Source organism: Mauremys mutica, chromosome 5 (genome assembly GCF_020497125.1).
Source record: "Mauremys mutica isolate MM-2020 ecotype Southern chromosome 5, ASM2049712v1, whole genome shotgun sequence".
Taxonomy (NCBI): domain Eukaryota; kingdom Metazoa; phylum Chordata; order Testudines; family Geoemydidae; genus Mauremys; species Mauremys mutica.
The window spans coordinates 39,195,639-39,339,817 of NC_059076.1; the positions used below are offsets into that span (position 1 = coordinate 39,195,639).

The window sequence follows — 144,179 nt, forward strand, 5'->3', positions numbered from 1 at the left end:
GCAGCTGGCCTGTCACACCCTCTTGTTAGAGAATGTGAAAACAACTTGGGATTGCCAGTTATTTTGCTGTCCTAGAACTATTTTTTTATGTTAGATGAAAAATTTTGCATAGGTGACAGATTAGAATAGAGGGTAATTCTAGCTGCATTCCAACATAAAAGCTTAAACAATTCATTCTATTTGTTCTTTATCCTTTTTGTTCCTGAATTGATTGGTATCTCCCCTCCACCATCACCCATGGGCCAGGCACCTCTAAATATGTATATTTGGCAGAACTTTCTTCCCTCATTAGAATTTATTATGAAAAGAGATTGTCAAGGTTTATCCCTAGTTAAACTGAATAGTTGTTGATACAATCCTTTCCTAATGGTTAAGACCATTCTTTGCACTATAGTATGTGAGCACATGATTTACATTAGTGTAACACCTTTCACCCAGAAGGTCCTAAAGTATTTACAAAATACGTTAAACATTGTGCAAATGAGATCACTTTGTCAATCTGTAACATGATACTAATTCTAACATCAAATTTTGGAACTGTTCAACAGTGTAAAGCAACATTATATCATAATTTAGGACATGAAGTGAAGATGTCACATGAAACCACTAGTGAAATTATAGCTGGGATTTACATAACATGAATTGGGCCAGGAATTTGGCTTAATCTTAAGAAACATACATGACCTTAACTAAGTAGCAGGACTTCAGTTTTGCATTTCTTGCAAAAGACAAGATCTTCAGCAGCACATTGCCATCTTGCTGGGAAGAGTGACCTACCACATTACCACACCATTTTGTGCAGCATCCCTTTCCTTAGAGGCCATTCGTACTCAGTGCAACTATTTAGGTTTACCAGAGCTGATCAGCTCAGCAGGATGTGCTTTTTTTCTTCTTAAGTTGTTCTAACATGTGTGGTGTAAATATACATAATTTATCCTGTATGACAATTATGCATAATATCATTTACATCTTTTTCTAAAGAGGATGGCTGTAAGTGATGAATAAATATTAAAATTTGGAGTTGAACAGGACTGCACCTCTAACTCAGCCAGATTTTCAGTGTGAGCCCCTTCCATTTTCATTGGCTAGTGTCTCAATCGTAAACCAGTTACCTAACTCCCAAAATCAGAAACCTTGGAAGAGCTGGACTGCCCTTAGGAGAATGAAAGCAAACCACCTGCTAAAGAGGGGATTATTTATATTTTTAAGATGGTGTATCATCATTTTACTCCACAGCTGAAAGGAACTTCAGAGGAAATGCAAATAATCTCTAAACTACCTTTGTCCCTGAAATATCAGATTATCTGAGATTCCACATTGCAAGCTATCAGCTGTTGTATCTTCCTATTATGACGTTGTTTGCAGCGGTGTTGTAGCTCTGCTAGCCCCACGATATCAGGGGTGAAAGAAGTTTGTCTTTTCTACCATCGTGGCCCAACACAGGCCGGTGTCACTGTGAGAAGGGCTGTCCGTAAATGGCATCGTGCATTAGGGTCTTTAATTCTGTGTGTGTTTCAGGGTTACTAAGTGTTCCAAAGGGTGGTAGGCTGCGCACTGCGAACAACGGGTTAGGGCAGGCAATTCACCGACAGCCCCCAGGGCCCTTTGCAGGATCCCTGCCAAGCCAGGGCCAGCAGCACCTGCTTCCAGATCCCGCTGCCCAGCGCCCCACCTGTGCCCTTGGGCAGGCGCCCCTACAGCACGAGCACTACAACAGGGCGGGCGGCTCCCGAGGCGGGCCCAGGGCGCGACCGCGAGCCCCTCCTGCCTTCTCTGCAGCATTTCCTTCGCCCTTTGCTTGTCCCCTCCCGCTCCCACTAGCGCAGCCCTTTCGCTGCACTCACTGAGCAGGCGCAAACGTGTGAGCATGCTCATTAGGTACAAGGGAGACAGATCTGACGCTACACCGGAAGTGAGGACGGCGCGGGGGGGGGACAGAAGCGATCGTTTCTTGGGTGGGGAATCATGTGATCGAGGGTTAAAGGGAAGCGGCTGCTGTCATCTGTGGTATTTTTGTGAGGAATTCCGGAAGAAGCGGGCGGCCTGTTGGACGCTGGGGTAAGGGGGGGAGTTCGGCTTTCGGGGCAGGGTGGATGGGTGGACTCCCCCGCAGCAGAGGTAATGTGTTGTGGTAATTGTTATTATAGGGCCTACTATATTGACACCCACCCACCCGTGTTGCGGGGAGTCGAGCGGGAGGGGTCCTGCGACCGTCCTCCGGCTCCACCCCACCCCTAAACCCTCTGTTCAGGGGCTGGGGGACTCGGAGCTCCGCAAACCCCAGCCCCTTGGCAGGGCCGATGGGACAGTTTGTAGGGAGCGGGGGGTGCTAAGCGCCACAGAAGCAAACGGTGACCCCTGGATATGATGGGAACCGCTTCAAGTCGGGGGGGCGGCTGCACCCCTAGTTCCAGCCCCTGTGCTCCTTGGGCCAGGAAGCAGCCCAGCCTGTCCTTGGCCACCCCCTGCACAGCTGTGGGCGCCCTGTGGCCTGTCAGGTGCCAGGGCACAACCCAAGGAGGCGCCGGGGTTCTCGGGTAGCCAGCCCCGCTCCTTGACCTGCCTTAGGAGCAGGTGCAATCTGCTCCCCTGCCGGCTGGCTTCCCTCGTGGAATCAGAGAAAGGCAGTGACCCTACCCCACTCCACCCCTGCAGGAGCCAGCAAACCTAGACTAGCCCTGACAGGTGTTTGTCCAACCTGCTCTAAAAACCTGCAGTGGGGGGGATTCCACAGCCTCCTTTGGAAAGTTGGTCCAGTTCTCAGCTATCCTTACAGCTAGGAAGTTTTTCCTCCTACTTAACCTAAATCTCGCTTGCTGCAGATTAGGCCCATTACTTCTTATCCTGCTCTTAAATAGACACAGAGGACAATTGATCCCTCTCCTTCTAACAACCTTTTACATATTTGATGACTGTTAGTTCCCACCTCAGTCTTTTCTTCAGACTAAACACCTTTGTTTTTTTAACCTTTCCTCATATGTCAGGTTTTTTAACCCTTCTGTCATTTTTGTTGCTCTTCTTTGGACTCTCTCCATTTTGTTCACATATTTCCTAAAACGCGGTACCCAAAACTGGACCCAGTACTCCAGCAGAGGCCTCACCAGTGCAGAGTAGACTGGGACAGTTACCACCACTGTCTTGCGTATGATGCTGACAGCAGTCTACGTTAGTTGAAACTGCCTTTGGAAATAGTCCATGCGGAGGGTGTTTCCAGTGGGAAGGTGACAAAAACAGAGATGACTGACTGTCTTCATGACCAAAGGAACAGTGTACATAGGCAGCTGAAGAGTCAGTGGTCAGGGTTTGCAACACTGACACTCCTGCTGTCTGGACATCCAGAAACAAACATGGTTTCCAGATGGCAAGCTCTGGTAACAAACCATTGGGAGAACTCCATGCAAGGCACAGACAGTGCTTTCAGTTACTTCCCCTGTTGTGCTAGTATTACATCTCTCTTATCTGAATCGAGTTAAAGCTGACTGACTCATCCATATACCCCAGTCTGTCTGATGTGATTCAGTGCTTATAGCAGAGGCAGGAAAGAGAGAGCTCTCAGAAAATATCTAGAGTAACAGCTGCCTAGTGTTGTCCCATTGAAACATACAAACTTGCTGGCAGAGTTTATCATGGAGAGTATCCAGGAATAACACGTGTACCTACCTTCACCGTACAGTCATTCCTCTCTTTAGCGCCCCATCACTGAGGCCAGGTCTACACTACAAACTTACATCGGTATAACTACATTGCTCAAGGGTGTGAAAAATCCACATCCCTGAGCGATGCAGTTACATCAGCCTAACCCCCGGTGTAAATATTATTGTGTCAAGAGCATCTCCTGTCGGCATAGCTACCACTTCTCATGGAGGTGGATGAACTATGCGGACAGGAGAAGCACTACACCAGCGCAGCTGAGCTGCTGCAGCTTTTTAAGTGTAGATCTGCCCTGAGATGTCCTTTACCTAGTTGATGCAGCTTTTGACCCATGTTTCCTACTGAGATGGGTGAGACAGTTGCAACAGGGCTGCTTGTGGGGGAAGGCCCTCTGGGGAACAGCTTGTGTGTAGCTTGTGGCAAGTCAGCTTCTTTGAAGAGCAGTTTAATGCCAATAATTCATTCTGTTGAGCAGGGTAGTGTGAGCGTTATCCTCTTCACATTGGCACCAGAAGGAGAGCCACAGGATGCTGCAAATTCATAGGGACACTTCTCCCTTCTTAATTTTGTGTGAGAGTACGCAAAAAAGAGAGCGAGAGAGAGAGGGAGGTCATAAAAGCTTATGTGCTTGACTAATGTTGACTCTTATCTTTCAGGAACTTTGACAGTACATCTGTTTACTTTTTTCCCAAAAGTTTCTAACCATGGCTGACGTAAGTATTTTGAAAATACACATTTCTATTTGAAAATATTTTGTCTTTGTAATTATATGGTTTTGTTTGTTTTGTTTGGGGGGGCGTTGTTTCACTATTTGTGAAAGCTACCAAACAGGAAGAAACTATAGACCTGTCCAAAAAAGCTTACTTTACGGCCCCATGTGGACACACCCTTATGAAACCTCATTCAGTTCAGTGGGAATGCTGATGTCAGTAAAGTTATGCATGAGCTAAAGTATTTGCAGGACTAAGGCCTTAGAAGACTTTGAAAGGGGAACAGGTCTTGATTGATTGAGAATGACATGATTATGCAAAAGGAGAGAGAATCTGGTCTTTGTTCAGTAACTAGTAAAGTGATTATATTTGGAAGACACTAAAACGAAGTTCACATGTGTCTGGGATATGCATTTGTAGCTGCGACTATATTAAAATGTTCAAGCGCTATGTATTTAGTGTGTTAACATGAAACATTATATTTAAAACACTTTGGGAGGACAGAGAAATGCAACAATATGCTTGCTGCCACTTCACTAAATGTATTGGATGCATTTTAGGTAGTTAACAAATATCAGTATGTACATTTTCAGAGCCACTGAAATGATTAACAGAATTAAAGGAATAAGTAATATAAGTACTATACATATGTAAATTCTGGAACTCAGACTATTTTTATATAAAAGCACCAAAGAGGGGGGTGCGGGGGCTGATCAGTTATAATTCAAAATACTTCACACAATGCAATTTAATATAAGTGTTTTGTGGTAGAACGGAAGAGGAAGTTTTTAAAAAATGACGCAAATGGTTTCTACTGTGATAAAATTGTGGAAGTTTCATACATATGATTATTTTGAAAAATAAAGCATATTTCATACTCTTATTTTTCTTTGTAGGACCTGAAAAGGTTTCTGTACAAAAAATTACCAAGGTAACATAGCTATCATGTATAGTGTTCACTTTACACTCTGTGCTGCTTCGCAATTAATGTATGTTAATATTTACCTGGATTTTAGTGGGCTTTAGTGAAAGTAATCCAACAGACTGTCCATACTGTCTGAACACTTTTTTAAAAGAATCTATTACATTTTACATTGCAGGTTCCTATACGCTGAATAATATTTACTTGGCTGCAAAAACTTTAACTTTTGCTAACCTAGCTTAATATTAAAGAGACACTTATCTTGAAACTTAGTACACTGTTGTTTTTGAATGAGTTAAAAGTCAGTTCAGGTGGAAATAACTCAAACCTTTCCATCTGTCCACTCCAAAAGAAGTACAGTACTCTACTCTTCATTTCATTTTAAGTGTTAAATAATAGGGTTAAAAAAAGCTCCTGTTACTGGAATAATTTTTCTCGAATTCAAGCAACACTTTGTACTGGCTTTGTGAAACCTGTACTAAGGACTACCTCCAATAGCAGTCCCCTTACTGAAGCTGAAGGACCTCCACAATTTCTAGTAGAAGTCTGCCTGTTGTCCCTTGGGTATCACATAATGAAAGCTAGTTTAATGGTGGGCACTCCTTGCACTATCACGTCTCTCATTGCTACCTCTTCTGTTTTCACTTTGGTACGTGTTTGCTGAATAAAATGAATCTCACTGCCAACATTTAAACTGGGTAAAAACAACAGTTTTATTTTGTTTCCTCTAGTGTTGAAGGTCTTCATGCTATTTTAGTGTCAGACAGAGATGGTGTGCCTGTTATCAAAGGTAAATCATAACATCTGATCCCTAATGGACATCTTTAATTGAAAGACAAAAAACTGGCTTCCTAATGGAGAGAGGACTCTTCCTCCTATCTGGCTTTTACTTTACTGTAAATATTGGAGGTTGATCTAAGCATTAAGTCAGACATGCTCAAATTTGGGACATTTTAACAAGGATTTATTGAACACTAAATTATCTCTTAAAGGGAGCCCTCTATCTAGGTACATGCAGCGTGTTTAAAACCATAGTCTGTAGGCACCTTACCATGTCATCAGTGAAGAGAGTTGGAATCATGTAATGAGTTTATACCTTAAAGCTGCTTTAAGATTGGTAGACAACACCAGGATTGGCTTAGCAGAAGTCTTACCCTAAGTCTGATATGACCAAGTGCTACCCACAGATAGATGTACCAACTGCTGTTGACTTAATTCTGAATTTGTTTGCATCGGGTTTGTGCTATCCTTACCTTACTTTCCGGTAGTAGTGTGAGACATCTAGTGCTACAGGCACAGTGGCGTAAGTTAAGCATCTAAAGATGGTTTTTATGTCCCATCTCATTTAATGATGCTCAGTAGGAGTTGCATGTATGTGTGAATCTGAAGTTGCATGATATGGGTGAAATGGGATGGGCCTTGCATACTATTGCTGTTTTGTTTTATTGTGTCACTTGCATCAGCACAGATCATGGTGCAACAAACAAGCATATAGAAAATAAACCATCCTCAGAATGTTAGGAAAGCTTGCTGTTGATGTGGTGATAAAGATATACAGAGTAAAACATTTACATGCATCTTCCAAAGCACATCAATAGGCATTCATTATTGAGGGAAGGTGGGAAGCAGGTAGGGGCAGTTTGACGTGTATGAGATCTAATCTAGTTTACTGTTGCCTCAGATGCAGGATGCCTGACCCATATGTACAAAGATCATGTAGGAATGTAAAATATGTTTTGTTCCAGTTGCCAATGATAATGCTCCAGAGCATGCACTTAGACCTGGTTTCTTGTCCACCTTTGCACTTGCAACAGACCAGGGCAGCAAACTAGGGCTTTCAAAAAACAAGAGTATCATCTGTTACTACAACACATACCAGGTAAGAGTCTATTGGCCGGAGCTAGTCCTACATGACTTTTTTTTTTTAATTTAAACTCTGTGCTGGCTTTCCACTGAGGTTCGACTATATTTAAACGTGTGTTTTATTTCCTAAAATATTTAAGAGCTGGTTATGCTGAATTTTTGCGATATTCATTGGAATTAGCTTTTGTTTCTCAGGATCAATAATGAGTTACTGGTTCAGGACAGTACTTGAAGGTCACTGTGTTCTCCAGCAGATGGTGCCTGTTGCAAATCTCTAATATCTACCATTCTAAATTTGTGCTTATTGCTCACCATTTAAAAATATTTATCTTGGGAAAACAAAATGTTCATATTTATATACATGTGATCAGTGATACTGCTGAACAAGCTGGGGTTTCTGTCCACTTTAAACTGTGTACCCATTAAATCCTGCTTCAGGAAGTGTCTGGGCAAGGACATTTACATAAAACAGTTCACCGTTTATAAACTTGATTTTTTTTTCATGTGTCTGCTGACATCCATCATCCTTCAACAGATTCACACTCCTGCTCAGTTCACAATGGATTGATGAGCAGAATTTTACAGAAGGGCGTTGATACAAACAAATGAAAAAAGCATAACTGTTTAGACTTGCTATATTCAGCTTTGTTTGATGGAAAATAAATGCAAAAAAGTAGCTGTTAGACCCTGACTGCATTGGTCTGACATTCTTTTGACAGTACTAGCATATGTTCAGCATTTCTGAATTATTCTTCGTTGCTCCTTCCCTGAATAGTATTTATTTATTTAATCATGTAACAAGAGGGAGGAAATAACATACACACTATGCTGCAGCTTTTAAATTTGGTTAGATTTCACAATGGGTACACAATACTGTACATATCTGTGAGCCACAAAATGGGATTGCTGTCTATCTCTGCTAGCACCTTTAAACTCTGAATGTTTAAAACATATACATAAAACCCAGTCCTTTTTCCTATTTATAATTTAGTTTGATGGGACCAGTTGCATGAGTAAGGACTGCAGGATTAGGGAATGAGTAGCAAATTTTACACTGTGTTTTTTGACAAGCAGTATATTGATTTTTGAGGAACTTCTGTTTTTATGTTTTTAAGGTGGTCCAGTTCAATCGGTTACCTTTGGTAGTAAGTTTCATTGCTAGCAGCAATGCCAATACCGGTACGTTTTCATTATCAGTAATTTCCTAAACAGTTATGATTAGAGTGATATATTTTCAATAAAAGCCTTAAAATAATTCATTTGAAAAATGAGTTACATAAACTTAGGTTCGTATTCATTACACAACTGCATATTAACTTGTTACCAGCATGGAATCTGATAAAAAGGGTCATGGTTGATTGGAAAAATATTTTCAGTAAAATTTTCAAAACTGTGTTAAGTCCCAATGGGTCTGATATTTGAAACTTTTGAAAATAGGAGTTTGGCAAAATTTTCAAAAATACCTATCTTTCTTAGAAGCAATTCATTTTCCCACATGTTCTAATAATGCATTACCTTAAACAGGATGTGACCCTCGCTTATTTGGAAAATGCACTGGTAATGACCCCACAATACAAACGGTTGACAATCTTTCTTCTCCCTCAATGCCCACAAACATGAAAACAAAAACGAACAAAAGCCTCTACATTATTATTATTATTTATTTATTAACAGGCTTCACAGTTTCTAGTCTTCATTTTTGTCTGTTGGATGCTGAGGTCTGCAGGGAAGGAACTGTTTTGTCTGATGTCTTGAACAGCTTAGCACATTAGTGCTTAATACTTTTTGCTAGTGATAAGGATGATGGTACAAAGATTCTGCAGGCCAGATTTTTGCCCTCTGTTGACCTGTGCAACACCTGGTCTCAAAATTATGCCCTTCAGTTATGCAGGACTCTGAGTTGGGCACTCCAATGTGTCCACTTGACTCTCTGCTTGTTCCAGAGGAAATCCTCTTTTGTAGAGTCATTGGTCTCTGACTTTCCAACATACACATCCTCCCACTACTTCCCAGAGCCTGCATGGTGTGGAAGCGATGCTGCAGCTGCAAGACTGCTTGCATTGGCTCTGTTCCTGTTCTGGGGACTTTCCTGCCCTGTTTTGCTCTTATTTGATCCCCCATCTGTGACTCAAAGAGGAAGAGACGAGAGGGCACTTAATTACAGTGGCAATTGCTGGTCACTGCTGTGATTAGCTCTCATATGCTGCTTCCTTGCAGAGTGATAAGCTGAAGTGAAATCAGTTTAGTTTTAATAAACACTTTCATTATTATTGACTGCTTTGGAGAGAGGCTTGATGGATGCTCTGTAGTGTAACTATTTTGTATCTCTTCTCTTATTGTTACAGGATTGATCGTCAGCTTAGAGAAAGAGCTTGCTCCCTTGTTTGAAGAGTTGAGGCAGGTTGTAGAGGTTTCTTAACCTGATGGTGTCATCAAAGTGCGGCATCTCTTCACTACCCAATGGGACATAAAGATTCAATAATTCTCAGCCCACAAAATAACAAATGTATGAGAGGAAATATCACTTCCCCCATTGTACTAAATAAGATTAAATTTGTACATAGTGCTGAATCGGAAATGAGATACTAGTGTGTTGTAGATAGACTCTTTGGCCACATGTCTTGTATTGTGCAGTACTGGAGAGACCAGCAAATGGCTCCAGTGGAGCCCTTACTAAGGATCAGGTTTAAGAGTGGACCGGTATCTGCATACTGTTGGTCCAGATAAGTGACCCACAGCTCCCTTGCTGTACAGGAAATGAAGTATTGAATAGGGTTTACCCTCTCACTAGCCACCACTACACAGTGGGGAAGTAGAATTAATTTTCATTGTCTTCATTGCTTCTTTACATGTGCTAGGAAGAAGAGAAAATATGCTGGCAGTCCTAGCAGTACAATCAATAACTATCCCATATTTTTTTATTTTTGTGACGCTTCGGTAAAGGAATACTACTAATCTGAATGTGAGCTTCCTTGGGATAGGAGAAGGATGCTGCTATTTCTATATAAGTTATGGCTTCAAGCGTTTTCCTTATTACTGGGTACAAGTGCCCAATCAGTGTTGCACTTTCTTGTATTTCTTTTGTACAGTGTAGGTGTGATACCCATGTTTGTCTTTTGTTCTGGTATTTGTGGCTGTGTTAGTGGTAACACTTGATCTCATTTATTTTTAGGTTTTCCTAAGTAAATGTCTAAATAAAACAATATTTTTAAAAACGTTGTAACCTGATCCATTTTTATAACTGTCCTAAAATATTGCTGGTAAACCTGCTTTTCCATGCAGATAACGGTCTCCCTTGTTGCTTTATAAATGTACAACTTGGATAATTTATGGGCTGAAAAATAACATGTGTGGATCTCATCTAGATCTCATCATTTTTGAATTTCTACATTTTTATAAAAACTTGCATCATTTGCTGTCCAATGTCAACCTCTGCACGTGTTGGCTTTCTATAAGTAAAAACACTTGGGGCTGTATCATGTCTTTTTTTAAGATACATTTTTCAGATAATCTAGTCCCAAAACATCTGCAAACACTTTAAATTCCATCTAGAAACTAATCAGCCAGTGTAGACCCCTGATCAACCAGTGTAACATCCTGTCTGTGTGAAGCTCCATTTGAAAAGCTGCGAGCTGTATTCTAACTTGGCTTCATTTTGTGATTGTTTGAGAGAGGTAGTGTATACTACATTTTGTTTCCAATATTCTGCAATCTGGCCTGTTCTCATAGGAAGAAGCTCTGATTGTGAGATGATTTGACTTCACACAGGATTTCCCATCCATTAGTAGAGAGGCATGACTACTGTTGGCTTACCAACAGGGTAGCACCGAATATTTCTACTCTAGTGCAGTTATCTTGTAATTTCTTTGGGAGGAAAAAGGAGAGGGAAATCATTATTTTATAAAATTTTGTTGCATATGAACACCATTCTGCTAACTTCCTTGACTGCAGGCATCACAATCTAAGTTTTAATAGAGTACCTTTTTAATAGTATGGTGAAACTGTATTTATTCAGACATTTTAAAATATTTAGTCTATACAAAAAACATCAAATACTGTGAACATCTAAGTTCAAACAAAATACTATTCCTGTAATTACAATTCTGAATTCTTCCTCTATCATAATGGAGTCTCTTGTTTTTCCAGGCTCAGGTGCCTCTCTTCACACAGTAAAGGCAGCTATGGAAAATTAAACCGGTTGGTGTGCAAGCTTTATTTTAAAAATGCCACAGCAGTTTATATGGCGGGAGAACATAAAATGTCCTTGTCTCATGTAAAACATTTTTGAGCAGGTACAATTCAAGCTAATTTGGTATTTAAAAACAACTTCATGATCCCTGCTTGCTTTGTCTGGATAGCTGCCACATGCTTTACAATTCATTTTCAGAATATAACTTGTCTCTTATCCCCTTGCCCCCATCCCCAGAACACACAAACCTAATCAACTACAATGAATAGCTTCTGCTTGTAAACTCTCAATACTAACCAAGGAAAAGATCATTACAAGCAGATGCTGCTAGCAGAAATGTATAAAATGTAACGATCATCTTCATGTGGGTAAGTGAAGGGCACACGACTCTGCTAGAATTCCACTACACACCCAATGGGGACCAAGGACTGTGCTAGCTGTAGAGCATTCTCTCCTCATTCCATGGCCATCTATAGCTACTCCTGCATCAGCATACTGCAAATGGAGAAGCTGGGGTCCAACTGCCCTGTGCCCTTATCACCCCCAATGTATAAGCAAAGATGCTCTCAATATAGTACGTCTAACAGAGAGAGCAGCAATCTACGCACTTGCAGCTACCTCTGCCAAAATGTAGGATCAGACCACACGCTAATAGCTTTCACCAAAACCAAGTATTATTCATCAACCACTTTGACACCGGACTTTAAAAATATTAAGTTTATATTTTCCATGTAACAGGGACTCACGTTAATTACAAAAATATACTCTAGTCAGTTTCACAGTGAAAAAAATCCACTCTGGAGCCATAATTTTCCTCTAGGATTTAAACCCTTAAACCACAAAGCAAAAGCAATATTTAAGGTTTCCAGAATATAGCTGATTTCAAATGAGTGGGCTAACCCCTGCAGTACAGCTGTTGCTAGTAGTTAGTTACGTATTTATTACAGAAGCTCAGTGAAGCTAACAGAGTGCTTTACTACTATACCGAAAGTTTCAAATACTGACCACTTTCGTGATCCATAAGTAAACAGCCTAGGTGGTTGAATTAAATGTGCATTAAGAATATGTGATTGGGTAGGGAACCAGCATTATCAGTTTTCCCTGATAACATTTCACATTCTGAAAGTGTCCATCTAGCATTAATCCTACATATGCAAGTACGTAGCTGTACACTGTAGGTAATGCATGTGTTGAAACTGCCCTCGTGTGAAGTGACAAACTCAGTGTTGAAGGCTGAATCTCGCTGAGGAAATTACTTAGAGGAATAACTACAGAGTAGAGGTAGCCTCACGCTGGTCCTGTTGTTTTCTTATTTGTGACTGAAACAAAAGACAATCCATTACTTGTTCATATATGTGGCTAGTTAAAAAGAAATATCAAAGAAAATAAAAATTGGGCAGCTAGATAAAATACTAGCTGATTTTTGAGCAAGTTAGACTTATAACACATTGCCCTGCCTTCCTGACTCTCACCTGATCACCCAATGTATGCTGTCTGTGTGGTCCTGTATTATCTACAATCTAGGTAAAAAACTCCCATGGTGCACTGGCTATGTCTCTTCCTGTGTTCTGTACAAGATTATGAACACAAAAGGCACTCAAGACAACAGTACGGTAGAATATGCACATTCAAAATGCTTAACCAGTTTTGTGTGTGCATCTCTTAATGCAATGCTTTTAAACTGTAGATCAAGTCTAGTTAGTCTTCTCTGTTGGGGATTTACAGCCATGCAGGGAAATTCCAACAAACAAGATCCTGGGAACAGACCTAACGCCCTTCCCATATGGCAGATGCACTTTTAAAGGAACTATGCTGTATATATGCCTTAATATCTTCTTATTAATCATGTTTATTACAATAGTGCCTAGGGACCAACCAAGAATAGTGAGCCACATTGTACCAGGCACTGCACAAAACATAGTAGACACACCCTGCACTAAAGAATTTACAGTCTAAATAGGCAAGACAAAAAGGATAGTAGTAAGGGGCTGAACGTGTAAGCAGAGAGATCAATGTGGTGGTGACAAATGTCATGTAATGTACTTACCATTATGGAATGTATACAGGGGTGAAAGTAAAATTGAACTCTTACCGGTACAGGGGCTGGCTCTTCTCCCCTGCCCCGGAAGGGGTCAGGTTGGGGATCAGTGTCCCCCAGCCAGCCCATCTGTCCTGTCTGGCCCGCGCTGCTCGGGGCTCCAGCAGCGATTTAAAGGGCCCAGGGCTCCGGCTGCTGATGCATTAGTGGTGGCCAGCGCCCCAGGCCCTTTTAAACTACCGGCCCCAGGGCAGCTGCTCCTTTTGCTGCCTCCCCCCCATTGGCGGCCTGTGGGGGCAAAAGGGGCAAGGACATTAAAGCGCTGCCCTGGCAGCGCTTTAAAGAAGGTCCTTTGCCATGGCAGCACTTTCAAGTCAGCTGTACTGGCGGGCACTTTTTATCGGTACACTATACTACCTTCCTTTCCCCCCTGAATTGGATACCTCCTAAAAAGCAGTCATTCACTTTATAGGCCTCACAGAGTACATAGGTACAGGTTTCATAATGTGTTACACATGTAGTGGAATAGATTCCAAGCATGCAGTTCTCACTGAAGTCAATAGAAGTTACATGCTAATCTTTGAAGGTTCAGACTGACTCACTGAAATTTTAACTTAGTTGGAGCAATACTGTCTCAATTTGTTCACAGCATTGCCAACCCCAGCCAGTCAAAAATGATCATGAGTTGGGTCCCTAAAATCATCAATTAAATATATAAGAATTTGGGTTCTTTTTATGTTCCTTCTAATTTTTCAAGCTTTTCTTTGCTACCATGATGGCTAGAAAGTCACTTTTCCCCCTCATGAAAACAGTTTTTCACATAACATGATGCCAGGTGTTTAAGAAAAACACCAAGAATCATGAGATTAATGATAAAACCATGAGAGTTGACAACACTCTGTTGGAGATTACTGTTTAATGTATTTTATATATGCACGCAGAGCCCTTTTTGGAGCATTTTTACATATAAAAAATTGCTACGTGTACATTTGGATGGTGTACACCCATTAGGAAGGAGAATACCTCATTGTGCAGAGAATCTCAGACCAACTCCACAATGATATTTCTGTAGCACTGGAAATAAATCCATCATTTAAGAATTAAAAAAAAATATCTAGGATGACAACTTGGTCTATGGTAATTCAAAATGGAGAAGACTATATAGTTTCAACAAGGGCATGGCAATGCAATCATACCGTGCATTAATGCATTGTTATGGTAAATACATCTATCTGTTATACATGTACATATAGGAAAGAGCCAACAAATGCTTGTCTGAATTATTTTTTTTTTTGGTATGCTAAATCCTAGGGACTAGCCTTCTGCCCACACTGCCATGTAACACACCATTTCCTTACCAATTTCCATCGCAGTATCTTAATCCACTCATCAGCTTCTATGCCAGTCTTTGCACACAGGTAATATGTCCTTAGTGGGAATACTAAACTGTAAAGACAACATAATCTTAATCCATTTGAATAATCAGTATTTCCTCCCATAGCCTTGCTTCTTCCCACATTGGCACTGACCAATTTTTGTTCAGACTTCAGGTGTTGGAGTGATGCTGCATTCGTGTGGCTAATGTCTCAGGTCCTGCCTACAGTCCAGTTTAAGCTGTTTAGCCAGAACTATTTTTTAATTCAGCTCTTGATAGTGAGAATCTTGTGCCTGGCCAGTATAGACAAATGAATTGTGTTTTGCAGAATTGTGCTGGGGTTGGCTTTAGTGCACACCACAAAAATAACCATGTTTAAATTCACTGGTAGTGGTCTCACCTCACTATGAGTTATACCTACTTACCCTGGGGCTGAATTCAGTTTTCTGAGTGGAAGTGGGAATCAGTAATGAATGAACCCCAGAGCCCAAGCAAGAGTTCTATCTCCAGCATTGACTCTTACAGAGCTATGTGGAACCGATCAAGAGAGCTGGCTGAGATACATGGATAAAATAAAGAGTGGGAGAGACTCTATAATGCTCACCCATTATCATCAGGTGTCTGTCAGGAGTGACTGGCAATAACACAATGTTTCTTGAGTATATTAGGGCTTTCAGAAAAGGTAGGCAAAAGAATTAAGAGTTCATTTGGACTGCAACTTACCAGAAACAGTTGACTCGTTCCTGTGAGTAATCAAATTGCACTGCTGAGCATTCTGTTAAGTCTAATGCCCGGATTGGCTCTGTGGACTTGAAAATAACATATTTTTAAAATGAGAGTGTATGAAACTGGAAGAAAGACAGTAGCTGATCTCACTCCCAAGGCTTCACTTTCTTTCCATGTGCTAACAGTGACAAGGGGCCAGATTCTGCTCTCAGTTATGTTGGAGTAGTAAATGCAGAGTAACTACATTGACACCAGTGGAGTCTATCCAAATTTACAGCGATATATCTGAGAGCAGAATTTTAGCTGAATAAAAAAAGCAGGAAAATATCTTTAAATGTAGAGTTGGGCTGATGACAGCATGGTACTGCTAGCTGGAAGATAACTGATTAAGGGCAGCTTTACAAGGATATGATATAGCTGATGAATGACTCTGCTACCAAAATAGCGAGGCTTTTCATATGGCTTTCCACTAAAGTGGGACTTCTGGTGAAGAGGGGGTGTTGGTGGCTATATATCCCATGATGGCAGGAAAAAGGTTATCCAAGCTGTTACATCTGGGGCAAAGTAATGTAAAACAGAGCAACAGAGAGTAAATGCTTGGGAAGGAATGCCAAAAGGGGGGGAAAGGCATTGTGTAACTCAGAATAATGGGGTGAAACTGAGGAAAGGAAAATAAACCCTGAATATCAGGAAAACTATCCCAATAATAATTCAGTTTGGTTGTGGAACAGCATCCTCCCGGGAAAGTTCCACGGTGGTGTTCAGTGATCACTCAGTGATTAAGGGCTTGTAAAAGATCTGCTTTAGTCTGTGTCTGGTTCCAGCTGGCTGTGCATAAGAACAAGAACTTCACAGCCTGCTGCCCAGCCTCTCTCTCTCTCTCAGAAACTCAGCCCTTGAAGGCACAGTCCCCAATGCCACACATCGCTTCTGTCATTTAAATTAGATTGAAGAAAGCAATTTAAAATATACTGTAAAGAACAGCTTTGTATTGGGTTATGACCAAGCTATTAAATACCTACTAGGTTATAATATTTATAATTATTCTCTAAAGTCAATGACAAAACTACTGTTGACTTCACTGGGAGCAGGATCAACCTGTCATCACCTGGCATGCGATGGCTAAAAATATGCATGAATTCCACAAGTGGAACCGTGGCATCTGGGAAAAACATGAGGTCAGGGGAGCATGGCACTGCAGGGATTTAAATACTGGAACTGATGTCTATTGGACTCAGCCTGAGAAATGCTAGGGCACCTACAGCTCCCACTGAATTCCAAAGGATTTGAAGGCTCTCGGGATCAGGCCCTACCTGAGAACTGATCATTTTAAACCAGGTCAAATTACAATTTGCTACTCACCATCTGGTCTTTGAAATATTTAAGTTCATTCCTATGCAATGTAAACCACCTCATTTTCCAATTCTGAGAAATCAAGAAAGAAAGCAAATGGTTTGAGAATTTTAAAACAAAGTAAAAAAATACAGCAGTCAAAATCAAACAACCTTTTCCTTGAAACCATTTTGTTTCTTATAGATGAGAGGTTCTGTGTATAATCAGAAGAACACTTTCCTTTAACAAGAAGTGTCCTATACTAAACAAGACTGGCATCCAAAAAGATAATATAGAGAATTAGATAAAATAAAATAGGAATTAGATGCATTAAAATGAAGACCTTACCATGAAAGGCCTAAGATTGGTTATAAGATTAATCACTACCATACACTTTCTGCCTAAGGATCACAAAGTTCTTTACAAAGAAGAATAAGTTTTATCACCATTTTACAGATGGGAAAATTGAGGTTCAGAGAGATTAGATGACTTGCCCCTGACCCCTGGCCTGAAAAGGCATAGTACCTGCCTCTCAGATCAAAGTTCCTAGGGAAGCCCAGACCTTGAGACTTCAAGTCACAGGTTGCGTTGTACTGATAGACATTAGGGTCCAGATTGGTATATTAAGGGACCTGCTATTGTGAGGTTCTCTGAACAGCCTCAAGGATGGAAGCTGAGGGCACTCAGCACCTTGCATGAGTAGGACTGAAGTCATGAGATACAGAGGATAAGACTGACAGAGAGCTTTTAAAAAATCAATGAAACAAATGTGTATATATTACAGCATTTAATGTCAAACCAATTAAATGGATCTTTGTGCAACTGACTGACAGAAAGAGATCAAAGACATAAGAACAGCCAAACTGGGTCAGACCATCTAGCTCAGTATCCTGTCTCTGACAATGGCCTGTGCCAGATGCTTCAACAGGAGTGATCAGAACAGGGCAATTTATCAAGTGATCCATTCCTCATCATCCAACCCAAGCTTCTAGCAGTCAGAGGCTTAGGGACACCCAGAGGATGGGGTTGCATCCCTGACCATCTTGGCTAGGGACCTATCCTCTATGAACTTATCTAATTCTTTTTTGAACCCAGTTATATTTTTGGCCTTCACAACATCCCCTGGCAATGAGTTCCAAAGGTTGATGGTTCATCGTGTGAAGAAGTACTTCCTTATGTTTGTTTTAAACCGTGGCCAGGGGCGGCTCTATGTTTTTTGCCTCCCCAAGTACGGCAGTCAGGCACCCTTCGGCGGCGTTTCTGTGGGAGGTCCGCCGGTCACACAGATTCGTCGGCCAGTCCCGCACCTTTGGCGTACCCACTGCCGAATTGCTGCCAAAGCCACGGGACCGGCAGACCTCCTGCAGAAACGCCACCAAAGGCTGCCTGCTGCCTGACTGCCACCCTGACAGCCACCGGCACACCACCCCCTGTGGCTTGCCACCCCAGGCACGCGCTTGCTGCGCTGGTGCCTGGAGCCGCCCCTGACCGTGGCCTATTAATTTCATTGTGTGACCCCTGGTTTCTGTGTTATGTGAAGGTAGATAACACATCCTATTCATTGTCTCCACACAATTCATGATTTTACTGACCAATATCATATTCCCACCCCCCCTCCCCAGTCATCTCTTTTCCAAACTGAACAGTCCCAATCTTTTTAATCTCTCCCCATATGGAAACTTTTCCATATCCTTTATCATTTTTGTTGGCCTTCACTGTACTTTTTCCAGTTCTAACATATCTTTTTTGAGCTGGTATGTCCAGAACTGCATGCAGTGTTCAAGGTCTTGGCTTACCATGGCTTTATATAGTGGCATTATGATATTTTCGGTCTTTTTATCTATTTCTTTCCTAATAGTTCCTAACATTCTATTAGTTTTTTTGACTGCCACTGTACATTGAGCAGATGTTTTCAGAGAACTATCCACAATGAAGCCAACATCTCTATCTTGAGTGATAGCTAATTTAGACTGCATCATTTTGTATGTATAGCAGGGATTATGTTTTCCAATGTGCATTACTTTGCGCTTACCAACACTGAATTTCATCTGCCATTTTCTTGCCCACTCATCCAGTTTTGTGAGATCCCTTTGTAGCTCTTCAGAGTCTGCTTAACTATCCTGAGTAATTTTGTATCATCTGCAAACTTTCCCACCTCACTATTTACCCTCTTTTTCCAGATCATTTATGACTATGTTGAACAGCACTGGTCCCAGTACAGATCCTTGATGGACCCTGCTCTTTACCTCTCTCCACTGTGAAAACCGTTTATTCCTAGCCTTCTTTTAACCTGTTTGTAGAACAGACCGGGCTGAGTGGGGAAACAACCGCAGCTGTGGCCACGCCCCAAACGGACTCAGCTGGCCCTATAAAGGGACTGCTGGGCTGCAGCAGTCTCACTCTCTCTCTGCCTTTAGAGGAAGAAGGGCCTGGCTGTTAGGGAGCGTACCTGGATACCTAAGGTGGAGCAGGGCTGGGGGAGGCAAGAGGAGCTGGGGAGCTCTGGCCTGGAAACCCCCCAGGCTGCAGGCCTAGGGTAAGGCTAACTGGGTACTGGAGTTGCAAAGGGGCAGCCCACGGGTAGGCAGAGGCAGCAGGTCCAAACCCCTTTGCCTGTGATGAGTGGCCGATACACTGCAGTCTGCCCCAGGGAACGAGGGCTAAGTATGACTGGCAGTAGCCAAGACTGAGGTGAGGTGCGGATAGTGGGTTGGGGGTTCCCCGGGGAGGGGAGACCCAGATTGGTGGGGTACTGCCAGGGGGCAGCACCCCAGTTAAAGCAGCACCGGGGTCCAGGGAGGGACACGGGGGCCAGAGGACAGGCAGATTGCTGGCCTGCAGAGGGCGCTCCGGAGCTGGAATGAGCTAATTCCCTGAAGTCACCAGCAGGAGGCGCCGCAGGGGTAAGTCCGTTCCTCTACACTGTTATTGAGCCATGAGAGGACCTTCCCTCTTATGCCATGACTACTTAATTTGCTTAAAAGCCTTTGGTGAGGGACCTTGTCAAAGGTTTTCTGAAAGTCCAAGTACACTATATCCATTGGATCACACTTGTCCACATGTTTGTTGACCCCCCTCAAAGAAATCTAATAGATTGATGAGGCATGATTTCCCTTTACAAAAGCCAGGCTGACTCTTCCCCAACATATCGCATTCATCTATGTGTTGCTAATTCTGTTCTTGTTTCAACCAATTTGCCTGGTACTGAAGTCAGGCTTACTGGCCTGTAACTGCCAAGATGGCTTCTGGAGTCTTTTTTTTTTTTTAAATTATTGTCACATTAGTTATCCGCCAATCATCAGGTACAGAGGCTGAGTTAAGCAATACATACCACTGTTAGTAGTTCTGCAATTTCATATATGAGTTCCTTCAGAACTCTTGGGTGAATACCACCTGGTTCTAGAGACTTATTACTGTTTAATTTTATCAATTTGTTCAAAAAAACTCCTCTGTTTACACTTCTATCTGAGACAGTTCCTCAGATTTGTCTTGTAAAAAAAACTGGCTCAGGTGTAGAAATCTCCCACACATCCTCTTCAGTGAAGACCAATGCAAAGAATTCATTTAGCTTCTCCACAACGGCCTTGTCTTTTTTGAGTGCTCTTTTAGCACCTCAATTGTCCAGTGGCCCCACCAACTGTTTGGCAGGCATCCTGCTCTTGATGTACTTAAAACAAAATTTGCTGTACATTTTTGTGTCATTTGCTAGCTGCTCTTCATATTCTTTTTTGGCTGGCCTAATTATACTTTTACACTTCACTCGTCAGAGTTTGTTTCTATTTTTCTTGGTAATGATTTATTTCTCATTTCACTGGATATAGGATATTAAACAACAGAGATGCTAAGTTAAACCTGGGCTTTTCTCTTCCTCCTCAACTTTCATTTCTTTCTAGAGGCATGGGACGGAAGAGAGGAGTATGAAAGCTCTGAAGTTTTTCTTACCTTTACTATTTTGCCTTGTTTTACCAAGTATCCTTCTTTTGTACCGAGCTGCAAAGAAACAAGGAAAGGGATCAAAATTAAAGGCTCAGCTGTGTTTATATTTTGTTCCTTTTTATTATGAGCAAAACAAAATCAAACTATAGCTCATTCTCCTCCAGATACCTCCCACAACCACTCATTTTATCCTTATCCTCGTGCAGTTTCTGTACTGTCCCGACGGTGTGGACCAAATTCCCCCCAAAGTCATTCCATTGACTTCAAAGGAGTGGTACCCTCTTACACCAGGGTAGGCTAGAATCACAGAGTTCTCCAAGTACGTAATGACCCAAATTCAGTAAAATGTACACAGCAATTAAATCATTTTACTTCATTTACCTAGATGCCACTTGTCATAATACTTAAGTACTGTAATAGATTTTACCAGCCAATGGGGTTATCCATTTAAACTGTTCTGTAAACACTTAAAAAAAAAAAGAAGAAGAACTGGGACATATTTTAATTTGCTTTGCTTAAGTACTCTCTATACATGACAAAAGCCCTTCCAACTAAAGATGAGCAGAGAACAAACAGAACATTATGTAACACAAAAGCACGTGCTAGGGAATTTTTGGTCCAGTTAGGTAAAAACACTTGTTTGACTACAGTCGGAATGTTGGATGCACAGTTTTGGTCTTGATTTTTAAAAATGATTAATGATTTGGGTGCTTAAATTTCTTGGGTGCGCCCCTTTAAACTTCAAGAAAGGCCTGACTTTTCATCATCTTCACCAGACACATCTGGAAATCACTGAATCATAGACGTGCAGAACTGGGAGGGACCTCAATAGGTCATCTACTCCAGTCCCCTGCACTCAAGGCAGGACTAAGTAATAACTAGACCATTCCTGACAGGTATTTGTCTAACCTGTTCTTAAAAATCTCCAATGACAGAGATTCCACAACCTCCCTAGGCAATTTGTTCCATGCTTAATTACCCTGACAGTTAGAAAGTTTTTCCTAATGTCCAACCTAAACCACCCTTGCTGCAATTTAAGCCCATTGCTTCTTGTCCTATCTCAGAGGTTGACAAGAACAATTTTTCATCCTCCTCCTTGTAACAACCTTTTATGTAGTGAAAACTGTTATGTCCCCTCTCAGTCTTCTCTTTTCCAGTCTAAACAAACCCAATTTTTTCAATCTGTCATCACAGATCATGTTTTCTAGTCCTTTAATCATTTTTGTTACTCTCCTCTAGACTTTTTCCAATTTGTCCACATCTTTCCCAAAACGTGGTGCCCAGAAGTGGAAACAATACTCCAGTTGAGGCAGTATCAGCGTGGAGTAGAGTGGAAGAATTATTTTACGTGTCTTGCTTACAACACTTCTGCTGATACATCCCAGAATGATATTTGCTTTTTTTTTTTTTTTTTTTTGCAACAGTGTTACACTGTTGACTCATATTTACCTTGTGATCAACTATGACTGCCAGATCCCTTTCTTCAGTGCTCCTTCCTAGGAGTCATTTCCCATTTTGTATGTGTGCAACTGATTGTTCCTGCCTAAGTGGAGTACTTTGCATTTGTCCTTATTGAATTTCATCCTATTTACTTCAGACCATTTCTCCAGTTTGTCCTGATCATTTTGAATTTTAATCCTATCCTCCAAACCACTTGCAAACCCTCCCAGCTTTGTATTGCCCGCAGACTTTATAAGTATATTCTCTATCTATGCCATTATCTGAATCGTTTATGAAGATACTGAACAGAACTGGACCTAGGACCCATCCCTGCAGGACCCCAACCAATAAGCCTTTCCCGGTTAACTGTGAACCATTGATAACTCCTCTGGCCACGTCTATATTTACAGCACTGTAGCGGCACAGCTATACTGATACAGCTGTGCCACTGCACCACGTCTGGTGAAGACACTCTATGCTGATGGGGGAGAGCTCGCCCGTCAGTATAATAAAACACCTCCATGAGCAGCAGAAGTGATGTCACCGGGAAAAGCTCTCCCACTGACATAGCTCTGTGCTCATGAGCACTTATGTCAGTGTAATTTATGTCACTTGAGATGGGTTTTTTTCACATCACTGAGTGACATAAGTTATGCCAGCATAGGTTGCAATGTAGACATAGCGTCCCTGGGAATGGTTTTCCAACCAGTTATCCACCCACCTTACAGTAGCTCCATCTAGGCTACTTTTTCCAAGTTTGTTTTATAAGAGGGTCATGCGAGACAATGTCAAAAGATTTAGTGAAGTCAAGATATACCACATCTACCACTTCCCCTATCCACAAGGCTTGTTGTTCTGTCAAAGAAAGCTATTAGGTTGGTTTGACATGATTTGTTATTGACAAATCCCTGCTGACTGTTACTTATCACCTTATTATTTTCTAGATGTTTGCAAATTGATTGCCTGATTATTTGCTCCTTTTGTCTTTCTGGATACTGAAGTTAAACTGACTGGTCTGTAATTCCCTGGGTTATCCTTATTCCCCTTTTTATAGATGGGTGCTATATTTGCCCTCTTCCAGTTCTCTGGAATCTCTCCCATTTTCCATGAGTTTTCAAAGGTAATCGCTAATGGCTCAGATATCTCCTCAGTCAGCTCCTTGAGTATTCTAGGATTGTATTTAATCATTAAATTATTCTGGCTGTGATTTTTTTTGTAAAAACTAACTAGTTTCAAAACTTTTTAAAGTTAATATTCTAAAGGGATAGCGGTGGAGGTCTTTGGTTCTTTAATAATAAAAAATAATTTTAGTTCATATGGAAAGATTTGCATATGACAGCTCTCTAGATTTTTCTAATGCTCAGCATTGGTGATCTCCTGAGGAGAATGGTGGAAAGGTTCTTACTCATCACATGACTGTACTGGTAGGATTATTTTCTTGGCTATAACCATTTTAAAAGGGTAGCTCATCAGTGCATGCTCCAGGGCTCACTTGGCTAGCTGTGTTACACCCAGACCCTTAATAATAGAAAAGTAACTTACTGAAGGCGCATTCGGGACAAGATCATTTTCAGTTTTTCCTGTCTGCATTGCAGTGTGAACCCGGACAGACTCATAAATAGAAGGTTCTTCCACTTTCCGGGGATACGGATGTTTCAGTACAATTAGGGTGCCTGAATAAAAGAGAGCACTAGTGAGTAACCTGGCAAAGTGGGTAATACAAAATGATTGTCCCAGCTGTCTGTGTGTGTGATTTTAAGGTCTATTTCCCTTTTAAATCTAAGAATGCACAGGAGTCATGAACAATATCCCATGGAGTTCTGGAGCACTCCTGTGTTCTCAGGTTCCTAGACAAGAGTAGGAGTTTGGCCACACACAGGTCAGAGGACAATCAGATGTTATCATGTCATAAATGACAAATTATTGATGAAATAAGGCAAATCATTTTCAAAGTGCACTGCCTAAATAACTGAACTGTACATCAGGTTTCCCACAGGGGACAAGAATCCTTCCCCACAAACTGCAGAGCGGCTATGGGCAGTGACTAATGGATCTAGGTAGTGGCGGTTCCACCTGACTAGAGTGGACCCTTCACCCTTGACTCTACCCTGCCCTGCTCCCAAGAAGTCTTGGACCTCTGTTCCACTGTGCATGTGGAGTCAGGATCTCCTGTATGGGTTACCCAAATCCTGCCCCTCTGCTGCGTCTGAAAATTTCTGCTCTCCTGTGCATGCCCAACTGCACCTCTTCTCTTCTGTTCCTTCAAGCAAGTGCTACAGTTGTGTCTACACTATACAGCTGATGCCAGCATAGCTATGTTGATACAGCCATACCAACATACCCCCCTAATATAGCTGCAGCGCCAACAGAAGGAGGAGTTTTGCTGGTTTAAAAACACCCCCTCCCCAAATTACATAAGCTAAGATGCCCTTTTTTCTTGGCATAGCTGAGTCTACATAGGGGGTTTGTCAGTACAGCTATTATGGTAGGTGGTGGTGTTTTGTTTTTTTTTTCCCACACCTCTGACTGACATAGCTATATGTTTTAAGTGAAGACCAGGCCTGACTTTCTGAATCTGCCTTCACGTAAACCTCCTCCCTAATGTGACATGAGTGGAAAAGCCAAGAAGGCAGTGCCACAGAACTTTCACACCTGCATGAGGCAAGAGAAATGTTTTCTTTGTTCCCTTGAGAGCTGTAGTTTGAATCTGCTTTTGCTCAGGGAATCATTAGTTATTATTAGGATACTTGGCTTAGACACACAACGTATGGCTTTCGTGATTATCAAGCACCTAATCTGTGTTTCACAATTGGAAGCCATTTCTTACCTCACATAAATCTCTGCCATGGATAAACATCATTCTCATTAGAACTATATATCTATGCCAGTATCCTTGAGTTTTCATAGTTGTGTATATATATACATTGTGGCTTTTTAAGCATCCAAACACAGAGTAGTGGATATAATGACCCAAAGTTTTTAAGTCTAGTGCAAAGATGGAGAGATGTTCACTTCAGTCTTTTATGCACAATGAAGAGAGGGGCCAGAATGGTCCAGTAGATGGGACCCACGATCAGGCACCAAGAGAGTGTAATTATCTGCCTGGCTGTGCCACAGACCAGCTGTGTGACATTGGTCAAATCACTTCATCTCCCTAGGCTTTCATTTTCCCATCTGCAATAATAAAGCTGGGAATAATAAATCTGACCCACCTTTGATAATTAATCTATGGATGAAAAGTGCTTTCTACTGTAAATGCTTCATGTTTGCTATTACAGAAGATTTACAAATTCTATTTTTATAGAACTTCCTCAGTAAATACAATCTTGGCTGTAGAATGCATGAGGTAGTACCTAAAAGGCAGCGTGTTTTTTGGCTTTTTTAAACACGCATTTTCTATTTGTGAAAGAGAAACAAACTACATGTAAATGACCTTTTAAGGCCTTCCCTCCATTTAGCATATGTTAAAATATCTGTTGTTTAATATCCATGATTGAAACTTGACTAGTTATGTCCTCTTGCGCTTGTGATCATCGGTTCTCACAAGCTAAGCAATGTTAAGACTAATAAGGACTTGGATTGGAAATCCACAAGGAAAACCCAGAGTGCTGCAGGAAGCTGATCCAGTGACTGGGATAGGGTACTAAGGGACACTGCTGCTACCTAAGGCCCCAATCCTGCAGACACTTATGCACATGCTTAAGGTCTGGGGGGGGCAGGGGTCACTCACTGTTTAAGATACTTTCAAGAGATCTTTTTATTCTGTGTCCAGTTCCAGCTGGCTGGGCATAACAACAAGAGCTTCACAGCATCCAGACTATCTAGGAAGCTCAGCCCTTAAAGACACAGTCCCTGATGCCACAAGATCCCATCTACACTAGAAAAGATTTAGTGGTATACCTATATAGGCAAAGCCTCCTAACATAGCTGCATCTTATTCTGGCAACAGAGTACTTTACCATAGGTTGTACCAGTTCCCAAGCAAAACAAGCTGTACCAGCAAAAGCCCTTTTTTTGCTAGTATAACTGTGTCTATTTCGGTGGCACAAATATTGTGTACAAAAATTAAACCCTGGCCTAACAATACTAAACTGGCAATCTTTATAAGAACAGACCTGGCCTAATTTGATGCACTGCAGTTGGCCCCATTTAAATCAATAGGTTTACTTGGTATATAAAGTTAACCATATAATTAAATCTTTGCAGGATCAAAGCTTAAGAGAGCCATCCTAAGAGAGGTACAGTAGCAGCCCTGAGCAGTTGTGATCAGCTGATGGGGTCTGTGGTTGTGGGTGTGATGTTAAAGAAGAGGGGTTTTAAGGCTGTTGTTTTTGCAATATTCTGACTCAGCACAGTCTGCCCACTTGCAAAGTGCTAAAGTAAAACAAAAAAACCAGGAAACCAGTGATGAAACAAAAATAAATCCCTTCCAGCTGGTAAGTATTTGGCTCATGTTTAGTTTTTCTTGGCTTTTTCCTTTCCTTTCCAGGCAGAGAAATTCCTTTCTGGGTAATTTTTAAGCCACACTCAAAGCTTCTCACACAGACTCAGTTCACATAATTAATCAAACCCCCTTACCAAGTAGCTGATCTGGTAGTTAATAAGGCTACAGGCATCCCAGATAGAACCTGCCACCTTCCCTCAAATTAATGAAAAGACTAAGATACAGCAGGGTCCATGATTGATGAATCAAACATGCCTCTATTTGTCTGAGCTTACTCCAGTAGGCTATAGGAACCCCTGTATCTAAAGAATTTGCTGAGCTCAGCCAAAGGGACCAGTAACCTTTGGTAATAAGAGAAGGAGCTTCCATTCTCTTCTTACTCTTCAGTAGGTGGCACAACCTCATGCTTCTATGTAAATGTAAGACAATAATAATACATTTAGAATTTGTATCTATCTATATATCTCAAAGCACTTTATAAAGGTGAGTAAGCATTATTATCCCCATTGTACAGATAGGGAAACTGAAGCACCATCACACACTGAATCAATATAAAGTCAGGAAGAGAAACCGGGTTCCTTGACTCCCGGTTTGGTAATCTGGTGAGTCACACTACCTTATTAAAACAAGAGCATATTATTCTGTTGTTGGTCAGTTTGTTCCAGTTAGCTTGGAACATTTTAACTTGGTAAAAATGTCGTAACATTTAACTTTGTTTTTTGGATAGTAGCAACACCTTTTCTGAAACAAGCTATTAATATTCTTGCTCACTATGACACTGCTTGGTAAGAGGATGTTTTATACAAGTGTCATCAAGTATGTTATCCACATGTCATTCAGACTAACCTTCATGGAGCTCTGATTAAACAGCAGAGAGTTTATGTTTGCAGCAAAACACTAGCAAAGGAGATCTCTAAAATTAGATTGGTGCTTCAGATCCAACCTTCCTCACTACCCATATGCATTTTCTAATACTACAAAAGCTCACAAGCCTAGTTGAAAAAGGAGATCAAAGAGACAATATAAAATAAACTTTCAAAATGATTGTTAATAATGTATTAAATTCTGCAGATGAGTTAAATTTTGCAAGAGGGGATGTGGGAAAAAAGAATATTTGAAGTAAATAGCTGACATCTGATCATAGAAACAGGGAAGCATGCAAATGTGATATGCTTAACTTGAACTATGTGGTGTAGGTCAAGGGTCATAGTCAGTTTAATTCTCCCTAGCTCTATGGAAAATTTCTTTTGCATTTAATAAGGATGGAACCAAGAGGCCTCTATTAGCAATTACTCGAAATAAGCCTATAGAACTGAACAGAGAGTGATATCCTGTGTATTAAGTTCCATAGACAATTATATACTTACTGCAGAATTGCATACACTAGTTTAAACATTCTATAAAAATGATATTATTTTCTATTAATTTCTGTAGGATTTTTCCATAAGGAATATTTTATGTAGAGTCATTCACTAAATACATAAGAAATAGAAATGTCCAGTTTAATCCGTAGCAAGACATTTTTGCGGTGTGGTTTTAGTTTTTTGGGGGCAGGAGAGGGTGGTGGGGATTGGTATATATTTCTGCTTTCCAATTAATAGGGATAGTCTGAAAACTAACAGAACAGGACAATATCAGTATGTGACTGTATTCTTGGAAATTTAATCTGATTAAAGCCACAATCTGGTTTTCATGTCTGGTTAATGATTCAAAGCTTACACATAGTTTTAAAAAACATTAGCTGAGAACTCGTTAAAAAACCAAATAGAGAAAAATAACCTTTTGGCTATGTTAGTTTGGCAAGAAGACAGAAATATGACAGTATATTGCTTCTACCCTTGTTACTGAAGTGAGCTTTTATAACAGTCAGTTGTCTATTCAAGAAACTGCCTCACAGCAAATACTAGCCTGAGTCACACTTGTTTGTTTTTAATTTGTTGCATTATCTGAAGTAAGGGAAGAAGTGCGCACATTGGAACGCTGAAGTAAAATCAGCATTAACGTGTATAGCTATTTGCAATGACTAATAAAGCTATAGACCAAAGTAGGGCTAGTTAGAATTCTAATGCTTAGGCCCCAATCCAGCACAAAAGTCCCCCTGAACCCATATGCATCACTTTGCAGGATCTCAGGGTAGGGTTGCCAGGCGTCCATTTCTAGACCCTGGTGGCTCCAGTCAGCACTGCTGACCGAACCGTTGAAAGTCCAGTTGGCAGCGCAGAGGGGGCCTGGGCTAAGGCAGGTTCCCTACCTGCCCTGGCTCTGCATGGCTCCTGGAAGCGGCCACCAGGTCCTTCTGACCCTTAGGTACATGGGTGGCCAAGGAGGCTCCATGCGCTGCCCCCGCCCCAGTGCCAGCTCTGCAGCTCCAATTGGCCGGGAACCATGACCAATGGGAGCTGCAGGGGTGGCGCCTGCAGGTACAAGGGCAGTCCGTGGAGCTTCCCTGGCCATCCATGCGCCATGGGGCTGGTAGGATCTATCAGCTGCTTCCTGGGAGCCATGGTAAGTGCCGCCGGGACTTCAGTTCCCAAACCCCCTCCCACACCCCAGCCCTCTGTCCCATCCCAGAGCCCCCTCCCACACCCAAACTCCCTCACAGACCCCTCAGCCCCAGCTCGGAGCCCCCTCATTCACCTCCTCCCACACTCCAAACCCCTTGGGCCCAGCCCAGAACCCCCTCCTGCACCCCAAACCTCTCATCCCTATCCCCATCCCAGAGCCTGCATCGCCAGCTGCAGTCGTCACCCACCCCCGGTACCCTAACCCCCTGCCCTAGCCAGGAAACCCTCTTCCTCACCCTGAACCCCTCATTTCTGGCCCCACCCAGAGCCTGTACCCCAAACCCTATCTCAGGGCCTTATGCAACTTTTCATCCATAGATCTCCAAGCGCTTTACAAAGCTTGGGTTCATAGTCTCCTCATCTGACAGATGGGTAACTGAGGCCCAGAGCACCTAAATGACTTGGCTAAGGTTTCACAGAGATACAGTGATAGAGTGGGAGGAGAAATAAACTCTCCTGACTCAGTGCGATGCCCTAATCACTTGAACTACACTAAAAAACACTCAGTATTTAAAAGTGAGCACAAAACAATCATTAGTGTTGTAGACAAGTTACCAGAGCTGGTCAAAAATTGAGTATGATAAAATATTTCACGTTTCCATTCTAAATGGGTTGAAATTTTAACCCATTTTTTTATTTAAAAACATATTTTCCACATCTTTTTGCAAAATGTTTGTCTAAAACATCAAAAAAGGTGTTTGTTTTGTTCATTTAGTGATTGATTTTTTTTTAATAAATGAAAACACATTTTCATTGACTGAAAACCTGAGTTTTGGTAAATGGAAATTTTTGAATTAAAAAGACTTCTTAATGAAAATTTCTGATAATGACAATTGATCACAAAAGTTTACATTTTCAGAAGTCATCTATTTTTAAATAAACTTTTTGTTGAAAAAATGTTGACCAGCTCCACTAAGTTGTTATACCCTCCTTTCCCAGTAACATGGAACTTAAGCTTGAGATCCATGAGCTTGTTTGAATTTTTTTCCTGCACCTCTACAACCTTTCAGAACCTCCACTAACTGTACTTTTAAATGTAGCAAAATGAAAATTGGATGGGGGAGCCTTTAGAGATGATTTCTATTTCTCTGTGGGTGATAGCATGTGCTTGTAAAGTCCTTTGTTTATAAACCAGCTAGAGAATAAAATAATTCAGGTTCCTTGTTTATTCCATCATGTGGCTGAGCTGCCAGTTTTACCATATAACATTCCATGCCAGTATTTAAAAAAACAAAAACATTGATTATACAATTACTGTCCACTAGTGCTTGAGACAAACTTCTCATGTTATCTATCACTGAGTGAGAGCATGGACTGGGAGCCAGAACCGGATTCTGTTCCCAGCTCTGCCACTAATATGTTTTCTGACCTTGGGCCAGATATTTTACCTCTTTTGACCTAATGACATTTATCTTCTTATGGATAACAGCTAAGTATTATAATTCTTTTAAAAGGCTGTGCTTGAACAGACAACGTATTGCTCCTGCTCCATTAAATTAGCCGTTACCCCACAGGCAGCTATTATTATTAATCATGTTTATTACGGTAGTGCTCGAGGAGTTTGACAGCAGGATGTGAAATCACCACTGGTGCTCTCTCTTCCTGTATATTGCTGCATATAGGAAAGTAAAGTGGAAAGGGAACAAGCTTGTTGGCGAGATACTTTAATACCCATTTCCAGCCAATAGCTCTGTCTGATCTAGACAGATGAGAGGGGTTTCACAGAGCTAGCAGAATTTCATTAGGGGGCCATAAGCAAACTGCCATGCACATCATTCAGCTGTAGGGATCTAGCTTGCAGAGATCATATAGCACCAAATCCTTACTTACTAATGGATGTCACACATGGAGTGAAGGAAGGAAAAATCATAATTTTCTACATGTCATCTGAAATATTGGAAAGGTTAAACTTGCTGGTATATTTCTGACTTCAGATAAGAATCTTCTCATAGCCCTAAATAGATATTTAGACTGAAATATTTTTATCTTACACTTTAAACCACAACAGTTCTACAAACTAGGACTTCGAAGCATGATTCATAGTATAGTTGCATTTTGAAAATAAACCTTTTTAACCATGTGGTTGGATTAATACTTATGTCCCAAATATACAGAAGTGCTTGAATGCATATTTATTGATATATATGCCATCGCAGTAATTGCACCTGCAGATAGTCATTTAGGCATCTATCTGATCATTTGCATAAACAAATACCACTACTGCACATACAAATTATTTGCACATTTTTTGCACGCACAAATTATTAGCAGTTTTCTGCCTTACAAATGTTCATTAATTCTAGCAATTTCCACTGTGGAGGTAGGTAAGTCTTAACCTTATTTTAGAGATAAGAAAACCACAACAAGAAAGACTGGCCCAAGGCCCCAGAAACAACAGTGCCAAATCTAGGATTAGAACTCAGGAGTGCCTGGCACCTACACCTAACCTATACTTTTAGCACTAGAATATATACCCCTCTTTCTCTCAGAATTAGTGCTAGAAATTTGAACTCAGGGTTTTAAATTTCATTGCTGCAAGTGATCTGCTGGTAGGAAGAGTCTCTCTTTCTCCTTGACCCCATTCAAGCAGCAGCTGTCTGTTGAAATGGTCTGTGCCCCTCTTGTTTTAAATAACACACTGATTAAGCAAATATTTTTTTTTAAAAATCCCAGTTTCAGGGCAGAGCAAGTCAACAAGCAGGCAGCTCTGCCTCAGCAGAGAAAAGGCAAAGGAGATTACTTGTTAATGGTGAAGTATAGGGCATGTAAACTGCAGATGAGGTGAGGAAACCATTGTGGATTGCTGGGATGGAAAGTAGTGGAAATAAACTCTTTCATAGCTCTCTCCTTCCTCTACTCTGAGCCCCCTCCCTCCAGGCCTCCTCTTCTGAGATGTTTAAATGTTATTTTGGGACAGTCATCAAAATTATATTTCTTAACCTAGTAAAATAAAAAACTGGCGGGAGAGGCGTTTAAGGGTCCTACTCTTCTCAGCACAGGCACATTCTGAAATGGTTCTTCTGGGCTAAGATTGTGTTAGCAGCAAAGACGAGGCAGCAACAGAAGCTTCTTATAGTGTGTGTTTGTTTTAACCTATCATCTTGTTAGACAAGTGCATAATGAGCACAGGTATTTCACTGGTAAACATCATGTGACCATTTTCTGTTCTCAGCAGTCAGTTCTGTTCTCTATTGACTACACTGCTGAGAGCAATTTCTATAGTTCTGTGCCACATCAAACTGCTCTAACCTGTTTCAGGCACCAGCTGACTCTAATAGATACAAAGTTCTACCACGTAGCTCCCTAAAACAGCTACGGTTCCCTCCTTTATCCAGGGTGGATCCAAGCAAAGGCCTCTGCCTCAGGGATTGGAGACAAGATCCTGTTACTGGCTCTACCCTGACACCAAAATGGGCTTGTGTCCCAGGCTGGTAAAATCAGAACCTGCTTACTTTGGTTTGTGTTTAGATTAAGCAGAAGGCATCCCTAACCTAAACCTCTGGTACATTTAACATCGGCACACACAAAATAATATCTGAAGAGATATATCTGGGCAGGTTTTGAGTAAAAATGGCTGTCTGGTGTAAATATGAAGTGGGTTCACTAAAACTATCTTCACACGCACACATATGACACACATTGTTTACCTGTCTCGCTTCCAATTAAAGGCTGGTTTGCAAAATGCATGACTAACTCCTTCAAGCTGGGAAATTCATTAAAGCCAAACTTGAATGAAGACCCCATGTGCTCCACATGGAAATGTTTCACAGAATCTCTTGCTCTAAAAGGAAAAAGAAAATTGTCCAAATATGTAAAGTTTGAAAATTAAGAAATGTCACTGGAGGAAAATGTAAACACTTATTGCTTTGTGCTTACACAGCACCAACCACGTTTAGATTTTGGAGCTTTTGGAGTGTTTTTCAAAGATACAGCATGTTCAGCGCTCTCATTCACTCCAGTAGGAGTTGTAGGTGCATGGCACCTCTGAAAGCCAGGCCTATTAATTAAGAGTTGCAACACCACTATGAGGTAGGGTAAGTAATATCAATATTTTACAGATGGGGTAATGAAAGCACAGAAAGCTTAAGTGACTTGTCCAAGGTCCACATTGTGAGTCAATGGCAGAGTCAAGACTAGACCCCAAGAGTCCTTTCTCCTAGCCTCCTGCTGTATCCATCAGGATACCTGTCCAGTTAGCAGCAATATAGACGCTCCCCAACTTATGCAAGCATTCCGTTCCGGAACGCCTTGCGTAACTCGAATTTTGCGTAAGTCAGAAACGTATACCCGACAATTATGTGCAAAAAAACCCCCCAAAAACCTCCTATTTCTAGCTTACGGAACTTTTACCGTAAGTGCGGATTTGCGTAAATTGGGTTTGCGTAACCTGGGGGAGGGGGCGTCTGTACTGCTAATTCTTAAAATATAATCTCTCCGTTCAGTGTACACATTTTATTTATTATTGGATAACATTTTGAAAATTAGGCACGTTTAAAGATGGCCTGATTTTTTTTTTAAGAAGTCTCCCTAATCTCACTGTGAAGTCACTTTATGTTACAGGTGCTCAGTACCTTTTCAAAATCAGGCCTCCTTTAAAAGTGCCTAAAGTGTAAGTGTCTAAATATATATTTAGAGCTTAATTTTAGGCATCCGGGTTTGAAAATTTTTGGCCTACTATTTACTATTACCAACAAAGGCTCCAGTCAAGATAGGGGGTCCCTTGTGGTAGGCACTAAACAAATTCACACAGGAAGAGAGTCTTATCTTTATCAGTACAATGCCATTCAGGAGAACTTGTTAATATACAAAGAGCTATATAAGTCCTGACTTCCTTGCTGGATGTTATTCATCCATAAGGCAGTGAAGCAATTCATATAAGAGGCACTGAGCAGGCATTTCTCTTCTGTTAAAGTGGATCCTGTTAACAATAGCAGTAAGGTAGTCCAGAGAATCTTTAAAAGAAAAGGTTAGGAAAAAACAAGAAACAAATATAGTGGCAAAAGGGAAGAGGTTATGAACTTCCATTATTTTCTCATCATTTAGTAGCAACTATTTTTCATAGTGGATGCTTACAATTCTGATATATTTTAATGGGTTTTATTAATTATATTTAATTATGTTAAAGAGCCATGTTCTAAGCACAGCTGGCCACTCCAGAGTGTGCATTCATAGGCTTTAGAGCAGCACCCTTATGTTGAAAACACTGCCTTCCTTCAGCCTCCCATCACATAATGCAGGCAAGACAGGTGCCAATAGCATACTAGGGTGTATGTTGTCATGGCTTCTTGGTACAGTGAGGTACATCTCTTCATCTAATTTCACAGGAAATAAAGTGTGGCAATGAGATTAGGATCTATTCATTGCTTAGTTCCTCTTCAAAGTTAGTGAATTTAACTACTCACTAGCTTCAAACTGCAAATCTCCATCAAAATATCAAGGGATATCTGAGCATAGTTTCATACTAGGGTGACCAGATGTCCCTATTTTATAGGGACAGTCCCGATATTTGGGGCTTTTTCTTCCATAGGCGCCTATTACCCCCCAGCCCCATCCTGATTTTTCATGCTTGCTGTCTGGTCACCCTATTTCATATTGAAGCAAGCCACTAATGATTGATTGAGAAAGTGTGTGTGTGTGTGTGTGTGTGTGTGCGTGTGTTAGTTAAATAAAGGACAGATAGAAGGTATTCAAGACAGTAGATCAGCTATACCAGGGGTTCTCAAACTTGGGGTTGTGAGGTTATTACCTGGGAGGTCGTGAGCTGTCAGTCTCCACCCCAAACCCCGCTTTGCCTCCAGCATTTATAATAGAGTTAAATATAAAAAAACATGTTTTTAATTTATAAGAGGGGGTCGCACCCAGAGGCTTGCTGTGTGAAAGGGGTCACCACAACAAAAGTTTGAGAACCACTGAGCTATACACTAAGATATAGAGCTAGCCAAAAAATGTTATGTATGTTCCATGAAAAATATCTGAACAAAATTAAAACTTTTCATTTTGTAATGAACATTTTTTATTAGTTTCATCAAAAAATCCAGGGAATAATTTAGAATGAAACAAGCTTGTTTGAAAATATTCATGGGTTCTTTCAATTAACCAAATTTTTGTTTCAAAATGAAAAAAAATCACTTTTCCTCCCTTTTCCCTCCCCCACCCTTTATTTCTATGGGGAAAAGAGGAGAAGGGGGGCAGTATAATGGAATGAAATGAAAAATTTTATTTGACTCAAACTTTTTCAATTCATTTTGCTGAAAAATAATAAATAGTCAAGGGGAATACATTTTTGCTAAAAATTTTCATTTCCTTTGACAAGCCATTTTTTGTATTAAAAAAGTTATGATTAAAACATTTTGACCAGTTCTAGTGAGGTATCTTCTGATCCACAGCATCAAACGATGGAAGCAAGCATTTATACCAGACTGTAAAGCATTCTGAGGACTACATTTAATTACACTCATTGACCCTGAGTTTTGGATACTAATTTTTCACATGAAACCTATTTTCATACATCCGAAGTGTCATCTTTGGATGCTGTATATAAGAATTTTAAAAATGCTGAGTAATTAAGAAAATAGACTCTATGGCCTGGTCTACACTACGCGTTTATACCGAATTTAGCAGCATTAAACCGATTTAACCCTGCACCCGTCCACACAACGAAGCCCTTTATATCGATATAAAGGGCTCTTAATACCGATTTCTGTACTCCTCCTCGACGAGGGGAGTAGCGCTGAAATCGGTATTGCCATGTCGGATTAGGGTTAGTGTGGCTGCAATTCGACGGTATTGGCCTCCAGGCAGTATCCCACAGTGCACCATTGTGACCACTCTGGAAAGCAATCTGAACTCGGATGCACTGGCCAGGTAGACAGGAAAAGCCCCGCGAACTTTTGAATTTCATTTCCTGCTTGCCCACTGTGGAGTGCTGATCAGCACGGGTGGTCATGCAGTCTCAAATCCAAAAAGAGCTCCAGCATGGACCGTACAGGAGATACTGGATCTGATCGCTGTATGGGGAGACAAATCTGTTGTATCAGAGCTCCGTTCCAGAAGACAAAATGCCAAAGCATTTGAAAAAATCTCCAGGCTATGATAGACAGAGGCCACAGCAGGGACTCAACACAGTGCTGCGTGACAAGCATAACAGAAAGCCAAAGAATCAAATGGACGCTCATGGAGGGAAGGAGGGGGGACTGAGGACTCGAGCTATCCCACAGTTCCTGCAGTCTCCGAAAAGCATTTGCATTCTTGGCTGAGCTCCCAATGGCTGAAGGGTCAAAAACATTGTCGCCAGTGGTTCAGGGTGGTTCAATTTACCCCCCTCCCTCAAAGAAAAGGGAAAAAACATCATTTCAATGTCACCATATGTCTACTGGATGCTGCTGGTAGACGGGGTGCTGCAGCGCTAAACAGCAGCATCCTCTCCCCTTCCCTCCCCAATGGCAGACAGTACGGTACAATATGACCGATAGCCATCCTCGTCATCATCCTGTGAGTGATCCTGTCTGGCCTCGGTGAGGTCAGCCAGGGGTGCCTGGGCAAAAATGGGAATGACTCCCGGTCATTCCCTTCTTTTAAGCTTTGTGTCCTGGAGATTCAGTCCTGGCAGATAGTGCAATAGGGCTGGTAACCGTCCTCATCATAGCAGTGGGAGGCTGTGCTCCTCTCCCCGCCCCCCTTTAATGAGTAATGGAAATGTCCTGCCTGGAATATCATAGCAGCTGGAGGCTGCCTCCCCCTCATTTTATCTCACTAAAAAGTCAGTGTTTCTTATTCCTGCATTCTTTATTACTTCATCACACAAATGGGGGGACACTGCCACAGTAGCCCAGGAGGGGTGTGGGAGGAGGGAAGCAACGGGTGGGGTTGTTGCAGGGGCACCCCCTAGAATGGCATGCAGCTCATCATTTCTGCGGGATATCTGGGGCTCTGACCCGGAGCGGCCGTGCTCTCTGGTTCTCTAGTAGACTTGCCCCATATTCTAGGCAGGACTGACTCTATTTTTAGACAAAACATAAAGAAGGGAATGACCTGGGAAGTCATTCCCATTTTTGTCCATGCACCCCCGGCCGACCTCAACGAGGCCAGCCAGGAGCACCCATGACAGCAGCAGACGGTACAATATGATTGGTAACCGTCATCGCCAATTTCCAAAGCAGCAGACGGTGCAATAGGGCTGGTAACTGTCCCTGCTACCTTGCAAAGGCAAATGAATGCTGCTGTGTAGCACTGCAGTACCTTGTCTGTCAGCAGCATCCAGTACACATACGGTGACAGTGAAAAAAGGCTAAACAGGCTCCATGGTTACCATGCTATGGCATCTGCCAGGGCAATCCAGAGAAAAAGGGCGCGAAATGATTGTCTGCCATTGCTTTCACGAAGGATTGAGTGACGACATTTACCCAGAATCACCCGCAACACTGTTTTTGCTCCATCATGCACTGTGATCTCAACCCAGAATTCCAATGTGCGGGGGAGACTGCGGGAACTATGGGATAGCTATGGGATAGCTACCCACAATGCAACGCTCTGGAAATCGACGCTAGCCTCGGTACATGGACGCACACCGCCAAATTAATGTGCTTAGTGTGGACGCGTGCACTCGACTTTTATACAATCTGTTTTTAAAAAACGGTTATTGTAAAATCGGAATAATCCTGTAGTGTAGACATATCCTATCACTCAAAGACTTACTCTGATTTCATCTTCTAAATAACAGGAGATACATTCCCTCAGAGGGAATTTGTAGATGTTTGTTTTATGTATTTCTTCCTCTCCTTCACAATGCAATCAGCTACCTCACAACAGTTGGGTAACTAGGAAAGCATTTACTCTGGCTGATATGCACCATGTCCCTTCATAATAAGTTATTATTACATGCATCTCTGAAGAAACTATCACTGGGCATCTAAAAGATCTGGGCAGTCTGAGCTGTCAGTGAAACTTAATATTCTCTACTCCACTCACCGGTCTTGTGCTGGAGTAACTCCGCTGACTTCAACAGAGATAAACCAGCATAAAAGTGATGTAACAGAGTAAAGAATCAGGGCCAAGGATCCCGACCTGTGATTTTTAATTCAGCTAACAAAGTAACAAACCAGTGACACTGTCTCAATATTCACTACACAATTTTCAAGGATGAACAAAGCCTTCCAGCATGAACCTTAGTCTTGCAGATATTATAAACTGACACTTAAGGAGCAATTCTCTTTTTATCAGTTGTTTACAAATATTTAATTTATTCTTAAATTATTGCAAGAAGCAACTCTTTTAAATACATTTTCTGGTTTACTCTATATAACTTTCAGATTGTCATGCAAAACTGGCTTGGGTTTTGTTTTAGAAATTGCCAGTGGCAGAGGGTTAGTTCAAACAGTGCATAATTTTTCCTGGCAGTGTAAAAATATTCAGGCCACTGAGAAATTATACTCTTTAAAAACTAAGAAATAAATGTTTGTTTCTAAGAATTTTCCTTTTCATGTTTTTTACACTAGGCACCTGTCATCAATACTTATTGTTTGTGTTGCCGTACTTCCTAGAGGCCCCATTGTGCTAGGTGCTCTATTGATGAGGGTTTGTGTATTTGTTTTTAATGCATTCCCTGATCCACAGAGCTCACGGTCTGGGAACATGTCTGTACTGAAGATATTTATGCTGATGTCTATACACTGATGAAAACCACTGGTGTTGATGCTCTGCACCAGTGTGAAACTGGACTTCACAAGTGCAGCTGACATTGGTTTCAAAGTGCAATATATTACAGTGACCCCAGACAATGCATAAATGGCAAGTTATTAATTTAAAGGGCATGTCAAATGTTCTTGTCTGCAAGTTATTCATAGCAATTCATGCAATGTCCTGAAACGTCCCCTTCAAAATCCTGTTGTGCCCTGGTTATTGGGAACTAAAGCTCAGTAAATCAAGACACTGACTCAACAGTCAAGTACGTAAACTTTGAGCATGTATGCACTGTATGGGTTACATCCTCAACTGGTATAAATCATAACTCCAATGATGTCAGTGGAGCTACACTGATTTACCCCAACTGAGGATCTGGCTTTTTGAGCAGTCACACATTGCTGACTAAAGTACTGGCCCAGCATACTGTAAAAACCTGGGATGGGCCCCAGGGGGCACTCTTAGGTTTCCCTAAGCTGTGGTCAGGATGCAATCAGGAGAAGTTATCTCCAGGCTACTAGAGTTAACTGTTGTGTTTAGTACCATAAACTTCTCACCATGGAGTCTTTCTGCTCACTTCAGTCTGCCTCCCTTTATTATTATGGCTGCTAATCTAATTGGTTTTACCATTATAGAGGGTTTTGAGTGACTGTACAATGTTTAATTTTAAAGCAGTTCATGAAACAAAACATCTCTCAGCAAGATGAACTCTTATAGACATCTGAAGTTGGGCACAAATATTAGGTGTTAGGATGTTTGTTTCTTCCTGGTATGACATTCAACAGTATTTCACTCTGTCACAACTTGCTGGTCAAAACCTTTTTTTGATTACCAGATCACAGAAACTATTAATGTGATTTTTATAAATTAAAGCGCATTACTATTGCAAATAAACATGGTAGTAAGTGAAGGATACTTATAATTAGTAGTAACGTAAAGTCATGTAAGTTAATTCAGTTTTCCCCCCATATTGTACCTTACTGAGAGAGAATATAAGTCATTCCTTTCATTACTCTTCCTTAAGAGATAGCTTCCATCACATCCATTGGAAAGAAGAAGAGCCTCTGCTGCATGGCGGGTGAGATTATCGTGGTACCACCTAACGAGACATAAAGGTTAAAGCTTCACTCAATTTTGGTTGACATGTAGTGAGTTGTGAAGCAGTAATAACTCCATAGTTGGGGCTGCAACCAGCTCTCTATTATAATCCTGAATATTCGCACATGCATGCTCTCTCTCGCACACACACAACACACACATGCACACATTTAGCAGGACAACTCCTTTTGGCCTGGAAATTTTGAAGAGGAGACTCTTTTTGGGAAGTTTGAAAGAAACTGGCTCAGTAAAAAAATTAACACAATTCTGACTTGGGGCGGGGGGGAGGAGGGGCATGGAGGCCAGCTATTTTGTTCAGTTATATCTCAAAAACGGGATGGTTTTAAATATCCAAACTTTTCCTTCAGTTAGATCTTCCAAGGAACTAGTTCAGACTTTGAAAAAACTCAAATGTTATGACTATAAAGCCGCTTGTTTCCTTCCATTGAATGATGCAGGGGGTAGCAAATTGTGGCATATTATGGGAAAAAATCCAAGTTCTCTCAACTTAGTCTCCTGATACTACTGCAAATGGGGCCTCCAGACACCATAGTGAACAGGAGCACTGTGGGGGACAGACCCAAAGCAGGGCAGGGTAGGAGCTCGTGAGCACCCTGGTTTCTGCAGCATGCTTCCTTCAAGTCTAGGTCGATTTCTGATTGGAAATTCACCCAGGCGTTACTGCTGTTTTCACCAATAGTTACAATCTCTCCAGGACTGTGAACTTCCACTTTCAGAAAGGGGGATTGTAGTGATGTGTCGCTTTAAGCCACTGTACCGTAACTGAACCATTCCAATGCTTCTTGTGCAACATTGTCCTTAAGCTTAAATACCTCTTCACCTCTCTGATGTGTACCCCTTGATCTATCGATAAAAAGCAATCATATCTCCTCTCAGCCTTCTCTTTGCTAGGCTAACCAAGCCAAGTCTACTCTCATAAAAGCAGTGCTTGTACTCTAAAGGCATCAATAAGCATTCAGAACTGGACAATGAAAACACAGGTGGTGAGACGTGCAGCCTGACTGGATTTATTTACATTAACAAGGGGTTAAGGCTGGATACACAAATGCAATGCAAATAGTATATAAAGTCGCAAGCCAATCTGCCACCTGTTCAGCTCCACTGGTGTTCACAACATTGGGAGCCTGATGTGATGAGCTGTTAGAATTTTAAGCACTATGTCATACAATTCTGCTCAGTATCTTGTTCACTTAAAAAGCTCAGTGGCAGCTGCTCTATGCTGGGACTCCCAATATCACTCTGGTGGGGCTGAACCAGTGGTAGCAACTACATTTTTCACAACATTTCCCTCCAGGGCCATAGAGGAATAAAGGAAGTGTGGAGCCAGACAACATTTAATGCATTTGATTATGTAAATCACTGGTTTATATTAGATACATTATGAAAAACAGCCTTTCAGCATGGATATTAAGGAGGGAAGATCCTCCAGTGGAAAAGCTAATAATAGTATTCTCCTGGAATAACAGTATTGTGTGCCTCTCGCTCTTTTGACTCAGGTAATGCTGAAGATTATTTAAACTGAAAGGGAACCACAAATGACACTCAATTATATTTTTTCAGTTTGTGCACTTTATGCATTTGACAGCACTTTGTGTTTAGAAACTAAGTGAAAAGACCCTTTCAGATATCAATAGGCAAGCAGAAAAACCCAATTAAAAAAATCAGGTAGACTGTTTAAAAGGTGCTCTCTCAGAAAATGAATTTTAATTAAAACAAAAACAACTCAGGTTGACAATGTCCCTCTAAATACTTATTCACAGCTCATTGGTTATTGTAGTTTCTACAAAAATCTGAGTTTAATTTTCTATAATTTTTTTTCCTTTCGTCCTGCAAGAGACATTGATTTAGGTGGAAGAAATTTCTTTACCCTTTTCAGGCTCTGTCTACTATTTTCTAAAGCTGTATTTCCTGAAATGTTTTTTCTCTGGTATACTTCCTCTTTTGGGCAAATGTCTCATGCAGCACATACTATTGTAACCAAAAAGATAATAGTGTTAAGAAAAACCCTGTACATTAACATATCATGTCAGCAACAAAGTTCATCCATATCACTAAACAAACTGCAGACAAATAGATCCGTCTTGATTAGAATCTTCAGTGGAGGAAATATAACTTTTTGCAGCAGAGGGAAAGTGAGTGAAATTATTCTGTCATTTAAAAATGTTAAGTAGTCCCTTATAGCCAGGACTCCGTCCTGCAAAGTTCTGAGCACTATTTGTGGGATGTAGGTTACCTGGCTTAATTTCTAGAGGAAGGTAACATAGAATAGAGTAAACCAGAATAAAAACGGGCATTGAATAAATGGGAAGATCTCACAGAAATTGTCCTGGTACAACTTAAGGGTAGACTGGATACCAGAAAGGGCACAGACCACACTGGCCAGACTACCAAACCCTGTTAAAGGTCCTGTCCCTATATAAAAAGTCTAAAAATGAGTGGGAGAGGAGAGAATACAATATCTGGCAGTCACATGGTCGACTGGGCCCTGTAAGAAGGAACTGGTCCAGACCACCTGTGCCTCATTAACAGCTTCACATGGCATCTGATAGAGGACAGCTGATCTCTATAAACATAGTGAAACAGAGAGAGGAAGCTGTGACAGGGACTCTAGGGTGGCAGTGAGCAGGAGCTTCCTGCAGAAGACTCTTGACCAGTGAGGGGGGGCTGGAAGCACCAAGCAAGACAGAAGCCTGGGATTTGGGAAGAATTTCCAACAGCAGATTCCAGGGGAGAAGAAAAGAACCCCCCAGCTTGGAAGGTCTGGGAGTGGTCTGCTAAAAGCAGGGAATTGCGTTGAACTTTGTAGACTTTGAGTTTTGTTCTGAACTATGATGTTAATAAACCCAGACCCTAAGGAGAGGTGTCGAAGAGAGAGAAGTCTGTTTGTGGAGTTTATTGAGGATCCCTGGTGAGAGGGAATGAAGCAAGGTGCTGCAGAGCCACCCTAGCCACAAGGGGGCCCTCAGGAGGTAGTCAGTCCATATACCCTGGCAAGTGAAACTGTACTCTTGCTAATAAATAAATTACTAGTGCTACTGTGCGTGTCTTAAGAGACAATTGTGATTTAGGGGACATGCTCGGCATGAACTGAGTTAGCATTTTGTTTTGACCTAAGGAAATCTGAGAATAGCAGGGCTCTTGTTTTTATTTTTCCTTTCTTTGGTCTGTATATATATATATATACAGAATTTGTCCTAATAACTTTTCTTATATATATATATATATATATATATATATATATATATATATATATATATATATATATAAGAAAAGTTATTAGGACAAATTCTGCTCTCCACTACACCAACAATGCATATAGTTTGAATTTAGACCAATGTAACTGAAAGCAGAAGTTGGACCACAGCATTTCCTGGCATTCATGATACAGCAGTCACTAAACTGACGCATGGTAACAGTGTGTCCCCTTTTTCTCCTCATTCATCATTGCAATTCAGTATTTAAACGGACACTTCCTATGAAGTTTTAATGATCATTTAAGATTGCTGCTTGAAGCCTATTTAAGAAGCAAAGGCCAGTTAGTCTGTATATCTCCCTATTAAAAAAGACTTCACAATTTTAAGCTCTGTGGAAGACAAGACCCCAATGAAACCTAATGCAGATAGAAACTTAACACTACCAAGATTGTTTGGGTTTAAGATCTGCTCAGAGAACCACCTACACAATATGCAGTAAAACATAATGCACATTTAAAGATCAAAGCATCATCCTTTAAAACACCTGTTAGCCAAAATGGGCTTTGTAACCAAGCCCCAGAATAACTAACAGTCAAAGGCCAGATCGGTGTTGTTCGAATACCATGGTGATGAGCCCAGTATAAACAAGTAGCCAGTTCTAGAGCTGGAAGAAAGGGCAACATGTTTTTTTGTGAAATTTCATATAAAAATGTTTTCTTACTTCATTCTGTGATCAAGAAACAATGGTTTTCCCCCTAAAATTTCCAGAAAATATTTATTTTCACATTGAAGGCATGTTAAACTTGAAGTTGTTCATGTACACTATTGTTCCTTCAAAAGAAATGAGACGTTTCAGAAGGCCTATTTTTAAATCTCAGAAGTATTTTGAATAAAATGCCATTTTCATTTTCAAATACAGTTTCTTTTCAAGTACAAAAATTAAAATAGTTTTGATGAAATGGGACCTTTTTAAAAAATTGAAAATTAAATGGAAAAACTTAACATTCATAAAATGGGATTTCTAGTTTTTGTTCAAAATGTTCTCACACCTTTTGACTGGATGTATTTTGGCTTTTAGGTTGAAGGGTTATTTTGGGAAATGTTTTTATGCCAAGAAAGCCCTCACACAAATAAAAATCCCTGAAATCCTGGTCAGCTCATAAAGTATAAATGGATGTGGCCATATCAATTAGCTGTTGCTACCAAAGCAACTGTGTCAAACTTAGTAGAATTACTTTATTTCTTCTTTTTGCTCTCTGACACAATTAAAGGTCTCAGTAATCTGGACATTTTTATTATTGACTGATCCTTGAGATGGTCACTCAAAATCTGTTTTCTTTGACCTACTGCATATATTTAGGGACAACCTTTTTTATTTTATTTTGGTTAAAGCCTGCAGACAAATCAAATATTTTCATGCAAATATCACCAGGAAAGTCTGTAAATGGCCATTTATGCATATAAATAGATGGTTTGCTCTCAATCATAGTAATGGTTTTCCTCAAGTCAGCCGTGTGGATGTTCAAAAGGTCAGAATTCATCTCAGTACAAATCTGCTATGAAATGTACTTGACAAACAAGTTTTTAATTACACTTGGCAGTGCTGCTAGTGCGGGTCATCTGTTTGCAAAGGGAGTTCATGTGTGACACGAGCCATGGGGCTGTCCCCCTGTAAAAGGGTTACAGATCAGTTTCCGACCTGCACTAGCCTCGGTTTAACAATCCGTAGAAATATTTTAATGTTAAATATATAACTAAGACATATTAAATACATTGGCACTCCACATTTTTATATTGTTCTTATGTTCTTATATTCTTATATTGTTCTACTGCAGTACTGCCTAGGAGCCTCCCTGGTCCCATTGTGCTCGGCACTGTGCAGGCACAGTCAATGATAGCTGTGGATACAGTATTGAAACAAGATCCAGACATCTTTTTACTGTCTCTCACAGTGAACTCCTCTACTTCTGCACAATTTTAACCACACACAAAGCTCATTAAAGCAGCTTAGATTAACCCGAGGAGCCACCCAGAGCCTTATTTATTGACAATACAAATAACTGGCAACTCGATTTGTGCATCTTCAGGAAAACCCCATTTGAAAATAAACTGTTAACCAACCCCCTTAAATTTGACTGAAGAAAAGCAGTATAAAATAGTCATGGTTATGTATAACTGGGTTCAAAAAAGAAGTAGATAAATTCATGGAGGATAGGTCTATCAATGGCTATTAGCCATTAGCTTTCGGTGTCCCTAAACCTCTGACTTCCAGAAGCTGGGACTGGATTTCAGGGGATGGACCACTCTATAATTTCCCTGTTCTGTTTACTCCCTCTGAAGCAGCTTGGACAGGATACTGGGTTAGGTAGATCACTGATGACCCAGTATATCCATTCTTATGTGAATAAACAATCCATTCTAAACATGTCTGCATACTACAGTACACTTGTTATTCACACATTGACGATAAATAACACTTCTGGGTGTGAATAGTACATTCAGCTAGGAGACCTGGATCAAAAGAACTTTACACTGGGTGGTCAACTTTAACTTAATCTCTGTTTTCATTCTATGTGATGCCTGAAGCAGACAGCTGTTTGGATTAGGGAATCCCATCCAGCTCAGTGGCTTCTTAAATACAGAAGGGATTGGGAAACAATGGGCAGGTAGAGATGGCAATTTATAGTCTCCACTGGTAATTTAAAACAAGTATTGCGACTGTTATGAGGAGGAAATTAATATAGCTGCTAGTATCATAGAAAATGAAAGGACTGTTCACTGTTAAAGTATCTGTCTCTTTGAATGCATCACTAAGATCAGCCACGTGTAATTCCAATTCTTTGCTTTCTTTGAATACACTGAAAGCCATCCTATGTAATATTTGTTTGAATTTGCACCGTGGTTTGGATTCTATATACCTCTGAGATTCATCAAAGGGATTTTGGGAAGGTCCCTCCAAAAATAACTCCCCTACTTTACGCAGAATAAATAGTTTGTTTCTATGAGTAATGGTCCAAAAACAGAGCTCTACACACTGCAGCTGTATTGTACTGAAGGTCACCCAGGGACACACAGCCTGCTTTGGGTTCTTGGGAGGGCTTTGTGTGAATGGAGAGATTAAGGCATTCTAGTGCCATAGCTATCTCCACTGCCATTCATTTATGTGGTGCTAATATTTTTACAATGAGTTCCTCTTTGTCTGTGCTAAATCCTACATACAATATGAGGAGAGAAGGAAGGTTGTTTGCAGAGAGGAGGAATGAGGGACCATGCAATCTTATTTATTTGTATCATCATTTCCACAAAAGTCATTTCTTGGAAACATAACCAAAGAGACAGGTGATGCTCTCAGACAAACAAACTTATACTGAGTCCTGGTAATGTTAATACTTTGCTCCAGAAATTTATTTTAGGCTTAATTGGCACATGCACACACAAACACACATGCTCTCATGGGATCGCTGTGTCTGACCAGGGCATGATCCCCAAGGAAACCCAAGTAACAGTCTCATCACCATCCTCTATTTGGGGAAGGCCGCTTTAAATTACAACCTTATCTACACAGGACCCCTCTCCTGTGCTGAACCAGTGCCTCTCCTGGGCATGTTCACCCTGACTCTTTGGCTTTGGAAGTCTTCCAGTAGGTCTAATAGATGTACATTGTTGGATGTTACTGTTTCTCCAAAAGTTCTCATTTCTCCCAGCAAAACCTCAGCTCTTCAGTTAATTTTCAATTTCTTGATTCCTGCTTTATTTTTTAGTCTGGGCTCTCCACTATTTGTCACAGCTTCTGTAATACCAAACTTCATTTTTCACCTCTGCCAGAAGGACATTCTTGTTTTCATCTGTTTATTGCTTCAATTACTTGTTGCCCTGGGTAACTTCATTTCTTTATCCCAGGCTCGTAACCATGGTACAATATGTGAGTGTCTTTTAATGAATTTACTATTGAAGACTCATCCTCTGATAGGGTATTTTCCCTGCTCATTCAGGGAGGGAACAACATTTCTTTTTGATTCTGGTCAAAGATGGGGCTGGTCTGATGCTGGCTTTTTTTTCTTTTTTTAGTATGTACATAGCAATAATGAGCACTGATGTCTCTTGCTTCAGAGGAGAATAACTTTCAGGAATTAAAGTCACCTTCTGCTAGCCTACTGTTTTATTGACAGATTAAATGAGTGATAGGATAAGCTTTACTGGAGCTGCTGTTCACAGAAAAGGTGACAAGAGATAACTCCCCTGAAAGGCAAGAACAGAGCTCAGTCTTGTTCTAAAGCCTTATCTACACTTGGCTTTTAGCCACCAGTGCAAACTCCTGTTGTAGAACAAGGTAAGCTTTGCAACAGCACAAATTGTGTTTATGCTACGAGTTTGCATTGGTGCAACTACAGTGGTGGTTAAAATCCCAGTGTAGACAATGTGTTAGTCGTATAGCCTCTTATTTTACAATATTCAGATGTACTTAGCATGGTGACAGTCACTGTACAGACAAATATGAAAAGAAGTTTTTCTTTCAATTTTTTTTTTTAACTCTCAGGACTGATATTTGTCTTAGCAAGTGTTATCAGAAAATCAGATAACATTTTTTGCAAGAATGGGCTTGTCTGTACCCCTATCACATTTTTGTATCTTGAGCAGAATATCTACCTCAGTGATAAGACTTAATGGAGAGAAACTAGTGGTAAATCAGAACATCCACATAGTTCCACATAATAAGAATTTAGGCAACCTTCAGTGTCTTCTTAGCGAGACCAATCACTATTCACTTGGGTCGCGTCCCCATTTTATATTATGAAGCAGCAAGTGAATGTAATATTGCACCTATAGATGGATCATTAGCAGCAGGGAGTGAACCTGGGACCTCTAGATTTTAATGCATGAGCCTCTTCCCTAAACTAAAAGAGCCTACTTTGTTAGTTGAGGCTTATGAATCTCTATATGTGGCCCAGCCACATGTGAAGGGGAAAGAGCACTGCACTGAGTGGATGTGGGTTACATATGGCTCCCCATCAGGGATCTTTTTTTTCCCCCCTCATCAGGTGAATTTTCACAGCTATACTCTATAAAACAGAATTTGAATTGAAAATGACATTGTGTGGAGGTGTCCTCCTCCTAGCCCCAACCTACACCAAGACTGACCAAAGATTCTCTCCTGTCCCCAAGATATTACCAGCCTGAAGATTCTTTCCATCCCCAGTGTAAAGAGTCTGGCAGCATAGTGTAGTAAAATCTAATTCTCTGGGCAAGTTAGTGAGAGAAAGGTAATGGAGCTGTCATTTGATTTGTAAAGATCTACAGAACCATAATTTCAATGGTGTCACCCTTTGCAATGTGGCGGGGGGACTCACTGTCCCACCCACCCATCCTCTGGCTCCCAGCTCCAGCTCCTCCAGTTGGTGGAAATTTTGATAATACAATGTCATTGGAAATGGGTCCAGTTGGGTATCATTCGAAAGCCCTTTCTCCCACAAACACAATGGTACCAAATATGACAAACCTAGAACAATTATGTAGATGTATATTTGAGAAAATGATTTTAAAATCAACATTTTTAAATTGTACTTTAACATAGAGATGCGCCCTTACACAAAAAAGACATTGACCTTTGGTAATCCTAGGGAAGCTAGCCTTGACATGTAGGACTGAAAACATTTATTCATCAAAGCCATCATCTGTGTCATTTCCATCTAGGGCACCACTGCTAGACACATTATCACATAGAATCATAGAATATCAGGGTTGGAAGGGACCTCAGGAGGTCATCTAGTCCAACCCCCTGCTCAAAGCAGGACCAATCCCCAACTAAATCATCCCAGCCAGGGCTTTAAAACCTCTAAGGAAGGAGATTCCACCACCTCCATAGGTAACCCATTCCAGTGCTTCACCACCCTCCTAGTGAAAAAGTTTTTCCTAATATCCAACTAAACCTCCCCCACTGCAACTTGAGACCATTACTCCTTGTTCTGTCATCTGCTACCACTGAGAACAGTCTAGATCCATCCTCTTTGGAACCTCCTTTCAGGTAGTTGAAAGCAGCTATCAAATCCCCCCTCACTCTTCTCTTCTGCAGACTAAACAATCCCAGTTCCCTCAGCCTCTCCTCATAAGTCATGTGCTCCAGCCCCCTAACCATTTTTGTTGCCCTCCGCTGGACTCTTTCCAATTTTTGCACATCCTTCTTGTAGTGTGGGGCCCAAAACTGAACACAGTACACCAGATGAGGCCTCACCAATGTCGAATAGAGGGGAATGATCACGTCCCTCGATCTGCTGGCAATGCCCCTACTTATACAACCCAAAATGCCATTAGGCCTTCTTGGCAACAAGGGCACACTGTCAACTCATATCCAGCTTCTCGTCCACTGTAACCCCTAGGTTCTTTTCTGCAGAACTGCTGCCTAGCCATTTGGTCCCTAGTCTGTAGCAGTGCATGGGATTCTTCCATCCTAAGTGCAAGCCTCTGCACTTGTCCTTGTTGAACCTCGTCAGATTTCTTTTGGCCCAATCCTCTAATTTGTCTAGGTCCCTCTGTATCTTATCCCTACCCTCCAGCGTATCTACCACTCCTCCCAGTTTAGTGTCATCTGCAAACTTGAGGGTGCAGTCCATGCCATCCTCCAGATTATTAATGAAGATAGTGAACAAAACCAGCCACAGGACTGACCCTTGGGGGACTCCGCTTGATACCGGCTGCCAACTAGACATGGAGCCATTGATCTACCCATTGAGCCCGACGATCTAGCCAGCTTTCTATCCACCTTATAGTCCATTCATCCAGCCCATACTTCTTTAACTTTCCAGCAAGAATACTGTGGGAGACCATATCAGAAGCTTTGCTAAAGTCAAGGAATAACACGTTCACTTCTTTCCCCTCATCCACAGACCCAGTTATCTCATCATAGAAGGCAATTAGGTTAGTCAGGTATGACTTGCCCTTAGAGAATCCATGCTGACTGTTCCTGATCACTTTCCTCTCCTCTACACTTGCACATCTCCATATAAGGCAGGCTGTTGGCCAAATATTTGCAGGGTGAACATCTGGTCTTTGCACATGAGCATTTGACTAGCTGAAGGATTGATTGGGGAGAGTACGGTGCAGTCAGTCCATCCTCCAAGACCCATCTATGCCTGATAGGGGAGGACAGCTTTGGATGTGCTCGATCATTCTGGAGCCATTCCATTGCTTGTTAATTTGCCCTCTTGATAGCTGGTATAAATGCATCCCTTGTCGGTGGTAATTTTTCCTCTATATGCCTGTTTGTTGGAAACCATTCACCAATGTAGCTCTGCAAGTGTCATAATATCGGTCTACATAAACCTAAACTCATAATATTGGTCTTCATAAACCTAAACTCAGCATATGAATGCCTCTAGTGCATTTATGACCTCATCAGCGACTGTCTCAGCCATTCTGAGCACCTTCAGAGTGAGGAGAGAGAGTCTTTAGAGACTGAATCAAATGCCTTCCAGTAGGATAATTTGGTTTTTCTAGCCAACCTTCCAGTAGTGTCACATCCTGCAAGGGCATGGAACCCTGGCAGTGGGGCAGCTTTTAATAGTTCAAGTGAAAGGAACACATCTCTGAGGGATAAACAGCAATGCTGTCCCCCAACAGCAGGCACAAAAATAGAATCTGGCAGAAGTCTTGGGTAGTGTCTCAAGCAAGCATTTGATGTTATTTTATATTACATTTTTGTTCTATTATTTATATTGCTCCTGCCAAATTTCTGGGTTTTTTCCCTTTATAAAGTTTAAAATTTTAAAGTTATATCCGTTGTATTGGTTTGCCTCTGCCTCTCCTCATAGTAGGCATAACCTAGCCAAACCCTGGGTCACTGCATTAACAGTTTCTGGTTTGTCACAAGCTTTTGCCTTATCTGCAATTGCTACAATGAAAGCCCTCTGCTGGCATAAAGTACCAGTCGTGTTGTAAGTAGGTGCTGGCTTAGGAACACCATGCAAGATGTGCATTAGTTAGCTTTTTGTCTGGCACATATACATTGTTCTGTTGCATTCAAACATCAGTTGGGGTACTTTCCCAAAGACTCATGTATATCAACATCACGTTGGGGTGTGGACATGACCAGGAGACAAGCAAACAATTACCTTTCTGCAGTGAGCTCTGTAATAGGATCTGCCACCTTCACTTTGACTTTCTTCTTTGCATTTGAGTACAGCTTTTGTCTGTTCTTCTCGATTGGAGCCCATCCATTGATGGAGCCTTGGATAATTCTTTGGGTTTTGAAGGTTTCATACAAATAATGACCCAAAGTATCCATTCAACTACCATCTTTAGCTAGCTCATCACTGAAGACTGCTTTTCTCGTTATATTAATGAGCTCCGGTTCATCATATGCAAATGGGTTGCCAAGGTGACTGAGCTCAACCTGTAGCTTTAAAATTGCCCCTTCTTGGCATTAAACACTCAATGAGTCTAGATGGAGTTTGGTTACTTCTGAGTAAGTCATCCCAGCCATGATTAATGTTCTGAAGCTGCCAGAAAAAAACAGGAGAGAGTATTTGGATGTTGTGTTATGCACACCAGCCCCCAATGACCTTCACTGCTCTGTTTTCATGTTCTAAGGCTTCATCTGAGACAAGAGCACAGAAGGGAACTGGTGATGTTTTAACAACGCAATTTCCTTTTTGAAATTCTTCCCATATGTCCAGGTCAGACTTTTCTACACCTCTTACTTCAGTGAGGTACCAGGCAATCATTGCAGAATAGTTCATGTAAAGCAAAAAAGTATTTCATGAAGTCTTCCAGTGCTGCAAGGTGCAAATTCCAATTAGCAGTCCTGACAAATTGAATAAAAGGCAACAAAGGCTCAACCATCTTCAGGTATTGCTGCACCATCCCAAAAGTTGGCTTTGTCACCAATTCAAACTGATGAAATTGCATGATCTGTTCCGCGATGTTTCAGCTCTCCAGGGTGCTCAATAGGTCACGGGGAGTGGAATGTACGCTGGGTGTGTGGAACTGGTTTGGCAAGTCCTGTACACTTTGGAAAATGACTTCAAACACATCAGACTGCTTTTCACAGAAGACGTAAAATTATGTTATGTAATGTACAGTAGAACTTCAGCATTACAAACACCTCAGGAATGGAGGTTGTTTGTAAAACTGAACAATACATTATGGTTGTTCTTTCAAAAGTTTACAACTGAACATTGACTTAATACAGCTTTGAAACTTTACTGCGCAGAAGAAAACTGCTCCTTTCTCTTTATTTTTGTAGTAGTTTACATTTAACATAGTACTGAACTTTTTTTTGCTTGGTTGGTTTTGGTTTTTTTTGTCTCTGCTGCTGCCTGATTGCGTACGTCTGGTTCCAAAGAGGTGTGTGATTGATTGGTTAGTTTGTAACTCTGGTGTTCATAACTCTGAGGTTCTACTGTACTTATGTACCAATGTGCATACCATTTGTGGATGGAATCCAGTAATTTCTGGAGATGCTGACATCTTAACCAGTGCCTCATTACAACTCTTTTGACATAATAAACAAAGCTGATAATCAATACCACTGAACTACTAATTTTTTTGCCAATGATGGTAAATCAATTTGAAGCAATGCTTCCACTTATAGTAATCTGTAACATCAAAAAATTAATTGGGTATCGGGTTCTGAGTATTAACCGGTAACACAGTACTGTCAGTCAAGGGTCACACTATAACTGTGTGAGGGCTGCATGTTTGACATGCTGGTCTTAAGTATAATTAAAAACCCCTATTTTTAAACATGTTCTTGAATATATATCTGCATAGAATCATAAAACTGGAAAGGACCTCAAGAGGTCATCTAGTTCCATCCCCTGCACTCATGGCAGGAACTAAGATTATCTAGACCATTCCTGACAGGTGTTTGTCTAACCTCTTCTTAACCTGAATAATTGTTCTAGGTTTGTCGTGTTTGGTACCATTGTCCTTGTGGGATAAAGGGATTTTGAATAATTCCCAATTATGATTCTGTAGATTTTTGCAAATCAAATGACATCTCTCTTTCCTTTCTATTGCCCATGGAATTATGCATGTTCCCAGACAGAAAGAGCCAGATCCAAAGCCCACTGAAGACAATAGAAAAGCCTTTTATGACTTCAGTGGGCATTGGATCAGACACAAAGTGGACCACTACTCTGAAAAGTGACTTTGCAATATGGCATCACTGGTTCCTATATTTATTGTCTCACTGATTTCCAGATCAATTATGCTGAGTTACTAGTTTAAAAAAATATATTTTTCTACTCACCAGCCCTGGAAACACCATCTGGTATCTGAGAGTCAAACTGAGTTCTCTCTGCCTCACATGTCACTAACCGTAAGGATTCTGCAATCAGGACATAACTAATAATTCTGCTGACGGAGTGTGAACAGAAATAGCATCAAACTCACTCTCCCTCTGTAGGGCTAAAATGAGTAAAGGATAGCATAAAATTATTTTAGTCAGTAAACAGAAACAAATATCCACAGGGAGCAGAGCTACTGGGTAAGAAGGGACCTACTTTGCAGAACAAAACCAGACGTTAAGGTCAGATCCTCCTCCATAATTTTGTTCTGCTAGAGAAAAAATTATAAAATGTAGGAACATGAGTAACTGAAACTAATTTATCCAACCTTAAAGGCTTACGTCTTTTCTAGCTGTATTCTTTTTCTCCTTCCGCTTCTTTATTCTCTTCCACTCTCATTTCCATTTTCTCTTCCCCGTCTCTCAACTGATTATCTATTTCTGTGTGTTGCCAATTTCCTTTCCTTCATCTTTAGATCCTCATCTGCTTTTTAATATAATAATCTATTTCCATAAGGGCCTAATTCTGACCTTAATTAAACAGATAGATACAGGAGGACAGAACAGGGCCCTAAGCATTTATCCTGTGCTCATCACTCTGTCAGAGTACATAATAAAAATATACACCGCTACCCTGCTATAACGCGACCTAATATAACACGGGTTCACATATAGCTTGGTAGCAGCGGGGCTCCGGCGGCGCTTTAAAGGGTCCGGGGCTCCAGCTCCTGCAGGGAGCCCCGGGCCCTTTAAGTCACCACTGGAGCCCTGCCGCTGCTACCCCAGGGCTGCAGCACCAGGGCTCGGCCAGCGATTTAAAGGGCCCGGGCTCCTCGCAGTGGCCGAAGCCCGGAGTTCTTTAAATCACCGCCGGAGCCCTGCTGCTGCTACCCCAGGGCTGCAGCAGCAGGGCTCACTGGCGATTTAAAGGGCCCGGGGCTCCGGCTGCTGCAGGGAGCCCCGGGCCCTTTAAATCTCGCTGGAGCCCTGCCGCCCCTACCCCGGGACTGCAGCAGCGGGGCTCCCCACAGCCGGAGCCCTGGGCTCTTTAAATCACCACTGCAGCCCTGCAACCGCTACCCCAATATAATGGTTTTTCACCGGGCGGTAGGGATTTTTGGCTCCCCAAGACTGCGTTATATCGGGGTAGAGGTGTATTACTACGTTATAAAGGCCTGAATGTGGTATAGTTTCCTTCCTCCTTCTACCTAAAGAAATGTGTTGTTCAGTATAACATAGCATACTACTAAAGTATGTACAAAACCCATCAGTGTGGAAAAACAAGATGAACTGTATACACATTACAAAAAAGAAACTCTTGGCATGTACAGAAAAACACTTCAAAAATAATATTACACAATGTTGCTGTCACCTCCATACCAGAAAGAACAGAAAATGAACTAGTAGCACTGCAACTCATACTTATTGAAATTACATTGCAGAACTGGCCTCTTGCTTCTCAGATGACAAGCTGATCCACATTCTAACCTCTTGTGCAAATATGTGAATTACAAAAGGATGGAATTCCCCTAAATCCCCTATGCCCCATGATTGCATCAAATGTGTTTCTAATCGCAGCACAAATAGAAGTTAGCATATATGAACAGAAACAGCTATAAACACTATAAGTAAATCCTAGGAGCAACTAAATACAGAATTTTTTTAAATTGCCTTTTTTCCTCCTTTGTCACTAAGAAGTCTCGCTAACAATCTTTTGCAGACACCTCCGTGTATCTCTTGGTGAATTTCAATGCTTCCCTTTTAAGCTTTTTAGTAATTTCAGGGAAGAGAGTTTTAACTGACGACTCCAGTCTCTTAGGCTATTCAGGATGTTCCAGCTTTTTCCTTTTCGCTCCTTTTGCCAGACACCTTCTCAGTGCGCCAGACACCTTCCTTGTGTCGTTAGCAACATTTGAGTTTTCACACTTGACTCATGATTATTTGACCCCCCCAAAACTCTTGACTATCCAAAGAGCTCCAAGCATTTACTGCCTATATTGGCCGTCATCCTTCCACCCCCTCCCCCGCCCCCAAGACTGGGTGGCCAAAGGGAAGAGAATGCAAAGAGGTGGTGGGGTTCTCCAAGACTGTATGGTAGCTAAACAAAAGAAAGGAGAGAGTGAGGCATGGCTAGTTTCTGGGTTTGATTTGAAAACTTCCCAATTAGAAAGAGTAAAAATATGTCTCTTGAAAGCAAACTGAGATTCTGGAGAAAAATAACCCAGTCTGAGGAAAATCTGCAGTCAGACCCCAAAGAACTGGATTTACATTGCTTGAGATTATCTCTGTTTTTTAAATTTTCAGGGAAAAGTCTTACCCCCTGGTTGTTGACATTTTGAGTGATATATGTTTTTGAGTTATGTTGGAGGTGGGAGGGAAAAGGTGCTTTTGCAAACATTGGTTTCAATGTTTTTACACAACAGGAATACAAACAACTGTTGTCAAAATTAGTGCACAGAGTACATGTAGTTACGGTATTACTCTGGGTGTCTAGAGAAGGATTTCACCATGGAACGCATGGGTTCTAGTTATTGCAGTCATTTAACTTTCCTGTCCACTTCTGATTTGATGGCAGGGTGACACATGAGGCATTTCCTGTAGCCTCTCTCCTTTGTCTCAAACATGAAGAAATTGTTTTCCTCACACTTCAATTGACATGGTTTCCCATATCTGATGGCTCCTTCTTCAAAGCCTTTTCAACTTCTTTGTTTCTGTACAGTGAAGCAGAAGGTATGTCTGGTGCAGTTTCTCCACTGGCACATGAATTGCACACCTCTTTTGGAGGTGTAGTGTGCCTTATGTCTAATGGTTTTCAGTTTAGCAATGAGCCACTATTGCTCGGTCCCAAATGCATCCAGGTGCCTTCAACAACCCAAAGTTTGCCGGTAACCTATAATGATTTTGTGCTATTAGCTGCGGCTCATTGACTTTACAGTTAATTTAAAAAACACATTACTTCAGTGGTGTTTTCGCAGTGTGTATCCTTCCACTATGAAAACTAGTTTCTACTCAAAAGCTGATACAAAATAGTAGGGGAAAGGTTATAAACGCCTGTTCTAAACTATTCTAATTATATTAATTTTTTTTTAATTTCCTTCTAACATTAACTTATTTTTCCAAAGTTCCTGGGGTATTTGTGTTCCTAGCTCCCCTGTCCTGTGGCCCAAATGTCTAGCTGCCTTTTCAACAGCAGTTTATGACCTAATAGCCAGTTTCAACTCACTTTCTTCTATTAAAAAAACAAGTGGAATAATGAACAACTCAGTTTTAGCTTTTATAGTAGAAAGTGGGTTAAAAATAGCTGAAAGGCCACAAACCACTGCTGAAAGAGCAGACTGGCACTTGATCAAAAAGAACAGTTAAAACTTCACTTTTTTCTCCTCTTGGCCTTCCTCCTTTTTGTTTCAATTCAATCTAACCCTTCCACCTCTTCAATTAAGGTGTGACAGAACTCACGATAAACATCTCACAGTACCCCAACAAGGCCTCCAGCAAATCACGGGAAGACCAGAATTGACATTCCTGATATAAATAACAACAAACAGAAAAAACATTTCAAGTAAATGAACAAAAAGACAACCAACCATTCAGGCCTCCTTTATACACCCTAAGGAAACAAAAAAGGGTTATGGAATTAAACTAAATCAAGCCTTAAACTGGTTTAGATGTATCTATAGTAGGGGTTTGCACTGGTGTAACTAGATTGATTTTTAAATTGTTATACTGGTCCAACTTTTCTAATATAGGCCAGGTCTAATCCAATGTATTACAGAAGTCTCAGCATCTTTCCTTTTATGTTTTCCCTTAGTTATTTTCCCATTTGATTCTCATATTACACGTTGGAATAAATGCACAGGCATTTTTTTCACTGTGGCCATGGCTACACTTGCAGATTTGCAGCGCTGCAGCAGGGTGTGAAAAAACACCCCCTCCAGCGCCGCAAGTTGCGGCGCTGCAAAGCGCCAGTGTAATCAGAGCCCCAGCGCTGGGAGCACGACTCCCAGTGCTGTACGTTAGTCCCCATAGGGAGGTGGAGTACGGACAGCGCTGGGAGAGCTCTCTCCCAGCGCTGGCGCTCCGACCACACTCGCGCTTCAAGGCGCTGCCGCAGGATCACTCACTATCTATTGTGATCACTCACTATCTATTTTTTCTTTAAAGAATTTCAATTTTAAAAAATTACATTACTTATATTAGAGTAATGCTGAGAGGCCCCGATAAGGTTCCAAGTTTTGTTGCAGAAGGGACTGCACAAATGTATGGGTAGTCATTTGTCCTTGTCCTAAACACTGATGTTAACCGAAAAAGCCTGCATTATAGGTGAGAATTTAAGGCTGTGATCTTGCAAGATGGTCTATGTGGATGGCTCCCCACGTCCAGTGTAGGTGAGAGGCTTCAACGAGCCAGCTCTCAGACCCAAGAGATAACTGGTGAATCCTATTAACCGGGAGAAAAAAGGGGAGACTTTGTCTTCTCAGACTGAGGTACCCTTCCTGTATGCCCTCGTTCCCCCTCATAAGGGAAGGGTGAGAGCATTCAGACATGGGCTGAATCCTAGCAGTTAGGCTGAAGGGGACCAACCCTGAATATTGGTTATTTGGTAAGGGGCCTTTTAACATTGCACTGCACTCAAGTAGATGCCTGGTATTTGGGGGTGGGTGGGGTGGAGCCCCTTCCATTAAAATTAAAAGTAAAATAAATAAAGTTGCAGCCCTTCTCCTTTTCAATCCATCCCTGCATCTATGTTTCATTCACCTGCATGCCCTGATCTGCTATGTCATGGTTGAAAATGTGAAGCTGTGATTCTGCAAGATTGTCTCTGAGGATGGATTCCCACTGAAGTCAGTGGGTTCCACAAGGGCACAGGTCTCTGCCTGCTCAGACTAACTTACTGGATCAGGGTCTAAATGAGTAAGTCAGATAATGAGAAGTTATGATTCTCACAGCAGCTACAACTCAGCCTATTTGTACCTTTAACATCATGACAGTAATATTACAAAAGAAAAAGAGAAATAAGTTACATTTGCTGTGGGAACCATTACTCAGTGCTTTCATTTCACTTTTGCCATGAGCAGATCTTTGAGCCTATACACTTTCAAATGGGAATGGGGGAGAATATCTGTTGGGAGGAGGTTTTAATTCTGAGTTTCTTCAGAGTGTCCAGTTTACTTTCTTCATTAATTAAACTGGTCACCAAAAGAAATACACACAATCTCCACCCTTACATTAAATATTCTTTTCCCTTGTGGGTCTTCTAATCTTCACCAACTTCCTCGGAAATTATAGATGCCCTCTCAGCCTTTCTGCTTCTGTGATTTTATTCGTGGTTTTCTCCTTCCTTCTTTGCCTCTTCTGCTTCACTTCCATGACTTCTCTCCTCCTCCTCCTCACTCCTATCTATGCTGTTGCTCCCATCCACAGCTTTTGCCTAGAGCAGGGGTCAGCAACCTATGGCACGCGTGCCAAAGGTGGCATGCAAGCAGCAGGGCCGCCCAGAGGATTTCTGGGGTCTTCGGCGGCGGAGGCCCCCCGCTTCAGCGGTAATTCGGCGGCGGGGGGCCCTTCCGCTCCGGGACCCACTGCCGAAGTGCCCTGAAGACACACGGCGGGGGCCCCCCACCGCCGAATTACCGCCGAAGCGGGACCCGCCGCCGAAGTGCAGCCGGGTCTTCGGCGGTAATTCGGCGGCGGGGGGCCCTCACCGCAGGTCTTCGGGGCACTTCGGCGGCAGGTCTTCGGCGGTAATTTGGCGGTGGGGGGTCCTTCAGCCCCGGAGCAGAAGGACCCCCCACCGGCAAAGACCGGGAGCAGAAGAAGCTCCAGGGGCCCGGGCTCCGCGAGAGTTTTTTCGAGAGCCCCCGGAGCGAGCGAAGGACCCTGCTCCAGGGGCCCCGAAAAACTCTCGTGGGGGCCCCTGTGGGGCCCGGGGAAAATTGCCCCACTTGCCTCCCCCTCTGGGTGGCCCTGGCAAGCAGGGCCAGCTCCAGGGACCAGCATCCTAAGCAGGTGCTTGGGGCGGCAATCTGCAAGGGGCGGCAGTCCCTGTGTTTTTGCCCCCAAGCAGCGTGCCTAATTGCCGCCGCGGATGGCGGGGGCAGTCTGTGCGCCGTTAGGGCGGCACACGCGTTTCCCCGGTGGCAGCAATTCGGTGACAGATTCTATGTTCAGCTGTCCACGGCGGTGCAGCTCCTGTCTTCCGGCTGAAGACAGAAGCTGCCTCCGAATTGCCGCCGCCGCGGAAACGCGCGCGCCACCCTAACAGCACATGGACTGCCCCCCGCCCTCCCGGTCCCCGGCTACAATTCAGTGCATTGCTTGTGGCGGCGAAAACACTAGAGCTGGCCCTGCATGCAAGCCGATTTTGCCTGGCACACGGCTGCCAGCCGGGGTCCCAGCCGCCGGCCCCGCTCAGCCCGCTGCTGGATGAGTGAATGGAACCCCAGGCTGGCAGGAGGATGAGCGGGGCCGGCAGCCAGGACCCCAGACCAACGGCAGGCATGCTCCCTGGCTCCCCCGTCACCACGCTCGGGTTCTGCAGCTCCCGGGAGTGTGAGCAGCCAGGGCGCAGGGCCCTGAGCCTGCTGTGGGAGGGGCAGCGGCTCACACTCCCAGGAGCTGCAGAGCCTGAGGGTGGCGAAGGAGGAGCCGGGGGGCGCATGGGGACCGCCGCCCGCATGCATCCGTTCCAGGAGCCCCTGGGGGGGAGCATGGGGCCACAGCCCGGGCAGGCACGCCCCCTGGCTTCCTCCTCACCGCGCTCGGGTTCTGCAGCTCCCGGGAGTGTGAGCCGCCACTGCTGCCGCCCCTCCTGCAGCTCCCCCCAACCCGCTTCCTCAGCACTCTGCAGGGGAGGGGCTGTGCACGCAGCAGCCCAGCAGCGTGTTTTGCCTCCATGTGGAGCCAGCGTCTGACCAGCATGGGCATGGTAAGGGGAGTCAGGGAACACGGAGAGGGTTGGATGGGTCAAGAGTTCTGGGGGTCCTGTCAGGGGGCGGGGAGTGGTTGGATGGGGCGTGGGAGTTCCGGGGGTCCGTCTAGGGGCGGGGCTGTGGATAAGGGTTGGGGCAGTCAGGGGACAGGTAGGGAGTAGGATCCTAGGGGGGCAGTTAGGGTGGGGGGGGGTCTCAGCAGGGGGTAGTCAGGGGACAAGGAGCGAGGGGATTGGGGGTTCTGAGGGGGGAGTCAGGGTGGGGGTTGGGGGTTCTGACCGGGGCAGTTGGGGTGGGAAGTAGGAGGGAGTGGATGGGGGCGGGGCTAGGGCAGGGCTCTCCCCTCTTTATTGATTGTTGAAATATGGTAACCCTAGGCGAGGGAGGAGCCAGGGGGCACATGGGGGCTGGCACCCACATACATCCACTGCAGCCTGCAGGAGCCCCCTGGGGGGCGCCGGGCCACAGCCTGGACAGGAGGGGCAGGGGGGCTGCCTTTACAGGGCTGCTGCCCCCCTCCACCGCGCCGGCTCCTCCATGGCTGGGGTTCGCTGCTGCCACAAGCAGGACGCTCTGGCTCTCCGGTACCTCCAGAAGGCGGCTCCTTCCTGCCGAGCTGCTGCAGTGGCCCAAGCCCGGCAAAGCCAGTGAGTGGACTCGGGGTGGGGGCCACCAGGGTGGGGTGGGGAGGGGAGGGGAGGGCTCGCGGGGGGGGGCTGTGCACCCTCCAGGAGAGTTCAGGGTGCGGGGAGAGGGGAACCTGGTCTGGGGAGCAGCCCCTGGGCATGGCTGGCCCCTGGGGTCTATAAAGGCTTGTTGGGATTTGCCCCTCAATGAACCAATGTGCAAGGAGCGGGGGGGTGCAAGGTGGAAGTTTCACCTAGGGCGCAAAATATCCTTGCGCCGGCTCTGTCCCAGGTGGTGCATGCACCCAGGAGCACCGCCAGCTTTTTTGGCGCCCTAGGCAGTGGAAGGTCCTGCCCCCGAAATGGCACCCCCAACAGAGGCAGTCGAAGGTCCCACCCTCAAAATACCGACGACGACCGTGGCAGCCGAAGATCCGGCCTCTGTGGTCGCCGCCCCCCAAATGTTAGTGCCCTAAAGGGTTGCGCCGGCCCTGCGTGCACCTCAGGTTAAGAACCACTGCACTAAACTGATAAGATCTGCATTTTAATTTAATTTTAAATGAAGCTTCTTAAACATTTTAAAAAACTTGTTTACTTTACATACAACAATAGTTTATAGACTTATAGAGAGAGACCTTCTAAAAATGTTAAAATGTATTACCAGCACGCGAAACCTTGAATCAGAGTGAATAAATGAAGACTCAGCACACCACGTCTGAAAGGTTGCCGACCCCTGGCCTAGAGCAACACAGCCAGCCTGAAACTGATACAAGCCTAGTCAGTTTCACTTTCTTGGCATGATGAAAGCACTGTAGGCAGATCTTGCAAAATGCACTCAACCAATTACCAGCACTGGCCCATAGTTTAAACTTTCATGTGTATGTGTATGTATAGCTAACATTTTCAACAGTGGCTAGTAATTTTGAGTGACTCCATTTCTGGGCACCCAATTTGTGACACGTTTTCAGAAGTACTGTGTAACAAGACTGAAACCAAACCTGATTAGTAGATGATGATCTAGTGGGGAAAATGTTACGCTTGTTTTGCTGAACTCCCTGTTGCAGATGTTTTGCTAACTCAATCGGATATTAAGGAGAGAAGAGTGACTCTCTAGAGATGATGCGGGCTATGCAGTTCTTGGATAGGAACTTGGGGAGCCTGGTGAAAAGGCTTTGGCTGGATTTTGTGTTTCAGCAAGAGTTATTCCAGTGAATAAAACCAAACTGCAGGAAGATGGGTAAAGTTTTGACCTGCTGAAACTACTGAAAACATGTTCCCATCACTTTTGTTCTGCTGCTGCTCCTTCTGTTGTCAGTGTGGGGATGTGTGTGTAGGGGCAGCAATGCCAGCACAAACACTGCCTTTGGGATTGTCCTGTAGGAGAATATTTAAATTGTGAATAGACTGTGTTGGGTATCAGTGGGATACTTGCAATCTTCGGCCAGCCTTGAATCCCACTAAATTTTAATTTCTTGACCTTTGAACATTTATATTTACAAACATAACTGCCTCAGCATTGCAGTGGACCTAGGGCATGATGATGGATGGAGTCAGAGGAAGAATCTACATAGATATCTTTTTACCATTGTGTGGCAACTGATTTCAACAGAAATATATAATTATGAAATATGTTATTCAAAGTGCAAGAATGAATTTGCTGCAGTCCAAAATACATGAGGGACATTCATTCCCTGAAGAATTACAGTCTAGAAACATATTACAAAATCTAGACTCTAACTTAGTTCTAAGACTTCACATACATTAGACCAAATCTGAACTGAGAATCACTAGGAACCATTGCTCCAAAGGCTGTGGTCAATGGCACCCCATGCTACATTAGAAAGTAAAGGAATTGCAAAGGGTGTAACTCAGCACAGAATTTGGCCATAGAGGGAGGCCAAATTCTGCCCTGGGATGCACACACAGAGCTTCCTTTAAAGTTAACTAGAGGCTCAGGTGTAGTTGCAGAACAAGCATTTTGTCTATGTAATTTGCCAGCAACTACCATTTTAGTACAGTCATATTTCTCATTTCTGATCAAGTATAAGGACACGTTTTAACTCTTCATTATCTCCCAGTTCATAATGATAATAGCAAAGGTACCAAACCAAGCAAATAGTAATTCAGAACCCTCATATTATTGTGTTGTTTTTTTTCTCTCCTCACCTCAGGGAAGCCCTATTTTTTCAACTGTGCATTCAAAATAAATAAATCATAATTCTGTTAAAATGTTTGTGAAAAAATGCTAACTCTCAAAGATTATTCAGCAGCAGCAGACAAACTCAAATCCTAACAGCTGCTGAAATGTCCCTCTTTAATCTATAAAGCTTCCTGCAGGCTTTTCTGCATTTTTTATTCATTCACATTTTGGGTGATTTAACAGATCATCCTCTTTAAAAAAACAACAACAACAAATTCTCAAAGAGCCACTTGCAATGACCCCTTCAGGCTGAGTCCACACACATACACCCAGCTGCACTGAGATCCGGACACAGGCAGAGACCCAGAGCTGGTGAGAACAACTTCCTCATTCCTGGTGGGGAAGGAGGGGGGACAACCATCACAACCGTTTTCTTGGGCTGGAAGTCCCCAAGCCACCCGCCCTCCTGCAGCTGCCGCCGCTGAAGCAGCCCAGGGCATTCCTGTGATTGCTCACCATGCACACAGTGCCGAGCGATTCCTGCTTTCCCGCTGGCTTCCACGCGGAGAGGGAGGAGGGGGACATGCCAGCAGGAGGGAGGAGGAGTGACCTGCAGCTAGGTACCAGCTGGGCCAGCAATGCGATTTCTGGGGGCGGGGGGGGCTTCAAAGAGGGGCTTGACCGCCCCGCGCGGGGTGCAGGGAAAGCCCGGGGCCGTGCTGCCCCTTACCCGAGGCTCTGCAGCTCCTCGAGCACTTCCTCTTCTTGCTCCTCGGGGAGGACCCTCATGCCTCGGCTCATCTTCGCGCCTCCTCCCGGCGCCGCTTTTCCCATCCGCACCACCTGCTGCTCGCGCGCGGGAAGGGAAGGGAAGGCAGCGAGCGGGGACTCCCAGCCCCGGCTCCGGCTCCCGCTCCCCGGGCAGCAGCGGCAGCGGCGGCGACGCTCCCCAAGAGCAGCAACCTGCTGCCGCAGGGCGAGCGAGCCGAATGAGGAAGTGAGAGCGGGTCCCTCCCTGCACCTCACCGCCCTGCCGAGGCGCAGGCAGGGAAGGAAGAGCCGGCCCCAGCCCGGGGAATGCCGCTGCGCTGCCCCGCGTGCAAGGTGTTGTGCCTCTCGCCGAGGAGGCGTGTGGCTAAGGAGCAAGCCTAGGCCACTCCCCGCCTCTAAACAGCCTTTTCTCTGCCTCCTACTTTTCTGTGAGACCGCCCCGCCGGAGACCTGGAGTGGCCCCTCCAGGAACTGAGTAAGCGATGGGCTGCTCCTAGGCTCAGCGTTAGCGTGACAGACGCACGTACTTGTCAATTGTGCAGTTTACCTAGCTCAGCCTGTGCTTGCAACCGAGATCTATTGTGCTTGGGAAGGGGAGTATTGACCTTCCCCTGACTCCAATGAGTTGTCTCCCTGAGGGAGCAGATCATTTTTCAGATAGTTTGTGGTTTGAGCTGGCCCAGCTCCTTTATATAAGCTGTGCTCTTAGGACAAGCAACAAAGAATCCTGTGGCACCTTATAGACTAACAGACGTTTTGCAGCATGAGCTTTCGTGGGTGAATACCCACTTCTTCAGATGCAAGTGGTGGAAATTTCCAGGGGCAGGTTTATATATGCAAGCAAGAAGCAAGCTAGAGGATAACGAGGTTAGATCAATCAGCGGAGGATGGGCCCTGTTCTAGCAGTTGAGGTGTGAAAAACCAAGGGAGGAGAAACTGGTTCTGTAATTGGCAAGCCAGTCACAGTCTCTGTTTAATCCTTGAGCTGATGGTGTCCAAATTTTGCAGATGAACTGGAGCTCAGCAGTTTCTCTTTGGAAGTCTGGTCCTGAAGTTTTTATTTGCCTGCAGGATGGCCACCTTATGATCTGCTATTGTGTGGGCCATGGAGGTTGGAAGTTGGGGGGGGGGGTTTTCTCCTACAGGTTTTTGTATATTGCCGATTCCTAATATCTGATTTGTGTCACAAATTTATCCTTTTCCTTTAGAGACTGTCCAGTTGGTCCGATGTACATAGCAGTAGGGAGCACTGCTGGCATATGATGGCCGATATATTACATTGGTGGACGGCAGGATGAATGAAACCTAGTGAAGGTGTTGGCTCGATCTGCGTTTAGGTCCTGTAATGGTGTTGCTGGTGTAGATATGTGGGCAGAGTTGGCATCGAGGTTTGTTGCATGGGTTAGTTTTCCTGAGCTAGAGTTACTCATGGTGCGGGGTGCAGGTTACTGGTGAGATAATATGCTTCAGGTTGGCAGGTTGGCTGTGAGTGCTGAGGACTGGCCTGCCACCCAAGGCCCTGTGAAAGTTGTGGGGATCATTTCTCCAGGTCATGGGTTGTAGATCCCTGATGATGCGCTGGAGGGTTTGAACTGGGGATCTGTATGTGATGGCCAGTGGAGTCCTGTTGGTTTCTTTCTTGGGTTTGTCTTGCAGTAGGAGGCCATCTGGGTACAACACCAACGTCTGGCTCTGTTTGATTCAGTCTCCTTATTTCCTCGTGCGGGTACTGTAGTTTTGAGAATGCTTGGTGGAGATTTTGTAGGTGTTGCGTCTCTGTCTGTGGGGTTTAGAGCAGATGCGGTAGTACCCTCAGTGCTTGGCTGTAGACAATGGATCTTTGTGGTGTGCCCGGGATGGATAGCTGGGAGGCATGAAGGGTAGGGCATAAGCGGGTCGGTTAAAGGTTCTCGGTATAGGGTGGTTGTTTAATGTGGACCATCAATTATTTGCATCACCGTAGTGTCTAGGAAGTGGACCTCCCGTGTAGATTGGTCCCAGGCTGAGGTTGATGGGTGGGGGTGGAAGCTGTTGTAATCGTGGGTGGAATTTTTCCAGAGTCTCCTTCCCAATGGGTTCCAGATGATGAATGATGTTCCATCAATGTAGCGATAGGTAGAGAAGGGGCGTGAGTGGACGGGACTGATGGAAAGCGGTTGTTCCAGGTCAGCCAAAAAAAATATTGGCATATTGTTGGGGCCATGCGGTGCCCATAACGTGCCACTGATCTGGAGATATATATTATCATCCCAGATTTGAAATAGTGTGTGTCTGAGGAATAAAGCACAGAGATCATCAACCAGTTGTGCTGTGGACCTATCATCAGGGATACTGTTTTCCCTGACAGCTTTTGTATTCCCATCAGCGTATGGGATGTTGGTGTAGAGGAGCCTCTACATCCTTGGTGGCCAGGATGGTGATTTCTGGAAGTTTCACCAATTGCATTGTAGGTTATCCTCATGAAATCAGTGGTGTCACGTAGATAGCTGAGGCGTTCTGGTGGCATAGGGTCTGAGTAGAGATGTCACACTATCCAGGCACAGATCCTTCAGTGAGAGTCTCCAATGCCCGGGAGATGATGGGGCGTCCAGGATTTCCAGGTTTGTGGAGTTTGGGCAGTAGATTAGAATTAAGCCCTGGTCGGGGCTCTAAGGGTCATGTTGACTTGTTCCGGTGTTAGTGTAGGGAGTGTCTTGAGTAGAATGGTTCAGTTCCTTAGTGTATTCCTCAGTGGGATCTGAGGGAAAGGTGGCCTGTAGAATTTGTGTTGGAGAGTTAGTCCTGGCGCCTCCTTTTGGTAGTAACAGACCTGTTCATTGATGACAACAGCACCTCCTTTATCAGGCCTCTTTGATTATAATATGTTCAGGATGGTTTCTGAGCTGTGGATGGCATTGCGTCTTCTGCACACGGACTTAGGTTATGAGGCAAGGCGATGTTGTTTTTTCCACAATTTCTGCCTGTGCAACGTCGGCGGAAGCATTCAATTGTATAGCGTCCAGACTGTCATTTCGACCCTCAGGAGGAGTCCATGTGGAGTTTCTTCTTTTGTGCTGTTGGTGGGAGGGTAACTTGTGTATCCAGTGCGCTGTTCATTGTTGTCCTGACAGTATCTTTGAGGTCGGAGACGGCGAAAGTAGGCTTCCAGATCGCCGCAGGAACTGATATCATGTCTGAGTGGCCGGTGGCAGGGCAAAAAAGAGAGTCCCCGAGATAGGACAGACGTATTCTTCTGGGCTTGAGTGTGTGGTTGGATAGATTGACGATATTGCTGAGTGGGTTAGGGGTACCCACGGTTGTGGCCCCATGTGGCAGGTTAGGAGTTTAGACAGCTTACAGGGTCCTTTTTCCTTTGTAGAGAGGTGAAGTGAGTGATGTAGATCTCGTGTCTTATTTTAGTGAAGCTTCCGTTTGTATTGAAGTTTGGGTTATTGATGAGTAGTCTCCAGGTTGGAGAGCTCTATTTGAAGTTTTCTTCCCTGTTTGCTGTATAGGAGGCTGATCAGGTGGTTCTATCCTCAGGTTTCTTTGATAGAGTAATGGCAGTAATCTTCTCACTGTGGACGTGTAGTATGTAGATAGCAGTGGATTGGAGATTTTTTACCTTTTAGTCCATTTGGTTAATGATGTCCAATCCCGTTTGCATTTGGAAAGGGAAGATGATGTCCTGTCTGTATTTGTGCAATTTTCTTCCATGAGGTTGATGGAATTTCCACTCCATACGGCTAAAATGCAGTGCCTTGCATGGTGTCAAGTATCAAAGGGGTAGCCGTGGTTAGTCTGGATCTGTAAAAGCAACAACAGAGAATCCTGTGGCACCTTTTAGACTATCTGAAGTTTTTCAGAATGAGCTTTCGTGGTGTGAATACCCACTTTCTTCAGAGTGCAAGTGAGTGGAAATTTTCCCAGGGGGCAGGTTTATATATGCAAAGCAAGAAGCAAGCTAGAGATAACGAGGTTAGATTCAATCAGGGGGATGGGGCCCTGTTCTAGCATTTGAGTGTGAAAACCAAGGGAGGAGAAACTGGTTCTGTAATTGGCAACGCCATTCACAGTCTTTGTTTAATCCTGAGCTGATGGTGTTCAAATTTTGCAGATGAACTACAGGAGCTTCAGGCAGTTTTCTCTTTGAAGGTCTGGTCCTGAAAGTTTTTTGCTGCCAGGATGGCCCTTCCTTGAAGATCTGCTAATTGTTGTTGGCCATGGGAGGTTGAAGTGTTCCTCCTACAGGTTTTATGTATATTGCCAATTCCTAATAATCGTGTTTTGTGTCCATTTATCCTTTTCCTTAAGAGTACTGTCCAGTTTGGCCGATGTACATAGCAGAGGGGCACTGCTGGCATATGATGGCATATATTAACAATTGGTGGAACGTGCAGGTGAATGAACCAGTGATGGGTGGGCTGATATGTTAGGTCCTGTTGATGGTGGTTGCTGGTGTAGATATGTGGGCAGGAGTTGGGCATCGATGTTTGTTTGTCATGGGTTAGTTCCTGAGCTAGAGTTTACTTTGGTGACGGTGTGCAGTTACTGGTGAGAATAGTGCTTCAGGTTGGCAGGTTGTCCTGTGGGCGAGGACTGGCCTGCCACCCCAAGGCCTGTGAAAGTGTGGGATCACTTCTCCAGGATGGGTTGTAGATCCCTGGATGAATGCGGCTGGAGGGGTTTGAACTGGTGACTGTATGTGATGGGCCCAGTGGAGTCCTGGTTGTTTTTTCTTTCTTGGTTTGTCTTGACTGTAGGTAGGCTTCCTGGGTACACGTCTGGCTCTGTTGATCTGTTTCTCCTTATATCCTCGTAGCGTGGTACTGTAGTTTTGAGAATGGCTTGGAGGAGATTTTTGTAGGTGTTTGGTCTCTGTCTGTGGGGTTAGAGCAGATTGCGCATGTACCTCAGTGCTTGGCTGTAGACAAATGGATCTTGTGGTGTGCCCGGGATAGGAAGCCTGGAGGCATGAAGGTAGGCATAGCGGTCAGGGTAGGTTTTCGGTATAGGGTGGTGTGTAATGTGACCATCAATTATGTGCAACCTGTAGTGTCTAGGAAGTGGACCTCCCGTGTAGATTGGTCCAGGCTGAGGTTGATGGATGGCGGTGGAAGCTGTTGGAAATCCGATGTGGAATTTTTCCAGGAGTCTCCTTCCCGATGGTCCCAGATGATAAAGATGATCATCAATGTAGCGTAGGTTAGAGCAAAGGGGCATGAGTGGGACGGGAGCTGAGGAAGCGGTTGTTCCAGGTCAGCCATTAAAAAATTATTGGGCCAGTATTGTGGGGACCATGCGGCGTGCCCATAGCGGGTGCACTGATCTTGGAGGATATTAGATTGTCCATCAAATTTTGAAATAGTTGTGTCTGAAGGATAAATGCACCAGAGATCAGCAACCAGTTGTGCTTGTGGCATCATCAGGGATACTGTTCCTGACAGCTTGTATTCCACTCAGCGTGTGGGATGATGGCTGTAGCAGAGCCTCTACATCCATGGTGGCCAGGATGGTGTTTCCTGGAAAGTTCACCCAATGCATTGTAGTCTTCCTCAGAAATCCAGTGGTGTCACAGGAGATAGCACTTAGGCCAGCGGCATGCAAGACTGAGGGTACGTCTACACTACGGGTACAATTCCGAACTATTGCGTAAACCGAGTTTTGTTAAAACAGATTGTATATAAAATTCGAGTCGCGCGCGGCCACACTAAAACACGTTAAATCGGTGGTGTGCGTCCACGGTCCGAGGCTTGCATCGACTTCTGGAGCGTTGCATGTGGGTAGCTATTGCCCGTAGCGATCCCAATAGTTCCCTGCAGCCTCCCCCGCCCCTTGAGAACTTCCGTGTGAGATCCCAGTGCCTGATGGGGCAAAAATCATTGTCGCGGGTGGTTCTGGGTAAATGCCGTCAGTCACTCCTTCCTCTGGGAAAGCAACGGCAGACAAGCATTTCGCGGCTTTTTTCCCTGGATTGCCCTGGCAGATGCCACAGCATGGCAATCATGGAGCCTGTTTTGCCTTTTGTGACTGTCACCGTATGTGTACTAGATGCCGCTGACAGAGGCGATTCAGCAGCGCTACACAGCAACATGCTTTTGCATGACAGCAGAAATGGTTACCAGCCATACTGTACCATCTACCAATCCATAAGTTGGTAAAAAGATGATCATGGTTACCAGTCCTTTTGCACTGCACCATCTGTTGCTGTCATAAGTGCCCCTGGCTGCTCTTAGCCAGGGGCGCAAAAGCCAAAATTGGGAATGACTCCCTGAGTCAATCCCTCCTTTTTGGTATCTAAAAATAGAATCAGTCCTGTCTAGAATTTGGGCAAGTGTACTAGAGAACCACTGTGTCATAGAACCAGAGAGCACAGCTGCTCTGTGTCAGATCCAGCAGAAATTATGAGCTGTATGCTATTCACAGGGGGTGCTCCTGCAACAACCCCCCCAGCCTTCCTGGGCTACCGTAGCATTGTCCCCCCACTTGTGTGATGAAGTAATAAAGAATGCAGGAATAAGACACAGTGACTTGTTAGTGAGAAATGAGTGGAAGGCAGCCTCCAGCTGCTATGATAGTCCAGACAGGACATTAAGAAGTGTGGAGGAGAGGAGCCCAGCATCGCACTGCTAGTCCAGGGGCAATTGAATCTTTTCTTTACACATGAAGGGTGGAGGCTGATGGAGCTCAGCCCCCTGTTGCTATGATGAGGACGGTTACCAGCCATACTGCACCATCTACCAGGAAAAATTAGGGCCAGGCGCCCTTGATAGACCTAACGGATGCTAGTCGGCATGCTTACCAGTCCTTTTGCACTGCCCCATGTGCCAATAGGCTGATGATGACGATGGATATCAGTCTTACTGCACCATCAGCCACCCATGGCGGGGTGGGAGCAAGGATGTTGGTGTTGAGTGCTGCAGCATCGCGTCTATCTGCAGCATTCAGTAAAGATAGGGTGACATGTAAAAGAGTCAAGAGAGGATTGTTTTCCCTTTCACTTCTGGGGGTGGGTGGGGGGGGTGCGTAAATTGCCGAGCTATGCCCTGACCCACCGCGGACACTGTTTTTGACCCTAGAAGCATTTGGAGCTCAGCCAAGAATGCAAATGCTTTTCGGATACTGCAGGAACTGTGGGATAGCTTGAGTCCTCCAGTCCATGAGCATCCATTTGATTCTTTGGCTTTCCGTTACGCTTGTCACGCAGCAGTGCGCTGAGTCCCTGCTATGGCGTCTGTCTGGAGATTTTTTAAAAATGATTTTGAATTTCGTCTTCTGTAACGGAGCACTGATAGAACAGATTTGCCTGCCCTTACTGCGATCACATCCGCATGGTCCATGCTGGAGCTCTTTTTTTATTTTGATTTCGGACTGCATCGCCACCTGTGCTGATCGGAGCTCCACGCTGGGCAAACAGGAAAAATTCAAAAGTTCGCGGGGCTTTTCCTGTCTACCTGGCCACTGTATCCGAGTTCAGATTGCTGTCCAGAGCGGTCAGTGATGCACTGTGGAATACCGCCCGGAAGCCAATACTGTCGATTTGCGGCCACACTAAACCTAATCCGATATGGTAATACCGATACTAGCGCTACTCCTCTCATTAGGGAGGAGTACAGAAAACGGTTTAAAGAGCCCTTTATATCGATATAAAGGGCCTCAGTGTGGACGGGTGTGGCGTTAAATCGGTTTTACGCTCCTAAAACCGGTTTAAACGCCTAGTGTAGACCAGGCTTGAGTCAGCCCTGACACCTAGTCCATCTCTGACAGGTGGCCAGTACCTGGATGTTTCAGAGGAAGATGTAAGAACCCTGCAGTAGGTAGGTGGGGGATAATTTCACCTCCTCCTTTCCAGGGCCGGCTTTATGACCCGCGGGGCCAGATTAGAATACTCAGCGGTGGAGCGTCCGCTCCGGGTTTTCCGTGGCACCAAAGGACCCGCCGCCGCCGAAATGCCGCCGAAGACCCCTGGAGTGGACCCCCCACTGCCGAAATGCTGCCGAAGACCTCCGGAGCAGACCCCCTGCTGCCACCAAAGACCCCCAGAGTGGATGGCCTTTTACAGGGGATGGTAAATTCACAGACAGTAAATCTAAGGCTTGATAAACCAAAAGTTAAATTCCTCTGTAAATATGCCTTTTTTACATGAGTGTAACATGCCAATGATAGCATTTGCAGATCCGATAATAAGATTGCTAGCTACGTTCTTACCATGTGTATTAGTGTTTTGAATCCATGTTCATAGAATGTCTAGATTTAGAATGTGCCAATTAAGTGCTGCCCTGAGGGTGGGACACAGTCACCCTGGGGCATCTGGCATTGGCCACTGTCAGAAGACAGGATACTGGCTAGATGGACCTTTGGTCTGACCCAATATGGCTGTTCTTATGTAGCTGGTCCAGTGATGAATTACAAGTTTACATTTCCTAATGTAAATAAGTCCTGTCAGGTGGTTTCTGGGGAGAGGTGAGAGATGGAAATAGTCTTGATTTATCTCCTTCCTGCCCATCATTACTGCTCCATTTCCATGATGTGTATCCCCGACAATGCACAAAGGGAGCAGTCTTTTTTCCTGCTACTGCTACCTCCTTACCTTCCCCATTCATACCCATCACCAGTATATCTTCTCAATGCTATCCTGAAGTCACTTCTCCACACACAATTCCACACCTACCTATTAGCAGATTTGTCTTGGGATTTATGTCCTGAAGGCTGCACAAAAAGAGGCAGGCCTGTTGATTGCCTCCTGAAGATGTCAGTGGCCCAGTGGGTTTAGTAGACTATCAGGCCTCCTCCATCTCAAGAAGATAGTATCAAGTAGTGAGAGCCACAGAGTGAGGGGAGTTGTGTGAGGACTGAGCCTCATGGGATGTGGTTTTTCATAGCTTCAGAAAATCAACTACCCGATGTTTAATCAAGCCTAAGAACCTTTAACGTTTCCCCATTGCTGGTGTTTGTTCAGTTTTGCAAAGCTGTTGTTAGTTTTGGTGGATGTTCTTATGATTTTTACAGTGTAGTGGCTGCATTGTGTGCATCTTTTTATGTGTTTAAGTCAGTGTTTCTGCTGAATTTTCTGGGTGTTATGTATTTTTTCAGTGCTTTTTAAACTGTTTTTATTCATGCACTTATATTTTATACACTTTGAATATGCAAATGCTGCCAAATTCTTGTCTTTGTTAAGCCACTTTGTTAATGTGAAAATCTTTCAATGAACCTGTTATGTTCATCATATAGAAACAGAAAATAGCAAAAAGCATAAAATACTCTTTCTGGGAAGCTAAATTGTAGTAGTACACCTCTACCCTGATGTAACACGGCCCGATATAACACAAATTTGGATATAATGTGGTAAAGCAGTGCTCCGAGGGGGCGGGGCTGCGCACTCCAGTGGATCAAAGCAAGTTCGAGATAACACGGTTTCACCTATAACACAGTAAGATTTTTTGGCTCCCAAGGACAGCGTTATATCGAGGTAGAGGTGTACTTTAATTCTTAAAATACAGAATTTTTACATACAAGAACCAAAAACAGAGAGAGAGAGAGAAAGCAGGCTGCTTCTTAAGGCAAAGAGGCATAACTCAACCCACCTTGCTGCAGGCTGGCTCCTTGCAAACTGACTGCTGATAGACTCAGGTTGTACATTTCTCTACAGAGCCCCTTAGTTTACAAGCAGGACCAGGGGCAGCTCCAGGCACCAGCACAGCAAGTGCGTGCCTGGGTGGCCTGCCAGTCACTGTGAGAGCAGCAGGCACGCGGCTTTTGGTGCCACACCTGAGGGAGGTCCACCAGGCCTGCAGCTTCGGCAGCAATTCGGCAGTGGGGACGCCAATGGCGCAGCACCGGCGGACCTCCGGCAGGCGTGCTGCCAAATCCGCGTTACCAGCGGACCACCCGCAGGCGCGCCGCTGAAAGCCGCCTGCTTGCCGTGCTTGGGGCAGTAAAAAACACAGAGCCACCCCTGAGCAGGACTAGGAAACTCCCAGAGAATTTTAAGTGATAGCTTACAAGTTTAACACAGATTTCAAATGCATGACTGAACCAAAAATTGCTTGTAGCAAATACTTCAATGTAATACACTCAGTCTGAAATTTGCATCTTATGCCCATTGTTGAGTGAGTGGTATATACTTAAAAGGGTGAGCAGAACTGGTATGTACTTTTCTGATATACACAGTAATGTGAATAACACATGCTGTTACTGTGTATTGGTCAAACATGAAAGGTTGGCAAGAACAGCCTGGTGCCCTGCTAATTAAAGATTCATAGATTATAGGCCACAAGGGAACACTGTGTCCTCTTCTGTAACACAGGCCAGAGAACTTCCCTGAATTCATTCCAGAGCAGATCTTTCAGAAAAAAATCCAGTCTTGATTTTAAAAGTGAAGCTGCTAATATTATGTTACATATAACCAAAAATTCGGAATGTATTCAGGCACAATCATCCAATAGTTGGAAATCTCACCCAGAATCCCATTTTATTTAGAGGATTATCCCTTGGAAAAAAATAAGTAATGTTGACAACTATGCCTATTTACATATTCAGCGACTCTAGAGAGCACCACACTTCCTTCCTCTTTCTTCTCCCCCCACCAAGCTCAAACAGTTCCTGAACTTATGAATTTACCAGTGTATCCTGGTTAAACTCACCAGACCTTTGTATTTTTGAGTGGTGGTTCTGCAGAGCCCCACTCTGTGTCCTACCATTAGACTGCCTTGCTCATTTGTTGATTTGGGACTTTATCCTTACATCTTCTGTCAACCTTCCTTTCATTTCACATCCGGGCTTGCTTTGCCATGTTAAGAAGCTGTACATTAAAGATATGCAAACATCCTCCCAACGGTTGCTATTTGCGTGTGAAAGCAAAATGTCTTGGCACTGATTTCTCAAAAATAAAATATGCACTAAAATGAAACTAGTCTAGAACAATTTATCTGATTTGCAATGAAGGCCTACTTCTTTGTTGTTCTTTGTGTTACAGATTAATCATTTTAGAAGGAAAGAACTTTCATGACTTCAGTGATGGCTAATGCTCTGAAATATTTTCCAGAGGTTAGGCAGGAATTGTTTGCTGGTTGTACCTATAACTCTTGCTCTCTCTGCCTGCAATGTGCTACCTTCTCTCATTGACTATACATCTCATATCAAAACAAAATCTGCCCCAGATACCATTTTGGCTGGTTCAAATGAGCTTGCTTGTTAGCTTTCCACAGATTGATACTGATCACAGTGGGAGATGCTTTTCCCCCAGCACATCTTTGTAGCTGTTTTATCCATCAAAAAGTTCACTAGATAACATTTCCTTTGGGAGCCTGGAGCTGTAATCCATACATTTCTTTCAGGCAATCATAGATATTTTTTACATCTCCATTGTCCTTTTGAGCTTGATTTTTTTTTCTTTCCTGTCCTATCAGCTTCCTTGCTTCTATCAAAGTTTGCAGAGATGGTTGAAATGACTTTATTTCTTTTCTTTTCTTTTTTTCCTCCATGGCTGGGTTATCTCATTGTGAAGGGAAAAACGGTGCAAATCAAAATTTCTCTTTATTTGAAAAAAGACTAAAAGAAGAAATTTAATAAAATCCAAACGACAAACCATCACAAGCCTTTTAAAGGGCTTTTCCAACTGCATCACAAATCAGCATAAAATCTCATAGCTCAATGCTCATAGCTTGAGGCAGGCTTTTATAAGCTCTTGTGTTCTATGCAGCAATGTGTCTTGGTAGGTGAATGTTCCCTAGTTGTAGCTCAGCTCATTTTAGAGAAGTTTTTTCCCTCTAGTTGGCATGTAAATTTCTCTTCATACAGAAAAAACAAACAAACTTGCATGTAATGCCTATTGGTTGTCACTCTAATCAACTACATCTAATAATTCTTAAAATCAAATTATTCACTTGAACCAATTACAGACACACCAGGAACAGAAAGGCCATGTGACTGCTAAACTACATTTCCCAGAATACCACAGCTCTAGGGTCCGGGTTCAGTCCTCATTCCCAGATACAAAAGCTGCTGCCACTGAGCAATTAGTGCATGGAGGAGACTGGTAGGAAACAGCTCACTGGTTCGCCTGAGGCATAGTTTAAACATATGAACCTCATCAACAGAAACAACACAATAAGGTACTGTTTTGATGATGAAGGCATAGTTTGGTTGCATCCCTCCTCTTTCCCTTGTCTCCCCTATATGCTCAGCTTCATAAGTGTTTCTTTTTCCTCAGAAATGATCCCTTAAATAATCCCTGCTTTGATACTCAAATATCCATGGAAATTATAGGTCTTTAAACACTTTCCCCTGCCCCCCCCCCAACACAACCTCTGTTTCAGAGTAGTACTTGCATATTTCACATTCACCTCACAAGAAAAACAAAACTTAAAGTCTGCTGGCCCGCAAATTGCGGGGGAGAATCATGCACCCCAGGACACATAGTAGCAGTGCTCTTTGTTTCCTGTCTTAAGTATTTTTATTGTCATTCCATGCAGCAGTAGGGCACCCTAATTGTGGCAGGCTTTAAATCCCGATAGATACTCTCTAATTAGAAGCTCCCATGCTCCATAGAATCTTGAAGTCTTTGCCTCAAAATTGGATGTCTTTCTAAAACGTATGCTAACTGAGTGAGGGTCTATGGCTTGTGTTATGCAGGAGTTCAGACTAGATAATTATAATGGCCCCTTCTGGCCTTAAAGTTTATGAAACAGTTGTTTAAAGTTGTTTGGAATAATTTCAGTTAACTTTAGAATGAACAACAACTAATTATTAAATGCATATAATAGAATATTATCAATGTTCATGGATGTAATAGGAAATAATTGAGATACATTCTGCTCTCATTTATACTGCTGTAAAGGTGGACTTCAGTTGCAGTAAACTTATGACTGTAATGCAAAGTAGAATCTGCTTTATACAGTTGTTAACCTAATAAACATGTTAAAGGGACACTATCAATTTAAAAACACTTATTGCCTCTTATTAGTAATGCTTTAGATAATTGAAACTGAGAGAATTTGAAAACTCTTATGTACTTATCACCATTTATGCTGGTTTATTTTTTCATTTCACTCCTCTTAAGCAATGCAAGTAGACTCATCAGGTTCAAGATCACTTGTACTAGCACAATGCAGTAATATTTGGGTTGTAAACACCAAAAGGGAATGTTTTCATCCAGACAAACTTATTGAAATAAAAAAATAATTTCTGAGTCATGAGGACCTTGCTCAGTTTTTACTCAGGCAAACTCAGTCAATGAAAGTTTTTCTCAAAAAGGGGCTGAGCCAAAATCTGAACATTTTGCATCTCTAGATTTGTCCCTGTCAGATCAAATTTGAGGTTTAAAATACTTATGTGAAGTTGCCATAACTTGTGAATAATCTATATCTTACTTCTAAATATATGATGCTATTCCTGTGCAATCTTGATTAGTTCAATATGGTTGTCTGGGAGTAACTGAGGACAGAATCTGGTTTGATCACTCGTGGTGGTGATTTTATGTTTGTTTTTCCCCCAAATCCACCATTCCACTGAAGAGAAATGTCTCTGGCACATCTAAGACATAGTTGAAGACAAGCTAATGGGACTTTTGTGTGCCCTCTGCTGGCTCTGAAACGGTTAACTAACATATCTTATTCCCAAAGCCTTGGGATATCCTTGTTCATGCTGATGAGTATACAACAGAGGGACTAGACCTCAAGCAAGGCAAGATTAGATATTTATGGGTAAATGTTGGTAAACATCACTTTCACTGTGTACACACAAACCAATGGGGGAAGAAATGTTTCCATCAATAATTGATAGGCAAAGTAAGAAAATGCTGCTTTAGAACATGCTTTAAGGTTATTTACTTTGTATATTTTGATATGTGATGCTACCAATTTGTGTTTTAATGGTTATAAAGCTTTAACTTTTTCTAATCCTAATGTCTACTGTCATTGAATAATTGTCTGAACCCCCATAATTTCCTGCAATTGTGGAAATTTAAATTGATAAAAAAATAAACTGTTATCTGTCAAAAATATATAAAAAGACTGAATTTTGCCAAGGCAGCTTTAAGGCACTCATCCTCCAGCCCCTGAGAAAGTAAACAAAAATGGATTGTTAATGTCAAGCTCCAGCAGCATTACTGAGTGGAAAAGCTGTTTGCAAAATAAAAAGAGACAAAATTGCTAGGAAAATAAAATGCATGTTTAGACTTCTAAATGGTTTGATACAGGAGTAGATTAAAGCACACTGACCAGGTAACTTATAGTGCACAGCAGCAGGGTCCACATAATACAGAGCAGGTTAGTGCAGGGTAATATTTACATCCCAGCTTGCTGCGAACTTAGTGTCTCTATAGACTAGCCCTGAGAGTATTTCAAATCATGGAGTAAAACTGTTAAACTAGAAAACAAGTAAAGCTCTGAACAGTTTCACGTGCCTGCTTGAGAAACTTAATTTAGTTTTCCCAAAAGAACTTGGGAACTGATTCTGCAGCCCCTTTACATGAGCAATTCCCATTAAGTCAGTAGGATTCACCCATGTGGAACAGCTGCAGAATCAGACCATAATCCTAAAATAAGTACATTAAGTGGAGCATTCTGAGGGACCTAGAAATAAATAAGGTAAAAGGAAACTTCTCTTTAGTAGCAGAATAGTTTAGTGAATGTGTAATTGTCTCTAGCATGGGGATGCTCATCTGATGTGTAGGTTAATTAATTTTGCTACTGCAGTTACCATCCATATAGCCCCAGCCCTCCAGACCTTACCATCGGGCCCCCGCCCCACAAGCCTTCCTGGCTGCCCCCTTCACATCACCTGAGCCGGCAGCACAACATGCAGCTGGTCTGTCTCTGAACTGTACCTAGGAAACATCCATACGTGCTCATGCGCCACACTCTTCACTTCCCACCCTGTGTCCTGCCCCGACTCCTGGTGGTGGGACTTCCTACCACCTATGGAGGGAGAGGAGCCCCAGTGAGCCAATCCATATTCCACCCTGGTCCTACAGCCTGCCATGGACGTTAGTTGGTGGCTCCTTCATGGAGCTGTAAGCATGGGTGTGTAAGGGGCATGGTTCACCACTTCTCCCAACACCTGCCCCTTCTGTGTGGAGAGAGAGACTCTGGTGCACATCTACATGGAGTGTACCAGGTTGCAGCCCCTTTTCCAGCTCCTCCAAAACCTTCTGGCTGCACTTTTCCCTGCACCCCGTGATCTATGCACACCCTATCCATGCCTCACAAAATCATGAGATCCTTGTCAGCTTCCACCTGGCATTGGCCAAGGTGGTCATCCGCCATACCAGGAGGCTGCAACTGTGAGGCCTATTTCTGCTCCTCCCTGAAGTCATGTCTTTGGGCGGCGTTCCCCTGGGCCATGTCCACTGGCTCCCCAGATACCTTCAAGGAACAGTGGATGCTGACTGGGATTCTGTGCTCTGTCTCCCTCTTAGGGTGACCAGATGTCCCAATTTTATAGGGACAGTCCCGATTTTTGGGTCTTTTTCTTATATAGGCTCCTATTACTCCCCACCCCCTGTCCCGATTTTTCATACTTGCTGTCTGGTCACCCTACCCCCTGTGGATCCCTGCTTTTGAACCTGTGACCCTCACTCTTGTCCCTGTTTTTCACTTGTTATCCCCTGTAATCTTTTGATGCCTGGGTCCAGTGGCTCCTCCCCTGAGGCTGGCGGGGGCTTTTAGCTTGTGTCCATCCCACCCCAGAGGCTCAATAGGTACTGGTCATATGGCTGCATGGATGTAACTGAAGGCAGAATTTGGCTCTTGTGTTTCATTGGCATAGTCTAGATTCTCATGTTTGTAAATCCATGAGAAGTCTGACAGATCTTACCTTTCTCCGACTTCAAAGTCTAGGTTCAAATAGCATAGAGAATATATACTTAAGTTATCAAACTTCATGGCCTATTTTTAATGCAACATTGGCTTATTGAACTTTTAACTCTGGGACAAATTGCATGAGCAATAGGTGCTGACTGACTGTGGATTATTTTTCCTAAATAAAGTTATGGTTTGTCAACAAATGTAACATCCTGCAACATTCAATGGTTTACATTATATTATAATGTTCTATCAAAGAGTACTGAGCTTAAACTGAGCTTAAAAAAAAGGGGGGGGATGTACATTTATTTCTGAGGACTATGATATTGGCTTAAATGCCTCCTCACTTCTGACATGGGTTAATGTGCTGCTTACATCTGTGTAACTGAAACCCAGAAGGCACCAAGCAAGATTTATGGACACTCGGCATTTTCCAAAGTGGTGCTGACAGCTCGGTTCATTGCCAGTTGCTTCTTTAAAGTTACAAATGACCTCTGGCATGAAAGTCTTCTAAAAAGAAAAAGATCCTAATCTTATACAGCGTGCAAATGTTTCACTGTAAATATTTCATAGACTTTATTCAACCCGATTTGTGTTTAATGCATTGCATGCCGTGTGTTTTGATTGATCCTTTTCTCTCTGTCCTTCAGCAGCAAATTATATGAATGATGTATTTACAAGCCATCGACAGTTTCATCTTCCATTTGAGTTGAGGCATTTTGGTGACTCTAAAAAACAGTATTTTGTCACATTAACACCCTGTACTGACCACCTATCAGTCTGCTAGTTATAAATAGAGATCCTCTCTAGAGGTATAGTCTTAAATAGGACAGCCATCTGTGAAAATTACACGGCATGATCCTTGCATGTCTATTACTTGGCAGTTGCTATTGATTTTGCTTTTGAAGAGAAGAGGCAGGAAGTATGCATTTCGTTTCTGTGTACAATGTGCTTTGCCAGTTAATATTAAAACTCCCATAAAATGAAGGACGCAAGTGCACTGTTTTTTTGTTGAGCAGAGGGACACATTTAAGCAATCTCAGAGACATTATTTGAATAGCTGGTGAAGTGGGAGAGGTAGGGAATCATGACATGTACTGATCCAATACTTTCTTAGCACATGAGCTATATACGCAGCTAATATTGTCATCTTCACGTTTTAAACCGAAAGTATGTAATTGTTGCAACTTTTCGCTTTTCCTACACCAATTTGTACACATTTGTGTAACCAAGTGGCACAGCAGGTGGTATTCCTCTCAGAAAATCCCTTGTGACCAAGCACCTTCTCATGGTTATTTATTGTAACACAGACTACAACAGCTGCACTCAGGTCCCATGTGATATACATGTTGGGTCTCTGCCAGCATGTCAGTCCATCAAGTCCTTTATTTTTATATAGCGCCTTTCATAGTAGCAATCTCACTCCTCTTCACAAAAGTTATAATTAGACCTTCAAAACCAGTTCAGATAAAGAAAAATCCAATTTTACAAATCCCCAAACTGATTCAAATAAGACTGTGAGAGCTCAGGAGACTTGGTTTTGATGTGCCCTTGTCACCATTGCTGTAACACAGCAGAGTAGCTCTGCTTTGGTTAGTGACAATGTTGCTTTTTGTAATGGCTCCATTTTATGGTCCCAGAGTCATCCCTGGGAATGGAATTAAAGTCACTTAGTTCACAAGGGATGAATATAGTTAATTCCACTTGTAACGTAGCAGTCATGGTTATACAGTCAGGGGCGGCTCCAGGCCCCAGCATGCCAAGCATGTGCTTGGGGTGGCATGCCGCGGGGGGGGCACTCTACCGGTCGCCGGGAGGGTGGCAGGCGGCTCCGGTGGACCTCCCGCAGGCGTGCCTGTGGAGGGTCCGCTGGTCCTGCGGCTTCGGTGGAGCATCCGCAGGCACGTGCTTGGGGCGGCGAAATGGCTAGAGCCGCCCCTGTATACAGTATTAACATAAAATGGAGTGGGTTTCATCTCTTTGTTGTTCTGTTTAAAACTCTTTACAAGTTTCTGTGTCTACACAGTGGGTTTGCTCAAGTTACAGCAAATAGTGTAATTGCATTGGTGCAACCAGTAGTATAGATAGGCAAAGCTGCTCTAAACCGTGACTCTATACAGCAATGCTAATAACTGAAATCCTCAGTGTAGACAAAGTCTTCATCATAACTCAGCTAGAAGTATTCCTGTGCAATAAGCAATAAAATTGACTTTAAAGAGGACTATTCCGCAGCACTATAAATTCACCAGTGAAGTATTCCTTCATCCGCATGTGATTAGAATAACGCACTGAGTGTTGGGAGCTGAAGGATACAGAAGGATTGAGAAGCTGAAGATTCTAGACACAAACAGATGTGATATTCTAAGGAGAACTGGAATAAGCTGGGCTGGTGATATATCCTGATTTGGTTTCAGGGAATTAAGGGTTGCTTTTCTGAGACTCAGAGAATGGATCTGTGTATGTATTACCAGGAGAGTTTGCTATCTCTACAAGTCCTGATGCCTTGTAAATTAACAGTCTAGTTTTACAATCACTTTGAGCTGAAGTGGAGACTCACTGTAAGGAACTGGGGATACAGTAAAATTTTCTGTTTGCTTCAGGTGTCAGGGGTCATTCTGGCTGCCACATTCTGGATGGATCCCAAGTCATGTAAGAGTGTTCCTGGCAAAGCCACAAATGAAGAATTTACAGTAATCCAATCTGGATGTAACAAACAGCATGGGCCCATAGGAGTTGGGCAGCATTTAATATGTGACATAGTTCACAGGTGATATTAAGCTGTTTAAATAGTAAATATATATATTTAAATGTGTTTGTGAAAAAAGAGACTTGCAAATCTAAAATAAGTTGGAGGTGGCTTGCTGGTGCATAAATAGGGATGCACTCTCAGCAGGGCCTGAAGAAATTTAGTGTAGTTGGATTAGGGTGTGCATTCTGTTTAATGCCAAGAATGAAAATGTCAGTTGGACTCTGGTGCTTTGTCAGTGTGCTATAACGGGTACAAGAAGCAACCCAACTTCCAGGCTCTGCCAGTTTGTAAAACAACCACCAGGTTTCACTTTGTGGGGGGAAGCAAGGGTGAAAACTGCTCTTCATGGCAAGGGCTGTCATTTAGTACATGTTTGTGCATCACTGAGCACAATGGGGCCCCTAGTTGGTTGGCCTCCAGGTCTACCACAATATACATATTCATAAAATATTATATTTTCCTGTACACTTTTGGATCAGATTCAGGGAGAATGTTAGCTCTTCTGCTGGCAAACACAGCTCTTTGACTTCAGGAAATACCTTTTCATATCTGTAGAACCTTTCAATGCCTCAGCATTGCATAATTCTTTAAAATTGTATAGATGCAGCCACCTATGGTAAACAATGGTAATGGGGGAGGAAAGAGAAGGGAAAATTTATCCAAGAGGAGTTTGCACACTGCTGTTACAAAAAGCACCCTGGGGCCTTTAAAGTTCACATAGAGCAGCTAGAACCTTGGATTTGAAGGTCTCATCTGTAGGATTCCACATAGGGTAAATTTCAGAGAACTCTGTCTAGCCACCTGAGAAGGATGAAGGCTGAGTCAACCCACTGATGATCTGAACCAGTGGTTTCAGGAGTCTCGGTATTTTACTTCTGATGCTCAGCCCAGTAAGCCCAGCAAGTTATTTCTTTAGTGGGCATACATTTTTCCTTGAAGAGAAATTTTGCCAGTGTTAGCATTTTACAGTAGAACATCTATCAAAATTGCCAGTTAGTTGCATTGAAATCTGTTGCAAAGTTAAGGGAACATATTGTGTGTTGCATTCAATAAGAAATTTATGGATAGAGCTCATTTATCTGCAGAACAATTTGGAAAGTGCAAGAGAGCGTGAAAAGGGTCAGTGAAGAGCTAACTGTGACTGGGGGCAGGTTGTCTCCTTAGATTTAAAACTTCAGACTTGTCTTAATGAATCCTTTGAACAGGCAGCAGCTTTTACACACAAACAAGTAAAAGGATATATACAAAACCAGCTCCTACTGGAGCTTACCTCAGTGCTGTACCAATAAACAAGCTGTGAATAATGTTCACCCAAATTAACAGAGAGCGAGTCCTCACCAAACTATTGTATGAGCCAGGCCTGCCTGAAAGGCCTGCATAGCTTTGAGAATCTATCCCAAGTGTCAGCAGAGTCAGTGTCCCATTCCTTGGGAGTTACTGAGTGCCCTCACACTCGCAGGCCTTCCGTTCGAAGTCTTGCTGAGAGTCAGATTCTCAGCTGGTCACAGTATCCAGCCCAAAGTGCTCTGTTAGATTTAAGAGCAATACTGCTCTTGCTCTTAATACTGCACCTTCTCTTTATCTAAGTCAGCCTTGACTGCACTATGAAAAATTTTTAAACATGATTAGGAATCATATCTGTGGCCAAACTGTGCTATAACTTGGTGTAATTTTGCCTCCTTTGAGCAGCGGAAGAAATTAACTCATGTTATAACTGTGTTGGAGAACTATGTTTCAGCATGAAGTATGGAGCAGTGTTTAAAATATGATTATAACATATCTTTGTCTATCTACACAGGCAAGGAAATCCACACTAACTATAACACTGTTTGGCCACAGCTATGTTTAAACATGGTTATTTCTGAAGTGCAGACTGGGCCTAAGCTTGTCTAATGATTATAAATAATAATAATTAATAATAAAGCTGGTTTTGTTCAGTAAGTAGGCCCATATTCTCATCAATTCCACGGCCACAAAATCCCATCCTTGCTGCAAAAGTGTGCTCCAAAATCTAAGCCTTCATTTACAAATAAACAATCCAACTCCCCAGGCTGTGAAAAATAACCTTAAAAACATGACCCAAAACTGCTACAGAAATTTTAGTCTGCCACACTGAAGTGCTATTGAAACAGAGTATGTGGGGATTATATAGCTCTAGATCCAGAGTGAAGCTTCTCAGGAAAATTACAGCAATTCAGATGATTTCCATATCCACCATTTGTTTCCCCCATCAAATATTCTAAAAGAGGGAAAATTTACTAAAAAAAAAATCTCCATTGGCAAAGACCTTTACTCAAGTTCAAGTGTCGCTAAACCAGCTGGAAGGAAGGTTCTCTTATGCCTGTTACGTGCCTACGAACCCAAGCAGGCTGGATAGAATGATAGTGTCAATCTAAATCAGTTTGACTAATAGCAGTCTTGTTTAGACATCTGCTCCCCTACAGTAATCAAAGGTAACTGATCTCTTTGTACGTGTACATGTCTAGACAGGCCTGCAGGTCCCAAGACCTCAATTAAAATTATCCTATTTGGAGAGGAGTTTCTTGTGAATCTGTTTTGAATCTTATGTTCCCTTCAAATAAAAATGAAAAACCAGAGTAGCAGCTTACTTGCAGACCTTTTTTTCTTGAATGTTTTCATGCTCATGGTTTCTTTCAAAAATCTTGTGATAAGAAAATGATCATTTGTCTATGGGAGTGAAAGGAGTCTGTACTGTAGGTTCAGCTTCTTTCAAACTACCACTAACTTCAATATGTAGGGCCAATCCAAAATCAGTGGAAAGACCCTTGTTGACTTCAGTGGGTGTTGGACAGGGCCGCCCAGAGGATTCAGGGGGCCTGGGGTCTTCGGCGGGGGGGGAGGGAGGGGCCTGCTTCGGCGGTAATTCGGCGGCGGGGGGGCCGCCCTGGAGCGGAAGGACCCCCCACCGCCAAAGACCTGGAGCGGAAGAAGCTCCGGGGCCCCATAGTGAAGTGAAGGACCCTGCTCCAGGGGCCCTGAAAAACTCTCGTGGGGGCCCCTGCGGGGCTTGGGGCAAATTGCCCCACTTGCCCCCCCGCCCCGGGCAGCCCTGGCGTTGGATGAGGCCCTGTGGGAGGCAGCATAGTGTGGTGGACAGGGCACTCTAGTGGGAGTTGGAGAGCTGGGTTCTATTCCTGGGCTCTGTCATCAGTTCCCGGTGGACTCCTGTGTAAACTACTTCATCTTTCTATGCCTCAGTTTCCCCATCTGTAAAATGGGGTAATGATACTTACCCACCTTTTTAAAGCACCTTGAGATCTTGTATGAAAAGCAGTGTGACCTGGGTTTTAATTCCATCTTTAATCATTGGCTAGCTGAGTGAGCTTGGTAAAGTCACTTTGCCTCTGCATGCCTGAATTTCCCCATCCGTAAGAAGGGGATTGCGATATCTACTTCATTTGTACAGCTCTGTGGATGAAAATCACTGTAGAAGACTTATGCATTTATATAAGTGCCTATTATATATGTTATGTTATATATTAGGTAGTAATTCAAAAAGTTACAATCCAGTTTTGTTCAAGTGTTAGATAAATAAATAACTTTGGGCCCAAACCAAGTGCAGTAGAACTTCAGAGTTACAAACACCTTGGGAATGCAGGTTGTTCGTTAACTCTGAACAAAACGTTATGATGGTGGTTTCAAAAGCTTACAACTGAACGTTGACTTAATGCAGCTTTGAAACTTTACTATGCAGAAGAAAATTGCTGCTTTCCCTTTATTTTTTAGTAGTTTACATGTCGTAACTCTGAGGTTCAACTGTATGAGATGTTTCAGCTTCAAAGAAAAAATATTTCCAGTGGGTGCTGAATGTCTGAAAGGAGGATTTTGGCCCTTCTCAACCTGGGGCCAGAGTCTCTGAAGCTTTGGCTACTTCTGCCTCAGGATAGATTTGCTTCAGTGGACGAAACGTGCTGTTGCCCCAGCCCTTCTGCCTCTCTGTTTCTGGTGGGGCGGGAAGGGCAGCTTTAATTTTAGGCCTGAGCTCCATAGAAGCCCCACTGTTGGAGCGGCTGAAGGGGCTACACTGAATCAGCACATCCCTCAGCTACTTTGCCCTTCCCGGCAACTCTGCTCGCTCTTTGGGCTTCCCTGGCTATCTGTCTGCCTAAATGTATTATGCTCGCCAGACGCTATAATGAGCATGTATGACGAGATTATAGAGCACACTCTTCACTGAAATATCTGAATGGGGGGTAAGTATGATTGGACAGAAGCCCAAACCTCCCATCTTCTCGGGAGCTCTTGTTTCCTGCTATTGCAAGTTCTTCCCCTGCTGGACTTCCTGTCTTGGGTCTTTGTGTCTCGGTTTACACTGACGAAAGATAGGATAAACTTAGGCTGAATCTGTCCTTTTACTGTAGCATTGCTCGCAGCAAGAGTCTAATAGACTCAACTGATAGCTCCGTAAACCCAAGAATGACAAAGGGCTTTATAAACATGAATGAACCTTCACAACGGTCCATGAGGTAATGGGTTCCAGACAGGGAAGCTGAGATACAGAGAGAGGTTAAATTATGTAGTTAAGAACTCAAAGCCAAGTTAGCATCAAGTCCACAAAACCCAACTCCTCACTTCCAGCCCTGTGCTCTAGCCTCAAAACCATCTTTCCCCTCACAAATTGGGAAACTGAGGTGCAGGGTGATTAACTAATAGCGCCATGGTCAGACAGGAAGTTTGTGGCCCACTAATTTCTGCAAAGTTCTTTATCATTTATGCATTCATGTCTGGGTCTTGGAACTGATATTTTTTAAATGCTTAGAAGTCCTTGAATGCTAATATAGCTGCACAGTGTTTCTCAAGTGCAGCCACCGGGGGCTTTTCTTGCAGCCACAGCCTCCTGGGCAGTGATTGGGGGGCAAAGCAGCTGCCCCTCCCTGCTGGTTGCTGGGGCTGCTAGCGGGGGTTGGGCCCTGTCCCCCACTGAAGACACCTTTCACAACCCTGGAGGAGCAGGCAGCTTGTGAGTTCCCCATCTTCCCAGGGGTGGTGGGCTCTGGCCCTGTCGCATGGCTGCAAGGTCCCATCTCCTGGCTGCGGGGCTTCAGCCTACAGTCCTGGGGCTTCAAGCTCCGTCCTGGGGCCACATCCCTCAGGCTTCAGGCTCTGGCTCCCCGCTGCCTCCCCCACCGCTCATCATCACTCCTGGCTCTGCTGTCTATCCATCCACCTCCCCATCCAGGGCTTAATTTGTCCCCGGGCTTACTGGAGCTGAGAGTCTGCTGTGAAAAGTGTTAATATCCCTTTTCACAGCAGAGACTTGTTAGCTAGCTGGGAGGCTGTGAAAAGTGGTAGTAACAAACTTACAAAAATCACTTTTCACAGCAGCAGACTTACGAGCTAGCAATAAATAAATTACAAGGATTTTAAGGTGCGTATTTATTTAAGTATTTTAGGAAAAATTGTCAGAGCGGCCACCAGCAAGAGTTGGTGGTTGTACTCTGAAGCCAACAAAAAATGTGTCGTGAGTCAGCATGTAAAATTTATAATAGAACTGAAGAAAAACCCAAACCCTCCCCATACCCCACGATCCCCTATACTTTCTATTGGTAAAGGTTTTGGTTAAATATCTGCTTCAGGGTTCTCAATATGTCCCCAAAGGAAATAAAAAATACTAAAGACTCAAGTGTTGTTTTGTGAAAGTTTAAACACTCAAACTGTCAAACATGAGAATTCCGGACGTTTCATTATTTCCTTTAATGACTTGGCTAAAAAACTGCAATGCTGTCCTCCACTACCACTGAGCATGCAAGGCTCTGTTGGGTTTTTTTTGTTCTTAATAGTTTAGTGAACAATTATTCAATGCAACAAAGGAGTTGGTGTTATTTTTTTAGCAAAGTTAATTATTAAAAAGATATATATTCCCAATTTTGAAATGTCTTCCAAAAGTGCAGGCACAAATTGCCCATGTCCTCGTTGTTTGCAAAGAGAATTCTGCCAAGTTGGGCAAATGCATTTCTAATGATAAATTCTGAGATCTCACATGTTGGTTTGCACCCACAAAGGCAAATTTCTGGAGCAACTTTGAAGGTCATTTTGAAAATTTGGCTTTATCTATTCAATAACTTTAAAGAAGGTGGGTAGAGAAACTACTTTTGAGACAGCAGGTGACCATCTGCAGCTGGTTGCTATGGAGGATGTGAAAGAAAATTGCAAACTGTCCCAGGCTCTGCTTAAAGACTAGTCTGCTGAGTGAAAATCCTGAACCCCCTGTCTCCCACGTGTGAAATTCTTGCAGGCTGTCCAGATAAGTTGCTGGGATGGCCCATCACCTAAATTTAAAGATAAGATTTATACTACTACAACTGGGGATACCACATGATATCTAAGGCCAGAGGGGGTGGGGGGGAAGGAATTGTCTTTCTTGGCAACACTTTTGTCTGACTGGCATGAAGCCATCTCCTTTTTCTTGCCACTGGGATATAAATACTTTAGAGTGGAAGAAACACAGACAGGATTTCAACTATCAGTTGTGCTCTGAGCAGAGTTATAGGGTGACCAGATGTCCCGATTTTTATAGGGACAGTCCCAATTTTGGAGGGCTTTGTCTTATGTAGGTGCCTATTACCCCCCCACACACACCTCCTGTCCAGAATTTTCATACTTGCTGTCTGGTCACCCTACAGAGTTATGATATGGCAGCTAGGTTTTCCCATCCTGCTGTCCAGTGAACTGGGAAAAAATCAATACCAAAAATCTAGCATATATAAACATGTGTCAAACCTATTATTGATTTCACATCTGTGGTTTGTGCACTGTATTGCTCTGAGCTTCCAAAAAACTTCACATGCATTCAGAGCTGTGTAAAGTGATGAGAAATGGCTAGGAGTAGGGAGGAGGAGAATCTTCTGTCTTGTTTTGTGAATTAGATGATGGCTCTTATTTTGTCTTTTAAAATAATACAATGAACTCTGGCTATAATGGTCTGTTCTTATATGTGATCCCTGTTGCATCATAAAACTTTGTGGCATCTGGACCAGTCCAATATAAGCACTCCTCTATAGCAAGCAATCCAGAGCTCCCAGGACCACATTCACAGGGAAGAGAACAGTGTGATTTGTTATTCAAAGGCTCTCTTATATCTTTCTTTCTTAAATGTAGGTTCACTACTGGTGAAAAGTACCTGACTGACAGCCCTTGAGAATGAAATAATTAGCGCTGTTACAGCGCAGGCGGTAGCAGAGCAAAATTTCCCCACACTGCTCCACCCTTGTGCCTGAAGTCTGACCTATAGGAAAGGATTCAGTCTCCATGCTAATTAATTTATTGGTCTCTCCTAAGACTGCAAATTAGGGAGCTCCTCAATTTTCCTTTCTGACCACTGGGGTAGACAGAGCAGTGTATGCAAAATAGGTGGGCTGCAGGAAGGAAAAGGCCCTCAATTTTCTCACATCACCCACAGAGCCAAAAGCTTCCATTCCCACAACCCCGCTAACTATATCTGGCCAGAAATAAGATAGGCATGTTTCCTGGGATAAAAATTAATGATTTTTCACGTTGTTCAAAATTGTGCATGAAATATTTCACCTTTTAACCAAAACCCCCCACCATTTGGGGGGGGGATTTTTCTTAAAAAGAAACAAACAAAATTTTTTTCCACTGGAAAAAAGTGGAGAAAAGCTTTTTTTGTGTGAAAAATGTCATTGTTTCCCCCCCCCCACAAAAAAAAAATACACATACACAGGCTCAGATCCTGCAATCGCTTATAAATCCATTGATTCCATGAGGCTACTCAGTAGTAAAATTAAGCATGTGGATAAGTCTTTGCATGATTGGGGTCCTAGATTGTAAGCTTTTTGGAGCAGGGTCCATCTTTTGGTTATAAGTACACCTCTACCCCGATATAATGCTGTCCTTGGGAGCCAAAAAATCTTACCGCCTTATAGGTGAAACCGCGTTATGTCGAACTTGCTTTGATCCACCGGAGTTCACAGCACTGCCCTGCCCTGCCCAGAGCACTGCTTTACCGCGTTATATTCAAATTTGTGTTTTATCGGGTCATGTTATATCGGGGTACAGGTGTATGTACAATGCCTAGCACAATGGATCTGGGACTGCTAGACAATGTTGTAATACAAATAAATAATAGTAATATGTGAGACTGGACAGGAGGGTAGATTTGGGAATCCTCAGAACAGAAATGATAACTGAAACTGTGGGAGAATTTGGGGGCTGCATAAAAAGAGGGAGAAGGAAATGGAGGCTAAGGACCGAACCTTGAGATATGTAAAGCCAGGAGGAGAGGGTAGGGCAAGGATCTACCAAAAGGGGTGTTGAAGCATGGAAAGATGAAAACAAGTAAAGTGCAGAGACACAGAATCTTAGTGTATTGCAACCAGATAAGAGTAAAAATGGAGACGCGCCCCTTCAGTTTAGGAGGAGGTCATCATTAGTAGAGCTGGTAAAATGTGCTTGGGCTCCCCCTCCTTTCTCTCACTTTTTAACACCCCCTACCCCTTTATTTTATTTTATTAACTTTTTCTCATTTGAAAAAGAGGAAGTAAAAGTTAAAACAAAAGATTTAAAAAAGAATTGTGACGCTTTTTTTGTTTGTTTTGGCCATTTCAAACAAAACATCTTTTTAAAAAGAAATTGTTGAAATAGCTTCAAAAATAAAAATTATAATGACATTGAAATTTCTCCATGAACATTTTGCTGTCATTAAAACTCCACTTTTCAGCAAAGAAAAAAAAATTATCTTCAGCTGGCTCTAGTCAGACCAGCAAGATGGAAGGAGCAAGGAATGCTGAAGGAAAAGACAACTAGCAGCTGGAATATATAGCCCAGCTCATTCCAGGATTTTAGAGGCTAATGAAAGGAGGGAGATGGGTCCATAGCTGGAGATGAACAAGTTTTCTCTCAATCTTATTGGCATTTGTTTTTCCCCACCATAGGGATGCAAGGGCCTGCTGCAGATACTTAGACACATGTGGCAGACACTTAGAAGTCAGATCTGATAGAGAGCAGGTAAATAAAGGAGAGTTGAGAAGCCAGAGAACTGAATGAGGAATGACCGGAGATGGCAAGGGATGGAGTTGAGGGGTTAGAGGCAGACTGGAAAAGGGCGAACTTCGAGTCTTGCATTGGTCCCATCTAGTGCTTTGTCCAGACTCTATTAATATAGCATTCAATGTTTGTGGATCATGGAAGAGCTGCTCCGTCTCAGCTGTAAAATCAGCAAAGACGACGTATATTTCATAAAAATTATAAACACGTGTAAATCTCGGGTTCCAAATACAATTCGGACATTAAAAATAGCAGGTGTATTTGTTTCTGATGTGGAGTGGGGCTCTACAATGCTCACCATTTCTAGAAGGAAAATAAGGATTTCCCTTTGTATTGACCATATATGGGTATGTCTGCACTGCAATTAGACACCCCTGGCTGGCCTGTGCCAGCTGACTCAGGCGTGCAGGACTCGGGCTAAGGGGCTGTTTAGCTGCGGTGTAGATATTTGGGCTCGAGCTGCAGCCTGAGCTCTTGGACCCTCCCACCTCTCAGGCTCCTGCCAGAACCCAGGCTCCTGCCTGAGCCCAAACATTTGTGTATGTAGGGAGATGGAGAAAATGTATTTGGAAAGCAAGGGATGGTGGGCAGGCTTGATAGGTAGGTTGAGTGAGGGCAGCGCTCAGATTAGCAATGCCGTGGTCAGAAGGGAGAGGATTACTTTCAAGGGAGGAAAACTATTGACGTCTGTTTTTTCTTGGTCGCTTAGATCAGAAAGGCTAATCTGGTTTCCCTTAGGAAAAGGGTAAATCTAGAGATTTTTAAGCAGACTATTTCTTTGGTTTTAATTCCATTTTTGCTCTATTAATAAATCTTGTTTTTGTTTTCTGGGTTATTTTACACAGCCTGCCCTCAGAGAAGGAAAACACTCTAACCTCTAACAGGAGGTGTAGAAGGGTAAAGAGTTTCTGAAACATACACCTCCCATGCAGTCTTAGTCAAGGGGCTTGCGTGAAGGTGTCCAGTCCCACGGAGTTACGTACATTACAATCAGGATGCAGTGGGTGAGCTCAAGGAAAGAAGCCAAAAGACTAAGGAGGAGACAAAAGTTGATGGTGATGTTGGATGTGCAAACATTAGCCCTAAGGCCATGTCCACATTTCAGAAATTACTAAATATGGATTTCCCTTAATGTAGGTGGGGCCTAACTAATGCTTATAATACCCCCTGGAAGGGAAGTTAGTAAGTATTATCCCCATTTCCCCAGATAGGGAAACTGAGGAAGAGAGGTGAAGAAGCTTGCCCAAGACCACAGAGCAAATCAGTGGCAGAGACAGGATTATAATTCAGGAGTTCCCAGTTCCATGCATTCATTCCTCTAGACCATGGTCTCTCTTAATTTTGCAAGGGTGGAATTTGTGTGATATTTAAAGAGCAGTGTATCATTTTTCCATGGAGTTCAGACTAGAAAGGCACAGACAGCAGTTGATAGCTATACGTTGGCATGAAGAGGGTGATATCATACCCAGAGGAATCCAAGCCCTGAAGCCCTGTGTCCCCCATTTGGAATTCTCTGTACATGAACTAGCTGATGAACAAAGGAGTAAAATTAAGGGTTAGAATACAAACTTGCATGTTGAAGGGTTTGCCTACTGTGCTTGTGGAAATGATTATAATGACTTTCCTACAAAGATCTCAATGCACTTTACAAAGGTGGGTAAGCAGTGGATGAGAAGACGATTTGATGATACATTACTTTTTAAAATCCAAAACAGTCGGGCAAACCAAAACAATGCCAGGAGATCCTCTTTCTCAAACCCCAATCTGCCTTCAGGTAAACTGGAACTTGGAGTGAAAAGGGCCTTTAGCTACCTATGGAGGTGTGTGTTCATTGTTTTTGCAACTAAATCCTCCAGAATGTATATGATCTAAGGGAGCAGTCCAGGATATTGTACAAAGCCAACTCAGTGCCCTTCTTATTTTTTCCAGGAGGTGAGGAGGTTGCGTGTTCAATTGTGGAAAAACAGTAATATTTAGCAAGAAAAGCAAAAGCTTTGTAATATCCTGCACTGTATAATATCCTGCACTGTGTAATATCCTGCACTGAATAATGATGCACTTATTTTTAGAAAGACTTGAGGATTAGATGCAGCGAAGTGCAGCTATGCAGCCGTCCAGGGAGGAAACATGAGGAAGACTGATAACTTGTCATTCTGTTACATGTGCCACAAGACTGAAAAGTTGTATTGAGGAAATCTTGCAAAATCTAATGTTTTGCCTTGGTATTTAATGTAAGTGTTCATTCTGGTAGCCTCTCTGTTTGCTTCCTTATAAATGCTATTTTCACCAGTCTTTTTCTAAGCCTCTTGTTTTAATCAATGTAGATTTGATTTAATCTTGATTGCTCGTATGACAGTCGGGACCAAATGAACCCTTGAATCAATCAATGGATCCCAGTGACTTTAATAGGATCTTGGCATCTGAGGGAAGAATTTTGGCTACTGAATGCACATAAGCAGAATGGCAGAGGTGAGGAAGATGGATGTGGGCTGTACAGAACCCAGTAAGAGAAGCTGATTGGTCTGAACAACCACCTTTCACTGACTGCAATACAGTATTTTGGTTCCATCACCTAAACACTTATTGATTCGTATTTTGTGTTGGGTATGGAAGTGGTTTTCAAGTGAAGATAATGGTAAGATGAAAGGGACTGTGACCACTTTTACACACTCAGCAGCAGCAGTGTTTTACGCTCCAGGGGATGTTTGTGATAGTCCCAGCTGTCCTGGGGTTCTGTGATTTGAGAGAAGAACTATTGAACTGGGAACAGCTTCCACACTTGTTGAATAACATTACAAGAACTTTAAATTAGCAGTGCAGCAGTCAGGGGGGGCAGAAGTTTGATAGGATGCAGCACACAAGCAGTTAGAGGGACGATGAATTCAGAGGAGTGAAAACTCAGACAAGTGGCCAAGATTTGTGGTTCACCCTTTGTGTTTACCAGGGGCAGCTCCAGGCACCAGCGCAGCAAGTGCGTGCCTGGGGCGGCAAGCCACGGGGGGTGGCCTGCCGGCAGGGGCAGCTCCAGGCCCCAGCATGCCAAGCGCATGCTTGGGGCGGCATGCCGCGGGGGATGCTTTGCCGGTCACCGGGAGGGCAGCAGGCAGGCAGCCTTTGGCGGCATGCCTGCGGAGCGTCCGCTGGTCCTGCGGCTCCAGCAAAGCCGCGGGACCAGCGGACCCTCCGCAGGCACGCCTGCGGGAGGTCCACCGGAGCCGCGGGACCAGCGACCGGCAGAGCGCCCCCCGCGGCATGCCGCCGTGCTTGGGGCGGCGAAATGTCTAGAGCCGCCCCTGCCTGCCGGTCGCTGAGGGTGGCAGTGAGGCAGCCTTTGGCGGCGTTTCTGTAGGAGGTCCTCCAGGCCTGCGGTTTCGGCGGTAATTCGTCAGTGGGTACGCTGAAGGCGCGGGACCAGCGGACCTCCCACAGAATCACCGCCGAATCCGCGGGACCGGGGCAGACCTCCCGCAGAAATGCTGCCTGGCTGCCATGCCTGGGGCGGCAAAAAACATAGAGCTGCCCCTGGTGTTTACCCTCAGCTTTTACTTGAATTTGGTACCTGGGCGTACTTCTTCAAGAGGCCGCTGTGTGTTCCCATATCTGGGATAGAAAAACTCCCACTCTTATGGCTGCGAATTTGGTAGTCCCCTAAATATAAATGCTATTTGTGAGACCTGATAAAAGGGTAAAAGTTTTTAGTGAATGCATCTGTGATGCATTGCCCCCACACTGGGTGCCACCTGATATACTGGGGTCCCACTGAGCCCACCCGTTCCACCAGCCTGGGCTCCCTCACTCTTCCCTGCTATGCCAGGCCCTCAAGCCTACTCCAGCACACACACAGGTAGGGACATACCCAGCTGCAGAAAGATACACAGACACTGTGATCTGCTCTGTGTGGGAAGACTCAGCTTGGGATTGCTAAGCACTCAAGTGCACACCTCCTTTGGAATGCAAACCCAAATTTATATTGTCTTGCACTGCATAGAGATCTATACAGCGTAAGCTCATGAAATTCACCCTCTCCCTCAATGTGGAGGAAGCTATACATAGATTTTTGCTACCCCCAGTTATGAATTACAGAAACTGGTTTTAGAATAAACAAAAAGGTAGATTTTAAGTGATCATAAGGGATATCAAACAGATCAAAGCAGATTACTGAGCAAATAAAACAAAACATGCAAACTAACTGGTTAAAACAAATTCTCACCCTAAATGTTGTTTTGTGCAGGTTGCAGAGTTTCTTGAAGCTAAACTGCACTGCTTGCAGCTTAAATCTCCAAGTATTCCTTTCACAGGCTGACCTTTCTCACTTGCGCTCAACCCCTGTCTCTCCCTTCTCCCCCAAAGCATAGTTCCTTTATTTCTTCAGGTGTTTTCAGTAGTCGTCTTCCTTGGGTAGGGGGGCAGTTGAGAAGAACCTAGATTAACTGACTCCCCAGCCTTAAATAGGATTTGCATATGGTGGGAATCCTTTGTTTCCCAGTTTGACCCCCACCTCCTCCTAATGGAAAAATACCAGCAGTCCAAGATGGTGTCCAGTACCAGGTGACATGATCACATGACCCTGCAGTGTCAACGCAGCATCCCAGGAAATGTCTCAGGAAGGAGTATTTTCAAAGTCCTATTGTTCTTCCTAATGGCCCATTCCAGGCTGTTTGCATACTGTCTGGTGGGCATTCCCCAGGTGAAAACACAGTTGTAATTGTTACATAGTCAATATTCCTAACTTCAAATACAGAAATGATATATGCATACAATTGGATAATCACATTCAGCAAATCATAATCTTTCCAATGATACTTCCCATGACCCAGCTTGCATAAAACAGATCTTAGTTATGCCATATTCATATCAGAAGCGTATCTCTATGAAGAATATGGGTTTTATTTAGCTCCAAAAATTAAATCGTGAGCAGTGAAAGTTTTCAGGCTGAGCATTTTTTCTCCTGTGACAGTCTTAAGTGTTTTTGATGGCTATATTGTGAAGAGAACTATATCTCTATATAAAAAGATCCATAAGCTTCACGTGTATTAGGTTTTTATTACTTCATTTTGACATCCTTCCTGAAAAGTCTGTCATGTGACTACCTTAAGTTCTTCTTGCTTCTTCAGTAGTGTTAATGCTGTTAATTTTGCACTCTTTGATCCTAGTCATACGACAAAACCTGGACACTGTACAATGCGTTATGGCTATGGTACATATGATTCAGTATTAACATATCATATGAGATTAAACTGGGCTTAAATACATTAAAATAGCTTTCCAATTATACAGTACCCATGTACTCTCCAGGAAAAGATGTCTTTCTCATCAAGAAATCTTTTCTTCTCTTTCTTTAAGAACAGCTTTGTCCAAGGGCAATATTCTCTTTTTTTTAATATATGGAGAGGGAGCTCAGCACCTGTTCTAGGCTTGATTCACATCTGCTGCCACAAGGAGTCCGTTGTGCCCCAGTATGTATTCACACCCAGAGGAGGGCAGTGGCTATTTGCAATGCTGAACTAGGGAAGATTTTCAAGGCGTCTGTGGCTCCATAAGAATCCTGTCTGCAGTGGCTGCCTGAGGGATGCATTGAATCAGCACATTGCTTGGCTTTCCTACTCAGGCCCTCTTCACAACCATTGTTGCCTGCTTTTGAGGCTGTGTCTTGCTACAGTGCAATTCCCATTAGACTTCCCACCTCAGGGATAAGTGTCCCTCTGCCCAGGTTATACCAATGGAAGAGGGCATTATTCATATGAGGCCGATCCTGGAGTTACTCAGGAAGTTTAGCATATAGCTCCTATTAGCAGAAATAGAAATGTTTGTAAGATCACAATTATGTCAGTCAGTTCCCATTCGTTGAAGCGAAGCAGGAGCAAGTTGTCCTGTGTGTTCTAAAGGAAAGTGGACACATTCACGTGACTGTTCCTGATCCTCTTTCTCTCCTCCAAGTGCTTCAAAATGGATTCCTCGAAGACCTGCTCATGATTTTTCCAGGGACTGAGATGAGGCTGACCCATCTGTAGTTCCCCAGGTTCTCCTCCTTCCTTTTTTTTAAAGATGGGCACTACATTAGCCTTTTTCCAATCGTCCGGGACCTCCCCCTATTGCCACAAGTTTTCAAAGATAATGGCCAATGGCTCTGCAATCACATCAGCCAACTCCCTCAGCACCCTCATCCAGCCCCAGGGACTTGTGCATGTCCAGCTTTTCTAAATAGTCCTTAACCTGTTCTTTCACCACTGAGGGCTGCTCACCTCCTCCCCATACTGTTCTGCCCAGTGCAGCAGTCTGGAAGCTGACCTTTTGTCTGTGAAGACTGAGGTAAAAAAAGCATTGAGTACTTCAGCTTTTTCCACATCAGCCTTCACTAAGATGCCTCCCCCATTCGGTAGGGGTCCCACACTTTCCCTAACCGCCTTCATGTTGCTCAGATACCTCTAGAAACCCTTCTTGTTGCCCTTCACATCCCCTGCTAGCTGCAATTCCAATTGTGCTTTGGCCTTCCTGATTACACCCCTGCATGCTTGAGCAATATTTTTATACTCCTCCCTGGTCATCTGTCCAAGCTTCCACTTCTTGTAAGCTTCCTTTTTGTGTTTAAGCTCACTGAAGATTTCTCTGTTAAGCCAAGCTGATCACCCACTATGTTTGTTGTTCTTTTTGCATATGGTGATGGTTTGTTGCTGTGCCCTCAATAAGGCTTCTTTAAAATACAGCCAGCTCTCCTGGACTCCTTTCCCCTTCATGTTAGCCTTCCAAGGGATCCTGCCCATCAGTTCCCTGAGGGAGTCTAAGTCTGCTTTTCTGAAGTCCAGAGTCTGTATTCTGCTGCTCTCCTTTCTTCCTTGTGTCAGGATCCTGAACTCAACTATCTCATGGTCACTGCTGCCCAGGTTGCCACCCACTTCTACTTCCCCTACCAGTTCTTCCCTGTTTGTGAGCAGCAGGTCAAGAGGAGCATGGCCCCTAGTTAGTTTTCTCCAGCACCTGCACCAGGAAGTTGTCCCCAACACTCTCCAAAAACTTCCTGGATTGTCTGTGCACTGCTGTATTGGCTTCTATGATGAGATAACTGGCTCTGTGGATATGGGGAAAGCGGTGGACGTGATATACCTTGACTTTAGCAAAGCTTTTGATACGGTCTCCCACAGTATTCTTGCCAGCAAGTTAAAGAAGTATGGATTGGATAAATGGACTGTAAGGTGGATAGAAAGCTTGTGGCTCAACGGGTAGTGATCAACGGCTCAATGTCTAGTTGGCAGCCGGTATCAAGCGAAGTGCCCCAGGTGTCAGTCCTGGGGTTGGTTTTGTTCAACATCTTCATTAATTATCTGGATGATGGGATGGACTGCACCCTCAGCAAGTTCGTGGATGACACTAAGCTGGGGGGAGAAATAGATACGCTGGAGAGCAGGGCTAGAGTCCAGAGTGACCTAGACAAATTGGAGGATTGGGCTAAAAGAAATCTGAGGTTCCACAAGGACAAGTGCAGAGTCCTGCACTTAGAACAGAAGAATCCCATGCACTGCTACAGACTGGGGACCAACTGGCTAAACAGTAGTTCTGCAGAAAAGGACCTGGGGATTACAGTGGATGAGAAACTGGATATGAGTCAACAGTGTGCCCTTATTGCCAAGAAGGCTAATAGCATATTGGGCTGCATTAGTAGAAGCATTGCCAGCAGACTGGGGGAATTGATTATTCTCCTCTATTCATCACTGGTGAGGCCACATCTGGAGTATTGCATCCAGTTTTGGACCCCCCCCCCCACTACAGAAAGGATGTGGACAAATTGGAGCAAGTCCAGCGGAGGGCAATGAAAATTATTAGGGGGCTTGGGCACATGACTTATGAGGAGAGGCTGAGGGAACTGGGCTTATTTAGTCTGCAGAAGGGAAGAGTGAGGGGGGATTTGATAGCAGCCTTCAACTACCTGAAGGGGGTTCCAAAGAGGGTGAAGCTAGGCTGTATGCAGTGGTGGCAGATGACAGAACAAGGAGCAACGGTCTCAAGTTGCAGTGGGGGAGATCTAGGTTGGATATTAGGAAACACTAGTTCACAAGGAGGGTGGTGAAGCACTGGAATGGGTTACTGAGGGAGGTGGTGGAATCTCCTTCCTTAGAGGTTTTTAAGGTCAGGCTGGGATGATTTAGTTGGGGTTGGTCCTGCTTTGAGCAGGGGGTTGGACTAGATGACCACCTGAGGTCCCTCCCAACCCTGATATTCTATTATTCTAATTAGTTTTGAGTAACGTTTGCCAGAAGAGCATAGTTTTTGTCCCCTCACCTTATTTTAATGTGACAATAGCTCTGCTTTGATAAGAATGTACTACTGCAAGCAGGGCAGGCCATTGAAAAAGCCCTGAAAATGCATTTGAGGACTGGCATAATGTCATCACACTGTAACACAGAATCACTACACGAGGGTACAATGTGATATCACAATCTAGTGATATGAGGATGAAGTCTCAGGTGGCAGTAGATTTAATTCTGCAACTACTGTTCCACTTCTTGGTAGTGCCAAGGGACCCTTGTACCTTAGTCCTGGTGGGTGTAGCTTAGCAGCGTTTGCTGGTGGTCAGGCCACAGGATGTTACAGATATCTGTGTGAGCCATTCTGTGTCATAATCAGGAGAGTCAGGCTGTATATGCAATGTAGGCACCTCAACCAGCAAATATGAATAGATTAACAGCATAAGGGGAAAAACTGGGTACTTCGAGCCCGGTCGCCACAGGATTGACTTTCAGCAAGTGAGCTTAGAAATCAGGAGAGTCCCTCAAAGAGTTTGCAGCATCCTTGCAGGCATTAAAAGGATTGTGTAATGTCAGCACCTTGCAGAAAAAACTTGCCAATGACTAGACCTACGGTCATTACCCATACTTGCTTTGTGAGTATTTTGCAGCTAAACAAACATTTTCACAAAAACTTGGACCTTTGGTCAAATTTGTACTTACGGTAGGGATATTCCTGTAGATCTCAGACATTACTCCATTCTAACTGTAGATAATTTTTTTTTAAATGGCGACCACTGTCTGAGCATCATAGATGAGTTATAAGCCGATATTGCCAACTCTGAGTGAATCTCACCATAACTGGTGTTTTTCTTAAAGCCCCAGCACCTGGAATCTGTGACTAGATACAAATCTCGGCTTTCATATAAAAAATACATTTCTATCCTTCACAGTTGCAGAGAAAAGGATGAAAATTTGAACTCTCGAGGCTCAAACATCAGAGAACAACTAAAAGGACCCCCACTCTATTGATTAAAAAAAAATCTCATGATCTTTAGGGACCAGACACATGATTTTTAAATGTTTGGGGTTGGCTGTACTGTTAACATAGGGTCAAGACTGTAACATGTACCTAAGAGTGTCCACAATGCATGATGTGCTAACATGAAATTCTCTGCACCACACCACCCTGGTCTTTTAAATGTATGTGATCAAAGCGCTGTGTAACTTAAAACTGCAGTTAGCTTTAGGACTGATAGATTCTTTAGGGAATCTCGACAATTCTCCCCTTTTCTTTCTTCCCCCGAGTTTCTTAATTAGAGTTATTTCCAATGCTCTGACTTACTGTGTAATAGATATTTATGCCAAGTACCATAAAAGAAGTATGTTATCCTTCCAGAAACACCCGTTTGAGTGCCATGTAATACCTTTATATATAGCCAGTCCAGCTAGCACATCAACATTAACAATGATGTACTTCCATGTGGAGGATACTAGGTTTTAGAGGGTATTTCATTTCAAGTTTCTCACTCTTCCCACCCATGTTTTATGGGGGTGTCTCTCACAGTTTCCAATTGAGGGGAATTATGATAGTGTACTGAACTTAAAACCAGTGAGCTGTTAAATCACTGTTCAATCAATGTGAATCTTGCGAAGGGTTTCGCCATTCTTGTTTGGAAACTGAAGTTCTCCTTTGCTTCTGGGAATTGCCAACTTGTCTCTAAAGGAATATTATCTCCCATTTCTCCTGTTTATTCATAATAGAAAAAATTGGACACACTTAGTCAGCAAAATATTTAGCAGAAAGTTAGGGGTCTGATTCTGCTTTCATATTGATAAATCAGAACTAACTCCATTGAAGTAAATGAGTTAGATCCTCCGCGGCAGTAAATGGGCATAGCACCATCATGACTTCAATGAGATTTGTGGGTGCTCAGCACTTCAGAGTCTGGCCACTTACGTTTAGATGCCTAAATATGAATATGAATGATTTTAGGAATCCAGTTTTGAAAACTGTGTCCTATATTTTACATCAGAAAGTGAGCATGTTAACTTTTTCAAATCCTACCTTCTCTTTCTCTGACTCATCAAAAAGTTAAAATGTTGAACTATACACATAACAAACCGCCTAGCTACATTTACACACAACAAACTGCCTAGTTACATTTATAATAACCTGTCTGGTACACTGTTTTGCTTTCTTGACACAAAGAATGTTTTGTATTTGTCTCATTCTACTTCCTTATGAAAGATTAGATAATCCATATTGTGATGAGTTAACATATCCAGCTGGTTAGCCAAGAAGTGGTTCGCCATACGATGTCAGCTGTTATTAATATTCATGTCTGGGAGATTTCACTAGGAGGGTGGTGAAGCACTAGAACAGTAGCAGACTTATATAGATGGAGAAAACTTCTAGCAAACATTACTGTGTTCTGTGAATAAATCCAATATCAAAATAGAATGATTTCCCATTCAAACAATACTAGCCCCTCCTCGATATAGATATAGATATGACAGATTGAAGACAACTTTAACTTTGTTGTTGCCTGATTTTTGTGTGCTTTGATTTGCAGTTTTAATGCTCTTTTAATGTAAATGTTTGTAATGGAATAGTTACTCTAATACTCTGTGTCCCATAATACTAGGTTACAATATCTGGAAATAAAGCCTGTGCAAAATATGGTGAAAACTGGCTGCTCTGTGTATACAAATGCCTACATTCTTTTTGAGCTATGTCTGATGGCACAGAATTTTTAGAGGTTCATTTATCAAGCCATTCCCAAGTGTAACAGCTTTGGAACAAAATCCTCTAAAAGACAGAATGTGAAATACCTCCCCTATGCTATTACCCAAAGAAATCTCTGTGAAAGTCTAGTTTTTTATGTGCTGAGAGAACATTAATGTATTTGGGGTGGACGTGCAGGGGCGGGGAAGGAAGAGAGCACATTTGTACATATGTTTGTCTTGTTTGGTTGGCTTTCGTGCCAGCTTCAGAGCCATCTGCTCTGGAGTAGAAAGCCTGCCTAACAGACTAAGGCAGCTGCCATGAAAGTTTTTGCACACTGCTCCTTCAGTTACCTCTGTTGTAACCTTGAATGACCACCCTTTCTAGGTAAAGGGAGAGAATTTAATCTTATAGGTGGTAAGTCCCAGGTTTCTCCTAAATGCAGACTACTTGTTATGTTAGCCTAGCTAAATGATAGGATCTGATATAGCTAAATCATCTAACTTGAGAAGCTGTTCATTTATATTAGTGGCTGGAGTTACTTGATTCCCTGTCTGTTTCATCTGATTAATTGTCACTATTTTTAAAAAGCATTTGATAGGATATATTGTCTCCCTACCCTTATATGGTTATTTTATGAAAATAGGGACTGCTTTCAGGTTGTCTCCACTTTTATTATAATAATTTTTTTATTCTCTTCTGATCTGTAATGAAAAAAAGATGTGACACCATTCTCCTCTGTCGTATTCCCTTTGCATCTGCTCCTTAGACCATGCAGCCTAAACAAGAGGATATACTCAGGACTGGCTCTATGCGCCAGCAAACCAAGCATGTGCTTGGGGCGGCACAACTCCAGGGGCGGCATTCCAGGAGGGTGGTTTTATTCTTTGTTTGTTTTTTTGTTTTTGTTTTGTTTTTTTGCTTCAGCAGCTGTGCTATCCAAGGTTTGTTGTATGTATGTATGTATGTATGTATGTATGTATTTACTTTGCTTGGGGTGGCAAAAAGCCTGGAGCCGGTCCTGGATATACTGTTAGCTAAAACTTTCTTCCCTGCTGCCCGCTTCATTTTATTCAAGATCATTTTATCATTGCCACCTCCCCATAGTCACCTCCAACATGGCTGCAGTAGATGTACAGGGATATTAGCTCGGTGTGGCAGTGATATTTAATAACAGTGATTTGCATTTCCTGTCGACAGACACCAGCTTTGACTGGCTATTGTTGGGCAATTTCTGTACATTTCTATTATGCGATTTTTGGGGTGGGGGGGACCAGATTCAAAATCAACTTGCTTAGGGGTTCTGAACACCATCAATTCCTATTGAATTTACACCTTCCAGAATCAGGCCTTTACTGAAGAAGCCTCTGTGTAATGAGGCGATTATGTGCAATAGAGGAACACTTGTAAAATAATATTTTTTCACTGGAGCACTGCCATGTATAAGCAGTTAAATTAATTTTGGGAACATCTTTCAAGCTAAATATAGCATTAGAGTGTAAGAGGAGGTATTAGACATTAATCTCTTATCTGACTGCACTTTTCCATACAGAATCATTCTAACGTTTTAACAGGATTTACTGTCATTCATAAAAGCAGCCTGAAGGACAAGCTGTTGCATTTAACATTTCTTTAAGCAGCTGTAATGTAACTCTGTCCTAACAGGGATCCTCAGTCTCTCTATCTTGCGGCTATTTCTTTTACCAGATATGGGGGTATGACTGGGGTCCCAGGAGCCACACTGGAGCTACTCAATTAGGGTGAACTGCAAAGAATGGGGCAGACAATCCCCAAAGCTGGTGGCTAGTTCAATACTTAGGTTTACCAAACCAGCACAAAACAGCTTCTGTAATACCTTACTGGTTACACAGAAGCCAACAACACAGTTCCCTTAAAGCAACCCAGCCTTACGCCTCCACCCAGACACCCAAGTCAAATATGATGAGGATTACTGAAAATCTTATTCATTGTATCAAAAAGTTCTACCAATCCCAAAGGATCAGACATATTACCACTGCAGGTTAATGAATATTTCAGATTTTACCCAAATATATGCTTACAGCCAATCCTTATTAACTAAACTAACATTTCTTTAAAAAGGAGAGAGTGAGTGAGTATTGGTTAAAAGATCAGTATACATACGGACATGAGTACAGTTTCTGAGATCAGATTCACAGTAGAGATGGGGAGCTTTGTAGGTGCAAAGAGTTCTTTCAGAATTGGTCCACGAGTTATAGTCCAATGTCCATTATTCAGGGTGATCCAGCTCAGGACTGGTGATCTCAGCCTTACAACTTAAGCTTCCTCTGCATGATGCATCAAGCAGGTCTGAGATAAAAAGGATTGGGACCCAAGGCATCTTTATAGAGTTCCAGGCCTCCTTTGACAGCCCAGAGTCCTCAGGCAAACAATAGGCAATTATGGAGACTTTGAAGTAGGTCTGTTTCCTAAGCATCACCGGTAATTAGCTCTACAGATTAACATAAGGCAATTGCCCATTTTCCACCATTCTCAGGTGATTTGCTATACATTTCAGAGAGAGATGAATACAGTGATATTACTATGTTTACATTTCATCTAAATGTTAATATTTCCTTTTGATCTCTGAATCAATAGCTGTAGTGACAGACAGGAACTGTCTGTTTACATGGCTAACATCTGACAAGATATAAGTACACACATACAATTAGTATCACCTCCAATTCTCTAACAATACAGGTTTGCATTTCAAAGTTCTAGCCTATCTATCATGGAGTGGCCCTAATTACCATTCACACACTTGTCTAACATGTCTCTAATGGTTGGCTCTGGTCATTTATCCTGCAGGATGCTTAACCCTTTCTGGCCATGCATCACAGGGATTTCCAGTCCTGCTGCAGTACTTCATTTATCTCTGCAAAAGCATAAAAAAATACTAAAGATCGGGTAGGAGATCCCTCTGGAAACTTTCATTTATTTTCCTTGTAAATAGAAAACAGGGTAGCTATTTTATCAGCCACTTCCCTAGGAAGTGGATCACTATCCCTCCCCAATAATGCTCTGGAAGTCAACATTCCTAAAACTTTGTGGTTGGTGAACTTCCAAAAGGTTGGGCAGACAAGCATCCAAATGGACAGATTCTTATGCAAAGCTTATTTTGAATCTCTTGTATCTCAGAAGTTGGTCTGGAAGCTTTATAAAGGCAGACCACCTGTTTTCTCTTTTCCACATACCTTCCATGTATATCTCCAGTTCTGGCTGGCATCAGAAAATGCAGAGGATACAAAAATGAAAAATGATTTCAAAGGGAAATTGACCAAACTTTTTCTCCCCATTCCCCCACTGCCATTTCTAAACAAAGGATGGAAGGTCGGGAAAGAGGTTTGGGTGGATTCTTATGAGAAATGCTTCTCTAGCATGTCACAGTACAGAAGAAATTGTAATGAATATAAAAGGGATTCTTCATTGACACTGTCCTGTGCTTCTCTCTGGCTGCCAGTGAGAGTGTCTACACACCCCACAGAAGTGAGCCTCCCAGCCCGGGTTGACAGACTTGGGCTAGTGGGCTTACACTAGTGCTCTAAAAATAGCTCTGTAGAGGATGCTTTGAAGTTGCAGCTTAGGCTCTGAAGCGTAGGGAGGGGGATAGGCTTGCTTCCACAGCAGGGACATTGGAACAATTTGTATAGTGGAGATGCTGAGAGCCATCGAACCAAACTGTAAACCCTGGATATGATGGAAACTTCTTCAAGCCCAGGGATGAGACAGTACCCTTAGTTCCAGCACCTGTGTTCCACAGTGTGTGTAGACATACCCAGAATGCGAACACAGCCTCCAGTGCCTAAATATCACTGCATAGGGGATCTTCCTAATAAGTCAGGTCTCAAACTAAACAGCCATGGAAGAAAACAGGTCCCCAGTGTTTGAACTTAAGAGTTTAGATTGGCATGTGGGTGCAGGGGTATTCAGAATCAAGAGATTTGGTTCAGGTCTGTCTCTCGTTTATATAACTGGATTTTCTTCATCTCCTAATAAAATATTACTGTGTTAGCAGTTTTTCTTCTTTGTTCCAGTCTTACCTTGATGGATCAATAGGTAGCGGCAAGGCAAGTGCAACATGTGGAATACCACCAATTTGAGAAGGAAGGCCTTATTGAAACGGCCTTGTTTTTCCTTTCCCAAGTTAGTGCAGCAATGAAGCTGACCACGCAGCCAACGAAGAGATGAAAGGGTGTCTTGGAATGGTACAGCCACCTTTCAAAGCTTTTTGTTCCAAGCACTATTCAGAGCCACAAACACTAGGTTCGTTAGTCAAAGGCCTGATACTGCTGCTTGTGCTGAAATGCTAGATTAAAAAGGAGGTGGTATGGCATGCTGCCGGTGCCACAGCTGCAACTATATCTTTTGACCAACCACCACTCAATCCTTAGACAGTCACCTGCCTGTTTAATTGGTGTGGGGAGGAAGGACTTTAGGGAAAAAACAAGTATGAAAATCTGCATCTGAACAAGAGAAACATTTATTGGTATCAAGAATGGGGTCAGCATAGGGCATATTTTTTAAATATATGTTTAAAGGTGGCCCAAGCCTACTCCCATCCAAGTGAAGGGGGGAGAACATTTCATAGAATTCAGTGGTGCAAGATAGGCCCTAAATTATTTAGGGGCAGAATGAAGAGATCTAATTGCAGCAATGGTTTCGTACACTAGTCATTCATCTTTTGGGCCCTGCATTCAAATGTGATTTTGGCCACAGACTAGATGACTATGCAGATTTTTGGCCTTATGCATTTCCTGTCCTTAAAAAAGGTTAACTGTGCAGCTTGGAAATTCTGTCTGTGCATAGCTTAGTATATTATATAGACACTGTGTGTAAGACCTTATCTTAAAATGTGATGGTTGCTTTTATCTATACCGTAGGGAAAATTACCAGGTTTTGAAAATAAAGTTAAAAAATAAGGATCCAGTTATGCAATGCCTTATTCATGTGAGTAGCCTTTACTTAGTGGAGTAGTTCCACTGATCACCATGGGATGACTTACAGGAGCAAGGACTTTGCATCAGAGTCAGGTTTGGCAGGATCAAGAACTAAATTTGAAATTAAAAAAGAATATGCAGTCCAATTTAAACAAATCCCCCTCTCATATTACCCAGTTAACTTCTGCCAAGATATTATTTTTCAGCCTCATAAAAATGTCACATCATTAGAGATTTGGCATGATCTCCTTGTGAACCTGACCTTTACAACACATTTTACTACTAAGTTTAGAAATCTCACTCTTGCTTTTGTTTAAAGTTCTTTGTCAGGGATTTTTTTGTTTTGAGACAATTCCCATCTCAGGCTGACTAAAGTGATTTGTTATCAGATAGCGGCTGATATGATTCATAATTGCTTATACTATATATACCCTCACTTTTAGGTATTAATTGTATCCCATGAAATGGGCTTGTGTGTGTGTGTGTGTGTGTGTGTATATAACCTTAGTCCCAGGCAGGCAGATTGCACACTGTTCACAGGGGTGTTTATTGCACTACCCTATATATAGAAAGGCCCAGTCAGATAGAGGCTTTGCTTTGAGAGCTGTTTGATCCTCCTTTTCATCACCATGTGCTGAAAAGCACTTTGGCTGGCCCTCAGTGCAGGCCAAGGGAGAAATACCCATTGCACGAACTTCAGCTACTGTGACCAAACTTAAGCCCCTGTGGCAGAAAGGTTTGCACAATAAACCGGGATTACTTTTCGTGTGATCTTTTAAATATACTCGTTGAACTTGGCAAACAAAATAACTTCAGGCAAAGGTTGGCTACTATCCAGAGTGCAGCAATTTCATGTTTCAGTGTGACAGGCCAACACTATTAATCTATTGCTGAGATGCCCTAGGCACATTCACGCTTTCAGTCCTTAGAAACTGTTGGATGTAAACAAAGTGTTGCCTGCATTTAAAATCCTTTTGTACTGCAGTTGGTCACATACGATCTGTGCGTTCTTGTTCAACATAATACCTAATCTGGACACCTGCACTGTTATTTTTAAAGCAAGCAAACAGCAGTGACACAAGGCAAAAGCAATAGAAATCCCTAATTAGATTATAGTCATCCAGTAATTAGTAGAGCCATGCAAAACTCAACTGTTTATGTTCACGTGAATTTGTGGAAATACTTTCTTTTGATTCAGTTTGGACGGTTCAACACCTTGAATTTTGCTTTAAATTCCTGCATTTGAATAAATACAAAAACTTACAGAAAAACTTAGTCAAAACATCTGAGTGGCATGGTGAGACCATGCCAAATGGGTAGAGAGAGATCTGAACCAAAATCCCCATTCCAAACACCTCAACCTGATGTTAATAGCAGCAAAGAGTCCCGTGCCACCTTATAGACAGACATATTGGAGCATAACATTTTGTGGGTGAATACCCTCTTTGTCGGATGCATGATTTTAATAGGAAATCATAAATCAGCTCAGGTTTTCTCAGCCTGGCTAACAATATGAAACCATGCAAGCAACATGGTTTCGTGTTTTGTTTCAAATGCTTTGCACAGCTCTAATGGCCAAACATATCTACAATCAGTTTTTAATCACACAGTAATGCAATATAAATAGCAGTCATGTCCAGGTAAGCACATATCGCCCCATCCAGAAAACAAACACACACACACGTAACTGTACTCATATTAACAGTCCCATTTTCGATGGGACAATCCCACGAAAGCAGTTATGTTTAGAAGTGTGTGTGTATGTATAAATAAATTGTTGCCTGCATTCGCGATCCTTTTATGCTGCACAGTCCGATTCACATTCATTGTTGCTGATAAAGCACAGCTAGCCACCTATTCTTTCACATCAGTGGCACAAAAGACCCAGTTTAGCTTGCTATATGAAAAATTAAGTTCAGCCTAGGACAGCAGGTAATTAACTCTTAATTCATGTGAGCCACTGAGCATTGCATAAATGCATGAACAGATGTTGAGTATATCTGCAGATGAGCTGAAGCATGTCTAAGAAACCTGAGTACTTGTGGGTTGTTTTTTTTAATATTAAACTTTGAAAGCATTTCAACAGCCAACAAGGAAAATCTTGAAAAGTTGAAGGTTAACATTCATCACTTGGACCTGACAGGGTCTGCAGACCTTCTAAGGTGACCAATGTGACTTGGTTAAGGCAAAGGCCAAAGAGACATTAGGGTGTGATGCAACAGCCAGAACATGATCCTTTCTCATCCTGGAAGGAAATGTAGCCTTCCATTCTAAGGGCCAAGTTAAGGCCTTTAAATTCTTTAAACTCAAACACTCGGGTTAGGGTCTTGAAATCCATCCAGCTCTACGGTTCCTTTTCCTGGAAGAGCGTCTCATTTGCAGGAGAAGGGAGGATTGAGAGGGCTGCTAGGAGAAAAACCACAGAGGTTTTAAATTTGCAAGATGATTGATTAAACGAGGCCCCTAAATCTCTCAGGCAGACTTAGAGGCTGAAAGGAAACGGGATCTCTCTCAGCTTCTGTTACCTTCTGAAGCAGGTTGGGGAATGATGTCTAGAAGTGCTGACTTCAGTTGGAAGCTCAGCACTTCTGAAAATCAGGCCCTATGTGACCAAAAGAGGGACACTGTCTTAAAGCAAATTAAAGTGACAGCTCTGAAAATCCAGAATTTCCAGTGAAAATTTTCTGTAAGGGGAGCATACCACTTGGCCCTTCTGGAGGGTGTGTGTGTGTGTTTTAATATAGTCCAGTAACACCCAGAGATTGAATCAGGTTCAGGGCTCCATTAAACGTGGCCAAAACTCATAAACCTTCTCTGCTTCAGTCAATGGTCCTCCCTGTTGTTCAAACCCACAATATGGGAGTTAACTTTGACTCCTTCTCCTTTGCCTCACAATCCAGGCTATCACTAAATCTTTACTTACTTATTTTGGTTTTAGGTAATGAAAAGCTGTCTATACAAAGCTCTAGGTGTCCTGACACACAATATTACAAAAAATAAAAATCCAAACAAACACCCCCTACCAAACCCAGCAGCATTCAAATGATTATTCAAAAGGAGCTCTGCTCCCCTGATACCTACAAAAAAAAGAAAAAAGCTCCTTTGTACCCCTCTGTCACTCTGGGAAGAACACCACCAGCCCTTTCCAAACATCCTGTGAAAGAGATGTCTTTTGCACCATGTTCAGAAGGTCACCAAATTCTGCTGCTGCTTCCGTCTCAACATCACCAAGATCCATCATTTCTTTTCATCCCCCACAGCCAAATCTCTTATTTGGGCCTTCTTTGTATTCCACATTGATTACTGAAACCGCCTCCTTCCTGACCTTTTTAGTCACTTTCAGGGTCTCATGCCATGCATTAATGCTCTGCTGCGGAGTTGGTTTTGGAAATGGTGTAGAAAGAAGCGAGGAGTGTTTTTACAAATCAATCCACGACTTTACAAATAAACCTTCTTGAAGAACTATGATGTCTAGCCATATAGATATCATAATATATCAAAATATCAGCATGAAAAGGGAAAGGAGTCCTTCTTTCTGAAAGGTCTTCTAGTCTATTTTTATTAGTGCAGAGCAAAAGCCAACTATTTTATATAACTTCTCCTCCCATGACTCAAATAGCAGCATTTGGATTGAGACAGGATAACTTGGGCTTGGTACAGGCTCTTAGGATCTTTTATGTCTAGGTAACTGGGTCAAATCTAACCAAGATCCCATTAGTTTTTGGATGTTTTTTGACATGTGGGGGGGGGGGGAGGATATGGCTGTTTTGGGCTGAGCGAGTTTTTTCTGAGGGAAGTCATTTGATTTCTCTAAGTTTTTAATAGAACTTGGCAGCACCTGACCACTTTTGCTGATAGTTACATAAGATACTAAACTAGATTGAAACCACAGATTATTTTAATGTTTGTCCACATTATAGTTGACACTAGTTGGGCCCCTCATTGTCAGGAGCATCCAAGAGACCAAGAAATGAATGGAGCTGAAGACCAAACTACAAGAACAAGGCTGCGGCCTCTGCCAAGATGCTGTGGGGGAAGCCTGTACTGCTATCATCTACTATGCGGCACCTGTTCTATGGGTAAGTTCAGTGTCCAGGGAGGGCTTGTCTGACACTTTTCATAAAATATTAAATTCACTGATGATTTTAAAGGGAAAAATAGCAGTTGAAGCTAGTCTGCTAATATAGATATCAGAGAACTGATTTCGATGGTACCACGACAGGGCCCTAAATTAATAACGTATTTCAAATAAAGTACAAGAGTGGGGTGATATCAGACAGTTGACTGTTTTTTGGGGTTTTTTTTTGTGAACTATGTAAAATTACTTGTCTAAGCGTTGCAGAACAGGGACCCTAAACATGTGGGCGATATTGAGTCATACTGGTAGTAGTAGTAGCTGAAAGCCCATGCTATCTAACGGGTGTAATTGGTAAAGTCAAAATGGCTGAGAACTTAAAAATTTGGTGGTAACAGACAGCAAATCCCAGCGATGATTGAACCTGGTGATATTCTAAACAAAAAAGAACTCTCAACCTGGCTTGTAGCAGTTTCCATCACTTCACACTGACTCAACAGCCATCCTAGGCTTGAGAGTGACACTCAAGATGATAATCCTGGAATCTTATTATATACATTGTTGACTGTAGTAGGACTGGGCAGAAGCCTTAAACTACCTATTTACCCTCTTATCATTGTATACAGTAGATAGGATTAAAATTACTTAATTTCTCTATGTTGTATTAGTCTGCTGGGGATTTACATGAATGAAGAATTGCCTTGCTTCTATTTCTACTCATGTGTCCAAACATTCAGAATAAATATGTAAAAACTATGTAAGAACATGAATCGGACCAGATGTTTTGCCTGTTATAAATAGAAATGAGCTGAGGAAGAAGTGCTTGGGGTATGGATTAGTTTCAGGCGAGAGTTTGGGTTCAGGTTCACCACTGCCAATATCTTTTGGCCTGAAATGATGCGTGTCTCCCCCTTGCTACCCCCCCCCCCCAAAAGTCTCTAGAGCAACTGTTTTCATGAGACTTCTGGCATCTTGGACTGGAGGCTCAAGAGCACGCATCTGAACCACAGTTGGAAAATAGGCCTCTTCCAGCTTTGGATGTGACCTGTGACTTAAACAGTGGCAAATCTTCCAACAATCTGAAGATTAAAATCCAACTCCCACCTCACCCCAAATGTTGGAAGAGATTGGATTTGAGGTTCTGGTTTCGGCCCATTGATAGTTCTTTCTGGTTTCAGGCCTTTTTCCATGGCTGCCCAGAGGCAGTGAACTGTTGTAATTCCCTGTATGGGGGTGGACCAAAATTTGGTGAAACTGTGCATATGCCCTGTCTGTATGTGGCTTGGAGTACAGCTACATGAAACACTGCTGCATAAGTAAGGAGAGTTGAGGCTGGGCAATGATGGGCCAAGGGAAGGGCAGGGGCTGGTGGGTCCACTGCTGTTAAGAATTACTGGCCATTGTCCCCCATTTTATGGAGTACAACAGAGTCACTGGCGCTAGTGCAGGCTCTGATTTTCAGGAAGACTTCTAAAGCCACTCCTTTGCATATGGGAAAAAGTCCTTGTGCCTGTGGCTCCGATGGAGATCCTTGGTACACGAGCCGGCGGCTCATGCTGTGCTCTGATTCAGCCCTTAGTGACCACTGTCAAACATAATGTGCCATTGCAAATATGTAGACTTCTAAGGACTGGAACTCACTAGCTCATTATCTTCCAGATACGGGAAAGCAGCTCCACAGTGTAAGCAAAGTCCATTCTTCTTGCAGTCGCTTTCCAACTGGTAGCTATGAAATATTAAATGTTATAAAACTGTCAGCCTCTTCAAGTTAACAACATTTTTTGGCTAATTGTTGAACTTTTAAAGACTGTAGATGGGCTGTGCTTGTTTGACCTGGGAGATAGTTTAGGTGTAAAAGCAGCAGAGAGTCCTGTGGCACCTTATAGACTAACAGACGTATTGGAGCATGAGCTTTCGTGGGTGAATACCCACTTCGTCGGATGCATGTAGTGGAAATTTCCAGGGGCAGGTATATATATGCAAGCAAGAAGCAGGCTAGAGATAACGAGGTTAGTTCAATCAGGGAGGATGAGGCCCTCTTCTAGCAGTTGAGGTGTGAAAACCAAGGGAGGAGAAACTGCTTTTGTAGTTGGCTAGCCATTCACAGTCTTTGTTTAATCCTGAGCTGATGGTGTCAAATTTGCAGATGAACTGAAATTCAGCAGTTTCTCTTTGAAGTCTGGTCCTGAAGTTTAGGGGGAGTTTAGGTGTGTTAGGGGTCAATCTGCAGTCAGCAAAGAATTCCATCTGAGACACTTGCTGCACTTTCCCAACTGAGCTACAGTGTATCCAGGGGTGGCTCTGTTTTTTGCCGGCCCAAGCACGGCAGTCAGGCGGCCTTCGGTGGCATTTCTGCGGGTGGTCCGCCGGTCACGCGGATTCGGCAGTGATTCTGCGGGTGATCTGCCGGTCCTGCGCCTTTGGCATAGCTGCCACCGAATTGCTGCCGAAGCTGCAGGACCAGCGGACCTCCCGCAGAAATGCCCCCAAAGGCTTCCTGACTGCCGCCCTCATGACAACTGGCACGCCACCCCCCCCTCGGCTTGCTGCCCCAGGCACGTGCTTGCTGCGCTGGTGCCTGGAGCCGCCCCAAGTGTATCTTTCAAAGGGCAAGGTTCTCTTAGCCAGGGGTTCTCAGACTTTTGTACTGGTGACTCCTTTCACACAGCAAGGCTCTGGGTGCAACCCCACCCTTATATATTAAAAACACTATTTTTATATATATATTTAACGCCATTATAAATGCTGGAGGCCAAGCAGGGTTTGGGGTGGAGGCTAACAGCTCGCGACCCCCCATGTAATAACTTCGTGACCCCCTGAGGGGTCCTGACCCCCAGTTTGAGAACCCCTGCTCTTAGCTATGGGGATGGAGGAAGAACATTCCATTTTTCCTCATCACTTTATGCTACTAGTAAAGCATAAAGGCCCATTAAGCTCCAAGCTAAAGCATGTGGAGTGAAAAATTTACTTTAAAACATCCACTGAATCCATTCTCTCTTTATTGATCCATAAGACTGGGTGCTGTGGTGCATACCGGTCATGGTAAAGACAAAGAAATTAAACTGAGTCCAGGCATCCATGTGCCATAGATCGCAGCCAATCACACTCTTCTTCTCCGCTCCTTTCCTGTTCCCCTTTTTAAGGCCTGGATTGTGCTGTGATTTGTGGCTGGCCCAAGACAGCACTCTGTGATTCCTCTGTAAGGGGAGGAATCACCACTGTGCACAAAGAAAGCAGTGCTGCCTCATGCAGCATTATTTTGTGAGTTTTACTAAGGCCTGGTCTACACTACGCGTTTAAACCAATTTTAGGAGCGTTAAACCGATTTAACGCCACACCCGTCCACTCTAAGAGGTCCATTATATCGATATAAAGGGCTCTTTAAACCGGTTTTTGTACTCCTCCATAACGAGAGGAGTAGCGCTAATATCAGTATTACCATATCAGATTAGGGTTAGTATGGCCGCAAATCGACGGTATTGGCCTCCGGGCGGTATCCCACAGTGCACCACTGACCGCTCTGGACAGCAATCTGAACTCAGATGCAGTGGCCAGGTAGACAGGAAAAGCCCTGCGAACTTTTGAATATCATTTCCTGTTTGCCCAGCGTGGAGCTCCGATCAGCACAGGTGGCGATGCAGTCCCAAATCAAAATCCAAAAAGAGCTCCAGCATGGACCGTACGGATGTGATCGCTGTATGGGCAGGCAAATCTGTTCTATCAGAGCTCTGTTACAGAAGACGAAATTCCAAAGCATTTTAAAAAAATCTCCAGACAGAGGCCACAGCAGGGACTCAGCACACTGCTGCGTGACAAACGTAACGGAAAGCCAAAGAATCAAATGGACGCTCATGGAAGGAGTGGGGACTGAGGACTCAAGCTATCTCACAGTTCCTGCAGTCTCCGAAAAGCATCTGCATTTTTGGCTGAGCTCCCAATGGCTGTAGTGTCAAACACATTGTCCGCGGTGGTTCAGGGCATAGCTCGTCAATTTACCTCCCTCACCCACCCCCAGAAGTAAAAGGGAAAAAATCCTCTCTTGACTCTTTTAAATGTCACCCTATGTTTACTGAATGCTGCTGGTTGACGCGATGCTGCAGCAGTCAACGGCAGCATCCTCGCCCCCCCCCCATGGTGGCTGATGGTACAATATGGCTGATATCCATCATCATCAGCCTTGTGGCAGATGGTGCAGTACAATAGGACTGGTATCCGTCCTCATCATCAGCCTGTGAGTGCTCCTGGCTGGCCTCTGGTGAAGTCAGCTGGGGCGCCTGGGTAAAAAACTCCTGATCATTTCCAGTAGATGGTACAGAACGGCTGGTAGCCATCTTCATCATAGCAACAGGGGGCTGAGCTCCATCAGCCCCCGCCCTTCATGTGTAAAGAAAAGATTCTGTTCTGCCTGGACTATCATAGCAGAGGGATGCTGGGCTCCTCTCCCCCACACTGCTTAATGTCCTGTCTGGACTATCGTAGCAGTTGGAGGCTACCTTCCCCTCATTTTATCTCACTAACAAGTCACTGTTTCTTATTCCTGCATTCTTTATTACTTCATCACACAAATGGGGGGACACTGCAACGGTAGCCCAGGAAGGCTGGGGGAGGAGGGAAGCAACAGGTGGGGTTGTTGCAGGGGCATCCCCTGTGAATGGCATGCAGCTCATCATTTCTGCGGGATCTGACATGGAGTGGCTGTGCTCTCTGGTTCTCTGATACACTGGTTCTCTAGTACACTTGCCCCATATTCTAGGCAGGACTGATTCTATTTTTAGATACCATAAAGGAGGGATTGACTCAGGGAGTCATTCCCATTTTTGTCTTTTGCGCCCCCGGCCGATCTCAGTCAGGGGCACCTATGACAGCAGCAGATGGTACAGCACAATGATGGTAACCGTCATCTCATCGCCAATTTACAATGGCATGGTAGATGGTACAGAACGACTGGTAACCATCTCTGCTATCATGCAAAAGCAAATGAATGCTGCTGTGTAGCGCTGCTGTATCGCCTCTGTCAGCGGCATCCAGTACACATACAGTGACAGTGACAAAAGGCAAAACAGGCTCCGTGGTTGCCATGCTAATGGCGTCTGCCAGGGCAATCCAGGGAAAAAGGGCGCAAAATGATTGTCTGCCGTTGCTTTCCCAGAGGAAAGAGTGACTGACGACATTTACCCAGAACTACCCGCGACAATGATTTTTGCCCCATCAGGCACTGGGATCTCAACCCATAATTCCAAGGGGCGGGGGAGACTGAGGGAACTATGGGATAGCTACGGAATAGCTACCCACAGTGCAACGCTCCAGAAATCGATGCTAGCCTCGGACCGTGGACGCACACCGCCGAATTAATGTGCTTAGTGTGGCCGCGTGCACTCGATTTTATACAATCTGTTTTACTAAACCGGTTTATGTAAAATCGGAATAATCCCGTAGTGTAGATGTACCCTAAGTCTCTGCAATTCTGTAGCGATGCACACCAATTATTGCAGCTCTCCCTGACTCGGCTCTCCCAGCAACTGGCCACAAAAGATTCTTTTTCAGGAGTGGGAATATTGGCTACACAATGGGGGAAAATATCCTGAGTATCTACTTTTCTTCTGCTCAGGGCCCAGTAACTTTGCTCCCTTTCACACCGCACAGGGGTAGGGCTAGGAGAGCATAGGGACCCACAGTGCTTACATTTTAAAACATTTCTATTAACTGAAACTCTAAATCCATAGAAACTAACAAATTCCAGTGAATACTGAAACTCTGCATCGACTCAGTTGTGCCTAGTTATACCAGGGCTCGCCCAAATTCTAGTAAGTGACCACATCCATGAATTGCAACCATGGCCCTGATCCTGCATTGTGTAGCATGTGGGGAGACTTCTACACCTGCATGTGAAGCCTTGTTGACTTCAGTGGAGCTCCTTGTGGGCATGATACACAATACGCAATTAGAGGCTGTATATGCAACATACAATTCTAGGAGCAAGGACTATGTTGCATCAAACTCTTTAACCATGCCTTTCCAACAGAATGTGCTTCTAAGAATCAATTTCTGCTTGATTACACCCGTGTAAATCCAGAATAATTTAATGAAAGCCACTTTACTTAAGGTTTTTGGTTTCAACAGATTACTGTTGCTCATATGGGGTTTCTAAACCTTTACCATTTTAGTTTAAACTGAAAAAATCTGATTCTGCCACTGCCTGAATGTCCTGTGAAGAAGCAAAGGAGCTTAATGGTCTGACAGCCACTTTGCCTTGTTCTGTGGCACGAAAGGAACCGCTTCTCCCTTAGTTGAGTAGCATTGTTTGCAATGTCCTTGCCCCTATGAGATAAGCATACTTCATCTTGGGACCACTGCTAGTTCTGACAAGAGAATTTCCTCAGATCTCAGGCCCCTGTTGGAATAGAACTGTTCCAAATGTCCTTGTTCATGCATGCAGGGGCGGCTCTAGGAACAGGGCCGCCCAGAGGGGGGGACAATTTGCCCCGGGCTCCGCAGGGGCCCCCAAGAGAACAGCGGAGGCTCCCGCCTCCGCCCCTCTCCTGGAGCCTCAGCGCATCAAGCGCCGAGTCTCCGCCGGGGCCCCTGAGCCCCGCCCCGCTCAGAGCCGCGTGGTCAGGGGGCGGGGCTGCGAGCTCCAGTGGGGCCTGAGCTCCCTCCGCTCGGCGGGGAGCTCCCAGCCCCGCCCCCTCACCACGCGGCTCTGAGCGGGACGGAGCTCAGGCCCCGCCGGACACACGCTGCGGCTGTTCCGGCGAGGCGCTGAGGCTCCGGGTGAGGAGGGAGCCGGGGGTAAGAGGCTGGGGCCGGGGCCGGGGCGGGGGGGGAAGCGGGACCCGCTGCCGAAGTGCAGCCCGGTCTTCGGCGGCGGGGGGCCCCTTCCGTTCCGGGACCCGCCGCCGAAGTGCCCCGAAGACCCGCGGCGGGGACACCCCCCCTCCGCCGAATTACCGCCGAAGATCGGGCTGCACTTCAGCGGCGGGTCCCGCTTTGGCGGTAATTCGGCGGCGGGGGGCCCCCGCCGCGGGTCTTCGGGGCACTTCGTCGGCGGGTCCCGGAACGGAAGGGCCCCCCGCCGCCGAAGACCCCGGGCCCCCGGAATCCTCTGGGCGGCCCTGTCTAGGAATTTGGCCGCCCCAAGCAGGGCAGCATGCCACAGGGGGCGCGCTGCCGGTCGCTGGTCCCGCGACTCCGGTGGAGCGTCCGCAGTCATGCCTGCAGGAGGTCCTCCCAAGCCGCGGGACCAGCGAACCCTCCGCAGGCACGTCTGCGGAAGGTCCGCCGGAGCTGCCTGCCGCCCTGCCGGCAAAATGCCGCCCCAAGCGCGCGCTTGGCGCACTGGGGTCTGGAGCTGGCCCTGCATACATGGGAAGAGGATCCATAGCTGGCTGATTTCCTTGAGCTATGAAGGAGCAGCCCTAGGTGGTCTCCGCTTGTTCATTCCCCTAAACTGGCAACATTACTGAGTTGAGGGAGGTAAATGTGGGGGGAGGGGAGGAGATATTGTTAAACTCTCTTTGGATTATATTTATTCCCTGCTGATTTTTGTTAAATCCAGTATTTCCAGGTTAATTTAACCTGGTTTATCCTACCTCCAAACACATTTTTCTTCAATTACTAGAAAATGTGTAGACTGATTTAATTAAATAAAACTTGGGAAGCCTAACTATATTTAATCCTCACACTTGTGTATAATACATACACACACACTTTACAAAGGTGGGATATGTTTTTGTATAATATAGTACCTAGCTCTTATATAACACTTCTCAACCATGGATCTCAAAGCATTTTACAAAGGCCGAAAAAATCATTATATATCATCTCCCTAGATGATCAAAATGGTTGAGAGGATAAATAAACATTTATTTTATACATTTATTATATAAACAAAGGATAAATAAAAGACAAAAAAAGGAGGCACTTACTCTTTAAAACACGCCTGGCTCTACCTGTCATAAAGAAGCTAGAACGCTATATTATTCCAACACTAGGGGGCTGCTTTGTATAATTAACCATTCCTACGGCAATTACCAAATTCCCTAGCATGGTGTGTAGGCTTCGTAAAATGCATTGTATTCAGATGTTCACAAGCACTTTGTGGCATGTTTTGTGCAATGCAGTAAATATTGTTGCACATATTGAAATGAGTAGTTCTAAGACCATTATAATGGGGTGAGAGATGGCAGATTAAAAAAAAAATAGAAATAACTGCAGTGCTATAAATGCAAATTTTCTTAGATTGAAATTTCTTAGGGTGGATTTTTGGGGATGCCTTCATTTTCTATTCCTCATCCCTATCTCCCCCCCCCCCCTCGCCCAAGCATCGCAGGGCATCAAAGCATGGACACATGCTTGCATGGTTTACATCCCTCAGGTATAGACTCAGAATATTACAGTGTGTGACTGTGTTGGTCCTAAGCTTTTTCATCCACCCCTTCACTCCAAGCCCACCTTTTGCCATTTATAAACCCTTCCTGCATTTGAAATTGTAAATATCACAGTTGCCCTTCCTGAACATTGGAATAGCTCTTCATAACCAGCTGCTAAGGAGTGTGAAATTATGATGCATTTCCCTTCTCCTCCCCAAAGGCTGAACTACCGCCCCCAACCCACATGATCTCAGCCCCAGGTGACTTGAGAAGTGAATGTTCCATGCTGATTCCCAAATGTGGGTGTCCTATATGGCAGATTATTGAATTAGACCCATCTGTGTGACTGGCTCTGTTCCCTATTCTAACTGATTGAAAATCCATCCTGTAATGTAATCTGAACACTTTCCCCCCAAGAAATTCTGCTTTAGTTATAACTAGCACTGAAAATTGCATATCTATTTATAGGTGTTTCACTGGTATGGTAATTATCACCGTTAGTGAACAGTTTAACCTCTAAGTACTACAGTTTGTATTACTGTATAGGGAATGTGAAAAGAGCATTTAAGACTCTCTTTCTAAGAAGTATTCTGTACATTCTGTCTCCCATGAATCCTACACTGTGTTGGTACATAGTCTGACTTTAAAAGGCTTACCCTGAATATATATGGTATATGCCATCATTTTACAGTTTAATAATAGAACAAATAATCAAGCCACAATTATAATCCCAAAGAAATTGTTTCATTAAATTGGAGTTAAGATGGTAAATATCCATCAGTTACTTCATGTGTAAAAACCTTAATGAGAACTCTAAAAAACAAATACTACAAATTTAAAGTCAAGGTTACTTTAAAAGAAAGTGGGAGTATGGAAATACAGAATTAAGGGCATCCGAACAGCCTCAACTCTGCCTGTTCTCCAGCCACCAGCCTGTACCACTTTGCCTATGCCACACCACCCTTCCGTCCTGACAACTTGTACTTTGTTTCCCCAATGGAGATATTTTGACGAAAGAGCCTTATTAATTTGATTTAATATGTACTCTGAGAGGTTTGCAGTCAGAGCTACAGGCATCTTCTAACCACATTATTTGTGCATTTTGTCTGAGTAGCCAAGGAACTGATAAGAACATAGCTCTAGTTTTGTATGTGTATGTGTGTAGCGGGCCGGTGTGGCTCCCCTCCTCCCCGGAGAGGGTTGAGCCCCGGACACAGGAAGGGGCGGGGCTACAGCATGGTGAGCCCGCCCCTCAGAGGGTCAGGCGGCGACCCGGAAGAATAAAAGCCGGGCCTCCCAGCTCAGTCAGCTCTCAGCCACCGGGGAGAGCAGACCTGCCTGAGGGAGCTCCTACCGGAGGAACCACTGGAGCCCCGAGCGACTGCCTGGACTGGACGGAGAGCACCCTACCTCGCTCCTGGGAAGACCAGCCGGAACTCCCCCGCGCCACCTACGACGAGGAGCCCGGGGGAGCACCCCAGCTGCCGTGCTGTTACCCCGAGGAGCCCCCGGGGCAGGATTGGCCGGACTTCCCTAAGGACCTACCAGACCTACCCCCCAGCCCGGGTTGGGACGAGCCCATGCAGTGGGACTTCCCGGGGCGAGACGCCGTGGACCAGGTAGGACAAGAGGGGGATAGTGGAAGTGGCCCAGGGGCAGCTGGCCTCAGTCAGGCTGCTGACCAGACTGAACCCATGTCAGTGTGTTGCGGTCAGGATCCCCACTGACCGGCAGCGGCGAGGACCGCTGCCTAGGGCCCCGGGCCGGGACACAGTGGAGTGGGTGGGCCTGTGTCCCCCCCTGCCACCCCACTCACGGGTGGCAGTCGTCCCCCTCTACCTACTGGCTCCGCCTGCCACAAGAGGCCTGAGTCCCTGTACTGTTTGCTACTGGCTCAGCCTGCCACAAGAGGCCTGAGCCCCTGTACTGTTTGCTACTGGCTCAGCCTGCCACAAAAGGCCTGAGCCCCTGTACTGTTTGTTACTGGCTCAGCCTGCCACAAGAGGCCTGAGCCCCTGTACTGTTTGCTACTGGCTCAGCCTGCCACAAAAGGCCTGAGACCTACCTAGACTGTTTGTCGCCCAGCCCCTGCACCAGGGGGCCTGGGCCTGTCCTAGCCTTAAAGAGACAGGACAGAACCCCCGTGAGACAAGCGGGCCGGTGTGGCTCCCCTCCTCCCCTCAGAGGGTTGAGCCCCGGACCCGCCTGTTACAATGTGTGATAGCTAAACATGATTCCCCTGCACTCATGTTGTAAGTGACCTAATTTTTGGCCTGGTTGGTAGCAGGTTTAGTGCCACAGCTATAATCTCTACTTGTCTATGCTAAATCTCACAGAATGACAAACACTTTTACTTTTGAAACTTCTCTACTGTTCGGGAGTTATCGTGACAGTTATCCTGTCAGCATGTGGTTAAGATATGTAACAATCTGGCTTTTTTGTGATGACGGTTTACGGCATTATAGAAGGTAGCAATAGTTCCATGTGGCACAATTGAATTATATAGTAGTGTACTATTTGAATGGAAGTCCACGATGTATCTAGCAACAAGAGGAGGTAGCCCACATATCCTAGTTATCAGTTCTTGTTTGGCATAAGAACAGAAAAATGGCCATACTGGATTAGAGCAATGGTCTATCTAGCCCATGGTTTACTTCCCTCAGGTATAGACTCAGAATATGTCCAGTCTTCCGACTATGTCCAGTGCCAGGTGCTTCAGAGGGAATAAATAGAACAGGTAATCATCAAGTGATCCATCCTCTGTTGCCCATCCCCAGCTTCTGGCAACAGAGGCTAGGGACACCATCCCTGCCCATCCTGCCTAATAGCACTGATGCACCTATTCTCCATGAATCAGTGCCATAATGAGGGTGAGGTGAGTGAGGCACTTGCCTCGGGCGCGGAAGGTGAGGGGCGCAGAAAGTCTCTCCTTTGGCAGCAATTCGGCAGCAAGTCCTTCCCTCCGAGAGGGACTGAGGGACCCGCCGCCGAATTGCTGCCGGTCGTCGGCAAGGGAGAGAGGCAGCACGTCGGGCTCTTCGGCGGCAGTTCGGCGGTGGGTCACTCAGTCCCTCTCAGAGGGAAGGACCTGCTGCCGAATTGCCACTGAAGAGCCCAACGTGCTGCCCCTCTCCCTTGCCTCAGGCACAAAAACCCCTAGTTACAGCTCTGCCGTGAATGTATCTAGTTCTTCTTTGAACCCTATTATAGTCTTGGCCTTCACCACATCCTCTGGCAAAGACCCACAGGCAGAGGTGAAAGTAAGCCGGTATGGTCCGGTACGGCGTACTGGCAAGAGCCGGCTTCCACGGCGTGGATTGAAAGGGCTCAGAACTCCCCACCGCTGCGGGCAGCCCAGAGCCCTTTGAATCCTGGCCACAGCTCTGGCGGCTGGGCTGGGGCCAGGATTTAAAGGGCTCGGGGCTCCCCTCAGCGGCAGGAGCTCTGGGCCCTTTAAATCCCTGCCCCAGCCCCGCAAAGCTCGGGGTTCCCCCTGGCTGCTGGAGCCCCGGGCCCTTTAATTTGCCCCTGAGCCCAGGGAGGCTCCTAGCCACCTCTTCAGCTGGGAGCCCCTGGTTGATTTAAAGGCCCTGGATCTCCCAGCCACAGCTCGTGCCCCAGGGCCTTTAAATCTTGAGAAGCCACGCCTCTTCCGGATGAGGCCACGCCCCCCTCAGGACTCCGGCAGTACCAGTAAATCCTGTAAGTTACTTTCACCCCTGCCCACAGGTTGAATATGCGTTGTGTGAAGAAATACTTCCTTTTGTTTGTTTCAACCTGCTGCCTATTAATTTCATTTGGTAAGCCCTAGTATTTGTGTTATGTGGAGTAAATAACACTTCTTTTACTTTCTCCACACCAGTCCTGATTTTATAGACCTTAATCATTCCTCCTTAGTCATCTCTTTTCCAAGCTAAAAGTCCCAGTCTTATTAATCTCTCCTCATATGAAAGCTGTTCCATACCCCTAATCATTTTTTGTCCTTTTTTGTATCTTTTCTCATTCCAATTAGGGCTCTCAAGCAATTTAAAATATTAATTACCATTAATTAAACTGTTTATAATACAGTACCATTTATTTAAATATTTTTGAATGTTTTCTAAGAACATAAGAACGGCCATACTGGGTCAGACCAAAGGTCCATCCAGCCCAGTATCCTGTCTACTGACAGTGGCCAATGCCAGGTGCCCCGGAGGGAGTGAACCTAACAGGTAATGATCAAGTGATCTCTCTCCTGCCATCCATCTCCACCTGCTGACAAACAGAGTCTAGGGACACCATTCCTTACCCATCCTGGCTAATAGCCATTAATGGACTTAACCTCCATGAATTTATCTAGTTCTCTTTTAAACCCTGTTATAGTCCTAGCCTTCACAACCTCCTCAGGCAAGGAGTTTCACAAGTTGATTGTGTGCTGTGTGAAGAACTTCCTTTTATTTGTTTTAAACCTGATGCCTATTAATTTCATTTGGTGGCCCCTAGTCCTTATATTATGGGAACAAGTAAATAACTTTTCCTTATTCACTTTCTCCACATCACTCATGATTTTATATACCTCTATCAAATCCCCCCCCTTAGTCTCCTCTTTTCCAAGCTGAAAAGTCTGTCTCTTTAATCTCCCCTTATATGGGACCCGTTCCAAACCCCTAATAATTTTAGCCCTGGTCTACACTGGGGAGGGGGATCGATCTAAGATACGCAACTTCAGCTACGAGACGAGCATAGCTGAAGTCGATGTATCTTAGATCGACTTACCTCACGTCTTCATGGCGCGGGGTCGACTGCCGCCGCTCCCCTGTTGACTCTGCTTCTAGGCAGTGGTGGAGTTCCGGAGTCAACGGCAGAGTGATCGGGGATTGATTTATCGCATCTACACTAGACACGATAAATCGATCCCCAATAGATCAACCACTACCCACCGGGTAGTGAAGACCTGCCCCGCCCTTCTCTGAACCTTTTCTAATGCCAGTACATCTTTTTTGAGATGAGACCACATCTGTATGCAGTATTCAAGATGTGGGCGTACCATGGATTTATATAAGGGCAATAAGATACTCTCCATCTTATTCTCTATCCCTTTTTTAATGATTCCTAACATCCTGTTTGCTTTTTTGACTGTCACTGCACACTGCGTGGACGTCTTCAGAGAAATATCCATGATGATTCCAAGATCTCTTTCCTGATTCGTTGTAGCTAAATTAGCACCCATCATATTGTATGTATAGTTGGGGTTATATTTTCCAATGTGCATTACTTTACATTTATCCACATTAAATTTCATTTGCCATTTTGTTGCCCGGTCACTTAGTTTTATGAGATCTTTTTGAAGTTCTTCACAGTCTGCTTTGGTCTTAACTATCTGAGCAGTTTAGTATCATCTGCAAACTTTACCACCTCACTGTTTACTCCTTTCTCCAGATCATTTATGAATAAGTTGAATAGGATTGGTCCTAGGACTGACCCTTGGGAATACCACTAGTTACCCCTCTTATTCTGAAAATGTACCATTTATTCCTACCCCTTGTTCCCTGTCTTTTAACCAGTTGTCAGTCCATGAAAGGATCTTCCCTCTTATCCCATGACAACTTAATTTATGAAAGTGCCTTTGGTGAGGGACCTTATCAAAGGCTTTCTGGAAATCTAAGTGCACTATGTCCAATGGATCTCCCTTGTCCACATGTTTGCTTACCCCTTCAAAGAACTCTAATAGATTAGTAAGACACGATTTCCCTTTACAGAAACCATGTTGACTTTTGCCCAACAATTTGTTGTTCTGTGTGTCTGACAATTTTATTCTTTACTATTGTTTCAGCTAATTTGCCTGGTACTGACGTTAGACTTACCGGTCTGTAATTGCCAGGATCACCTCTAGAGCCCTTTTTAAATATTGGCGTTACATTAGCTATCTTCCAATCATTGGATACAGAAGCTGATTTAAAGGACAGGTCACAAGTCATAGTTAATAGTGCCGCAATTTCACATTTGAGTTTTCATAACTCTTGGGTGAATGCCATCTGGTCCTGGTGACTTGTTACTGTTAAGTTTATCAATTAATTCCAAAACCACCTCTAATGACACTTCAATCTGTGACAATTCCTCAGATTTGTCACTACAAAGGATGGCTCAGGTTTGGGAATCGCCCTAACATCCTCAGCCGTGAAGACTGAAGCAAAGAATTCATTTAGTTTCTCCACAATGACTTTGTCATCTTTAAGTGCTCCTTTTGTGTCTTGATCCTCCACAGGCTCCACTGGTTGTTTAGCAGGCTTTCTGCTTCTGATATACTTAAAAAACATTTTATTACCTTTTGAGTTTTTGGCTAGCTGTTCTTCAAACTCCTTTTTGGCTTTTCTTATTACATTTTTACACTTAATTTGGTAGTGTTTATGCTCCTTTCTATTTACCTCACTAGGATTTGACTTCCACTTTTTAAAAGATGCCTTTTTATCTCTCACTGCTTCTTTTACATGGTTATTAAGCCACGGTGGTTCTTTTTTAGTTCTTTTACTGTGTTTTTTAATTTCTACATTTTCAAATATATTGATTTCAATTACAACACAAACTACAAAGTGTACAGTGCTCACTTTATATTTATTTTTATTACAAATATTTGCACTGTAAAAATCAAAATAGTATTTTTCAATTCACTTAATACAAGTACTGTACTGCAATCTCTTTATGAAATTTGAACTTACAAATGTAGAATTATGTACCCAAAAATATTTAATAATAAAATTTTAATAATTGGAGATATACCAATCTCCTAGAACTGGAACAGACCTTGAAAGGTCATCGAGTCCAGCCCCCTGCCTTCACTAGTAGGACCAATTTTTGCCCCAGATCCTTAAGTGGCCCCCTCAAGGATTGAACTCACAACCCTGGGTTTAGCAGGCCAATGCTCAAACTACTGAGCTATCTCTCCCCCCTGCATTCAAAAGTAAAACAATGCAAAACTTTAGAGCCTACAAGTCCATTCAGTCCTACTTCTTGTTCAGCCAATTGCTCAGACAAGTTTGTTTACATTTGAAGAAGCTAATGCTGCTTGCTTCTTATTTACAATGTCACCTGAAAGTGAGAACAGGCATTTGCATGGCACTGTTGTAGCCAGCATCACAAAATATTTACATGCCAGATGCGCTAAAGATTCATATGTCCCTTCATGTTTCAATCACCATTCCCGAGGATATGCGTCCAAGGTGATGATGAGTTCTGCTTGGTAATAATCCAAAGCAGTGTGGACCGATGCATGTTCATTTTCATCATTTTGTCAAATTTTCAGTGAAAGTATTCTTAAAATGAATAACGTGCTGGGTCATCACCCGAGACTGCTATAATATGAAATATAAAGCAGAATTCAGGTAAAACAGAGCAGGAGACATACAATTCTCTCCCCAAGGAGTTCAGTCACTAATTTAATTAACGTATTTTTTTAACAAGCGTCGTCAGCATGGAAGCATGTCCTCTGGCAAATAAATATCTTGCAACGCCAGCTTACAACAGTGCCATGCGAATGCCTGTTCTCACTTTCAGATGACATTGTAATTAAGAAGTGGGCAGCATTATCACCTGTAAATGTAAACAAACTTGTTTCTCTTAGCCATTGGCTGCATTAAATCGCATGAGTTAACTGTGATTAATCAACAGCCCTAATTCCAATATATCTTTTTTGAGATGGGGTGACCACAGCTGTATGCAGTATTCAAGATGTGGGAATACCATAGATTTATAGAGAAGAAATATGATATTCCTAATGTCCTATGATGTTCCCAAAATTGTTAGCTTTTTTTTGACTGCCGCTTCACTTTGAGTGGATGTTTTCAGAGAACTATCCACAATGACTCCAATTTCTCTTTAAGCGGTAACAGCCAATTTAGACCCCATCATTTTATATGTATATTTGGGATTATATTTTCCAATGTGCATTAATTATTTTGCATTTATCAACATTGAATTTCATCTGCCATTTTGTTGCCTAGTCACCCAGTTTTGTGAGATCCCTTTGTAACTCTTTGCAGTCTGCTTTGGACTTAACCATCTTGAATAGTTTTGTGTCATCTGCAAATTCTGCCACCTCACTGTTTACCTGTTTGTCCAGATCATTTTTTAATATGTTGAACAGACCCCTGGGGGACACCTCTCTCCATTCTGAAAACTTATTTCTATCCTTTGTTTCCTATCTTTTAACCAGTTACTGATCTATGAGAGACAGAATTAAGGTTGCTGGGATGATCCTATCTCTGCATTTCCATTTATAAAGTGTGACCTTAACTTAGTGTTTCCTGTCTAAATTTGTGTTTTATAGAAAATGGCCCTTCAAAGTCTTCCCTCCTGTAAATTGCAATAATTATGAAGAGGGGAGGACACACAGTTAAGATCACATTTTAAAAAAATCCTCACTACCATAACACCAGATGGATTTATTTTTTTTTTTGCCTAGGAATTTAATAATTGCTCAGTAAGTCGAGTTTGCAAACTCTGCCAGGATTCCAGCTATAGACCCTTCTTAGTCAACTGTAAAATCTACTCCGCCACAAACTGCTCCATTTCTGTGCCTGGACGTCCTACTGATATTAATGGGAGTAATGCATATCAATTGCATGCAGGACAGAGTTCTCAACTGCCTCCAAGTGATCTCTAGGGGGAATGGTTGGTGGCGGTTGAAGGGACCTGTAGCAGGTCAGTTTGTTCCATTAATTTATCTGCCTCTTCCCAATAGTTTGATTCTACTTCCTTTTAAAAATTGGCTTCATTCTCTAGTTATATCTTACCCTTATGCTTCCTCCATTAAGCGTTTTACCATTAATTACATTTCCATTTTCTATAAGGAAGTCCAGGCAAAATGATCTATTTGGTGACAAAAACAACTTCCTTTGACAGATCTGCTATCAGATACTGAAGATATACAGATATGAACAGCTGTATTTTTTTTACTTTAATAATGCCTACCTGTTACATAGTGTTTTTAGTGGAGCATCTCCTTGAACGATCATTTTGCTAAAGACCAAAGTTTCTCTAAGTGTGGGGCATATAGAGAGTCCACAGATTCCAAAAGAATCAAGTTAGTCTTCCACTTCAGCAATTTTCTCTAACCATAGTAAACTAAATGCAGGAGACAAGTGCAAATAATTGTAGGTAAAACTTGCATGTTTTCAGTGCCTTTTTGCATTCCACATAGGTATGCATTTCCCCCTCCCCCCTGTCAGGTTTCTTCCAACGAGCCAAATACTCAGCCCCTGCTCTAAATATTTGAAACTCGAAAGACGAGTAACAACATTGTGTTGGTGGGAGTGTGATTCCAGTAAGTGATGGCTGATTGTGTTATTTTCGTTATACACAAATGTGAACGTTTTAAATAGTACTTTATTCAATCGGCATAAATGACAGCATAGCCTATGTATAGTTAATAGTTTTGACCTGGCCAGTGGCACTGTTTGCACAAAACCGCACTACCCCAAGCAAAGCTGGATCAGTTTGCATCGGATTAGCTGTGACCCCTCTTTCGGAATCAATCAAAATATATCTATGAAGATGCAGTACAACCAGACTTGTTTTACTTCTCTGGCTTATAAAGGGTAAACTATTTGTTATACCTTGTTATCATTTGCATTTAATGTGTTTGAAATATGATTTGACTAAACCATCTAACGGAACTGATCTGTGTTTAATAGGATTTTAATTTTCATGCACTTGATTTTAGAAGTTCAAGAGCATTACAGAATGGCCCTCGCAACTTTAAACCGGTTAAATTTGACTATCACTTGGCATCTTAAGCGTTATCCTGATGTTATTCAGAGCATCAGATCTAGTTAAGTCTGTAAAAACGTTTTCACATTTAATCATAAATATTCTTTACAGCACCGTCAGGACTGCTCAAATATCAACAAACACAGGTGTTTAAATACTCCTGGAGGAAAATGATTTCTGATTAATCTTGCTGCATGGCTGGAGTAAGATAAAAGCTCTTGGAAGAACAGCTTTGGATACCTTTGCAATGACTTGAGTGGACACATTTTAAATACATATGAAACCCATAAGATGAAGATCCCCCGTTGGAAAGTTAACTGAACATTACCGGTTTGCTTAAGTTTATCCTCAAGGAGAAGCAATGCGCCTAACTGCTAAAAATCCTTAGTTCAGTGTCATGGCAACACCTATGCAAACAGTCTATGAAACGTGGGCTTTAGAAAGTAACTCTTTTAGTAACAGAACATGTGCGTCTCTGTCCTCTCTCTGCCTCCACCCCAGAGCCAATTCATAAACGGGGCTGGCTAACGGCCCCGGAATAATGACCGTGGAATGAGGCAAACCTCCCACTGTAGCATAAGAAGAAATAGAAGAATTTCCATATGCTTTCTCTTCATTTCTGGATGGCTGGGGGTCGGGCTGCAGCTGCTGCCCTTGCTGCTACTTCTGTTACCAATGGCATTCAGACTGACAGCTCTCAGTGCCAAACCAACAACTGTACTCAGGAGCTGCTGAACAAGACAGTGGCAGCGGCAGCAGGAACAGCAGCGGCAGCCACCTCCACCCCAGCCCGGCCGGGACACTCTCTTGGGTCCACCGCTACCACTGAACAGCGAGGAGCGAAGCTGGGAACTACCCTGCTGGAGGCACGTGTGTGTCCGCTGGCTTTGCAGTCCCGGGTCCATATCTCCGCCTATTCCCTTCGCCCTCGGCCACATGCTGACGGGATAAGCATGGAAGCCCACAGTAAAGGGGGAGCGAAGGACCGCAGGATGAAGCGCCGCCCTGCACAGCCATTCACCACCATCACCTCCAAGGAATCGACCTATGTGGAGATTCAGGATTTCCCCCGAGGGAGGGAAGCCAGGCCCCAGACCCTAAAGCTGACTCTGGCAGGGAGCGGAGGAAAAGTGGCCTTTCTCAGCCCTAAAAACGGAGCTTGTGAGATCAGCGCTGTTAGCTGCTCGGCTCACAACGCGCTGGCAGCGGCAAGTGGAAATCCAGCATCCTTGGACCGTGACTCTAAACCAAGGGCCAGCCCAGGATCCCCGGGGAGGAAGGGTAATGAGGCGGGGGGATGCAGCGCTGGCTCCAACTCGGGCGGATCTAATGAAAACACTTCGTCTGGACTCCGCAACACGCAGCTTTACCCGAGCGCCTGCCCGGAGTCGTCGTCCTCTTGCCCATCCCCGGTGAACAAGGCAAGCGCGTTCCCCAAAACGGATGACACCGCAACCGAGGGCAAAACCTCCTCCTCTTCCTTTGGGTACGAAAGCGACGATGACGAGGATGCGGACTGCAAAGCGAGAGGGGGGAGCCGGGGGGCTTCCCAGCCCACCGACTGCGGCGAGACCAGCCCTGCCAACGAGGAGGCGCATTACATTACCACGCACGAAATCCAGCTCAGCGAGGTGGACCACGACATGGACTTTGACTTTGGCCTGGCCTCCAGGTGGGACTTTGAAGACAACAATGTGATCTACTCCTTCGTGGATTACGCCTCCTTTGGGAGCGACGAGACCCTCGGGGACACGCAGACGGAGGAGGAGAATAGCTGTTATCTCAGCACGACCAGCGATGCCAATAACCAGACGGACAGCATCGATAATACCAGCAGTACGGAGATAGTCAGCATTAACTCTGAAAACGATACCCCCAGCACAGACAAATGCGCCAGCTCGGAAGAAAGCCAGCCCAAGAACCCCGGCCACATGAGTGAGAACCCAGCTGCAGGCCACATTCTCCTATCAATCAAACCGACTTCCCGGGCTATAAATGAGCTTAGCAACCTGCATGAGAAGCAAAACATTATTTACGCTGCCAAGCATGAAGGCGACATGAGCCTCCGTGTCTCCACAGCTCCCGAACGCAAAGCCAGTTTCAAACAAGACGCGATTCATGACCAGGCAAAAAAATTTATCGCTGTCCCCGCGCGTTTGCAAACCCGGTGTGGAGCCATAAGGGCGAAAGAAGTGGGGGGATATTCCAGCGGTGCCTCCAGCGCGGTCAGCGAGCTGGATGATGCGGATAAAGAAGTGCGAAACCTGACGGCCCGAGCTTTCCGGAGCTTGGCTTACCCCTACTTTGACACGCTGAACTTCAGCTCCAGGGAGTCCTCCGCGTCCCTTTCGGATCAGGCGCTGGGGATCAACCGATGGTCCACTTATTTAGACCTGAAGTGCGGCAATCTCGGGCAGAAACCGGAGCAGAACCTGTTCAAGAGCAGCGCCGAACCTACCGGGTGGCACAGAAGCGCTGGGGCGAAGACATGCAGTGACCAGTTCTACATTCGCTCCAACAAATCGCAGACGAAAGCCCTAGAGTTCGTGGTCAGCAAGCTCGATGGGGAAATAACCCACGTGGAAACGCCAGCGTGCTTCGAGAAGCGGATCCAGTCGGGCTCCCGGGTTGTAACTTTATTGGAGACGTTGAATTTTAGCAGCAATGTTAATGCTGGTGTCCCCAGACCCGCGAAACGTCCTGGACATGCTGCCGCAGGGACAGGTTGCGCACATGAGCTTCCGGAAACGCTGCCCAGGGAGCCGGGTCAGGAGGCCAGCAAACAAACCGGGCTGGCCGCGGCAGAAGTCCCGGAGGGCACCCCGAATAAATCGAAATTCGCCTCCAGCCTCCTCAAGAATGTCATCTCGAAGAAAATGCAGCGGGAGCACGAGTTCAAAATGGAGAGGGGGGAGATCACAGACACTTCGTACACCGGGCTGGCCGCGTCCTTGCCTGGCAAGGAGCAGGAGGGCTCGGCCAGGGAGAAGCTGAAAGATGGGGGCATGCAGCGGCAGAACTCCAGGTATTCCGAGGGCAGCTCTGACTACACGATTGTGACCGCAGAGGACCCGGGGGACTTTTCTGACAGCAAGTCGCCGACCTCCAAGGCGTCTACCCCTCGCCCAGACCGACCCCTGTCGGAAACGCGCCTGGAGGACGTGTGCGAAATTAAGAAGAGCGCCTCGGAGGCAATCAAAGCGACCTTCCTCCGCAGCCAGAACAGCGCGTTCAGGTCCTGGAAAGAGAAAGAGGCAGAGAAGAAGAAAGAAGAGCGAGCTCCCATCGGGAAACTTCAGTTCTCCTCCGCCAAATGCGACTGGCGGGCCGATCTGGGTGAGATCTCAGCGAGCAAGTCCACTAAAATGTCTCGTCTCTTCGTCCCAAACATTCAGCGCACCCCCACGGGAAGGCAGCCTGGCACGCAGGTGACCAAATACTCCACCGCCACCTATGCGGCTCGGGCTGGCACCCCCGTAAAGCCCAGAGCTCCCGAGATCAAGATCAGCCTGGGCAGCGTGCAGCCAAGCAAGGATCACCCCTTTGACATCGCTAAGCTGCTCACCCCCAAACTAGCCGCGACCGCACCGACCCTTTTCAAGGCAGCGGAGGAGCCCCGAGGCCAGGCGCAGAAGGCATTCAAAGCGGACGGCCTGGACAAGGTGCCGCAATTCCTGGTGCGCGATATAAGAGAAAACAAGCCTAAGGTCCCCGGGCCCATTCACCAGGTAAGAGACGTCAGGAAACTGATCAAGAGCTCGTACGGCCACGACTCGGGCGATACCAACAGCGACAGGAGCAGCGCGCTCTCCGACCAGGGCAGCGCTGAGCAGAAACCGAGGCAGCTGGCCATAGCCGGGGTCCCCAGGGCCCTGTCTCCCATGGTGATCACCTGCCAGGCGGTCAGTAACAGCAGGGAGGACAAGCGGCCGGGCGAGGCGGGGGGCAAGGTGCTGCCTGCCACGGCAGAGGGGACAATCCTGGTGCACAGGACCTCCGGGAGGCTGCCCGTGGCCACCATCGCCCCCAACAAGAGCGACCCCCGCTTGCCCGCCGTGCTGAAGATCGTGTCCAAAGCCTCCGCCCCCTGGCGGCAGCAGCCGCCGCCGCCGCCCGCCCCCGCTCCAGCCCCAGCCCCCGCTGAGAAAGGCAAGGGGGCGGACGAGGAGCCGCCCAGCCGCAACGCGCTGGAGAAGCTGACGGCGGCGGTGCGCAGCATGGAGGAGCTGTACAGCTTCAGCAAGCACGAGTGGAAGCGCAAGAGCGACCCGCGGCCCATCACCGACAGCCACGTGCTCTCCCTCATCGCCAGCGAGGAGCGCGGCCGCCCCGCCGAGGCCAGGAGCGCGGCCCCGCCCCCGCCCGCTCCCGAGCGCCAGCCCCGCCCGGGCTCCGGCCCCAAGTCCGACAAGGTCTCGGCCAGGGCGGCCGCGTTCGAGAGCCTGGCGCGGGAACGGCCCCGACCCCTGCCCGGGCCCCGGGGGGAGGCGGGCGCGGCGGACAGAGCCCCCGGCCCGCAGCCGCCACGAAGCAGCGTCTTCACCATCAGCTCCGCGCAGAAGGCGACGGCGGCCGCCCCGGCCAAGCTCCCCGCCGCGGCCTCGCCGCTCCGCAGCCTGAAGGGCCAGGCCGGGCCGGCCCCGCGCTCCCTCAAGCTCCCCCCGGCCGCCGCCGCCGCCGCCGAAGGGAAGGGGCCTGGCGAAGCCGAGAAGGGCGCGGCCGGGCCCGACTGCGGGAACTACCTGGCCATGCCGCTCAAGGAGCCGCCGGCCGCGGGAGGAGGCGGTGGCGGCCACCCGGGCCCGCTCTCGGCCTCGGCGGCCGCCGCCGCCCTCCAGCCCTTCAGCGCCGCCAAGAGCCGGGGCCGCCTCAGCCCCAAGCAGCAGCAGCAGCAGCCCGGCCCCGCCGCCCCGCCTGCGGCCGCCCCGGAGCTGCCGCCCGCCGCCATCTACCATCAGCCGCTGCCCATGGCCGCCCTGCACGGCGCGCAGCCCCCGCCGCTGCTCTGCTTCTCGCCGCCCTCGGCCGCCGAGCCCTTCCCGCCGACGCAGCGCAAGGTGCTGCTGGACCTGAGCACCGGCCAGTACTACCTGGTGGACGCGCCTGTGCAGCAGCCCCTCAAGAAGAGGCTCTTTGACCCCGAGACCGGGCAGTACGTGGAGGTGCCCATGCCCCAGCAGCCGGCCGTGGCCCCGATGCCGCTCCCCATCTCCCCGCTGGCGCTCAACCCGGGGCCGTATGGTGCCACCTACATGATCTACCCTGGCTTCCTGCCCACCACCATGCTGCCAGCTAATGCCCTGCAGCCCCAGCTCTCCCTCCCGGGCAGCGACGTCAGCGCCCCCGCCGAGACCAGCAGCCCAGGGGCAGCACTGCGGGGAGGAGGAGGAGGAGAGGCCACTTTTGTGGAAAGTCCTTATTATATCGCCACGGGTAATTCCCAGTCGTCAGCCGCCACTGCCCAGCTCAGGGCGGCAGAGGGGAAGCCGGTCATCAGTATCACATCCCAGCAAATGGGGCCAAGGATAATTGCCCCGCCCTCCTTTGATGGTACCACCATGAGGTTCGTGGTGGAGCACAGATGATAAACCAAAGAGGCTGCTGGTGAGTTGGTTTGTGCTCTTAAAAATGCGTGTGATAGGAGCAATTTGATATCACAATTAAGCAGCCCTAGGTATAATAAAATAATACTTAATCTCAGAAGCATTCAAGCTTTTGTAAGAAATTGTGGTAATGTCCCCAAAGATTTTTTTTTTTAATGTCACTTGATACAATCTGGTGTACGCACCAAAGTGGGAGAAAATGGTGTTTGTATGGATCTCTATTAATCTTCCCTGGCAGGGCTGGTTTGTGCTCCCTTCTCCATTTGGGTATTTCTTGAAACACTTGGTTAATTTGAAACTTAAAGATATCTAAAATGTAACCTATTCATGTGACAATGGGCATTTTTTCCCTTCTCTTCTCCCTCTCCCCCCTTGTTTGTTGGTTAGTGTTTTCAGGATCTGGTTTTCTTAGGACCATTAGTTTTTGTAAATTTCTTCTTCAAATGGCTTCTAAAATGTGTCTGTAAATAGACACACTCAATATTATCATCTGGTTACTTGATCTCAGTTTCAAAATGAGGGTCATAGCTTTCTAATGAAAAAAGCCATCCATCTCTTGGTGGCAAGGGAAGCAACAGCTGGGTTTGAAAGGCCTTCACTCCTTAATTTCTCCTTCAGTAAGTTAAGGAGGGTCACACGCAAAGGCGAACTTCCCTCTTCTCACTCCCCAATGCTGTTCCAGTGGGACACAAGTTAGCATTCCTTTTTCTGTGCTCCAGTGAAGGAATATTGGGTCACCTTCCTGCTTATTTTCAAGATAGGTAGGAAGAAAAAGCAAAGTTAGACCACTCTAGTGCATTTCTCCTGCTCATTGGGGATGGGGGAAGATTGGTCTAAAAGAGAACAACTCCATTTCACTTTCCTTTGTTGGGGAGGTTCTATTGAAGACCATTCCAATTGCATGAAATGGCACTAAAAGGAGCACAGTCAGGGGATAGGAGTGCTCTGAGGCTTTGTTTACACTGGGAATTTCAGCAATTATTGGCCAGCCACCAGCATAGCTGTATCGGTGCAAACCTGTAGTGTAAGCAGACAGTTGCTACTAACTATGATTTGCACAAGTTGAACTTGCCTCCATTTCAAGCATGGCTTCTCTATTCTGAAGAGTTTGCCTCTGTGCGATTACACCAGTGTTTGGTCACAGAAGACTGTAATCAGGGCAAACCTTCAGTGTAGACATGGCTTGAATATTCAGGGAGGTTAGATGTATCACACAAGAGGGAAGATGGGATTGAGAACAGTATTCAACAAATGCGGAAGTCAGGCTGCGGAACAGATTAGCCTTTTAATTGTGGGGATGGGTGGCAACTCTAAAAAGACAATGAACATCATTACCAAAGGCCAGTTTACATTTCATTACAAAACAAATGTAACAGAAAAACGGTTGAGAATCTTTACCAAGAATATGTGTGGCAGTTGTGCACAGTGCCCTTGACAATCTTTTTAATAAATTCCCAAAGTTTTAGGTTTAGCCCTAATTTGCTATCTGCTTTGTTTAGTCCCACATTTGTTTCTAATTTTTTCTTTCCCCTATTTTGTGTTGTCATAAGAACGGCCACACTGGGTCAGACCAAAGGTCCATCTAGCCCAGTATCCTGTCTTCCGACAGTGGCCAATGCCAAGTGCCCCAGAGGGAATGAACAGAACAGGTAATCATCAAGTGATCCATTCCCTGTCGCTCATTCCCAGCCTCCAGCAAACAGAGGCTAGGGACACAATCCCTGCCTATCCTGGCTAATAGCCATTGATGGTCCATCAATCCTCCATGAATTTATCTAGTTTTTTTGTTGTCTTTTTTGGTGTTTTAATCAATGGAAGTACAAAAAATTACAAGAACTGAATAATTGGTCTCCAGTTGACTAAAACTTTCCTTAGGTTAGGTGCCTTGTGCATCCAGCATTCCTTGCTGTGTAATTGTTTGTAAATCATTTTATTTTGTTCTACGTTTAAATCGAATTGTTTCCTGTGTTAATTATTGGATTCACCAAGAGGTAGCCAAACATCAGTTGGGTGGATTCATAATCCATTGTTTAGGTTGACAGTTATCCAATGCTAATCTAGTTAATCCCAGCAGGAATTTTTCCTCTGGGAAAATTGTACACCTCTTTTGCTTTCCCTGGTTTCCCCTCTTTCCTCTTTAGAAAAGATCTCAAGTTACTGGTGCAATGGATTGTGGAGAGTAATTTATTCCTTAGATTACTGTGCAGATATTTTAGTTATTTTAAAACAGACTGTTTATATATGCTATATTAGGGGCACAGTATCGTAATTGCAATAAATGTACAAAAGAAAAGAATACATTTTTCAAATACTTTTTTTTATTACTCTGGGAAGCGAAGTTCACCTTTCTTCTCATGATATTTGTGTCCAATATTAGTGGGTTATTCTAGCATTTGTTTAGTTATCTAAACAAATCTTTCTGACTGAAAGATATGCTTTGAGCACAGTAGTCCATATACCCCTTGATAGTGATGGGCATATCGCATCCATTTCCCTTTGCATCATGCTGAATATTTATGCCTGTGAGTGCAGCATGAAAGATACATTATCTGACCAAAATATTGGTGGCACAAAATGTATGATACTAAATTTGATGCATAAAATAATTCAACAGTTTACAGCAACTCACTGGACTTCTCTATACTCAAAAGATTGCTGTTAAATTGGCTAGGCCTAAAATTTAATCTACTTGGTTTTTCTTCTAAAGTGGGAAGAAATGTATCTATACTTAAGGATGTGGAACTGAGGTAAACATCAGACAAGTGATACAAGATATGGTGCTTTTTTCTCAGCCCCTGACTTTAAAACAAAAAACTAACTGAAACAAGTAGTTTTTATTACTTAGTCACATAGCACAAGACAAATTTTAGTTCAAGCTTTGGTCACCAATATTATTTTCAGGGAAAAATGGTGAGACAACATTGCGACCATAAACAGTTGCCCTGTTCTCTTTTTTTTTCTGTATGTTGACCTCATTTTCCACCTCCCTGTTTTTTCTCTCTCTCCTACTATCTTACTTCCTCTTTGTATCTTTTCCTGCATCTTTATATCTCCTTCCACTTTTGCCTCTTTCCCTTTTCTCATTTTTTTCTGTTCTCTCTCTCTCACTTTCCTTTCTCTTTGATTTGTCTATTTTGTTTTACTTTTTCTCTTTTTGTTTTTCCTGCCCAACCCAGGACAGTAGACACAGTAGTAGTGCACTCAGTAGTTCTGCGACTAAAATCCACTAACTAGAAATGTTCATTGCTAATTAATTTCACTCTGCTTCCAATTCCATTTGTAAAGTGTTTTAGTGCAGAACTTTTTTACAGAGCCTAACATGAACTGAAATAAGTGCCGTATCTCATGAGCTAGCCATAGATTTTCAGGAGTTTAAAACCACATTTTCTTTTTAGCTTCTCTTCTGACCGAGAAATAACATAATTTACTAACCTAAAAGCTTGTATATGAGTGTTCTTGATTCCCTCTCTCCCCTTTTTCCATTCCTTATTTTCCTCTTTCTTCCCATCTTTCTCTTCATCTTATACCCCATCTCTCCCTCTCTCTGCTAGCATATCATTTTCCTTCTTCCTCAGATCCTCCATCACTAAATGCGTCACTGTGCCAAAGACTGGTCAGTATCAGAAGCCAGTATCTTTTGGGGGTTAATGTGACTTGACTCATTTTGTCTTGTTTCTTTGTATGTTGCTATTGGTTGTGATTGTCTTATGTTAGGGCCTCATCTTGCAAACGTTTGTTCCTGTTGTGGTTCTTTGCTACTGTGAGTAGGTCTATTAACTTCAATATGAGTAGACCAGGTAGAAAGTGCTTGCATGCAGTACTGGGCTCTTAGTCAGCTATCTGGTTAAAGTGCAACCTTGCTGAATATTTTTTAGATTCTAAGTATACAGCATATGTTAAGAAATACGTTGCTTTATCTCTGAGAAATGGCCTGCTCTTTATTCCTCCCCGGAAAAATGAATGACCACTCTTGTGAGCTTGCTGGTAAAATAGTTCTTTCTTGTTAGGATTCCTCTATTTCTATAGCAGCAGTTAATTAAAGCTTCCTGCTTCCCTGGCATCAGTTATGCTGGTGCACATACAAATAGATTTAAAAATTAATGTTAATTTTCATCTTTTGGAATACATGGTTGGTGGAATGAGGTGGGGAGAGCCTGTTTGCTATATAGAAAAGACCGACATTGGAAGGAGAGCCATTTGATTTCAAGTTCCTGTGAGATTATCATGAACAGAAGCCCCTATCTTGCAATGAACTTGTTATGGGTGGACCCCATGCACCTGCATGAGCTTATGGAGTCCTGCCTGCTTTTATACAGTTCACTGCTGGACAGGACCCTTAGATTTAAAGAAAAGTAAAACTGTTTCGGGGCCACACCGCCCACCTGCCCGGCGTTCCGGGGCTGGTGACACTCGGGTGGCCTGTGTGTGTGTGGGGGGACACCCACCGACTGTGCCTGGGGCTCCCAGCCACCGCTATCGCAGTAACTGTGGGGGGGCCCGGGCCCTTTTAAATCACCTGGGCAATTGCGCGGCCTGTTTACATTTTATATTTTTGGAGGGTTATAACTTGGTTTTATATCTTTGCTGTGAGTCGAAACCTGGCTTATAACTGCTCAAGCTATAAGTGAGTTGTGTTTTCTCCATCCATGTAAGCACTTTTAATTACCAAATGAAATGGTCACATTTTTAAAAGTCTGACTTTCTTTAACTATGAAACTATTCCATGCACATGATGATGCACTTTGTTAAGCCTAAGTCAACCTACACTTAAAGTTCTGTACTTAAAATTCAGTTGTGCAAGGTCCCTGATCTAGCAAAAGCTGTGAGACCACAATTCAGCAAAGCATCGAATCTTCTAGACACTATTATTTGATATTGGCAACAGATTAAGAAATTGTCAGTAACATTATTGTAATAATGAAGTGAAATGTTATTTATTGTTCTGCAATAATATAGAGTGCTTAAATTAGTAATTAACTTAATTTAAGAATTTCTAATGTAAACCTGTACAACGTTCTAAGAACTTAATTTCTTTCATTGATGTATTTTTACAGGAACAAGGAAGAAGAATTATCCTCCTTTAATATGAAACGTGGTAACACTAGGCATTCATCCTTAAAAACTGCTTCCACAGTTTTCTCATTTTTTGCTTCATACAAAACAAGTGTGTAAGTTTCTTGTTTTCTCCTCAATACCCCCATTTTTGGTGTCTGTATACATTTAATTATGCAAAGCAGGCTGAATAATTGCATTATTTTCTGTAAAATTGTTCCTTTTTATACTGAAGCCAAGCAGACATTATACATGCCCCTACTCGTATGGCTAAGTGAAAATGCTAACATTGTTCACATACTTCCATTTCTTTTACCTTTACCAAAAAAACCAAACCAACAACTTACTCAGTGGTGTTAGTACTACTCAACTGTTTTTGTAAAAACAAGTGTGAAAATGTGACATGATTTTAAGTTTGGATCAAAATATATCTTCTTACAGGTACTCAGAATTTGTTATGAATATATAATGCAGCCATATAATTTACCAAACAGAGGCCCTAAATCTTCTCCCATTGAAGTCAATGGAAGTCTTGCCATAGACTTCAGTGAGAGCAGGATCAGGCCCCGAGTTTATAACATTATAGGTGTGCACTTTGAATAGCAATCATAGTGATATGTAGTCTTTAGGTTATCGTTAGTGTGTATTTTTGGTATGGCTTCAAACATGGTTGTGAAACTATCACAGAACTTGTTTTGATTGCTGTCATTTTTTATTTGCTCTTTTGTACTGTGTTTGACATGACAGGTTGCCTTAATCATGGCAGTTTTTAAATACTAGGCAGCCAGAAATTGAATGTAATCTTTTTAGACCCCAATTTTAAAGGAGAGGATAGCATTTAGTTTTCTTTGACTGCAGTCTTTTGTTAAAACTTTGTAACTTTGTTCTAAATTAATTTAATCTCAGTGATCCACATTACAAAGTTCCTTTGTTGTGGTGTTTATTCAGTATTGTGTTCTTTTGTGTCCATTATACAGCAGATTTATCTGAGGCCCAAATTAACAATATATTTGCGTAAGAAATTTCTTTCTGAAGGGGAAAAAAATACAATAGATGGCTAGTCAGAATGGGACAGATATGGGCCTGTTATAACTCTGCTGAAGATGGTGGTGTTATACCGATGATGAATTTGTCTTATTAAAAGAGATCTGTTACCATGATGGTAGGTCTGCCTTACAATTGATTTTAATCAATGACCTGCTCGTGTATTGATTGCCCTCACAAAGTTCCCATTCAAATCAATGGGAGGACAAGGGATGCAAGACCAGGCCTATAGTATCTAATTTAAAGCTCTCTCAAGGGCACAGCATGCCGTCCATTGATGCCATTTAAAAAATAAAATAAAAAAGGACGTGTATGTATAGATATCCAGATACATGGTTTTCTCTTATCGGTTCCAAAATATGCCCTCATTTTACAGTCTGCCTTTAACTGTAAACAACTTTTAGAAAACTTTTATATCATGTGCCGTTCTAAAATACTCATGGCTTAAAATACTTAAATGTTTAGAACTATAACTTGTTTATCTTGTGTGAAAGATTTGAAGTAGACTTTTGCTTTACCAGTTCATAAGAACTAAAAATGAGTGTAACTTTAAAACATCAGAAAGACTTGAGACTTCCCAAGTGTAAGAGAAAGCAAACTTTTCTTTGAGGGTATATCTAGATGAATATTTAGTTCATGGCAAGCTGAGAAATCTACCTCGCGCTAGCCTGTTGTACATGAAGTGTTCATGTGGAGACTGTTGCTGCAGGTTCTATAGAGCTCTTTGAGCTACCCTGCTTTGAAATGGGAGTAGGTCAAAGCACCCTAGGGAACTTTCAGTATTTGTATAGACAGGCGCTCAGATGAGATGTGTTTCAGGTTCTTAAGTTGAGTAAAGAAAGATACTTGATTTTTGAATACTTATAAATATAACCATCTAAAAGAATGTTGACAAGATGTCAACATTCAAAACGTCAGATCTTGCATTCTTTACTCTGTCCTTAAGTAAAATTCCCATTAATTTCAAAGGGTTTTTCCCAGAGTAAGGAGACATAACCCAGTCTTGCTCCCTTAGCAGTTTAGCCACTGACTTCAGTGGAAATAGGATCAGGCTATAAGTAAGGAGCGTGGGATTTGTCTCTAAATTCATTTAGTCATTTGACATATTTTAATATAAAAGGTTGTTTTTCATATTTAAACGTACTGCAGTTGAATTTGATCAATGGAGGAAACCTGTTCAAAAATACAATATGTTTAATTGTATTGAATACCCAACTTTCTTATTTATGACTTTCTGCAGAAGAAAATATCTGGAGCCTTCTGACTATGCAAGTCTGGGAAGGCTGTGGCTTTTGGCTCCGGGAAGCATTGACCTATTCAGAAGAAAGGTCTGCCTTCCACTGAAGCCCTAATAAAATAAAATCTAACAGCTCAGTTGCCAAAAATTGTGGCGCTGATAGACAGCTGGAAAGCTCATGCAAATAAATTTGCCTCCCAGAATGCCTGATTCTTGCTTCCTTTGTAACTGTCGTCCTCCCCAACCACGTGTGGCCATTCAGCACATTGGAATTATTCCAGCTGTAGGTCAAAGTAGCTCTTCTTCACAGGCTTTGGAGTTTTTTCCTCTGATGACCTACCTATATATAATGTAACCTTAATTATGGTGTGGTGACTGCTCCACTGTAGCACATGTTTAAAGCTTTAAAAATGACTTTGGAGTTCGGAACCTATTTGCCCCATGTCCATTTGTTTAATCACTGGTCTCTTCATTCTTTTCTGTAGCTCACAGGTTCATTTGTGAAACCAGCCAACAAGAGCTGTGATTCTGCCTGGCCCGAGTGCCATACAGTAATGGTTCCTGCACTACAGTCCATGGATCACAAATGGTCTCTACAACAAAATGTTTTCAAAATGAAACAATAGGGGACTGGGAGGAGAGATGCTATGAGAAAATCTCTCTCACAAACTGGTCCACAGAATGAAACGTGCATCCCTGCCATACAATAAATCCCTGTCATATATATGGAATACTCCATATATGGAGTATATGGAAATTAGACTCCTGAAAATGCGGTTGGGGATTCCATTGAACTTGCTCAGGGACTCTCCTAGGAGTGATGTCTTGACCTGTCAGCCTAACAATAACTCAAATGCAGAACTTCTCCAGGTTAATTCCTTTAAGATGTCTGTGGAATTGATCTCCCTTCTTTGGGAAACTAGCTGTTTGCTGGAGAGAGACTTACGCTCTGAAGTATGGACACACTCAGTGTCATTATAGCTATGCTGGCATAGCCCTCTAGTGTAGAAACAGCCTACACCTACCAAGTTTTTCCATCAGTGTAGGAACATCACTTCCCTGAACGATGTTAGCTAAGTTGACAGAAGCTGCCTTCTGTCCACATAGCTGAGTCTACTCGGAGGGTTTTGTTGGCACAGCATCGTCTGTCAGAGGTGTGGGTTTTTTCACACCTCTGATTGACATAGCTATGCTGGCATAACTTTTAACTTTCATTCAACTTTGACTTTCATTCAGCTGTGTGCTCTAACAATCCACAGTGCTTGAGTTGCTCCAAACACAAGTGTCATGGATAGGCCGAAATAACACTCCAGCGCACAGCACATGGTTTATCATTAAGGTAGGAATAGGGAATCTGAATTATTAGAAATGGATGAGTGCAGGTGTTTGGGAGTTTCAGTTCTCTATATAGTGTTCCCTGAGCATGCTCAGAGAAATCCCCTTGTTTCCTTATATGAAATGATAGTCATTTCATTTCATGGAGATATAGCTAATGCCTACTGAAGTGTTCTGCAGCTATTGAAGAGAGTACATTTCCACAGAAGAAGAAAAATTCAACCTAGGAAGCGTAGAACCCAGGAGGTTGACACAGCTTTTATGGACCAGTAGCCACGTATTCTGCTTTCAGCTAGTTTGAGCCCTAAAATCCCCACTTTAATAATTACCAGTG

The 144,179-nt window shown here is 43.7% G+C and overlaps 3 protein-coding genes across 3 annotated transcripts in view; 2 read left to right on the plus strand and 1 right to left on the minus strand.

Moving 5' to 3' along the window:
* Nucleotides 1–1,941: 1,941 nt before the first annotated feature.
* On the plus strand, nucleotides 1,942–10,361 carry LAMTOR3 (late endosomal/lysosomal adaptor, MAPK and MTOR activator 3). The gene is made up of 7 exons (XM_045019285.1): nucleotides 1,942–2,058; nucleotides 4,308–4,364; nucleotides 5,258–5,292; nucleotides 6,015–6,073; nucleotides 7,029–7,162; nucleotides 8,262–8,325; nucleotides 9,492–10,361. Exons 2-7 carry the CDS (start codon nucleotides 4,356–4,358, stop codon nucleotides 9,563–9,565), a joined length of 375 nt encoding a protein of 124 aa, XP_044875220.1. The 5' UTR covers nucleotides 1,942–2,058; nucleotides 4,308–4,355; the 3' UTR covers nucleotides 9,566–10,361.
* A 1,676-nt stretch (nucleotides 10,362–12,037) lies between these two features.
* On the minus strand, nucleotides 12,038–64,295 carry DAPP1 (dual adaptor of phosphotyrosine and 3-phosphoinositides 1). Its single transcript, XM_045019283.1, has 9 exons — nucleotides 63,889–64,295; nucleotides 39,845–39,967; nucleotides 32,838–32,971; nucleotides 23,725–23,855; nucleotides 20,749–20,796; nucleotides 16,837–16,899; nucleotides 15,472–15,557; nucleotides 14,732–14,819; nucleotides 12,038–12,654 (listed from the first exon to the last, which is right to left on the minus strand). The coding sequence occupies exons 1-9, from the start codon at nucleotides 63,990–63,992 to the stop codon at nucleotides 12,604–12,606; spliced, it is 828 nt and encodes a 275-aa protein (XP_044875218.1). The 5' UTR covers nucleotides 63,993–64,295; the 3' UTR covers nucleotides 12,038–12,603.
* A 65,902-nt stretch (nucleotides 64,296–130,197) lies between these two features.
* Nucleotides 130,198–144,179, plus strand: part of C5H4orf54 (chromosome 5 C4orf54 homolog) — a 16,532-nt gene continuing 2,550 nt past the window's right edge. The window contains exons 1-2 of the mRNA XM_045018537.1: nucleotides 130,198–135,178; nucleotides 140,232–140,345. Coding sequence (XP_044874472.1) covers nucleotides 130,198–135,159 — 4,962 coding nt within the window. The 3' untranslated portion in view covers nucleotides 135,160–135,178; nucleotides 140,232–140,345. The remainder of the gene's footprint in view (nucleotides 135,179–140,231; nucleotides 140,346–144,179) is intronic.

Bases quoted from the DNA above. Each gene is read 5' to 3' on its own strand.
- LAMTOR3 (XM_045019285.1), top strand. The intron at 6,074-7,028 runs GTAAATCATAAC...GTTTTGTTCCAG, and splicing joins TGGTGTGCCTGTTATCAAAG to TTGCCAATGATAATGCTCCA. The intron at 7,163-8,261 runs GTAAGAGTCTAT...TATGTTTTTAAG, and splicing joins GTTACTACAACACATACCAG to GTGGTCCAGTTCAATCGGTT.
- DAPP1 (XM_045019283.1), bottom strand. From the start codon at position 63,992: ATGGGAAAAGCGGCGCCGGGAGGAGGCGCGAAGATGAGCCGAGGCATG. The intron at 32,972-39,844 runs GTACAATATGGG...TTTTCCTTTTAG, and splicing joins TTATATTCTCTCTCAGTAAG to AGCAAGAGATTCTGTGAAAC. The intron at 20,797-23,724 runs GTAAGTTACTTT...GTTTCTTTGCAG, and splicing joins TTGTCCCGAATGCGCCTTCA to CTCGGTACAAAAGAAGGATA.